Raw genomic sequence first — 144,179 nt, forward strand, 5'->3', positions numbered from 1 at the left:
TCACTGACAAACATGCAGCCGAGTTCGAGCACAACCTGCTCATCCTGAGGTTTACTTAATAGAGATTTTAAAAGTGTACAGAACGTCTTACCCTCACCCTGTGTTAGAATGAATTGTAATTGCCTCTTGGCTGCCAAGAGTCCTGTCTGTAACATTTACACAGCTGTATTAATCTCACTTAAACTAGTACAAATAAAGGTCCAATAAAAGTAGTCATAGCAATGGTAACACATCTTATTGTAAACCAGAAATACACATTTTGTTTTCTGTGGATTTTGTGAAGAATTGCTCTGATTTATAGATTAGGAAAAAACTTAACAGTTGCTTCTATCTTCTGATTTCCACCTCTGACTGTAATGTTAGGCAGTTATATTATATCAAATAGGAAAACTCAGAAAACCTAACAGTGTATCACCTGTTAGTAAATGGCCATAGAGGAGCACTAGTCTGTTTTTCATTCTGTAGCGAAAACAGTGACTTAATGGGATAGTTCAACGTTTTGTCAAACTGGCCCATTGCCATAATCCCTAAAGTTTTAGGAGTAGGTTCGTTACCTCTATTTGTCGGTGCAAGCTATTTTTTTAGAACGGTGGAGCAGAGCCGCAAGCTGCTCAGAGCTACGCTACGGAGGCTCATGGGATTTCTTGGTTTTCCTCATCAAACTCATCAAATACACAATCCAACAACTCCAAAACGCCTGCACATTCACCACGCTATGAGATAATAACGCAACGTTATGAGACAAAGTTGTTTTCGAGGCAAATGTAGACTGCTTGCCAAAAAACTGCCCCTGACGGGAACGCGCATCAGTGGTTTTGCATGAATTTACCTAGAAAACGACTCTGTTATTATCTCATAGCAGCTCGTGGCTCTGCTCCGCCATTCTAAAAATTGCTTGCACCTACAATTACTTAAAGGTAACAAACCTACTCCTAAAACTATAGGGATAATGGCAATGGGCCAATTTGCCAAAATGTTTAACTATCCTAAAGCTGTCAGCTTTTAGACTCTGACAAAAAACAACACATTTTTACCCCCTGAAATAACAGTTTGTATGTCGTCACACAATTTTATACCTAATACAATTAAGGCAAGCTATGATCAGCAATGGTTCGTTTCAGGCCTTTTTAACTTGCTAGGTGCACATTGATGTTTAAAGCCTGTTTTGTAACATGCGGCAGCAGCTGTAGTGGCTGCAGAAGCACTGAATGGACTCTCTGTCTAAACTCGGCCTTGTTTTATGTGAAACTGGAAACAATGGCCGTCCAATGAGACAAGAACCGTGTTCCTTAGTTCTGAGCCAGCATGGGGGGGTGTCGGGGAGGGAGGAGGGGAGAGAGACCATTGTGTGTGTGTGTGTGTGTGTGTGTGTGTGTGTGCAATGTGCATATGTGTGTACAAGAAAGAACGGCGGGGGAGGGTGTCTAGAATAATGTGTGTTTGTGGAGCAGGGTGGGTGCACGAGTGTTTTTATGGATGCATAGCCTACACACTGTTTGTGTTTGTTAGTCGTGGCTTGTGCATGCGAATGAGCGAGGGGGTGACAGACAGGGGGTAAATTCCTCTGTATAATTAGTCTGTTAATCCAGTTTTGAGCGGTGCTTAAAGTTGAGAGAGGCCTATGTAGTGAGACAGAGGTCAGCGAAGCAGCCGTGACTTTGGGGTTGAATGAGGGCTCAGCCAGTCTGCTGATGAACGTAGTCCACACAGCACAGAGCACTGCAGGATAGGGAGGTAAATCCACCTGTCTGAAACCTTCAGCTCTTCTCTCAGGTTTTTGACAAGAGTTGAGGTATAAGCCTGGATACACGCTACTAATTAGGCAAATTTTTTGCCACAGGTTTTTTTGCCGTCAAGACTAATTTCTCATTTTATCTTTGAAACTGGATTGTAGAATTTCTAGTTTCCTGTAACAGCTCACGGGTTGGGTTGGGTTTTGTTTTTGTTTTGTCTGAACCCGTTACTATGTTGCTCATTTCCTGCTCTTTGCATAATGCAGGTAGCGTGTCACGCGAAAACATGCACATGACCATTGTGTTTGTGTGTAAACTCGTGCACTCATGTGCAGCCACACCCTGCTCATTTTATCCAATATTCTGTGGAAGTGGCGCTCCTCTCTTTCCAGACATCCCAATCTCATTCTGTTCATCTACGATGCCCATACTGATTTCCTCTTTGCATCCCATTTGTGTCCTGCTTTCTTATCCATATCAGTCCAGCATTATTATCCTGACTCTGGCCCTTCTCCGACACCAGGGGGCAGAAGAGAGCCACCGTGGAGGGGAGCAGACCTCACAGGGCCTCAGATAAACTTGGTGCATTAAAGTCAACACAGTTAAACTTGTTTTTCCTTCCATTTGTACAACAGGACACTGTCATATTGCATTTGAAATGTATAGCCTACACTACCTTCTTCAGAGTAAAAAGCACTTTTTTCCTATATGGGGACTGCCTTATAAATTACACTGATTTTTAATAAATAATTTTCAAGATGTATAGATAGAAACAAGAACTATAAAGAGAAATGTACTACAAACCCTGTGGGTTCTTCTGTATCTCTAGACCTCCTCGTGACTTTAAAGTTTTTTTCTTTACCTTTCTCTTTCTTATCTCCTGCTTCCATATCTGTAACTAATCTCTGCATTATTCCCACACTGATTTATCAAACTTTATACCCTCTGTGCAATCCTGCAGGGACCGCCATAAGTTTATAGCAACCTTAACATATTTTTTATGGCACCTTTTAATCTCCCTAGTTATCACTTTTATATTCCTAGAGGGACTTGATGTGCAGTCTGTTGCACCTTATCAGTCTGTTTCATATCCTTTGGCCAACAGGCTTCTTCTGTGATTCTTTTTAACTGTGTTGTAGCCTATCCTTCCTATACTAAGAAGAAAAAAAATATAGGCTATAACACGAGATTAGGCCTGCTGCAGCACCCTCCCACCCCCTCTCTTTCTCTGGATGTGTTCAGAGAGGCTGATCTTGCGCGTAAAACATCCCTGATATTTGAGGCGCTCAAGGGATTTAGCGAGCATGCCCAGTGCGCCCCTCGCAGCAGCAGCAGAGGAAACCACTGGTGCAGCATAGGAGTCATACCAAGCATAGCCTGCGTGTCAGTGCAATCGACTTACAGCTGGCTGTGAGGAGAACTGACGCTACTCTTTTTTTTTATTTTGACTCTTTATTGATACGCATATTCAAAGGAAAAAAAAGTGTCCCAACTCATTAGAACAAGAGGAGAGAGTCCGCTTTCGATACTTCTTTGGGGGTTTAATTTTATTCCGGTGCTTTGTAGAAAACTAAAGTTGGAGGCTGGGCCTTTAGCTGTCTGACCGTCGCTCGAGCGGAGAAGAAGAAAAAGAAGAAGGGAAAAAAAAGCTGGTCTTTTTTTTTGTTTTTTTTTGTACAAAAAGTCGATAAATGCTTCTCACGAAAATGGACCTGTTGAACTACCAGTACCTGGACAAAATGAACAACAACATTGGCATCCTGTGCTACGAAGGTAAAGGTTGGTGTTGGTGCGCGTGCTTTGTGACGGCTGCTTTTAAAAGTTGGAGGCGGCCGTTATAAACTATGGCTGCGAGTTAACGTAGTTTTCACTGCACTCAGCTCTGTGCGCTTTGACTTTAACACAAACCTAGGGTGACACACGTCTCTGTTTTGTATCAACTCCGTGTTTGTTAGCTTCATTTCCCCTTGACTTTCAGCTGAAAATAACTTCCCGACAGTTTCAACGTGATGCCAACGTGCGTACGTTATTTTTTTTTCTTCCATGGAGTGTAGTTACCGCTAGCAACGTTAGCTTCAGTTTTCACCGCTCGTTATCTGTAACTGGAAGCGTGTTTATTAGCCTCTCTTCTCGTTATTCTGTGTTATTGATTACCTCTTCCTCAGAGGAAGACTCACTCGTCACTCGGCCAATCATTTGAGATCAAAGGCTGAACAGTCCGTGAGCGGTGTGTGAATTTCATGGCTCCTCTCCTGCGGCTGACTCACCCTGTGTTACTAGTTGCTCAGTTATTCAGATTCTCACATATCAGCCCGTTACATTCTTCCCTGTGTGTGGTGTTTGTGGTTTCCATGTCTGCCTTTGGTTGAATCATATTCTGACAAAGTATTCTGGATTGACAGGGGGAGTTGTTTTGTGATTTGTAATCAAGTCGGTTGCTTTTGAAAATCTGTCCTTTCTGATAAGAGCTGAGACTCCTCTCCTCTCCTCTCTGTGGTGGATGTCAGTTATTTCCAGCATTTACAAGTGTAGTATTTCATGTTATGTCATGGACACACACAGGGAGAAGGAGCCTCCATATCTTTGCAAAGTGTCCGACTTTTGGAGTAGTGTAACCCACCTCCTCCACTCCTCTGCCCCGGACGGTACTCACATGTCAGCCTTTGTAATATCATCCACTCTTTCTGAGGAGGGGTGGAGGGGGGGACTAAATACAAGTTCCTTCCTCTGTCCTGTCTCTGACTCACACTGCAGCACAGTCAGCATAACAGATTATATCTGTAACTTCACATGTACATTTAAAGTTTTAGATTGGTAGCCTAAATATGGACAGGACCTGGTAGTGACTGGAAACAATAGTGTTGCTAAAAGAAGCAGGTTTTTTTTTGCAGGAGTAGCTTTTTTTTTTAATGATGGGCAGGTAGAGGCAGAAGAGATGTAGCTGCCACATGATAAATGGAGTTGACTTTTACTGTGTTGTGAGGGTTGCTATTGAAAGCGTAACCAACAGAAGCACACTAAGGTTTGTTCAGTGGTTGGGCATGTGATAAAAGCCACTGACAACAATTTCATTTTGGTCTGTTTCTAATACTTTTCCGGAGGGGAAAGTGTTGTGTTGCTGTAATTCCTGTTTGGTAAAATGAAGGTAGCTAAGGTTTTTAAGGTTTGTCACTTTTAAAGGTTTTGTTGTGCTCAGCAGTTTAAGCACACATGCCATCCTTGGGGAAATTTTTATAGCAACCTTGTTCTTAAAGCTCACTCTTCTGTGCAGTGATGGTGTAGCAGATAAGACTACCGCCGGCCTGGGATTGAAGCCAATCAGAATGGGGCGGGGGGGTGGATGGTGGGGTATCTGTGTCCTTGCAAAGCTTCACCTTTCTCAGGTTTCATCCTGTCTGTCTCAGTGAAGAAAATTACAGGGGGGGAGGAGGAGGGAGGTCCGCTTTTTAGTGGTATTTTTATACTTGTGTAGCCTATCCTCGGGGTGTCTCCTTGACATGATGGATTCAGACACAATACTTTTATTACTATCTCTGGTAGCTCATCCCTGCAGGATTAGCCCATTATTTGTTTTTTTTTCTCTGCGTGTTGTGTGTGTGTGTGTTGTTTTTAGCTGACTGAGCTGAAAAATCTGCCTCCATGTGCCTCCTGATAAGAAAACAAAGATTAAAACAACAGGGAAAGAGGCCAATAGGTAAAGAAAGAGTGGGGGGGGGAAAAGCCCAGCATCATGTTCAAACATGTTGAACCAAGGAGGGGAATAAGGGAAGACGGGGGCTGGCTGGAGGGGCTCTGTGCTGGTGGGTGTGCTGACTTGTTATTGTTTGCATGAGCACTCATACTCAAGATACGTCCTGACTAAAGACATGATCCTATGTACTGATACAAGAGCAGCACACATGACCAGTTATCTCACACACTCATCCACTTAGTATAAGGTGTGTTTGTGTGTGTGCGTGTGCTTTGTTTGTTGAAACACCTAGCTTTATTATGAAAAAAAAGGATAAATGGGATAGTGTCACTATTGCATATCGTTTGGGGGCTTTAACAATGGATCCATCCTTTTCAATATGACTTTTATCATGGCACATGATTGCAAAGCAAAATAGCTAACAAGCCAGAGATAAGTGTTTTATTATACTACAGTGAATCGAAAGGTTGATACCAGTTGAAGGAGCACTGATTCCGACCGATAATTTTACCGACAAACTTAAATCGATAAGAGATTGTGATGTTCATCCACAGTATGTCCTTTCTTATCTGCCTCTGATTACTCTGTCTGTAACTTAAAATCACATAGAGCACTGGCTTCTTGTGTGGCAGTCTGGCTAGTGAATGGATGTGACACGAGGTGGTTTGCATACAACAGTTCTGGGGAACTCATGATAAATCATAAACAACTGAATTAGTGAAGTGGTGGGCTGTTGTCGGCCATGACTTGCTGGCAACTGGTAATTATGATGCTATTGTAGCTAAGAAAGGATGGAGTATTGTGGTAAAGTATAGAGCAGAATATCTGGGCACGCACGAATAACGTACAAAGGATTAAATTGTGACTTTTAACGCTGTTACAATAAGTGATGGAGGAGAAAGTGCATTGATTTTCTCATCAGCAGCATCTTCAACTTTCAAATAAAACCATATTGATGTTTTTTGCACTCTGTTAGTAGATTTGCAGCACTCTGTCCCCCTCTTTCTCCGTTTGTCAATATGTTCATCTGTCTCTCTTTCTCCTGCTCTCTCCCTTTTTCCTCTCTGAAAAGCCACTATCAGTTGTGGGCCTGACACTGAGGGCTGTAGGGGAATGCTGACTGTTCTTTTTTTTTTTCTTTTTTTTTGCTGCTGAACAGGACAAAATAAACAAGATCCAAAAAAAAAAACCTCCTCAAAGCCATGCCCTTTTGTCAGCCTCACTCCTCCTTTGTCTGTTTGCTCTGCTCTCCTTTCCTCTCTCTGTCAGAGATCAAACCAATCTTACATCCGGATATATCGTATCACACTGCACAGACAAGAACCTGTGTGCAAGGGTTTGCTTTTTTCTTTTTTCTTTTTTGTATTTAAAGCCTAAAAAACCTCTATGGACTTAAAAAATAAAGGCAAGCCAGAGAGGGCTGCTGGGAAACTCGGCCAAAAATAATCATTTTAGCTGCTATGCGGCCACGGGGAGAAGAGAGGGCATGCTATGGCTCATCTTTTTCAAGTATCTGAAAGAGGGAGAGGGAGGAAAAAGAGAGGGAAATGGAGAGATAGATAGGTTCACCTCCATTTGTAATCCAATCTCATCCTGACTCCAAGCTGTTTGAAGTTCTGTCAAGACAAATAGGCTTTGATCATGTGGACCTAATGAACTGAGAGCAGAGGGGGGAAGAGGAAAGAGTGCAGTTTTAGTGTTAGTTTGTCTGATTGGCTGCTGGTTTAACAAGAAAATAAAAAATATAACATCTTATCATATTGCAGGGTACTTGATGTATTGAATAGATATGAAGACAGTGATGTAGACACTTTATTTGTATAAATCTCTGTACTTGGAGTCATCATTCCCTCCAGTTGGCCTTTAACTTCTCTACTTCCTCTCTTTTAAGGCATAAATTGCACATTTTATTGGCCTTTTCTTCATTATCATTCTGTCCTTTGCTTATTCTGCACCTCCTGTTGTCATATCAATACACATTTCAGTTTTTAAAATTTTAAACCCTTAAAACCATGTGATCTAATCATCATAATCCTCATGAGTGAAGCTTTCACTGCAGGGCTAAGTTGTAGATAGATGTGTCCGACTGTCAACTAACTGAGTGTAATGTGAAGTTGTGTGGTCTGGTCAGCGTCGTCCACAGATTCACCCCTGGTCGAGCACTTCACTCCTGTACCTCTAATAAGCTCCTCTGTGCCGTGTGGGTCCTGATTGGACAGCGTGGTGTCACAGTCTCTCTTCTTTTATTGCCACCTCTCTGTCCTGCCAAAAACAATGATGTCACCCTTGTTGCCATGGTACACAGTGGGGCGAGCAGGAACATGCCAGAGAGAGAGAGAGAGAGAGAGAGAGAGGGGGGAGAAGCTGCTGCTGTGTTTCAGAGGCCATGTTAAAACTAAACATACATGAGCAGCGGTGGTTGAATAGAGCACATTTCATTACATTACAAAGTCTTTTCAATGTGTGTGTGTGTGTGTGTGTGTGTGTGCTGGCTGCCTTCAGAATGGCTGAATAAATATTTGTTTTCAGATTATTTCAAACTAGTTTGCACTCAGATTTTTTTTTTCTTCCTCATGTATCCGCAAGTTATTTCTTCCTCCAAAATAAAACTGTAGTTTAGAGGCAGCTTTTCTCTTTCTTTCTCTTTTGCAAGAAACAAATAGTATCATGTTATGTTACTATTGCTAATAGTATTTAAAGTCTAGTTTTGAACCAGATTGAGTTCATTTATCACATTTTAAATATTCAAAAATCATCAGTTCCTTAATCCCCTAAATGAAAAGGATATTTATTGCCAGAGTGTCTTTTTATGAAGGACTGCCTGGCTGAACTTTTAGTAATATACTTCATATGAACAGCTGCAAACATTTAAACCATTGTGTTTGATTAGGTCTTCTTTACTGTGCTGCAATAATTCCCAAAATCAACACTAGTCTTAAGTGGTGATCAATATGAAATGATTTGAAGGCGCGGGAGCAGCCGGTCGGTGTTTGTTGCACTGCAATGTGATTGGTGGCCTAGTGTTGACTGGTTTTTCGACTACGAGAGTAGTTACTGAAGTGCGAGTTGTAATGGGAGGTTTAGCCCAGGCTGTATGTTTTTGTTTGGGAAAAGTCAGACAGATACATGAGGCCGAAGCAGTGGAAAGTCCCCGTGCTGAGACAGAGCCAGTGGTAGTTTTCCTGATTCTCTTCTGCTCTCACTCCCACTCACTGACAACTCTGTAGGCCTTCTGTACTGGAGGGAAGCAGAGAGAGAGGCAGACACACAGAGAGAAATAGCTCACAACACACACATATGCAGAACCCATCCACAACTATTTCTTCCAAAACATTCATTACCAGATACTCCTCTGCCTATGCCAGAGGTTTGTGCCTCTCTCAGCAAACTGTATGTCAACAAAATCCAAAATTCGAGCTGAAACACAGCCTGTACAGTAAAACACTGTCATGAAGTAGTTTTTGTGGTCAGACTGTTTAAAGAGGCAATAAAACAGATGCCTTCTACTTGAAAAATATCATCATTTTGACTAATTACCATAATTCACATTCATGAGTCGACAGCAACTTTGTATCTGTCAGTTCAGTCTCAGTCAAGTTTGAAAATGACACAAAAACAACGACTTCTTATAGTCTGAATATAATATTGTATATAATAGCACTATTCTTTTTTTGTTGTAATGTTCTTGTGCTGAAGAGTTTCAATATAACTAAAAGAAAACCTCTCTGTCTTCTGCCCTCCTTGCATCATAGGTGAAGCAGCTTTGAGGGTGGACCCCAGACTCCAGTCCTTGTCCCTATCCTCGTCCTCGTCCTCCTCGTCCTCCTCTTCGTCGTCGTCCTCCTCATCTTCCTCCTCCATCTCCAGCCACAGGACGGGTCCTCCTCCCATCAGCCCGACCAAGAGGAAGCTGAACGGGGACCAGGGGGACAGCGACATGGACGACAACGAGCACGTGGCAAAGATGAGCCGACTGTTTGCTGCACAGCTGTGAGTACATAATAATTCATTATGGAGATGTAGAGAGTGGGTGATTTTCCTCAATGTTCATTTCCAGTGGCGCTGGTTATGAGAATACATATGGATTGCCAGTGTCCTATCACTGCGCCTCTCTCTTCCCTGTCTGCCCATCCCATTCAGACGAAAACACACTGAAACCTATGGAAAAAAAACACACAGAGAACTCTCTTTTTATAAGAAGTCATTTTATAAACTTGTGTATGCAAGTGTTTCTCTTGGCCATGTCTTTGTGGGCTCCTCTGCTCGGTGAAGCTGTGCACAGGCAGGCTTTCTCAGAAGTCCCAGTTTGGACTCCAGGGTGCTACGCCAGGTTTAGCCGACTCCACAGTGATCTCCTTATAGCCGCAGATCTCTGGAAGCTTGGAAACAGGGACTGCACAACAGAAAGATTACTCACATCCCCAGCGTTCCCACATTCCCACTTCCAGGGATTCCAGAGATTCTGGAGCGCTGATTGGTGGTGAAGGAGCGCTGGGGCCAGGGGCAGTGGTGTCAGCTCTCTCTCTCTCTCCCTCTCTCTCTTCCTTCGTTGAACTGAGTAAGTCATGGGACTCCAGCCATTGCTATTTTTTGCAGATGCAGTCAAGAAGGTGTAAGGTGGTGCTGCGTAGTTTTTCATGCGTGCCAGCTCTTAGCGTTACAGCTTGTTGCTGAAGACGCATCCAGAGTTACTGGTTTTCCGTCCCACTTCATTTGAACCTGTCATCCACATGTCTGGGAGGTGACACAATGGGAACACAGCAAGAGTGTCACTGGATCCACTGGAAGAGGAGTAGAGCTCATTCACTAGCAGGCACAGATGCATGGGTGGATGGACATGTAGCTCCCACTGTCATGTGTGTAAACTGGCACATGGGAAAATAGTTGAAATAAACTTACTGTTAAAGGAGCACTCCACATAATTGATCTTACCACCTTTAAAGCGATAGTTCAACATTTTGGCATAATCCCTACAGTTTTAGGAGTAGGTTCATTACCTTTAATTGTCGGTGCAAGCCATTTTTAGAACGGCGGAGCAGAGCCGTGAGCTGCTCAGAGCTATGCTACGGAGGCTAATGGGATTTCTTGGTTTCCCTCATCAAACTCATCAAATACACAATCCAACAACTCCAAAACGCTCTCGTGAACAAGTTGTGACCTGCACATTCACAATTGAGTTGTTTTCGAGATAAATTCATGCAAAACCGCTGATGCGCATTCCCGTCAGGGACAGTTATTCGGCAAGCAGTCTCTGCATTGCGTTGCTCCGCCGTTCTAAAAATAGCTCGCACTGACAATTAAAGGTAACAGACCTGCTGCTGACTATAGGAATTATGGCAATGGGCCAATTTGCCAAAATGTTGAACTATCCCTTTAAATCTTTAAAAATAAATAGTTTACAGCTGTATTTGTTTGTATTCACAGACATTTCCCATAATGTTTCAGTGGCTGTATTCTGTATGTTGTGTTGGGTGTTTTGCGCCACAAGCAGGAATCTTATGACCCATTTATTCAAGTTGCTGTACTGACACAAGGGAAAGGGGTCTTTGTTCCTTCATCTTGTGACCCACTGGGCTCACATAACAGAGTTTGAGCTTGCACATCATGGCATGTGCAGACTCATCTTGTTCTCCGTTACGGTGGCGGGAGAATTAGCATTGTACTCTGCAGTCAAACCAGGCAGTAAATCCATCTTCCCACTCAGTTGATTATTCTGTTGTCTCGGTGGGTTTTTCAGTCTCTGTGAGATGTTTATCATGCACCGTGCGGTTTGCTTCTGCATACATTGATAATCAAATGCTCCTCCTTGCGTGTCGCAAGTTGGTTTTCATTTTGCTAGTCGGCACTCCACAGTACAATGGGCCTTATTGTCATATCAGCTTTCAGTTGGTGTTGCAGATTTTAGATTCTGTTAAAATAAAACTGATGCAGCTTTAAAAAAAAAAATCTGATGGTCATGGCTCTTTAATGTTTTAATGCATCCATGATCATTTCCTAGAAATAACGCCTGATAAGACATGATCTCTATTAAATCTTTATCTTAATTATGACCAGAGTCATTTGACTGTTTGATTTGTAGGTTTCTATCCAAGAGCAGTCCATTGTTAGCTGACTTGCTGGAAGCCAAATTCTGGGCTTTCTATTTCACAAAGCTTCATCTTGATATTTATATATTTTCATCCTGTGAACCATCTTTGCCTCAAGGCCGTCCTAAAAAGCCTCTTATTTTTAGTCATTTAATTTGAGGTTTCTCTGAGGGCATTCTTTCCCTGGCAAAAGGTAGCTGCAGAGTGACTTGTTGAAACCTGCAGCGAGCCTCCGAAAAGTTTTCTTCCTTGTTGCCTGTCCAAAGAACAGTGATTACGCCAAAGTGGAGAATGATCGGTTGTCGCTGCAGAAAAAGCTAAAAATAGTGGGTAAAAGAAAACATAGTGTAACATACGTGAGCTTTCTGCTTCATTTAACTCATTTGTCCATTGTAGGAACGGTGATTAGGCGTAATTTGAAAATGATGGACTCAGGAAAAATCTAGACAGTAAACCAGAAAAAAGAACCCCTGCAAACCCCCCCACCATACTCTCACACACACACCAGAGATGGTTATCTGACACCGTTCTAGCTGTTGGATTTTGCTGGCTGCTTCTATCTGTGTGGCTTGTTTTTTTGTTTTTTGCTTTTTTTTTGTCTGCACTGATTGCACTGGTCAATGCCGACTGTTTCTACATGTTCAGAAGCTTTTGTGCTCATTCTCCTCTCCCCCCCCCCCCCCCTGGTTTTGAGCGAACAACAATCTCCCTGCTAAATAGCGTGCGTTTCTTTTTGTGGAGTCGCTGTCTATTGTCTGGTAAGTTCAGTCATATTCTGGGTAAGCATTGACACAGACAGACACCTGACACCTTAAACGTAGGGCGGGGCCGCGAAGGTGGAAGCTTAGGTTTCCTTTGTTCAAGGTGAAGTTCGGGGAGGTGGGGGTTAACAATTAGGGTGAGCGAGAAAACTCAGAACCAGCTAGATCTTTTTATTCTATGGGCCAGATCAATGAACGTTTAAAACATGGTCAGTTCTGCTGCACATAAAAAGTCTTAACTGGAAATATTGGCAGACGTAGAGGCAGGCTGATTGTGTTTGTGTGCGCTGGGCATGTGTTTGTGCAGGTATGCGCATTTGTCACTGTGTGTGCTGTCTATACACGCATGTGCGCCTGCCCATCTGTGATCTGTGGGCTCCTTGTCAGGCAGCAGGGACTCCGCTCTCATTTTCTCTGAGGAGTAGGAGGAGCCTCGAACAAAGAAGCCTTATCCTGTCCACTGGAGCCTGCGGGCTGGAAGCTTGCTGCTGCCTGTTCGCCTGCCCGCCACTCTGGAGTGGTAGACCCGGGAGTACAAAAGTTCTCTTGCTCAGCAATTTCATTCCTCCTTAAAAGTTAGAGCCCGTCACAGAGCCGGGGTTTCTGTACAGGCTCTCAATTGGAGGATGTAACTGGAGCAGCCAGACAACATATGTGCAGTAACTCAGTGGACTCCAAAAAAAACAGAGAACATCAGAAATAGAAAATGATTGTCTTTCACTGCAACAATACTTTATGTTCATCTATATTATTCACACTCTGAACAGATAATTGATTCAAAACTTTCACCAAATGATCGTTGCTTGGAGCAATTGTTGCTCTCAGTGTCATTGTTTATCAGGCTGAATATCCATTTCTATCGATTTCTTGATTTAAATGGCCATTGGCCAATAAGGTTGAGATGAAGCTACATGCTTTCAGTCATATGTACTGTAATGTATCTCTCACACTGACTCATGCTATATAATGCAGCAGACATAGGAGCAAAATCCAAGCTCTGCAGCATACAGAAAGTGCAGCTGCCCTTTTACTGGGAACTTCATCAGTAAGTTGTTCTCATGGAAGTTTCTCCAGAGGCCAAATGGGGAGAAAATAAGAGAGAGGAAGAGTCGCTCGCTCTCCCTCTCTTTGTATGTGTGTGTGTGAGAGCATGGCCAAAGCTGGTGAAGTCATTGTTACCCTCTTGTTTTACATGGGACTATTTATGTAGTGTGTGAGCATGTGAGAGGAGGAGGGGAGAGCATGTGGGTGATTTTCTTTTTTTTCTTTTTCTGTTCTGTGTGTGTTTGTGTGGGTGTCTGTGTGTTCCTGTGTGTGTGTGTGTGTTCACATGTTTTCTTTGCCTGCTTGTTGTGGTTGTTCCCATATCCGATCCGTCCCAGCTTTGATAACAAAGGATTTTCTTCACTTCTCTGTCTCTGCAGTCAGTTAACTGGCAAATATGCGCTTGATTTCTATCAGTGGTTCTGCATGAGTGAAAATCTGAAAGATTTAAAGGGCTGTGCCAAGATTTGGTTGGAAATGGTGTGTCTTGTTTAGGTAGACATAATATAAGCATTTTTGTGAATTTCATATAATATTTCATATTGAATTAAAGAAGCCGATTTGATTTACAACAGTAAATACATGTTTGCTGTCAAGGCCAATGTCCTCTGGGGTTTGACAGTTCAGTTTTAACGATGCACAATATTCCAAGAAAACCCAGTCCCACTACTGCCACCTAAGTAAATGTTGAGATTTTTATTTTTTGGGATACATTTTTTCAATTTCTGCGTGTGTATCTATATACATACCGGTATATTATATATATCCACTTTGTGGGTTTCTGCAGACCTTGCAGTGCAGGGCCTGGTTGTAACCTGTGGTTGAGCCTTCATCCTCCTCCTGTGTGTGTGTGTGTGTGTGTGTGTGTGTGATTCTTTTTTTTTTCCTTTTTTGTCATCTTCTCTCTGCACCCTGATGTTTCCCAGATGTTTCCTGTGTGTATCTCTCTCTCTCTCTCTTTTTGTTCTTTCTTTATTCATTTCTTAAAGGAGTAGGAGCTGAGCCTCTGCCCAAACCAAAGATTTGTAGTGAGGTTTTCTCTGAAGACTCTGCAGCACAATTGTGAGAAAAAAACCTTGGACTTTTATAGCTCCTGTATCTTTGACTCTAAAGTAAAATATAACCAACTCACCAAATTGGCTCCTTTAGAGCTAAATCAGGCACACTCTTGAAAAGGAAACCATATTTTTTATTTCATCCCATTGTTTCATTCGATTGTATTTAGTTTTCTGATAAGGCTTTGGTACAAGTAGCTTCATATAAAGCTTATTGTTATGCCGGCAAGTGCAAATTACAAGTTTTCACATTTTATAAGAGCTGCAGCTGTTCCTCCCTTCTTTCTTACATTTTAAATCTTCAAACACATGCTCACAGTCATGATCTTTAACTTGAGGTTAACTTGAAGACAGGGTGTCATGTGAACAGTTACTTAAAAGGCAGCACTTAATGACAGATCCCAGAAGTGTAATATTGTTCAAGATATACGACTATATCATTTATGTATTGAGGGTTGGACTCTTTGGGTTTTAAATGAAGGGATCTTTCAGTGAGTGCCCACCGCAGTGGCTACCACTAATGCCAGGCTGCGCGCAACACAGACTCTAGTAAAATAGAATCAAATGGATCGACTCCCTGTTTCATTGTGTCAAGCCGTCCATTCTCATGTCGGTCACACACTCCCCTGTTTCAATTGGCAGAAAAAAAAAGATACACATGAAAGTGTCAGCCCTACCAACCGTTGCCTTTGAGGTACTTTGAGGTACTGTGCAAAAGACTAAGGAGCAGGTTGACCTGTTGGCTATTTCTGAATGAGAACCAGTGGACGAGCTGTCCGCTGTGCTGCGGACTGTGGTCGGACTCGCCTGTTTATTTCGTTTTGAGATTTAATTCCAGTCCAACTCCATGTTGCATGACCGGTAGTATGTTCATGCCAGTTAAAGCCGATCTGTGTAATAACCTAGTGAATTTACAGCTTTTTATGGGTTTTTGGAAAACGGAGTCCCCCCCACCCCAGAAATGTGACAAATAAATCACACAGATGCTTATTACAGTGGACAGTTATTTACAGTCAAGACAGGACAGAATCATCCAGATCATTTGGTAATAATAATAAACCTCTACTCATCTCTTGGACAATTTAACATTAACAGACAGTTCAGTTTTTTAAATATCACAATGCAACGGAAAACCCGTATTTAACTTCATGTGTGAGTGGGTGCAGGGTGCACTCACTCACTCTCTCCTATGGATTGCTTTTGCTGTCAGGAGACTTCTGTCTGAACTTCAGTCTAATTGATTTGACCTACAAAAAATATTGTGACTCACCAATATTCAGCCAGTTTGGGAACAAGGATAACTTACTACCTGACAAAGGGTTCAAAAGTGTGCTGGCTCAGTCACTTCAACAGCCACAGACATCAGTTTTGGCAATAAACAAGAAGCCTGCAGTCAAAGTTCCCTTAAAGGGATAGTTCAACATTTTTGGCATATTGGCCCATTGCCATAATCCCTATAGTTTTAAGAGTAGGTTTGTTACCATTATTTGTCGGTGCAACCTATTTTTAGAACAGCGGAGCAGAGCCGCGAGCTGCTCAGAGCTACGCTACGGAGGCTAATGGGATTTCTTGGTTTCCCACTCATCAAATACACAATCCAACAACTCCAAAACGCTCTCGTGGACAAGTTGTGACCTGCACATTCACCACGCTATTATTATTATTGAGTTGAGTTGAACGGCTCTGCTCCGCCGTTCTAAAAATAGCTTGCACCGACAATTAAAGGTAATGAACCTACTCCTAAAACTATTTATGGCAATGGGCCAATTTTCCTAAATGTTGAACTATCCCTTTAATGAGAGCTCAATAGTTTGAGCAGATCGATTGATGCTTGATGCGTTAACCAGTGAAATAGCTTGGAGCTGCGTCCTCAACCTCTCCCCCTGTGTTTTTTCATCAGTCTCCACTCCTCTTACCTCTTTTAATCCAGTTTCTCCCACACCCAGTGGAGCTGCCAACCCTCACAGTTCTTTACTTCTCAAACCCTGTCTCTCACTTTTAGCCCTCATCCCCCCCCCCACCTCCAGAACCTGGCCACCCTCTCTCCTTCAGATCTAGCCCTTGTTACCACCCCCATGCCCATCTCTGCTGCGTAGCCCTCACCATTCGCCCTCTCCGTCCTCCCCCCACCCCACCCTCCTCTCTCTCTCTCCCCAGCTGCGACCCTAACGATAATTGAGAGGTGAGTAAGGGAGACAAAGACACAGAGTGGGCTCTGAATGCCTGATCCCTGGCATGAATTGTGGTGCAGGGCAATCAGGCGAGGGGAAGGCGGGGGCGGCGGTGGATTCGACAGCCACACCATTCATTGGTCAGATTTGTTGATCCCGTTCGCTGGCTCCCACGACGGCCCCTCTTGTGTGAGGATGTGGGCATGCCTGCTCTTTGGCAGTGATTAAAGTTTGGAACAACTTCCACAACCTAACTCAAGACCCAGCTGCTGGGTGGGGATGAGAGGGAAAGGGAGGGAGGGAGAGATCTTTATTATCTAGTTGCCTTTTAGCTAATCGAGGTTTGTTTATAATTAAAGATAACAGAAATACACAGAAGGACCTTTGTTATTGCACTTGATTGAAGATTGACATTTCCTATTTAAACAAAACTTAAGCATTAACTTGTTCACTATTAACTGCATTCAAATGTATTTATTTTTATTCTTTTTGTCAGTTCAATAAAAAATTTGCCAAAAATTGATGCCACCGAGGCAGAACACAAAAAGCCTGTTGGTGAGGGTTTGTGTAAAAGCAGCCAAATCTCTCCCTCTTTAACCCTCAGGAAGTTTGCTGTCGATTGCGAGAGAAAAAGAAGAAAGAAAGACAAAGAAAAAAAAAAGAGAGGGGGGGGGGGGGGTCTCTGCTAATGCGAGCTCTCGGCACAAATGAAGGAAACTACTGACCTCACTCTTTCTTATCGTAGAGGTCCGGACCATTCACATGCAACCCCCCCCTCTCTTCCCCACCTCTCCCTCTCTGTATTCTGTGGAGACTATTTATTTGTGGAGGACGCTGCTGTGGGCTCCAGATGCTTGACCCAGCAGTCAGGTTGCCTGGTCACATGGATCTACAACTGTTTGCCTGAACTTGTTGTTGTGCATCCAAACAAACCTTTAAAAGAGCCTCAAGTCTGCAGTGTGTTCTCATTCAGACTTTTTTTTTTTTTTTCACATGGGTGGGGAAATGCCTCCACACAGCAACACGGTGCCTGGCGGAGAATGGAAATGGAAAAATCACGCTGCGTTCTGTCCTGTTTGCTCAAAGCACATATATATTTTTCCAGCTGAAGCTCCATTGTCCATGCATTGTCCATTATCTGTGTTTAAAGGAGGAAGTCGGTGTGTGTGTGTGTGTGTGTGTGTGTTGATTTGTGAATGGGTGTGTGTACGCATGGGGCTGCTTGAAATTGGAGAGAAAAGAGGAGATAGAGAGAGGAGAGTACAGTAAATCTTGCTCCCTGTAACTGGGCCTCAAATTGTAGGAGGGGAGTGGAGCTGCAGGAAGGGTGTAATACACTGTCGAACACACACACGCGCGCGCACACACACACACACACACACACAGACCACATTTGACGCACTGAGCAAAATAATTGCTACCTGTTAAACTGCAAGCAAGTGTGCACAGCATCAGGCACGACCACTTCACTACATATTAAAGTCATTATCATCAGAGCTGGGAGCCGGGGAAAAGACCAGAATCTGTGTTGTGTTAAACTGTCGTTACTTTAATCTCTTATCCTTATCGCTGCTTTTTCACTGATTAAAATATGAGCTCACAGTTTGGAGAGAGTCACATTTCTTTGTGGTGGGAAGTAATTGTCTTTTTCATATGGAAAGTGAGCGGCCAGCCCACCGTCTTTTACCTTTAGTATTCAGTTCATGCTTGTGATTGTGTTGTGGGGGGAAAAAAGTATCAAAAAAAACAAAAAACAGACGTCAGCGACAACAGATTGAATCAAAACGTCGACGGCGAGCTGCAGCTAGAGATAACTTGGCACGGCCTGCATCTGTGCTGCAGCAACACTGCAGGATTTTGGAGGTTTTTCATCCGACAGCCGTGAGTGCAGCTGGCTGCCGGCTCGCCGGAGAGATAAAGTTGATCTGCCTACCGAGGAAACCACTTTAAAGCTTTGAACTTGGTGCCCCTTTTACCCCTCTGTGCAGGGCTAAGTTTGGAGCCCATCCACGTTGGATAATGTTAGTGTTCCTTCCTCCTTCCTAGAAAAGAGAGCGAGTGCGCCCGAGCAAGTGCTTTTTACAAAATAGTCTTATCGAACCCTTCAGCAATCTGAAAAACAAGGGCCCATGTATGAGGTCACTATTTATAGCATCTGGTGGTCCTGTAGTGTCTGACACAACTCCATTTACAATTGTCCTTTTGTGCATCTCCTCTCTTCCCCCCCACAATTCATTCTCTCCCTCTCTCTGATCCTCACTTTACCTCCATTCTCCACCAGTCATCCTTCATCTTGTTGTATTTGATTGTGTTTAAATGTCATTTTTTTGGTTCCAGTAGCAAAAGATTAAAGTAGAAGTAGTAAAGAAGTATTAAAGAACTTCTAATCTGGCTGGCCCATTGCCATAATCCCTATAGTTTTAGGAGTAGGTTCGTTACCTTTAATTGTCGGTGCAAGCTGTTTTTAGAACGGCGGAGCAGAGCCGCGAGCTGAAATCCCATTAGCCCCTGTAGCGTAGCTCTGAGCAGCTTGCGGCTCTGCTCCGCTGTTCTAAAAACAGCTTGCACGGACAAATAAAGGTAACAAACCTACTCCTAAAACTATAGGGATTATGGCAATGCGCCAATTTGCCAAAATGTTGAACTATCCCTTTAAGTGAACTACAGCATATTATTGTGATGATATCGGTAAATGTCAATTAAACACATTTCTCTAACTTCTCTGTGTCTCCCTCTCTCTGCCTCGTTTTCCCCAGGAAACCTAATGGAGACTATCGGAGCTCTGCCGTCTCAAAGGACCGCAGCCGAAGCCCCATCGAACGCGTGGTGGTGCCGGCCGGTCTGGGAGTCCACAGCAACCACCTTTACAGCCACGCCCACCACCACCACCACCACCACCACCTGGCCAGCTTAGCCAGCATGGACCAGCCCCTGGCGCTCACCAAAAACAGCATGGTGGAGGCTGCACGTAGCAGCACGGCGGCCATGACCACAGTGCCACACACAGTCAGCGCCGTGGAGCGCCAGCAGGTAACATGCACGTCCACTGACTACATCTTTCACTAATTGTTGAGTAAACCTCAGTTCCCCCCCCTCCCCTCATGATATGACTAATGTGTTTTCATTAGAGTACAAGTTTCCTGTTTGGTATGTTAACCAAAAATGTTTTAAAACCCAGGTGGTAACTGAATCACTGCTCTCCCTCCAACTTCAAACATTCTTCTGAACTCTTTTCATTCTGTAAAATCTTTCACCGACTCTCTAATTTTTTTCTTCTCCTTTTATTTGCCCTTCTCGAACATCCTTTGATCAAGTCCTGTTTTTTTTTTTTGTTACAATAATATGAGTAGATTTGAGGGTTGGTTTTGATTTACAATGTACAATTTTTAATTCTTGTGTTTCAGAATCGTCCCTCGGTGATCACGTGCGCCCCCGCCAACAACCGCAACTGCAACCTGTCTCACTGTCCGGTCTCCCACAACGGCTGCTCAAGCCTCTCAAATAACTACAGAAGAATCAACAGTGAGTGCACTCATGCATAATGCAGACACGACATCCTAGTTGTTTCTATTTGGGTACATTAGTAGGTACATTAGCAGGTTAGAGACCGGAGTTAAGGAGAAATTAGAAGCAAACATGGTGTCTTAATGATGAATTAATACAAATTACTACCAGGTGACTTTTATTGAGTGCATTTGTTTCCAAAAAATGGGTATTTATTTTGAAACAGACTTATTTCCCATCCAGAGCAGTTTGTGGGAAACCCTACTGCGAGAGCAAATCTCCCTCCAGAGCAAACACAACAGCTCATACTCTCCACATCCAGACTTATATAACCAGCGATGCGGGGGGAAAAGAAAAGAAAAAATCATCCTGATTTTCTCTCAGCAACTCTCACAGTTTCTGTTTATAGCACATTACTTTGCTTTACTCACTGCCCCGTCTGTTATCTCCGTGCTTTAAGCCACTCGAGGCTTCGGCCAAACACATGTCTGTTTTATTCGTCCTGTCTGTGAATGTCAGTCATGTTTTCTGTGGGTTGATAACTTTACTGTGGCTGTTTTTTATAATCCCAGTGAAATCCCTATGATCTCATTGAGGTTAACAGTGAAATTTAAAACAGTGATTTAATATTAGAAAGAAAAAAAAAACTGCAATGAAAAAGTGAAGTAGATGTTGGAGTTAGTATTTTTCCATTGACCTAAAATGCACATTACCAGTGTTGGGCAATAAATAACCCACTAACCATTATACAAGTGAGCTTTAGACATGTTTCTCATTTCATTATGGGAACTAAAACCTCTCTCGCTTTTCCTCCTGCCCTGCCTCTTGCAGCCAACACGGCCTGCGACCCGGTGATCGAGGAGCATTTCCGCCGCAGTCTTGGGAAGAACTACAAGGAGCCCGAGCCCGCCGCCACCAACTCGGTGTCCATCACGGGCTCGGTGGACGACCACTTCGCCAAGGCGCTGGGCGAGACCTGGTTGCAGATCAAAAACAAGGGGAGTCCCTCGTCATCCGGCAGCAGCCCAAACTCCTCCCCCGATAGTCGCATGGTCAATCACAACCACTCCCCCTCCGTGGTCTCCTGAAGGGGAGAGGGCCCCCCCACCCACCACCCCTAGCGTCCCCCTTCCCACTCATCCCAGCTCCAACATCCACGCCCCTGTCAGTCCTGGTCTGTCACCAGCATCCCAGAGGGAATGCCTGCCTGCTGGTCTGCTAAAGACATCCACAACCCTCAAGCCGGCTCTCTCTATGTCTCCCATAGAGGACCAATCCAGCAATAAGAAAACGTTTTTTTTGTTTTTTTGTCCCCTCTGTCCTCTGGTATGCTAATGCCAGACAATAATCAGCAACGAGTGACGGGGGCTCGACTTGGGGAATTGACTCGGAGCATCGAGCTGCTCCTTCTGTTCATTCATCATCCCTGCATATCAAGCTCGGAGCTGAGCAAGCGTCTGTAGTTATATGTACATAAAGAAAGAGAGGAAAGGCTGTGTTTTAATTATTAATTTTCTTTTCTTCTTTGTTTTTGTTTCTTTTAACAGTAGTTTTGTGTACTGCTTCTGCATTATGAGATGCCTGACGTTTGATAGGAAAGATAAGAAAGAAACACTCTAATCACAAACCACCTGACTGTGCAACCAAAGAAACCTTTAGATGCTGATGTTTATCAGTGGCCACATCAGAAAACAAAAACAAGTCAAAAGCCATGGTGTAATCCCCTCCCTCCTCATCCTCACCCCTTCACCTTCCTTCTCTCTCCCGCTCTGTGTGTATGTGTTGAGGGGATTTTGTTACTGTATGTGTATAAGCGGTCGACTCGGTCTGATTTGCACTGCTGCCGTAGAGGGGACAGGCTGGCATGTCAGTATTGCACACTGGGATTGATAAAGCTGAGCTTTGTTGGGACCTCCCATTAACTCCAGTTTAAATTAACCTGGCCACGACTGAACAGCAAAAATGCACCATTATAATGCATTATTCGTTGAATGCATTACTGAAAAATGTAATAATGCATACCAGTGGGGTTGGGTAGTACAGAATGGATATGCAAAGTAATATGGATTTGGATAATGTGTCTCAATATGGAAAAATTGCCACTTCACTGCTCGGTGATAAAGAGTTCTTCCATTAACAAACCATCACAACTGTGCAATGCGCTTAGTTACCATTAACTGAACAGATCCCTCCTCAGCAACAACACTTGACGGTATCAGTCCACATTAAGTCACTCTTAGGGCGCAGAGAGCTCTCCACACTGAGGCCAGGGGTATAAACAATCAGGTACACAGTGGGACGAACTGGCCTCTCTTCAATTTAAGCGAATATCCATCACCATGGATACTGACAGAAGCATTAGTCACCCAGCTGTTATATCATCCCACTCCCCTTGGATCACATCCCAAAAACAAGTCCGGTGAAATACGCTCTCACCCTCCAGCCTACGGTTCAGACTGCAGGGTGAGGATGTCGTAGTTTCTGCTCCGACTTGATAAATCTGGACTATTTCAAGTATCTTGGGACAGTGAGTGCATCAAACTGCCCAGCCCTACATACCAAGTCAGTATGTATGATCAAAAACACACAACATCCAGTCCATGGATCCAGGGCCGTTGTATAGGGGAGAAAGGTGATAATAATTCTAGGGGCCCAGCGCCCAGTAGGGTCCACAAAAACCCCAGTAGTCTAATCTTTGTATGACTGATTTATTCTGCATAAGACCCTGACTAATACTCATAGTAATGCTGCATTAGCATCAAAACAAAGTAGGCTAAATAAAAAATGAGAATACATACGCAGTCTAAGAAAAAAAAAACTGGAAAAGTTAGAGGGTAGGGGCCCACTTTAGTATTCTTTAAGGGGGCCCAGAATTCCTAGCAACGGCCCTGCATGGATCCATCAGTGTTGATTGGCATCGTTGTGGATTAACACCCCACCGGAAACTCACACCGTCAGTTGTAGCGTGGCGATTTTTCCCCGAGCACAGTCGATGATCTCAGATCAGTTAACCGTGGCGTTGATGGCCATCGCAAAACCACGAGGAGATGGGAGAGGAGCTGAGGACTGAGAACAGAGCAGTGGAACCTGCCGTGTGTAGAAGGATGGTTTTTTTTAGCTTTGATGTGTTTGACAGGCTGAGCTGCCGACAGCGACGAGGGGAGAGATGACGCTGCATGTCACTCTGTGGTCGAACCAAAAGAAAGAAAGAAAAAAAAAACTAGTCTGGTTTCTCGACCGGGGAAGAGAAGATTATTCAGATCTCTTCAAACACGCCTTTGTTTTGTAACTCTTTGAACATGGGTGTTGTAATTATATTTGGCTTACACCCTGCTGTCCCTCCCTTCCTCTTTCCTTCCCTCCCTCCCTCCTTTCCTCACCTACACACTGTGGTTTGGTATTTCTACAAGGTTTGAAGGGTAAACTAATGCTTTTACAGATGCATGTTGTTTTTTTTGTTTTGTTTTTAATAGCTGGTATCTATTAGTGTTTTTAAGCATTTCAATCTTAACTACTATTATCCTTTTCATTCGGACGTAGTTGTTACTTCTTTCGTTGTTAGTAACGGACATAGACACTATACACTCACTGCTGGGTCAGTTGTACTCCATATTATTATTGTTATTGTTATTATTACAATTTTTTGTATTTTTTGTTTTGTTCTCCATTAATATCAGTATGGTAACAAACATCTGTAGTGGGACAGCCTCCGGACAGGCTCTGTTTAATGATAAGAGCTGCGTTTTCTCCAAACCCATCTGGGCACGAGAGTCAGCAAAGCTCATTCCCGCAGCAGAGCTGTGACGGTTCGAGCGCCAGGTCGGTGTTTGGGGACGCGCAGCCCGTTAAAAAAAAAAAAGGTTTTCTTAAGATGTTGATCCATCGGTGGTACAGGATGCTACAGCCTTCAGCGTGACTGAGCTGAGACACCAAATTGGCACAAATTAGTCCGCATGGGCCTTGTTTTCCACTACAGCATCTTAGCCTGCGATGAAGTAAAAAAAAAAAAAAAAACTTTATTGTTGTGAGTCTGTCTGGGTGCCATGGTAAAACCAGCACCTCCGCACCAGCCTTCACCCACATTCTTACCACAGTCCATAAAGCTCTCGGTATCAGGCCGGGAAGCCTTTGGGAACCATGGTATCGTTTATGGTGAACGTGGGTGACGATGTGCTCTGAAATATCTTTTTTTTGACCTTTTCTACAAAAGTGTCTTAAAATGATCACAATAACAATTATTCTGTACCACAAAAGAGCAAAAAAAAAAAAATACCATCACAAAAACAGCATTGGAAAACATGGGAGAGAAGCAAACAAAACAACACTTGGTTAGTGGTTGTCTGAATTGATGGTGTGTGTCAGAGCTCTCTCAGCCCGTAGCAGTCGACTCTTTGTGTCCTGACTTGGTGTCCAGACTTATTTTTGTATTTCACTGCTTTCTTTTCTGAACAACATTGTATTGCTGCTGCAGTTAAGCTAGACTACTGCAGCCTGAAGAAATGAATTTTACTCTTATGAAAGAGCCTGTGCCACGGTGGCATACATTCCTCCTATAGGGAACTTTGTACAGGCCTCACACACACTCTGCAGACACACACTCTCTTGCATCTCTACCAGAAGAACAATAAACGTGTCCACTTTTGGCCCTCAACGGCCACAGGACAAAGGAACAACCAACGCCATTAACAGTTTTCACAGCGTTCAGAGCGTAGAACTTGGAGGACTGGGTCGGTGAAGGTTTGGTGTCATCCTGTAGTGAAAATAGGAAACCGTTCCACGTCTCTGAGTGGAGGGTCATAGGAGACGAGGTTCAGAATTGTTTGTTACGCCCCTTCACAGTTTTCTCTATATAGAATGTCCACACATTCCATCATCGGCCGTCAGAACACACGTGACGGAAGCAGAACTGGTGGTTTAATGTTTTAGAATCCCCACGTTTTCAAATCTTAACTGCCAGTGAGTTCATTTTCTAGAACAAAATAAAGTTCTCCAGTCCCGGTGCGCTTTCTGTGACAGGATCAGAGTGGTTTGAATGGTGACTGTTTTTATTTTTTTGTTACGTTTTGTTTTTTTGGGTTTTTTTTAGCAGGTTTGGGGAGGGAGAGGAAAGGGAGGGGAGGGGGGGTTGACCTTCAGGAGCTGAGCTTCTGTAAGCACAGTCAGTGAGCCACGAGACGTTCAGCTGCCACTCAAAGTCTTTTCACGGTGACACCACCACCACCACCTCCTCCTCAGACTCCGTTGACCTTGATAAAGATTGCATGTAGTTGACAACTTGCTAGAGAACAGAGGGAAAAGGGCTCGGTGTCCAGAACATTTAGTTTCTCTATTATTATTCTTTCTCATTATTATTTCACTACCACCCTGTAGGTAGGAGGCTCTCTCTCTCTCTCTCTCTCTCTCTCTCTCTGCTTCGGCACACACTCCCTACACACTGTAGGAAAATCACTTAATAAAAAATACTTTTTTATAATAGGTAACTATAAGACCATCATTACGCTGTGCGTAACGAATGTACAGAGAAAAAAATCGTAGGTATTTTTTGAGGAACAATTAATTTGTTAATGATATGTAGCTATTTAATTGTTGTTTTTTCCCTGTCCTTATATTGTGTAATCATTGCATTTTCTTTTCTGTGAAAAAAGTTGATCTTTTTTGTTTATAGAGTTTGTCTTGTTAGAGTAAAAAGGTTCAAGTGCAGGAGCACAGTAGACGTATGAAACCACAAGAAGCCACTGGTGTGACGGTGACAATCGCTACTTCCATTGATCCCCCGATGTCCTGCAATCGTCTAAATTGTGTTTCAATCACGTGACTTCTGAGACATCTGAACAAAAAGTTGGACATGTGAGCGAAAGCGAGTTTGTCCTTTTTTTTCCCGGCGGGCTCTTGATCAGTTGGCATGTTTTGTATTGATGGAACAGAAACACTGTGCCACTAGCCCTGCGCATCGTGCAAACCGTTTCTATTCAAACTGTAAAACAATCAACATTAGCTCATGGGCTAGCAGGCTGGTAAAACTCCCACCACTGCATGTAAACAATACAAAGTGTTTTGAAAGTCTGCTTTTGGTTTACAGATGGGAACTGAGCTACAACTAAATCCATCAGTCTATTTGAAACATTTGTGGAATTGGGTTGAACACGACAAAGCTCACTGAAATCAAAACACCAAAGCCTCAGCTGATGGAAATCTGAAGGCTTATTTTTCTCCTATCTGTGCTCGAGCTGCTTCATTGCCTGTCAGTGAAGCCGAGATGATCTAAGCAGCAAATGAGCTTTGGTTCCCATCTGTGGAGGCCATACTGTAACTGTAAACAAGGTGAAAACAGTGCAGATAAACCAGAGTTGGTCTTTTACTCTGACTGTACCACATTTTCAAAGGTCCTTTATTTTTTTTTTGAAGTGGAAGTAGCATGTACTTAGTGGAAGTAGTACTCTGAACTGTACAAGAAAAAAAGATGTATCAAGAAAACAGTCAATTCGTGGCTCTGTGTCTCCTCCTACTAAAAAGGTTTTGGCAGGCCACCTTTTTTGTACGTAAAGTAGCCTTGATGAACAATAAAGTGCTTTTAAACCACAGCCTGAGTGTGTGTGGCCCTCTGTCCTGTAACTGGTGTGTGTGTGGCCCTCTGTCCTGTAACTGGTGTGTGTGTGTGTGTGTGTGTGTGTGTGTGTGTGTGTGTGTGTGTGTGTGTGTGTGTGTGTGTGTGTGTGTGTGTGTGTGTGTGTGTGTGTGTGTGTGTGTGTGTGTGTGTGTGTGTGTGTGTGTGTGTGTGTGTGTGTGTGTGTGTGTGTGTGTGTGTAATGGTTATAAGAGATGGAACGAGGGGATGGAGAATCAAATGGTTGCAAAGATTAACATGATGTATGAAAGCTGTAGGAAGAATGTAAATACACATTTGAATTCAAACTCACATATAAACGGGGAAATAATCATTTTATTCCAGTTTTTGTTTAAATACTTAAAGAAGAGAATTAGGGCGAGACGTAAGATGAGTTAAAACAGAATTATGAGAACTTAAAGTCTGAATCCTGAGTTTAATCTCACATGCGAGGATAAATCCTGGGATGTTATTTTAGAATTGAGCATTTTCCTCCCAATTCTGACTTAACTCTTTATGTCCCACTGCACTAATCCTCTTCTGTTAGTAGCCAAACTCATATGGAAATACATTTCATCACACTGAAAACATTGGACATGTTAGCAGATCACACACACACAGGGTACATTGTAAAAAACAAAAACAAAAAAAAGAAGCAAACTGCACAGGTAAGCACAAACATGCGTAAACAGAAACAAATCGTTAAGACCGTCAGTTTGTCGATTATCCAGTTTTACATTTACCTTCAGGTTTTCTGCATTTACAGTAAAATGTTTCTATACGAGAAGCCACAGGTGAGTTGCTGTACAGTAACATCTGTGCAGTAATACTTAGAAAGGAGCAGAGCTGGTCTTAGTATTAACTCAGTGAGGTGGATGGATGTGCTGGGCTGTCCACTCTGTTTTTCTCTTATCATAATTCACCTGAAGCTCTTTTTTTTTTTTTTTTTCTAACTGAATGAGTGATGTAGCAGATGCAGGATGTCACAGTCTTGCCAAAAGGCTCTTCAGCGAATCCATTAAACGTGTTGATGGAGGAGACTGAGCCTGGGACCATTCACTGGAGCATTTCTATTCGTTTTTTTTTGGTTTTAATACAAATGTGTTTGAGTGTTTTGTTGTGTTTTCGCTCAGGGAGCTGAGCTGACTCCAAACTGTGAGGAAATGTGACTGAGAACATCATTACGTAACAGGGGGGAGGTGCCCTCTCTCTTCTATACAACAGCTTCATACACACAATACGGAATATGGACGTGATCCCATTCGTAATGTCGCAGTGGAAAACACATTCAGCTCTCTGTGAGTGTTTATTAATAGAAACTGATTTGTTCTTCCTCTCTTAATCTCTAAACCTTTGGTTGCGTGAGACCAACAGGAAAATTAAAGCTTTTCAGCAACTTTTCTCAAGCAGCTTTTGTGACTTTTTTTTTTTTTGATGATGTCAATTCTATGAAAGCGTCCAAGGTGGCAAACAAAAACCGTTCACTCCCCTTTTCTGTGTGAAAATGAAAAAAAAATCCATTCAGAGGAAACGTGGATTGGAGCGTCCGGTCCTCTGGTGGCTCGGGGTTTCTACATCCAGTCGTTCAGATGCTCTCATCGTCGCTCATATCCCAAATCTGACGAGACACAGAAACAGAAAAAAAAAAAAGGTGCAAGTTATTATTTTGCCTTCAAAGCCATGTCAACATGATTTGACCACAATATCCTGAACTTGAGCTCCCTGGTGTTTCTGCGTCAGTGGGGGGTGCTATGAAAAGCTCCAGTTTCTCAGCGTTTCTCACAAAGATCTCGCAAAGATTTTTTCTGGAGTGAAGTGTTTGAAATATTTCCATCACACTGTGCATTGTTTGTTTGCGCGCTTGTGTGTGTGTGTGTGTGTGTGTCAAGGTCAATTATGATCTTAACAAATCACAGTGAATGTCTGGGTACAGTAGAACAGTCGTTAGTGTCATGTGGCTGTGATGAGATGTTCTCACATAAAGAAGTGGAGTCAAAGTCGCATTTAAACATCCACTGAGCTCAATCTGAGATAGATAGATAGATAGATAGATAGATAGATAGATAGATAGATAGATAGATAGATAGATAGATAGATAGATAGATAGATAGATAGATAGATAGATAGATAGAGCTTTCTTTTCTTCTGACCAGGAAGTGACAGCAGCATGTGACTCACTCACACCAACCTGCTTTGCAATTCTGTGTCAGTAAACAACAGTGGCCTTCTCATGGCAGCAGATTCTTCACATTCCCGCTCCGTAAGACGTAATTCACATACTTCTAACACTGGAATGTTTTACACACACACACACGGTTTTGACACATACATGCAGGATTCCTTCGAATGCGCTGCTTCACCACTAAAAGGAGCTGACATGGGAATTCCAGTGCAACAGATCCCAACCAGAAGCCTCCTGCTCTCATATCGTATAATACTCCATTCAAGGCAGAGGCCACACCCACACACTGTACAGACCCACTGTATGATGAAGGTCACTCCGGAAAGCTGAGATATTCACTTTAGAGAAAGTGTTTTTTGTCTTTTTTCACACGCCTATCAAGAGAACACAGGAAGTCATTAGAAGAAAAAAAAATCACAAACCGGCTGAACAACATGCAAAGTTGGGTTGGAACCGATACTTAAAACCATTATCAGTAATAACACTAGTTACTTCCCCTGGATGATTTGTCTGACTTGTTTTGTCAGAGCTTCAGTATGAAAACACCAAATTATTCAGTTAAGGCAGAACTTGTGTTGCCAAGGCTACCATCTTTGACTCTGTAATTTCACAAATGAGATTCAGACAACAGAATTATGAACTGTGAGTGCAGAAGAGCATACAACATGAACAGAGAAAGAAGGAGATGGATATATGATGAAATAAAAAGTTTTCCATGCCTCACCACAGTAAGTGTTGTGCACTAATGCCCCACAGTGTGAAGGGGACTCACCATGGAGGGGCAGGTACAAACACATAGTCCTGAACAGCACACACACCAAGAGCTCTGTCATTTATACCATGGAGTCAGATCTGACACGTTCATGTGAAAAAAGTGAGACTTGTAATAAATCAGTTTCATATGAACAGTCCAGACCTCTCAGCATGTCAGCCTCATTAAAACAGAGATAAACCGGTTTTTAAGGCTTTAAGCTCCAGCATCATGACTTAACACTACGTCAGGGATCAATTCTTGCAGCTGCAGTTTCTGTTTCAGTTGACTTTTTTGGACTGCAACTTTATCTTGATGAACAACAGCTGATCCATCTGCCTAGTACTTCTGTGAAACATCTTCAGCGATGGCTATAGTTGACTAACACAAGCTCAGTTAGTACTGACCTGTAGGTGTCAAGATTTTTAGAGAGGAACTATGTAAGTCTTGTTGCTTTTCCGCTGTTTTGCTAACCCTCGTCCTGGCCATGTGCATTTGTTTACAACGAAGCCGGCGAGAAATCAATCAATCAATCAATAGAGCGGTACATAACGGTAGAAAACGTTATATATCATATACAATGTTACAATGTGTATATTTGTGTAGTTTATCAAGAGATTACGGGTTACAAGGTGAGTTTTTTTTCACAGAGACGTGGGTTAGGACACTGAGTCGCCGGCGCTGATCTTGCAAAGTTGTTTTTCAGCCAAGAGAGGCAATAAGTGACACCCGGGTGGAAGGCAGAGAGTTAAGCCATTTATTAAATTATCACAATTAGCTGTTTAATTATGGTTAAAAATGTTCCTCTTTAAAGCTCTGGTTGTGAGATAAAAATGTGTTACTCTTAAAGTGGAACTATGCAAGTCAGTTGCTTTTTCGCTGTTTGGTTGCTCCCCCTACAGTTTCGGAGTGCATATTTTCACTGTCATACAAAATCACCACTAACCCCCCTCCTCCCCCCCTGGCCATGTGTGTTTGTTTTCAACAAAACCACCGAGAAGGCAATCTGTGGAGTGATGTCTACCTACCGAGGTGGGTAACGTTAACAAGAGATTACAGATTACGGAGCGTGTTTGTGTTGGAGTGCCATAAAGCAGTCTATGTAATCCTCGCAGGGCCGGCTCTAGCCATTTTGGTGCCCTAGGCGAGATTACTCCCAGGTGCCCCCCATATAATAATAATGATCATAATGATAACATATCAGTGTATCTGTGTGTCCCCTCTGACCCTGAGATACACAACTTGCACAACAATCAGTAAAAATTAATTGAGTCAAGTCTCTCGACAGTCATGAGAACACCCTGTTGGAGTGCTTGAAATTAGTATGAAAGTCTTTGCTTTACAAAAGCAGTGGAATATACTGTATAAAGTAATAGATAAGTGTAGAAAACAAGTTAAAATGAATTTTGTGAAATCGCTTTTTGAGCATAAATGATATCTCTCATTCTATTTTCACCAAATGTCTCAAATGTAAAATAAAAGAAACTGAATATTGACTTCACATTACATTTCAAACTTCATTAGATGTGTGTAGCCCTAAATGAGAAATTAGCTTTTCTTCTCTCTAAACAAAATATTTACTAAACAGAATTTACAATATTTAGTCTATAATGTGCCATCCTAGTCTCGCTGGCCAGACCCTCCTCCAGAGAAGAATAATGTGTATAATGTAATGTAATGTAATCCTGCATAGTTCCTCTAAGTGAAATATTTCCAAGAACAAAGTTTCTCAGCAGGATACAGCTAATGTGACAGACAGTGACAGAGGCCTGCTGTTTCAGTTTCAACAAGGATGTTTTTGACTCTCTTTTTGTTTCAGCCTGACCTTTGCATTTGAGTACTTGTGGTCAAAAGCAGCTTGTGCAAAAAATCTGTCCAACCTGTTCTGCAACATTTTAACCTGAACAAAAGTCCAACCAGAGTGAGTACCGACTAAAAACTGAGAGTTGCTCTGGTGTTACGTCCCTGTGGTCTTCGGGCAGCACTTTTTTTCAGAGACTGTGTGTAGCTGGAGAGTTGCAGGGCAGCGTGGAGAATGAGGGACAAATTCATATCAAAGCTGGATGTTCGGCATTTCTGCTCCACTGCTGCTGGGGAGCGAGCATCAAAAGGACAGCAACCAAAGAGCTCTTTGAAATGAAGCGACACTGGAGCCCCTCTCTGGACGGCTGCCATGCCGCACTGATGGCGTGTGTGTGTGTGTTTTGAGAAATCTTTTGTGTGAAATGAAAGAGACTGAGAGGGGTGGTGGTGGTGGTGGGGGGAAGGAGAGACCTTATGTAACGTGAATAGCTACAGCAAACCGAAGCCAACAACTTTACTACAGTCTTTCAGGCACGGCTGAATACTTGGGATGTTTCTCAACCTTTTTACCTCTGTTGCAGCAACGCGCATAAGCAGATTGCTGCAAAGCAGAGATCAACATAAATCACGTCTCTGCTCGCTCCAATTAGACAGCTTACTGAGATCACCAGCTTCTTTCATTCAGAGTTAACTAATAATGTGGAGCTGAAAGTAAACCCATGAAAAACAAGTTGTAAGGCTCAGTTTGTTCTAGTAAATCTCATAGGTGCATTGAAAAGTAAATGAACCAATGACAGTGAAATTTGCAGGTTCATATGGACAGTAACTATTTTACAACCCCTTCAAATAGAAAAACAGTAAAGTAAGTGTTAATGTGGAGATATTGTAAGTTTTGCTAGTGCAACACAGCCAACATTAGCATTAGCAGCTATTTGAGTTCAGCATTAAACTTCCCTTCACACTCTCTAATAGTTCCAGTAGTAGAAAGTGGCCCTTTTGTTGTGCTTCTATTTCTATTACTCTATTCTTCTCTTTCACTGAGTTTAGCATGCTAACCCGCTAGCACCTGTCCGTCCAGACTTTCCGATACCGAGGAAGAGGCACGCTGCTCAGAGGACGTATTATAACCTCTTGTATTGTAAATGCAATGAGGGCTTAAGTAAACAGCTGTCAACGCTAACATTTGCAAAGGTGCGTAGCATAGTAGGTTATCAGCCAGCAGAGTAGCATCTTTTTTTCTCTCCTGGATTTTGGTCAGTTTACATTTGAGCCTTTCCAGCTAATGTAGCACAGCATCATCCCAGCTAGTGTTGTGTTTGTCAAACACATCTGTTTGTCTTCATCCTCAGAGACTTTCTTCTCTGGAAACATTAAAGCTATTTTTGAAAATAAAAACATGTTAAATTTGGATTTTTCTTATCTTATCTTTTCTTATCCTAGCATCATATTTACTTTTTTTTTTCAGTTGAAATGTGTTCAACTGAAGCAAACTGATAGATGTTGGTTTAACTTTTGGGACATTTTCATGGGTCTTTCTCCACTATTTCAAGGAAATCAGAATTCTGATATTGTTGCCTCATTTGGTAATTGTAGTTTAACTACTATTGACGAATGAAGCAACAATAAAACAAATTGTTAGTTGCTGCCCCTGCCTGGATTAGCCTATGGAACCCCCCGCCCCCCCCCCCCCCCCCCCACCCCACACACACACACACACACTTCACACATACAAACAAACACCATGACAGCACCTCAAAGGGATTGGCAGAAACACAATCAACGACACATCTTTAACTTTGAAGCAGCCTTATCGCTTCAGGACCTTCAGTGACTGTGGGTAAAGGGGGAACAAAAGAAAAGAAGGTTTTCTGGATGTTTCATAAAGTCCAACAGTAAGCTGCATGTAATCATTGTGTGAATGTGTTTGTGTTTGTAATCAGTTGGGCTCCGGCTGATATGACAAGTATAATCCAGGCTAGTTGTTGAAACAAGGCTGGGATCTGATCAGATAGAGGTTTTAGCTCGGAGCCGAGGCTGGTGGAGTCGCAGCCAACCCTCTGCTACTGCTGATTATTGTTCTCCCACAAACACAACGCAAGCCTCAGCATGAGAGTCTTTAGCAATATTTGCCAGTCGGCAGGCCTCTGTCTGTCGGAGCACTGTCTCTGGAAAAGTAACACCACAACTACAATGTATTTGCAGTCTGGCATGACAGTTATTAAGCAGCAACTTAAGGAGGATTTCGGTGACATTTCCAGTGTCGGGCCGCATGTTTGCTCCTTAGGCAACTGACACAAAAATACTGAGCCTATACTTACAGGAATACATCCTAAGTGCGGGTGGCCCCAGTGGGAATCCACCCTCTGAAGCCATTCAGCTCGGCGCTGCTACACAACCACTGATGGGCTTTGCTGTTAAACACACATCTGCTTTACATATTAGACCTGACACCAAAGCACAAAGCGCAAAGTCAAGCTTTCATCATGGAGACTGGCTCCATCTGATATGCAATTAGTGGACCACACAGAGTGACGTGGTTTACGGCTGCTGGATACAATAGTGACTGTGTGCTGAACACAGGGGAGGAGAAGTAAGGACTCCTCTCAGAGTCAGTGTATATTTCATTCCTGTGATCTTAGGATGGTTTATGTGAAGATGCTGTAGAGGCTGCTACTGATATCTGTCACTACAAACAGTGGCTGTCACCCAGGCTGGACACTGGAGAGATAATCAGCTCCTTACAGAGATGGAAAACACTGTCCTGGCTCCATCTGTTCGTCTTTTCATCATCCAGACACTTGTTTATATAACATACATGTTCATTATGGTTTTAGATATGATAGCATGTGAGTGTTTTTAGCCATTTTCTCATTGACTTCTTCATTTATCATTCATTTATTTGATAATTCTGCTGGGGGAATTCGAATGGGGAAAACACAGAATCACCAGATTTGACATGGGAAGACTGGATTTAGATTTGCCTTCATGCTGTATGTTGCTGGATATTTATTAATTCACTTGAATGAAAATAGAAAATATAGGTAGAGATACACCCGTATATTATTATATATGTGTGAGGGTTGTTTCTTGTCTGAAACAAGCTGCCTACATCAGAAACATCTTTAACGGTTTAAAATTGGACATTTTTTTTCTGAATTTACAATATATTCAACAATATTTACATATATTTTCTATTTTATGTGTATTTCATTTCGAGCCACTGTGGTTTTCATAGTAACATGACGGCTTTCAGCTCAGGTTTATGCTACACTGGAAGAGTAATGTAAATCTTGGAAAACTTGATGCAGTGAGAAAATGACTTGTCCGCTTACTGCACATGATGAGGTGTGTGTCTGGAAGTGGCTCGAGTCAGCACTACAGTCAATTAAAACGCTCACAAGTGAAAAAGTAAAAGCTCATATACATTCAGTCTGTCTGGAGAGAGTCCAGGAGTGGATTCTTAATATCAGTAATTGAAGCTTTGGCAGAGAGTCCCACAGAATCAGATTTAGGAAATAATTATTAAGAGTTGCCTAATATGGGAATGTGATGGGATGTCTAACTGTTTGCTTTTGCGAAAAATTGCGTGATCATTGTTCAGCGATTGCTCAGAATTATTAAAATTCTTATTTTTCTGATCTATAAAATCATCCTTAGTCTGTGGAAATAGCAGCACAGGGGAATTAGTTCAAATAAAGCAGCGGCAGCCATGGAAATTCTTGTTTCCTTTAACAAATGAAGGAACATCTGTTAGCCATGGGGATGCATTTGATGATTTGTGTTAAAGAGGGGTGGATGTTGGGCCTTTCATCCCCTCCCCACTGCCCCCCGAGGGCAGGTTTAACATCAAGAAGGGGGGAGCAAAGAGCCACACGGCTACTTCTACAATCAAAGAGAGATGAACTCGTTGGCAAGTCAATAAAAGTAAATAGACACGTTTTCACATGTTTCCAGTTTGGTAGTTAAAATAAAGGTTTAAACTCTCCGGAGATAAAAGATCTCCCCCCTCTCTCCATCCATTTTTACCCGACACAGCTTCCGTCTTTCTTTGTCCCTGCTTCTCTCTTTCATTCCCATCCTCTCCACTGTCTAAACCAGCATCCACTCATCCTGTAAACACTTACATTACCTAGAAACACTGCACTGGAAATGACCTAAACGGCAACAACAGCAGCAGCAGGTGTGTGTGTGTGTGTATGTGTGTCTGCTGATCTCATGATGCCGAAACAGTTGTGCAACTCTGGATGACTTACACATGTGCATAAGCAATCACAAAACACGTATGCACTGCCAGCGCACATCAATCTCCACACACATCTACTGGAGAGCACAGATAGATACACACACACACACACACACACACAACCAGATGAGCTGTGGGCCGAGGTCAGCTGATGTAAATAAATAATGCCGTTTGGGGTGTAGCCTTTCTGAGGATTCGGTTTCCGGTCCGGACAAGTATTCAGCTGTGAAACGGCGGCACTTTGAAGTACAAAGGTGTGATAAGGTCTACAGTCACCTGAGGGGCGACCGGGGGGAACTACCTTGATCTGGTTTGGCTGGAACCAAGAAAGTCTTTTATCTGAGGGGAGAAAAAAAGAAGAAGAAAGAAATCTGGCTATTCTTTTTCAAATCTCAACTAGGAGTGTGAAAATGACACAGATGAAGCTGGAGTTTCATCCACTGAATTAAATAAGTCCTTTCATGTGCAACTGGTTCTTTTCCACTTTTGTCATTTCCTTGTGGGAGACAAACTTTTGTTTTTTTTTTGGTAATTTTCTGTGCCGCCCTTCTACAATGTGTCTAATTCTTGGGATAGCATCCTCTTCCTTTGATTCAGCATCTTACATTACATGACATTTTGGCAAATTGGCCCATTGCCATAATCCCTATAGTCTTAGCAGTAGTTTTGTTACCTTTAATTGTCGGTGCAAGCTATTTTTAGAACAGTGGAGCAGAGCCGCGAGCTGCTTAGAGCTATGCTACGGAGGCTCATGGGATTTCTTGGTTTCCCTCATCAAACTCATCAAATACACAATCCAACAACTCCAAACGCTCTGGTGGACAAGTTGTGACCTGCACATTCACCACGCTATGAAATAATAATGGAACGTTATTTTCGAGGTAAATTCATGCAAAACTGTCGATGCGCGTTCCCGTCTGGGGCAGTTTTTCAGCAAGCAGTCTCTTCATTTGCCACTAAAACAACTGTGTCTTGTAACGCTCCGTTATTATCTCATAGCATGGTGAATGTGCAGGACACAACTTGTCCACCAGAGCGTTTTGGAGTTGTTGGATTGTGTATTTGATGAGTTTGATGAGGGAAACCAAGAAATCCCATTAGCCTCCGTAGCATAGCTCTAAGCAGCTCGCGGCTCTGCTCTGCCGTTCTAAAAATAGCTTGCACCGACAATTAAAAGTAATGAACCTACTACTAAAACTATAGGGATTATGGCAATGGGCCAATTTGCCTGAATGTTGAACTATCCCTTTAAACATAAGCTCAACATTTGTGTTTTTTCTTTACTTGAAATGCATTTGTAAACTATGCATTAATCTATGGTGTTGCAGTTCCTACCAGGAACGACCATGAGACACGCAGGCCTCAGATATCAGCCGTCCTGTGACACCCTGTCCAGCTGCAGCAGCACCCGTCAGCAGGATGGAGGTGCTGACTGAGTCTGGAATAATGTGGGAGGCAGGTTCAGAGTGACTGTGGCTCCGTTTCCGTCCCGGGATGTGTGTAAACACTGGATGTGTTTGGCCTCCCAGGATTTAACTCATTTGCATAATGTTTTGGACTCGGCATGTTGCACACTGCCACATCTACTCGTGCATTTAGGCTGTGTGTGGTTGATCTTAGGTTATTACTGATGTGGAGATTTTCCTTTGATTCCTCAGATGTCCACATGTTCACTGGCATACACTACCAGTCAAAAGTTTGGACACACCTTCTCGTTCAATGTTTTTTCTTTATTTTACTTTACTTGCTACACACTAGCTTCAAACTGAATCTCAACCTTTTGTTTTGATGACAGCTTTTTACACACTTTCGATTCTGTCATCAGCTTCATGAGGTCGTCACCTGGAACAGTTTTCCAACAGTCTTGATGGAGTTCCCAGAGGTGCCGAGCGCTTGTTGGCTGTTCTGCCTTCACTCTGCGGTCTGACTCATCCCAAACCATCTCAGTGGGGTTATGGTCAGGTGACAGATAGCGCTCGTGTTTTAATTAACATTTTTGTGTTTCCACGTTTCCTTTTGTGTGTTCTTTCATAGTTTTGATGTCCTGTATGAATCTACAATATAGAAAGTAAAGACAATAAAGAAAAAACATCAAATGAGAAGGTGTGTCCAAACTTTTGACTGGTACTGTATTATGCAAATACATTATATGCTGTGTATAGGGAACTGTATCTGTGTGTGTAAAGGGTTGCTGACCTTGGTTTGGAGATGAATGGGGTCTATTTAGTTTTTGTGGGTTGTACAACAGGCAGACAACAAGTCTGTGCTAGGCTGTGATTATTCAGTTGTCCATCATTTTTGATTTATTATGACTCTTGAATTATTTATGAAAATGCTACTGGAAATGTAATTGCTTCAACAAATATTGGGAAGAGAATGTGCTGTGTTCCAGTAAAATAGATTAACTGGGATTAAGGGTGGTGAACTCTATTGTGTCCCAAGATCCTCTTCCCGTAACACATTTAACTCCTCACACACACACACACACACACACACACACACACACACACACACACACACACACACACGTGCAAGTACATGCAGTCAATGCATACAGACGCTGATGAGAGCATCAGCGACTGTGTCAGCAGAGAAAATGACCTCATGAGGCCCAACACAACACCGACTGCTGCTGCAGCACGCTGCATTCCCAACTGCATTCCTGAAATCCCCTCAGACATTCCTGCACAATGTGGCGGGAATTTGCAGCGTGGTGATTTCACCGGCAGAGAGGCGGTTTTTACGCAGGGGTGAAAAGGTAAAAGGTCACATCCTGAACAAAGTCTGGGGGAGAAAAAGGACACGGCTGTGACCTGAACCTGCCTGTTTTAGAGCCATGGCCTCACAGTGAAGGTGGGAGGAAAACACACACGTCAAGGGAAACTTTTGTGAATAAATGTCCAGTATTAGTGATGCTGCACGATGACTATCAGTACAGATAATTATTGGCCCGATATTGACCAATAATTATTGGCAAAATACACAGATAAATCAGATAATCACTTTTTTTTTGTTCTCTTTCTTTTCGTTGTTGTTTTTAGCTGCTGTGAGGCACTTTGTGTTGCTTTTAGCATGAGAGGTGCCGTATAAATAAATAAAAAATTGAATTTGAATTTAGAGCCAATTATAATTAGCCAACCTTGCCTTAATTTCGCTCATTTTCAGTCCCCTGAGTTGATTTGAAACAATAATAATTTTATGAAGAGTTATAACTGTTCTTGTTTTTGTTGTGTTGTTTGGTTAAGTCATATGCAGAGCTACAATGTTAAAGGGACAACGAGGAGTTTGTATTTGGTTATAAAAGAGTCTCATATTAATGTGGATGAATCTACGTTACCACTTGTTGATGGGTCCATTTTCGATAAATATATCGTTTTGTCTTCATCGTTATTTTGTTATTATTATTAGTGGTCGGCTCGCCCAGCATTTCCTACTTCCGGTTTCGCGGATGCTGCCCTTTTATTTGTCATTTCACTGTGGCAAAAACAGCACAGAGCAGCCACACATTTACAGAATAAAGCACATGTGCCTCACTCTACAGTCCATGGCCTCACTTCTCTCTGTCAACAGAACCTGCAGATAAATAAAGCAGGTGCTGATCTCTCTTGTAAAACATGGAGTTTACTACAATGTAAAAAAAAAATGTGTAAAGTGCATGGTAGACTAAAATAGAAAATAAAATAGGAAACAGGTGCTGACTTCAGTAAATGTCAAGACGCACGTTGCTGCTCAAACAAAGAATATGATGATGTATGTTACGACTGCTACAGTGTCCAATCCAAACAGACGCACGCTTCATTAATGGGATCCAGAGTAGAGCCCGACCGCGCTGATATCACATCTGATGCTAATTTGGATGCTTACTGAAGCAGCAGACATCCAGGGGCCACGAGCTATCAGAGAAGTCTCCAACAGTCTTTTTCAGGGACTAAACAAATGTGAGTTAAAGTAAACACTTAGGGTTTATTTCACCTCACTATATATCTTTCAGTTGCCAACATCCTTCTGATCTGCTGCGAGCCCCTAATATGTCAAATCTGTGAGTCCTCGAGTCTTTCTAGGTGGCGCAGGTCGGGGCCCATGTGAGGAGAGGAGAGGAGCGTCACGTCACGTCCTCCGTTCTCTCCTCATTACCACTTGAGGCTATTCAAAGCCACCCGGCAGTAAAAACATACAAGTGAAGGACTCTAAATCTCCTAATGCCTTCTGTTTAATAAAGTAATGTCTCCAGGCAGCATATACAGTTCCACACAATAAGCAGAGCTTTGGCTAATATTGCTTGGCAGTAAAAACAGTCATTTGATAAAGTAGTTCCAGATGCCTCGATGGATAGAAGACGCCGGGACCGCGGAGAGACTGGGATTCAGAGTCGGAGCCGTCGCTGTGTCCCCGTTTTGGATGTGGAGCGCCGTCCCCGAGAACCGAGGAGACGTCCTCCTGACTGTCTGGACAGTGGACATACACAAGTATTGCTGTTGTTGTTGTTGCACAATTGTAATACGTGTCTGCGTCTCTCCAGTCTCCGCTGTCTAATTACTATACAAGTGATCTGGTGGGGGCCAAAACTTCATGCTGCTGTTCCTTTCAGAAAGCATCATAATCAGAGGTCAGCAGCTCAGGGTATCAATAATCCAAACCTCCACATCTCAGTTCAAACCACAACCACCAACCTCCTTTTTTTTTTTTTTTAACTATCATTTTCTGCTCTTCCACTTTTTTTTCTTTTTTTTTTCACTGGCCCTTTGTGTTCACTCTGGATCCAGTTGCTCTCAGGGGGGAAACACAGTGAATGGGTTAGATGTGTGCGTGTGTGTGTGAGGGACAGGAAGAGGAAGAGGACATAGGTGGAGACAGGAAGAGGAGGGGCACCTACTAACCTAAGATGCCCCTTCTTTCTCTCTCTCCCTCTCTCTCAGCAGCACATGATCCGTCCTCTGGGTTAGAAAAACTGACCCGTACGCCCACACTGCCACACAAAAGCCAATAACAATAACTTCATATTGATCATAAAAACTCTGCTATTACATCATGGTTACACAGCCTGTGTTTTTGCGGTAGATTCCACATAATGGGCGACTGTTCTTCAGCCCATACTGACGCTGCTCACTGGAGGCCTGGAACGACTGTTCGCCCCACACGTAGCACTTCTCCCAATGACCTGACGACTACTTTAAAGGGATAGTTCAACATTTTGGCAGATTGGCCCATTGCTATAATCCCTATAGGAGTAGGTTTGTTACCTTTAATTGTCGGTGCAAGCTACAGTATTTTTAGAACGGCGGAGCAGAGCCGCGAGCTGCTCAGAGCTACGCTACGGAGGCTAATGGGAGTTCTTGGTTTCCCTCATCAAACTCATCAAATACACAATCCAACAACTCCAAAACGCTCCGGTGGACAAGTTGTGACCTGCACAACTCTAATAATGTTCTGTTATTATCTCATAGCGTGGTGAAAGAAGAAATCCCATTAGCATCCGTAGCATAGCTCTGAGCAGCTCGTGGCTCTGCTCCGCCCTTCTAAAAATAGCTTGCACTGACAATTAAAGGTAACAAACCTACTCCTAAAACTATAGGGACTATGGCAATGGGCCAATTTGCCAAAATGTTGAACTATCCGTTTAATGTGTTAATGTTTGAGGAGGCTCCCCACACGACTGTCCATATACAGTACTGTACACAATGCACATGTTATGTGTGTGTTTTATAGAGTATATTCATTACATTTTTGAGGTACAAATGAAATGCAAAGCAGAAGTACACACCATTTTTTCAAGTAAACAAAGTCAATAATAATAATACTAACACTATTATTGTTGCTGCTGCTACTCCTACAACTAATAATAATAATAATACTGACAATAATATGATAGAAGAAAAAGATCCCAAACAAAACAACACAAAACAACACAACACCAAACAGAACAGATAACAACAACACAACAGGATCTACCAGACACTGTATTTATACTGTAAAATAAAGCACTGCCACTGTGGTTCACCTGTGGCTTGTGTCCTGATATATACTGCACATTAAACTATAAAACAGTCCAGGCAGAGGGGAGACACACGACAGTAGAGGTCGAGCCTATCAGGGGCCAAAAGGTTGGAGACAGTCATAGAAAAGTGACGTCAGAGGTGGAAGGTGAGGGAGTGGGGGGGGGGGGGGGGGGTGAGGGGGTGAAACGTGAAAAGTGGGAGTGAAAGTGATTGGACGCTGGTTAAGAGAGGAGAGCGACGGTGCAGAGCAGCTCTGGTGGGAACAGCCAGAGTGGACAGGTCCCAGCTGAGGTCGTGTCCCCTGGCTGTGTTTTCATAAACTCCTGAGTCTTGGGGTAATCAAACAAAGCACAGACTCACAACACTCGCCTAGATAGTGAAACCTTGGAACCCAACGCCATAACAGAGAAACAGCAAAAGCAGGAAGTGGGGCAGCATCCCCCGTTTCTCTCCCATTTCCTAGTAAAAAAAAGGGCAGTTTTTCCATTTTTTTTTTTCCCTTTTACTAAAAGTCGGTCAGACTCCCTGACCACCACCACCACCACCCCGCTCTCAGTCTTTTCTCCCAGAGTCATAAAGGCCAGCTACAACAACAAATGGAGTCTCTCTCAGCTGGGTGTGGTGGCCTGCGGAGCAACAGCTGGGTCCTGTTCTCTCTCCTGAGACACCAACTGACTGCTCGCCCCGGCCTTTCAGGACAACGCTCCCACCACCCCCACCCCACAACCCACCCCCCAGACTCTTTCACTTTTCTTAAACATGGCGCCATTTTGCTCTGGTTTCCTCAGAATCCCATCCTGTCCGTTTCAAGGACGGGCTCTTATCTGCTTTTTCCCCTGAAACCTCTCACTGATTTTTCTGGGAACGACTCCCTCTGGTCTTAGGTGCTGCTCTTTTCGTCAAAGCGCCAATAACACATCCTCTTTCTATTATAAGTGGGACCATTTCTCCTAGTTCCATCAACCTCGCTCTGCTTTTCTGCTCTTTCTCTCAGTTAATCTGTCAGTCCCCATCTCCCTCTTCCCTTCTCTCTTCCTCTGCATCTCCCCCTGGGCCCCCTTTCCCCTCTGACACATTTCCTGTGTACTAGAGAGGGTTATCAACACAGTGTCTGAGTCATACAACTGTTTCATAATCTTATATGTTAAAAAAAGGAAGCTAAACTGTCACAGACATTGATTATCTATATTTATGTCTGTAATTAGGATGACTGCTCATTTCATTGTGTTGCATTGTGTTGTAAAACATCAAATAAGAGTCGTAAACAGGTTGAAGTCTCCATTCTGTTTGAAGCATTAGTGTACGTGTGTGCATGTGACCATTTAAACTCTACCTAATGAAGCATTTTGAGCGTGGAGCCAACCAAATGGCAATAACAGATCTACTTCTCTGTGTGTGTGTGTGTGTGTGTGTGTGTGTGTGTGTGTGCTGCCAGTTCAGACCTGCCCCTTGGTTTAATTAGAACAGTGAGTCAAAGCCAACTGACGTACTGACGTGTGGTCAGAGGAGCAATCAAAAGCCAGTAGCGCAAACCAGAGGGCCCCACGGGCAACACGCACAAGAGCACGCACGTGCATTCAGACATTGATGTGCAGTGTGCACACATGCGCACACAAACACACACACACACAGAGTGTCATCACAACAATCAGCAGCTAGGGAGTAAAATGATGACGTCAAAACAGCCCCCTCCTCCCCATTTCTGTCTTTGTTGTTTTAAAAAGACCTGAATTTTCAAAGACTGCAAGCTGATGACATTCAAACCAAGCAAACTTTATGAAGCAACATGCCCAAACACACACACACACACAGGAAAAAAGAAAGCAAAGAGCCACTGTGAAGACAATGTTTTGATCTCCAGTCAGGCTGTCATCACAAAGACTTCTTCACTCTGGACCAATCAGCTTCTTCACAGAACCACCAGGACTTAACATCTCCACACCTCAGAGACGGTAAAAGTGACAGAACACAATCCCTGCTCATCTGTCCAACCAAAAAAAACAATTTATAATATTTGAGATAAAAACATAAATCAATTTTTGGACAAATAAGATCCATGACAACACATATGTGTTCCTTATAGTGAAAGAAAAAGAGGCTATGTTATTTGTCTCCTCTGCTTTCAATATCCACTGGCACACTATATTCACATTCACTATGGGCTGACCTGCAGTTTTTTTTTTTTTTTTTTTAGCTTAATTAAAGTTCCTTTGTTTCCACTGGAAAATGAGGTCAGAGGAAATGATGCCAGTCACGGACGTGTGTACAAAAGCAAAAGTGTTTGTGCGTCAGAGAAATAGGGTGCGCGCGCGCGCGTTCACATACGCAGCATTGTGTATTAACAACACAAATACAAACATGCATACATATGTTTGCATGTAACATTTCTGTTTGTGTGTGTGTGAGAGAGAAATGATCTGAACCAGAGGCTCGATGCTATCACCACCCTCCATGTGCCGGGCAGAACAGCATCAGGGGAAAAAGATAAGAACTGGCACTGTGACCAGATGTACATTATGTTTGTGTGTGTGTATGTGTGTGTGTGTGTGTTCCTTTTTCAGGCCCGGGCTCCAGGGCAGATTACCTGTGACCAACCAAGCAGACCAGAGTCAGGATATACTAGATCCAGACACGCACATGTACGCACACGCACGCACACAGGGGCCGGTGCTTATCTGTGTCTTTGATGCAGCTGCAGAGTTTTTCTCAATCAAAGATTAGCTGAACCAGGAGCAGAGATATGAAGAGTCCTGCACTCTGATAGGCTGATAGACTGAGAATGTATTCACCCCACATACTGTACAGCAGCTACTAATAATTCATCTTTGTCTTTTCTTAATCTCTTTATTTCATTTCAAGTTGTTGTTATTATGACAAGTTGCTCTGTGCTGAGCTACAAACAATGGCGCATTATCAGGATACAATGTGTGCTTCACATCCTGAGAACATTCACCTTTTAAAACTTTTTTGTTCAGGCAGGCATTCTTAGGTTGTCCCTAGATGTTTTTACTATTGTCTCTGCACTTTAATCTCCTCCTTTAGCTGTTTTCTTTAATGTACTTGTCTTTTTTATCTTCTACTGATTTTAACGTGTCTGATTTTTCTCTTTTGTTTATTTTGTTTCTGGTTTCTGTAGCACTTTGAGATTACTTAATGAAAAGTGTTTTACAAAAAATAAAAATGTATATATATATATATATATATATATATATATATTATTAAAGCAGAAGTAAGTGATCCGGTCGTTTTGGCTAATGCTGCGTTCCAGGCAGGCTTTTGAAACCGTAAATTACAACTTCAAGTCACAACTTACGACTTTGTAGCGTTCCAGGCAACCCACTCGTGTTTTTCCGACCTGTTGCCTGTGAAAGTCACTATAACGGCCACTCGTAACTTCCGACCCGTGAACTCGTACCAGATCGAACTGGTACGACTTCACAGGTCGGAAAAACACGAGTTACGGGTTGCCTTGAACGCACCATAACAGTCCTCGTCCCTATGTCACCACATTCACGCGCATCCCTTGGCTGCACACACAGCCCTTCATGCCGTTCTCTCTCCTCATTGGATAAAAATTGTAGGATACGATAAAAGTTTTCTCCTCGGCTCAGAGCAGAGCAGAGTGACTGACAGACCCGTGTTTCAGACCAAACACTCTATGTAAGTGATTGCTGTTGGAAGATAGAACTATTTAAGACTTATATTAACACAAAAATATCGCTTACTTCTGCTTTAACTCCAGAGCATTTGCAGGAACGAGTCACCATCCTCCATCTTTCATTGGTATCTACAAACTTCATTAAACTATCTTTAAAACAGTCTGGACGTAGTGTCATTAGATTTTTCTCTGCTGAACTACAGGGAGAAAATCTACTGAAACTGGCAATATAAAATATCACACCAACCATTGAATGAATTAATGTGTCATTAAATCCGCAAAATATAACATTAAATCCGCAAAATATAACATTAAAGATAAATACAGGCATTAATTAAGTAATAAAATGTGACATAAACTGATATTTAACTGAATAGCATAGTAAACAACAAAAATGTGTTTACTGCCATGTGTCAGCAGAGCAATAAAAGTCCTGCTCAGAAATTAAGTTTGTAAGTGTCCAAATCTAGTAACTTTAACAAGAGTGAAACAAAGCGAGACTCCGTATAAAACACCATTATATGATGATGGTTTTCACTAAGTCTGTGACAAAGATTCAGTTTCTCCTCATTGTAAAATGTTGTCAACTGCTGTTTTGACATTTGATCCTTTGCCTCGCATTAGATTTCCTGAAAGATGTTTTACAACCAGACCTGTGGCTGGATTACCTGAAACAACTCACCTGCCTCTAAAACAGCCTGGTTTCCTTTTCAAAAATAGTAAAGTATTTGACCCTTTGTCTTACTTAGAGAGAGAACATGGTGGATAACAAGTGTGAAAAAAACATATTCAAATAGTGACACTTATAGCCGCTAACATCTTATAAATCCATCAGACTATATTGTTTTTTTCCCTTTTTTTTTAGACTGTGATATCAATAATAAGTCGCACATGAATGGACTTGCACTTATATAGTGCTCTAACTCCCTCAAATGACCTCATTTACAAAATAAAACAGTAACACTACACACTATTAAACATTAGTTAAGCATTAATAAATACTGGATTCTTCATTCATAACTAGTGATGTCACGATTATACTGTAGATTTTCTTGGTACGATTATTGTCAGAGAAATAATCACGGTATTACGATTATCACGATTATTATGCATCAATAAATTTCACAACATTATGAATGTGTAAAATTCACTGGGGGAAGTGAAATATTTAAGTCATTAATTGTCATCTATATCAAATGTGTAAGTTTCACAATACAAATGACACGCTAACATTTAAATTCCTACTAATTCAGTGTTACTTTAGATAAATGGACCAGTATCTGTCATTTACCTTTACTTTGGTGCACATCTGCATATATGGTCCCAACATCATCTTTTTCAGAAAGTGACGGTATTTAGGAATCTTTACGATCAATTAATTGTGGCGTTTAATACCATGATTAATTGTGAAAGCAAGCAATCATGACATCCCTATTCATAACCCATGAATACTCATTATTATGTAGTTTATAAATACAGTTAGAGTAAAACATTTTTTACTGTGTTTATAAACTACATACTAATGAGTATTCATGTGTTATAAATGATGAATTTAGTTTTACGTGTTACCAATAAAACTATAAAAATGCAAAATTTGAGTCTCTGAGAAATGAATGGTTTAATTCACTTGTAATCTAAGATATCCATGTGAAAGAATATACTGTCATATTGAGCGCCACGCTTCACATGCTAAGCCTCTGTTACCAAGCCATCTCCATGATGTGCAGGTGAGTGACAGGGTGGGGGGTGGAGGGGGGGCGGGGCTTTCGGAAGTGAAAGCCTGTTCTAAATGTGCAACGCTGACACAGATACAGAAATAGTCCTCAGAAGCTGCCGAAGAGGAAGAAGAGTGGGAGCTAAACAGGGACGGCAAGACTACTACTCAGTCTGTCGCAACCCGGTCATCTGTCTGTCTGTCTGTCTGTCTGTCTGTCCGTGCGTCTGTCCATACGCAGCGCGCGGCCAGCTGGCGGCCCTCTGGACTGACTGGCGCCAGGGAGTAGAAGCCATGTATAGGAGCTGGGCTGCTGTGAGTTTTCCCATGTAGCGAGGGAAAAGTCGGTTTTATGGCTCCTAAATATGTCCTATGAAAATAACTCCCCAGTGATTGATGATTGGTAACACTGTATGGGCCCCTTTAGACCCAAACTGTGGGGCCGCTATCCTTGCATGCACCCCCACCACCCCACCACCCCACCACCCCACCCTCCTCCACATACAGAACAACTCGTCTCCGGCTCCAAACCTGTGTACCAGTGTATTAATAATATAAAGCCCACCAAAGTAGCATCCCCAGGAGAGTAAGGTCACCAAACAAGTCCAGGTCCCATCACCTGCTGTTCCTCACATTACACGCTTTTAAAAATGAGACAAGACGCATCACTGATGTTAAACTTAAATATTTGTACTCGCTTTAATATGTACTGTATGTATTCTGGGTGTTTATATTTAACCAGTGTTTTGCTGAAGATAGCGCCCGGTAATATGGGGAACACTGAGCGGCTCTGCTCGCTCTGAGACTCATGTTACCACAGCTACAGACACAGGGAGGCAGGAGGGGGGTGGGGGGTGGGGTGGGGGTGGAAGGAATGACGACATAGCTGTCCCACCTAAGACCTGAGAGTCCAGAGTGAGAAGCTGCCCTGACACAGAATGTCTGCTATTTCACAGGATGGAGGATGGAGACGGACTCATTCTCATCTAAAGGAATATCTGGTTCATCTGTTCTATTCACCACTGATGCCCAGATCTGGACTAATGACAACTTATATTTTTATTTTCACTTTTACATTAAATCATCTTTTATTAAACAACAGTTAAAAAACCTACTAAAACTTGACTTCCCTGCGTCTCAAACTAGTTTGCCATTTGTCCAACTGCTTTTACTCAGTACCATTTACATTTCTGTTTATATTATATGTTCGTCATTGCTTACGCTGACGTCAATGCGCCAGGAAAGGATTTGTGTACATGTAGTTTGAGTACACACTAAAAAATATGAGCGTGGACAAGCTCAACTGCAGTGATTTACACAGACTGATGAAAAGGTTGGAAAAAGAGGGAATAAAATACAATAAAAAGCTAATAAAACGTGGGAATATAATTATCATTTTATATGGTTGGAATGGTTCTCAGTGTAGGAAACGGAGAATCATATACTATTAGCATCCAGTGGAGTCCGTTTAAGAGATGTTAACATGTTTCCTCATATGACTTCACAAATTTCTGGTGACCCCGTCAATCAAGATGCGCCAGCTCAGATATTTTTATATGCTGCATTTTATTATAACACGATTTATATTCAAGAAAGTGAAAGTATAGAATGCAGTTGTCTAAGATTGTGACTGGTGCTTTTAATCATAATTATAATAATAAAAAAGATGAATAATTAGTTAAAAAAATATTTCTATCAGTATTTAAAAAAAAAAAATCAATTACTAGACATTTCAGGAGACCCCACATGGGGTCCCGACCCCAAGGTTGAGAAACACTGCCTTAGAAGCTGCAATGTGATGTTAAAATCCGGAAACTAATAACTAACTAATATTTATAGTAGTTAACTAATACACACACAAGAGAGAGAGGGAGAGAGAGAGAATAACCTTCAAACCCTCAGGAGAGGGATAAGCAGGTCAGCAACAGAGGTCATCTGTCAAGCCAGCCACTGACACAAAGCCTCTGAATTTAGCCTGTAAAGAACTGGGGAGATTTAGACTAACTATGTATAGGGGGCCAGTGTGTATGTGCATGGGCATATGAGCGATACAAACTATGCGGGAAAGACCGGATAGGAGGTGTGATGTGTCCGTACATGACATGCATCCCTGCCAGTGGAGCACACATTTATAATTAGCGGCGCAATTGATGTCAGGCAGACATAGCTAGCATACATGTGGCACATAAATACACGCATGCTTAGGGGGCAGTGACACATGATGACAGTGGCATGTATGTGCATGTACACCCTATTCATGTCATTATTAACATACGTATGGAAATAGAAGAACAGAGAATGTGAGGAGACACAGGCTTATATTACACAGGCATATTCGGGAGTCTATAAGGTCTAAGTATTGTCCTAATAATTTAAAGGACAAAAATGTCTTTTATACATTATATGTCAGCTGAGAAGCTTACGATTCAACATAAAGTTTTCTATAATAAATGAATATTTACATATATTTTTCCAGGGATATTGCACAAACTCCACACAACTAACTAAACTAGCTGCACTAACTTTCTAAGAACACTATCTGTATTTCAGGACCAAACGACATATTTCCCTCCAAGAAACTACAACATGACAGCTGCTGGTTACTGTGTGCCAAAGTGGATATAAAACTCCCTCTCTTCTCACCATGTCTTACTATAACACACACACACACACTCACACCGTAAATCAATTAAAAGCTCCTAAGAAATGGTGTTGAGTTGTTAGTTTCTCCTGTGGTTTTTACTTGGAACGAGATGTTGGCTCAGGATGTCGTTTTAAAAAAGAAGGAAGGGGTTGGGTTGGGTGAGGTGGTGGAGTGAGGTGGCGGGGGGGGCTGATCTGAGGTGTAAGCAAGACAAAGAATCCTGAGCTCACACCGACGCCGAGTCTTCGCTCCGTCCTCGAGGCTCGCTCTGCTTTCCCATCAGCCCCATCAAAGAGGATGCAGAGGAAAGGGGGCGTGTCTTAATCCTCCACACCTGCCATCAGTTAGCCTATGAGCGGTCACGAAAGAGTGACGGGCGGCTTCCCCCGGATCACAAGGTGACATCTTCCCAATGTTTGACTTGTGCGACGGCTCCAAACTCAAACGGATTCGGTTCATAATGAGAGAGACAGAAAAGCAAAAATGGCTCCTTGTTGAGCAGCTGGAACCAGATGTTTGTTGCTTCTTTTAGAAGACGAAGAAAGAGTGGGATGTTGATACAAACAGACGTAAAACACACGTTCTGACAACGTAGCAACCGAAAAATGATTTTTCATTTCATTGTCAAATAAATGGGAAGGGAAACATACAACCATCAGGGACGAGCCGTCGGTTACGCTCAATTGAAAACTTGAAATTAAGCACACATTTTGAAACGTCTCTCTCTCTCTCTCTGTCTCTCAGGCGGCGGGTGTGCAGTGTGCTAATGAAAAAGCAGACCTAATATGTTTTCCCCGAGCCCATCTGGTAATAATTGTAGCATGTAGCAACCGTAGCTGTGTTTGGATAAAGCTCTGACATACATGGGGCCCTCTGACGCTCCAGGAGTAAATGTGTGTGTGTGTGTTTTTGAGCATGTGACGGGAGAGTTTGTGTGACTGTGTGCGTACATGCTCCTGCTTGTATGTTTTCCAAGCTGCTGGGTGTTGGGCCAGCGTGAGTAAAATCATCTTTATCGTCAGCACACGGTTATTTACGCAGCACAGAGCAGAGCAGAGCTGAGCTGAGCAGAGCAGAGCAGTGTTGGTTGAGAAACCTCTGCTGCTCCGGGCCATGAGTATGACTCAAGGTGATAATTAGTGGCATTTGATGGTGCACAGACTGACAATATAATATTTTACTCAGCTCTGCGTGGTGGAATCGAGCCAAAAGAAGGTTTTTATCAAGACTGAGATTATCTCTATTATCACGGAGTCAAGTCGGGGTCAAACTCATGTCTCCATCATGTAAAAACCTAAATAACTTAGTAGCCAGTAATTGGCACATAGGGTCTGCTCTCAATCTAAATGATTTATTATGTTTGATCCTCCCAGCTGCAAATGTGACTTATTGTTAAACTCTTCTTGAGCAAGACGGTGACTCACGATATGTCACCCTGGATATCTGCAGCAACAGCTCAAAAAACAAATGGCTTGGTAATTGGAGGGGCCTCAGACCCCAAGGAGTCCTCTAACTTTCAATTTCCAGGAAAGCTCCATATTATCAAGTAGGGATTGAGGTAATTTCACAATGATTTCACCTCAAGATCCAATAGTGAGCGGATAACGTTACGAAAACACAGGTTACACCCTCCCCGAGTGTTTTTAAACCCACCATATAAATGTTACCCAATTTTGTGCTGAATCCTATGGGACTGTTTTTCCTCATGTGCCCTTCGCATGAGCTCTTGTCATAAAATCGTTATGAAAGCCCTTGATGGGGAAAAAGTGGGAGCTGTCACTGTATTCTAATGAGAATGAAAAAAACTTCATGTCACAAGATCGAAAAACCAAGGAGGACAGAGTGACAAGTGACACATTCTTCTCGAAGTTCAACGCAAACGTCTCTATCTTGTGACTTACTGGCAGTGCCAGTTGGAGTAGGTGGGAAGGGAGTGGAGCATGAACTCTGCAGAAAGACTCTTTGTACTGAGAGGGTCACACATCCTCTGTTTGGGCCATTCACAGCCGCACAGATTCATGTGTGTGTGGGGAACACACAAATACACGCGAGCAGAAGGCGTCGCTTACTGAAAATGACGATAGGAGGGCTTCATATACGGAATGACCAATCACCACGGGGCTTCCTGTGTTGTCATGTGGAGGATGCGTAACAGCAGCGTAGCATGTGAGCAAAGGTCAGACAGTTTGTGTAGGGTGACATCTCACAGCTGGAGTTTATCCCTCTTCTTAAAAAGAGACCGAACCTGATCCAACTCCGACTTTATCACATGTAACAAACTGCAATGTAAGACTGAGACTCCCTTGATAGAATTACTGTATGATTCCATAGCATACAAGATAACTAGCCTGAGTCATTAGAGCAGAACATACACTGAAGCAAATAAGAGACCACATAATAGCAGTGTGGGGGTTTTCATTATGGTACAGCCCTGTCACATGGTACTGTCATAATAAAAGAAAAACCCATCTTCTCCGCTCACTGTCTTCTTACATAATACAGATCCATGCATGTGCCTGTATGGAGGAATATGTGCCAGAGACACTGGGTGGGCGTCAGAGCAGAGGTATGGCATCCTGTACAGACACTCATTTCCTTTCAGGATCTCAGTGTGTGTGTGTGTGTGTGTGTGTGTGTGTGTGTGTGTGTGTGTGTGTGTGTTAGAGTTATCAGACCCAGCCCTCCACAGTGAGGTTGCCCTCAGGAAGGCCAGTCAGCCAACACGACACCCTGTCCTGACATGCTGACACGCATTTACGCTCTGACACAGTTACCTGGTTTGAAATGGCCCGGCACAATGGCGGTTGACCTGAGCCTATGAGTGAAGCCGACCTGTCCAACAGTAAAGCTAACCCGTCTGATACTCGCTTTAGCAATCCAGACGACACGTTTTAATCTGATGGACGATATCTGGATATCTGGGGAACAGATATTTCTATTGGCATATTTATAATATGCAGTGTTGGGCATGTTACTTTTTTAAAAGTAATTAGTTATAGTTACTTTCCACAAAAAGTAACTGAATTACTACATCATTATTATTTTTTTATAAACTGCTCAAATATGTCAAAATATAACCCCCTAACCATAACCCTGACCCTAATGATTTGCGCTGTGTACATCATAACACACTTCTAGACAGCCTCTACTCAAAGGCTCTGTACACAAGAGGTAATGAAGGAGCTCTCTGACACCTGTGCACACCGACCAGTTGCTACATGTAGTTTCCATGATCGTCAGATTTAGTTTTGTTAGATGAACAAACACTGAGGGCATACATTCTACCTTGAGACCATTGGCCTATCAGGAATGCTTTTAAACTGGTTTCACTCATATCTTTGTGGAGAGTTTTTCATCTCAATAGACAATAACTTCTCCAAACACTATGAGATTACCTGTGGGGTACCACAAGGATCAAGTTTAGGACCATTACTTTTTAACCTGTACATGCAGTGATGATTCTACAGTTTTACAGTCTTGTACTGAATTTTATTACTTTCTTCTCTCTTACTGTTGTCTTTGTGCATTAGTCTCCACATCCTTTTTCTTGTTTCACTTCTTATAGATATATACTTTTTCAATCAAAATGTAAAGCACTTTGAATGGCATTTATTTGCTTTGAAAGGTGCTATATAAATAAAATTTGATTGATTGATTGATAAATTGTGGAACTGCAGCACAAGAGAAGCTGGCCATAGCACATTTTAGAGTAACAAGGGGGAAAAAAAGACATCATGCACAAATCATCTACTGTACAAGAACAGATCAAGTCATGAATATTTAAAAAACATTTGTCAAACCTGATTTTCCTCACTACAAAAACAAATGGTCTCATGAGACCAAAGACACAGTGTGGTGCATATGAGAACAAGTGATCAACAAAAGCTTCAGCCAGACGCCAGATTCATAGTATATTTTCCACCCTGCCATGCTCCTACCAGAGTTTGAAATCTCAACTGGGCTGATCTCACAAAGAAGCCATTCACAGTCATTTTTGCACGCACACGCACGCTCACACACAGACACACGTACACACACAACTTTTTACCGAACTTGAACTCCCCCAAAAACCCTGCGGTGACCGCATAAAAAGTACTTCTCAGGTTACAAACTCGCCCAAAATAGGCCATAAGTACATAGTGCTGCTATCTGGTGACGTAGATTATAGTTTAGAATGGTTACACACACTCCAACGAGCAAAAACACACAGTTATACACATGGCCTGTAATGAATTCCGTAAAATGCTTCAAGGAAAGATGAGAATATAGTAAAAATAAAAGTGGATGAAAATAAAAACAGCGAAGTCCAAGTGTGAGCCAAGCCTGAACTTTTTGTAACAAAGCGCCAATGCTGCAGTGTTTTTGGTTGACACAGTTTAAAGACCACGGACCTACAGCAAGTCTGACTTCTCATCAGGAGACACAGGAGGAAGACAAATGAAGTGACGAGAAAAGACTTTGAATCCTCCCGTTACTCAACACAGATAAACTCAAACCACCTTAAAGCAGCTAACATTAAAAAAGCCACTGGAAGTGATAATCATCCTCCAGTGATGAGTCATAGCTGTATACAATTCCAATATATACACAGAAAAAAAGGGCTCTTTAAACCCCTAATTTTTACATTGAGGATGATCATTACTTCAGGCCAGTACATCTTAAAATATGGGTGAAGACCTGAAAAGAGCCAAAAGCCTGTTTCTAGTGGGCTCCCGCATGAAATAAGTAATAATATGCTTTCACGAGCGAGGGAATAACTTCTGTCCCTTCCTGGAACTGGGAAAAAGAAAAAAAAAGAAAAAAAAAAACTCAAAGGGACGTCCTCCAACAGCAGTAGTTTTCAGAATAGCTAATCTGTGTACAGGAAACAGGCGCTAAGACTTCTGGCGCTATGTGGGCTGAGCAATCAAAACAATCTCTCCATCTTCTGATTGAGGAGAAGGGACCTGATCCAGACTCTTCAACACACCTCATCAGGGTGGGGGTGGGCTACGGGATTTGGATAGAGAGGCTCAGGTCTTTTAATGTGTGCCACAAGATGCTCCACATGTCCAAACGCTGCGGTTTTACTGGGGAGGAGGCATCGCGGCGAAGGATGCCAACAGACTGAAGAGACTCAGAGAGAGGGCTGGGTCTGTCATTACTTATAATAATAATAGTGGTGATGTCAATAATAAGAACTTTTTGTTGCACTTTTCTTTAAAAACTTACAAAGTGCAATGCATGAAAATAAAAGCAAATTAATAGTGATTAGAAATATAGAAATATAGACCTGGACCAGTCACACTGTATGACCGACTACATCTAGAAAGTGAATGAACAAGCAAGTGATGGAGAGAACGATCAGGATTGAGCTGGATTAATAGCTGGGGAGGGGATGAGTCATAGATAGACAATAAATAAAGTCTAAAAAAAAAGGAAGGAGGCCTCATAGAGGGAGAGAAAATGAAGCTGAAATGATTTTCTCCTTCACTGGCTTTTACTTTTCTTCCCTCTTTTTCACCTCCTGTCCCCTTTTCCTCTTCCATTCCCTCTTCTCCTCTGTCAATGTTTCTCTTATCTACACTTTTCTCTTTTTTTCCCCCCGCAGCTAATATCCCCTCCTGCCTGCATGCTTTTCTGCTCTCCATCTGTGTGTTATGAGTAGCATTTGGGGAGAAAGTACGTGGGATTTTCCCACAGTTCGGCAGAACCAGGCCCAACCCCCCCACCACCCACACACTCATTTTCTGTCTTTCCCCTCCACTCCCTCTGTCTCATGTCAGAGGGGAGTCTTGAGGAAAACCACCCATATTCCACCACCGAGCTTTCTGGATGTTTGCTGGAACTTTGTGCTGCTCGTTGTTCCATGGACAACAACTGCGAGGTGCCATGGCAACACAACAATTGGAGGAGGGTTATGGGACAAAAATATCCCTGCCTTTGAATTAAAAAACAGTGTTAAAACATTTCATTTGAGAACTCCTGCTAATGAAACGGTTACAAACGACCTTGCAGAGGAAGATAAAGCGCTTTTAAAAACCTTATGAAAATTTTTGTATGGAATTTGCAGGGTCATAAAATGTACTTCTCCTCCTGCAGGCAGGACCATGGTGAGGTCTATGTGGCCTTAATTTTGTCCACTTGTTCAGCCCACGTAACCAGGTCATGGTTCCGTTTGTGGGCTCTCAGAAGTAGTTTCTAAGATGCTGTCCAACCACTTCAGAGATCATCCATTTTTTTAGTTCGCCAAAATGAACATTTAAACAAATTTTGAAAAAATTCACCAAAGGAAAATGTAAATGAATACACCAGTGCTATTATGCTATTAGTATTAATATAAAAAGCTATGTTGCTGCGTGTGTGTGTGTGTGAGCTGGCCGTGATTGATGGTTGTGGACATGTACACGCAAACATGTTGGCGCTGTGTCACGTCTCTCTCGGTGCAGCAGGTTCTGTGTGCGTGTCTCTACCTGTTAGCGCAGGTGCACAGGAGGGCGGGGCTTACCTCTGCTGCCTGAGTCTCCTGGTGCAACAGCGTCAGCCCCGTCAGGTCTTCCAGGAAAGAGTGGGAGGAATTAAAAACCTTGGACAGGAAGTTGAAACCTTCCCTCTCGTAGTGATCCAGGACCTGGATGGAAAAAACAACACGAACAAAGGACAATCACAGATGATTTAGGAGGAAGCGTGAAGTCTGCTGCCAACTGGCAACGATACATCTAAATATATACACTTCAGGCAGTTATAACACCGTCTTGACACTACAGCACCTTGTGGTGCACCAGAGCACTTTTAAGCTGGGACTAGAATTATATTCTTTTAACCTGTTTTATCTATGTATTATTTAACTTTGATTCTATGGTGTGTTTTTATTGTGTGAGAGCAGCTGACTAATGTGAAATTCCCTTCAGGATCAATAAAGTTGCATCCATCCATTATCTATCTATCTATCTATCTATCTATCTATCTATCTATCTATCTATCTATCTATCTATCTATCTATCTATCTATCTATCTATCTATCTATCTATCTATCTATCTATCTATCTATCTATCTATCTATCTATCTATCTATCTATCCATCCATCCATCCATCTATCTATCTATCCATCTATCCTATTCTGGGGCTTTTGTTTTCCACTTATACCCTTTCTTGAAATCAACATCGAACAGCAACGGTCAACTCAAAAAAAGACAAAAATGTGTGGCTGCGTTCATGGATCTTTTGTCTTTGTGATGCGTTTGTACTCCAATGAGTTGTGCTCCTACATGGAGGATATCTGAAATCTAAAAACACATTTCACCTTGAGGAACCTCAAACAGTAAACGGCAAAACCTGAGACGGTGTCCTGTTTCAAACTTTTCGGTTTGCTCAGGTGCAAGAGTTGAAACTCAAATTAAAATCACAAGGATAAAACAGAAAAAAAGAAAAGGTTTTGCACCACTTCACATATTACATCTTGACCAGGTCTTATTCCTCTCCACACATCACATGCCTGGCCAGCATCTCTCTTGAATCCGACACTCTCTCTCTGTCTCTCTCTCTCTCAAATGCAGATAATACCACTTCAACAGGATGAGATCAAAAATGCACCTCCGTCGCTCTGGTCCTGAGGCACAACCCTGCAATACCACAACTCTGCTATGTTGACTTTGATCTCCAACCAGCACTGACTTCAAATACCCACACCTTCTTTCCAAAACACACAGACAGACACACACACACACACACAGATCCTCTGCCCTCCTGACTGCCTTCCTAAGCTTGGCCGAGCCTTTCATTGACGCCCACAGACCCTCCTCTGCAGGTGTAGGGTTACCTCTGCCTCAGACATCAACACACTCTGCGTGCATCGCTGCCTGTGCGTGTGTGTTCGCAGACTGACCTGACCTGGCGTCTAGTCTCGGAGCCAGACACACCGCACACAATAGGCTACAAACTGACGTGTCCCCTTGTTCATCTTTTCAGCCTTTCTTTCTTTTCTTTCTTTCCTTCCTTTACTTTTATTTCTTTGATTCTCCACTTCCAATCCGTGGGTTCTCGGTTACACGAGACGCCAACGGCCAAAACCCGCTTTGTTGAAATATAGCTGCTCACTGCACCGAAACTTGATAACTGTGATGATCCTGTGATAACGTTAATAAAGTCACTACAAGCGATGCACACACACACACAGACACACAGTTACACACACAAAAGTCACATACATCAACGCATCGCCTTGTTATTTACAACTACTTCTGGGTAGAAAACCAGCATGGGAACAACATCTCATTTTTCACGTCACTATATCACCGTTTAGACTAATCTGATGTTTGTAACGTCTATAAAATCAATGATTGGACAAACATTACTATTTCTGTGTGCACGTTTTTGTAATTAGTCATGGCTATCGTAAATTGGCAGGGCTAACCGTTACCTGTTTTTTTAACTCAGTAACTCAATAAATGGTCCATGAAAAAATATTTTTTCCAGCAGATATCTTAGTTACAACATGATTGAGCTAACTGGAGTAGTTTCATGTCATGTCTGACAACGGTAGGGTTTTAACAGTTGATGTACTGATGTCAGCTTAGCTACCGCCGTTAGCTTAGCTACTGTTAGCTGTCCCTGCCAGCTGAGCTACTGCTTTCTAAACACTGTGATTCCCCAAAACTGAATAAATACCACACATAGCAACACAAAACTACTACTGCTCATGCACACAGAAATTGTAATGTTTCTTCAATCATTTCAGATTTGTCTTAACGGTGATAGTTGCGTGAAATATATTATATATTTTACCAATTCCCCCCCCCCCCCCAGAAATATTACATTTTTTTTCCAGAAATTTCTTGAAATCTTTCCAAAAAATCATGCCATTGGCAATAATTTGAACGTACATTGACTAAAAAAAGTAACGTTATTCAGTCTCAGAACAAATATTTGTATTTATGGTGTTTGTTTCAAAATTTTGTCCAATGGCGGAGTCTGTGGTCTAATTTGTGTCAGTTTAGGGGTCCTTGATGTAAAAAAGTTTGAGAGCCACTGTTCTATGTTACCATGCCGGAGGAATTAAATATCTAATGCATGAGTAATTCCTTCTGTGCTGTGATGTTAGCATCACTGTTGCCAATGCACCGTAGGAAGTGTATAATAAACATCTATAGAGGATGTATATACAGAGGAGGATTTTTGCAGTGTTTAGCAAGGCCTGACAGCTTTCAGCTGTGATCAAATGCTGTTAACAGAGTTATCAACATCTGGATGACACGCTGTGCTACATATATGGAGATAAACGCTCACATGTGGGACACAAGCGCGTACAGATGCACTTGTCCCGAAACTTCCTCCCCCATAAAGCCTCGCAAATGTCTCTTCGTCTAGATTGATTTAACAGTGGCAACGAACGCCTCCTTTTGAAGTTGCTTGTGCACCCATAACGTGTGAGGATATTAACTGAAAGAATCACTCACCACAGGCTGTATTATGGGCTTTTATTTTGTGTTTGTGTGCAAACACATATCAAACATACACGGGGTGGTCCCGGTGGCTAAAAGGGCTCTTTAACTTCAGCTGCAAACACACAAACATCAGTACCAGATGTAGCGTTACTGGTAGCAGCAGTGAGGATGGAAGAAGGTTTGGAGGTGGGGGTAATAGGAAGGTGATAACAGATTTTTTTTTTTGACTGTCTATGAGTGAAATGCTTTAAAATGTTTCTCATTTGTGGCTTTGCAATGATTGCGACACTTTACACCGAGCACCACGGGCAGAGAGTTCCTGGTGACTCAGTGGCTTTGACTTCTATTAACGTGTACAGTCATCCCGCCAGGTTTGACGCTTGACTTTAAAAAACACACAAACTCCATACTGACTCATTAAACAGCCATTTCTGAGAAACAGCACCGGAAGAAAAGGCTCATAAAGTATGTGCAGTGGCTGCTCTACACACATACGTGTCACCAGTGTATTTATGTAAGAATCAAGTTATCTTAAAGCTTTAATGTACAATACAGGACACAACGATCTGGTCCAGTAGCACTGACATTTTTGACAGAAGAATACTGATAAAATAAATATAAAAAACATCCATGATAATTTTCTTTAATCAAGTAACTGTTTAGTCTTTAAAGGTCCAGTGTGTAAAATGAGGGGAAAACAGTGACATCTAGCATTCCGATTTTATTATTCATCTATTAAATATTATTCATTTATTTATGAACGTGAAACTCTTCAAACGTGCTCTCTGATTGGCTGGATTTTCCATTCCGTTCAAACATGGCGGCACAAGATGGCGACACTCTCTAAGCAAGACCCTTGCTAAATGTATATATAAAAGAAGAATTATAAGGCTATGAAAATCAAACCGATTTTATTTTATAGCAATTATACACTTATACAAATATATTATATTCAGATTTTGCCAATAAACCTTGACAAATATTACACACCGGACCTTTAAATCTGTTTCCCACAGCCCGGAATGCGCTCAAAACATGTTCTTGTGTCTTACTAAGAGACTAAACCCCAAACAAATGTAATTAACAATTATATAATATCAAATTTAAGAAGCTAAAGGCATTTTTTGCTTGGTTGTTGACATAAGCGTTTAATCTACTAGACTATTTCTTGGCTTTAAAAAGGGAAACACTCAGGTACAAAGTCTAAAATGTGTAAGAATCAGGTTTTCTTACAGTAATTTCATAAGTATTATTGTCCTTTAATGTCGACCACATGAAAAGACAATAGAGTAAGCCCTCCGTCAGCTTTATCACTTAATCAATTGCCTGTTCATTGTCCTGCCAGTTGATTAATCAACTAATTGATTTATTGTTTCAGCTCTAAAATTAATATATAGAAAATTATAAGGACTCTGACTTCACGAACACCAAAGACAGCTGATATAAGCCGTCATCATACGATCCCTATAACATCACGATTACTATAGTTTTCTTTGAATGGTTTTAAAGACGTGTGCACATTAGTGAAAATATGAATGGGACGCAAAGAAAACAGAGAGTTACCTACAGAATAGAATTAGATTTAAACTTTAACGCGATTCAAAGGTTTATTGGGAAAAAAAACACATTTTGCTATAAATAGCGGTAGCATATTTGGTAGTGTTAGTACAAGTAGTTGTAGTAAGAGGTGTCTGGCATGGTTTTAGACAAAGCCACGTCAGCTGTGATTTACTCTCTGGCGTGTAGCTTTATTGGCTTGCAGCCCCAGAAAGAGTTAGGAAATACGCACACACACACACACACATCCACACACACACACACACACACAAAAACACAGAGTGAAAAGCCCCAACTCTACAGGAACTGCTCCAGCCCAGACAGGGGCTGAATTGTTTTGTTTCCATAGTGACCTGGCAGCACACAGCTGACTGCAGCAGGAGGACACACAGACAGACATGCACACACACACACACACACACACACACACACACACACACACACACACACACACACACACACACAAAGCCAGGCACACACACACATTACAGTGAACGGACTGATAGATGGACAGAGGGAAACACAAAGGGAGGGGGGAGATGTGTGTGTGTGTGTGTGTGTGTGGTGGGGGGGTACAGGAAGGGAGAGAAGGTAAGAGACAGAGCTGAGAGATGGAGAGAAAGAGGGAGAAGTGAAATAGGAGACGGCTGGTAGAAAAGAAAAGAGTGAAAGGCAGATAAGCAAATGCAAAACAGCGAGGGGAAGGAGACGAGGGGGTGGGAAGTGAATTGAAACATGTTCACCAATTTCACTACATAACCTTTCTCCCTGCCTCAGCAGAGGATCGTCTTTCCTGAATCATGTTGTCGATTGTTCCCGACTGCACAGCCTTTTTTACCCAATCCCTATCTAACCACACCAGCCCCTCTGTGCAGACCGAATAATCTCATCAGTCACACGGGCAGAAACATGACACCTTAAAATGGGCTGGAACTTCATGCTTTTTTTTTTTTTTGTTCACAAGCAGCGTAGGTGGAGAAAAGTTTCAACTTTTAGAGGACGAGTTAGCCAGCGCCCTCCCTCCCCCCTCCTCCTCCCCTCCTCTGCCTCTTGGTTTCTTGCTCTGTCTTCACATGAAAGTGATAGATCTGGGGCTTTATGACCTCTTTATAGACACAAAGACTGCATTGAGATCAGGGGAGAAAGAGAGAGAGTGAACCAGCCCTCCACTCATCACAACACCCTTTCTTCAGCCCTGCACTTCCACTCTGTACTCCCCCCTCCCCTCCCCTCACCACCACCACCACTACCACCCTCCTCCTGCCTTTTCTCTCTTTATTGTTGCCTTCTCCCTCTCTAAGTTGTGGTTTTCTCTCTCTCTCTTGCTCTCTCCCCCCTGGTCTTACACTAATGTACACCAGCCAATCACAATGGTGGATGCTGTGAACCGCAGGGCCACCTGGGGCACTGATTGGCCGTTTGGCTGTGGACATCAATGACAATGCGGTAAAAAAAAGAAAAAAAGACGCAAAGGCTATTTCTCCCACCACACTCGGCCAAATCGGGATACGCAGGCCCCAAAAACCCATCTTTATAAACACACACACACACACAGACACACACACACACAGACAGACACAGCAGTGGGAGCTAATTCCACTCATACGACAGTCACTGACATCAATGAGCAACTGCTGCCTGATTGTTACCATATGGTTTTACCAGCTTTGCTCTGTGTGTGTGTATATGTGTGTCTGTGTGTGTGTTTGTGTCCTCAGTATTCCTCAAGGAACGACATTTCAACACAGCTCCACTGACTTAACAATGTGGAAACAGGAGAGATGGGAATCCCCACCGTTTCTGCTAGAGCTGCAGTTTGTGTTTCAAAACAATGTTGTTACATAGTAACAGAACCAGATCTTGATAAGTTAATCAGAACCTGTCTTTCTATCTTTCTATGTTTCAACCTTTTTGTACAGTAAAACTAAGTGGGGAGTTTACCTTCAAAACGCTGTCTTGTTGCTATAATGGAAAACACACAGTCTGAATGAGTGACTTACGATGGGGGAGCAGGCGGTGCATTTGTCGAAGGCCAGACTGGCGGGCAGGACGTTGTCGAACCTCGAGAGAAAGCCTCGGATCTGCGGAGAGAGAGGTGGACACGTCACAAACTCAGCCGAGGAGCAGGAGGACACGCTCTTGTCAAACACACATTAACATTGTTTTTAAAAAAAACAACACAAACACAAAGCACATTTAAGTTACAGCCGGAAGCTGATGAAAGTCGACCACAGAGAAAGATGAGCATCTGAAGACACATGCTCTCTAATTTGTGTGAGAAAATACTTCTGATAACTTTATATCCCATAAACAAAAGTACATGTAACAAGCAGTAAGATAATAAGTATTAAATCTGGCATGTAAAAGTTAAGAGACAGTTTGACTTTGTGCAGTTTCCACATTTTAAAACCAAGCTGAGAGCTCCCTCTGGTGCCAGAGAGGCTGAGGGTTTTTTTTTTTTTTGTAAAACATTTGCAGTGTCTCTCGCAGTTTAAAGCCTTCACTCCTGTGTGCAAAATAATACCTGGCATACAATGGCTAATTAACCTTTATTATTGACTTTATCATCACACACATACATATATACAGTACACCTAAACCTCTATACATGCTGAGGCACCACTCATCACCAGTATATTCACCTTTTGCTTCTATTCCCTCCTCCTCCCTTTTTTACACTCACATCCTCCTGTTTTTTAATAAGCTTCACCCATTATGTTTTCTGGTGACTCACACAGAGCAGAGGATGCAGTGACTTCCTGACTATAATTATCTGCTGATGAAAGTGACAAATACATGGAGCATTTGTGACCAATTACAGCACAACACCCAGTAAAGTGGACATGGATGGAAATGAAAAGCTCTCAGTCCCTGGCTAGGACGTTTGAGTGTTTGAGTGCAAACTACACTGCATTTCCATTCATCCCGTTTTTTCATTATTCTTCACAGGGGCCGAAGCTGCAGCAGCCCGGTCTGTGTGACGAGTCGACCTCAGGCTGCTGGGTTAAGATGTACAGTACAGTACAGTACATCTCAAAGCGCGTGACTGATAAGCAGTGTGAATGGGGAACTGCCTCGTCTCAACAGGCTCAAATTATTCCATTCTTTTCTTCTCGTCCTTTTACATCTTCACATCCGTCTGTGATTACTTCAATTGAGACGACGGGTTCACGGACGCACGGAGGGAGAGGGGGCGATTCACTGCAGATCTGGTTCAACATGAACCTGAGAAAAAAAAACCGGCACAGCAAACATGCCTGGTGGAAAAAATTAACAAATGAAGGGCTGAGTGGATGAGTGAGTCAGGCCGGTGGGTGAGCGTGGGCGGGTGAGACGGACTTGAATGGACCACGAGCTGTGCAGGTCTTACAGGGCGCATATACTTAGTACAAGTGTCCAGGTATGTGAGTAGCATTGTTAAATATAAAGCTCTCTGTCTACTGCTCACACACCGGATGAAGTTGTTCACGCACTTGTGTTATTTAAGGAGTCAAACTGTTGGTTAGTTTGTAATGGAGTTTAAACTAACCAACCTCTCTGTAGAGCTTGATTTATAACACGGAATTTAAAAAAAAAACAGTTACTTTCACTGTAAAATCTGACAGTGACACTCCATCTGCACAGTCCATCTATAATTTTGTCCTGATGATATGTTGATATTATAGATGAGGCATTTTGGATGAATCTGTACACATGACTGGAGGATCACATATCAAGCACACAGCATTTCCCCGTTCATTAAGATTTGTTGTTTCAGGGCCAAAACTTAAGGAAGAAACAATAAATATACTCCTGAATGAATATACTAAATAAATATACTACAGTTCAATCATCAGAAATACATACAGTAATAATAATAATATGGTGCAGTTTATATCAGTCACCACAAGTTGTCAGTGTGGCACCACAGAAAACAGGCTGCAGTTTTAAACTACTCAGCTGGGTGTGTTGTTTTACCAGTCCATTCATGCATCTAAGTACAAATATATAGAAGACATACATACGCGCACAAGCACATACATACGTGTGTGTGTGCGTTCGTGCGCACTTATATGTATGTCTATTCTATGGGAATACTGTATATGTGTGTGTATATATATACGTGTGTAGACAAATTTACCCCTTAGGGATTAATAAAGCCAAATCTATATCTACATATTATATATATATTCACATAGTTCTCATAGTTCTATGCATATTATTAACTCTGCATTTCTCTCTGGTAATCATTAGCCCATTTCCTCACCTCCACTATCTACTTCCACACACACACACACACACACACACGGCAGCCCATTTGCATGCCATTTTTCTCAGGATTATTTGGTTGAAATAGCGTGAGCAGCTGAGGTGTTGCGTAAATGGCAGAAATTCTCGGGGTGATGAATTCCGATAATTATGCAAATGGAGGTGGTGAGATCCTTGAGAATGTGACAGCAGTCAATAAGAGAGAGGGCACAGTTTGTATAGCTGCACTCGCCTCCGGTCAAGACTGTATAATGTGACATAAATACTTCTTCTTTTTTTTCTTCAAACTACAGTATCAAGTAGTTTTCAACTGCACCAACAAAATGAATAGTCTAAACAAAAACATTTAACATTTAAGTGAGTCACATACTGTGCATCCTTACAATACACAGGTGTGTTTTCTGGTTAGACAGTGTGAGTAAAAAACGCTCCCGGCTTTATCCATTCAGAATCAGCACAAACTGGTTCAATACTTTGTGAACTGTGTTACCCCATACATATCACTGAGGCTTTTGCAAACTTAGTCTGTAAATTCTTGCCATTTCACATGATCAACACGATAAACAAGCAGCAGTGTTTTCTCCAGCATCACTTTTCAGCATCTATCAGAGATTGACTGGAGAAAACTGGAAAATAAACTTATTTGGTTTTTTTTTGTGGGCTGTGAAATAAGGAGCGGATGAGAGAATTCCATTGCTTTTTGCATTCATTTATCAATGCAGTATAGAGATTATTGTTTAAACATCCCTCTGACTGTATGAACAAAAACTTGTGGCCAGTGGCCAGGGAGTGTATGTACCGGTATGTTCAGTAGCTTCAATAGTAGTTGCAACAGTACATGATGTTCAGTCCCTGAGGGCTGTAAACTTATGTTGCCAAGCTGCCTTATTTAAAGGGTGTAGGAATTACTCCCATCTAGCGTTGCGGTTGTATATCGTAAGCAACTCAATCGTATTTTTCATGCTGCATTCACGTGAAATTGGGCAAACAGCAGACGGACGACAGCTGCTGCACGTAACGGCATAAACAAGCCTCTATGTAAACAAGTGGTCCGTCAGCACGAGGCAAAACAATACACGTGACAATATGTTGTCATGGTGATGTCGTATTGTTTACCTGACCCACGTTTTACCGGCTTTCTCTCCACTTCTGTGACTAAAATGACATCTGGTTTGTTACCGACGGCCGTCTGCCTGACTGCAGGTGAATGCAGCATCAGTGTAACGCTCCATGTAGATATGAATGATATGAACGGCTAATTCAGAGCTGAAAGGAACACTTCACTTTGTTGATGGGGGGGATTACTGGTTAATGAAAAACAGACTTTTGAACCAAATAATACATTTTCGTGAATAGATAACAGGAAAAAGTACACCATGTCTCTTTAAAAGAATAATGACAAAATAAAATCTGAGAAACACACATAGACTCAGAGTGTTCAGCACTGAGACATTTCTATAGCAACCTCATAATTAGGAGACGTATATTTCAGATTTTCAGGCTTAAAATCACTCATATGGTCAAGCAGCACAGGCACTCTCTGAGTGGTGCGGGTGGATGTGGATGGAAGAAGAGCACAGAGTGTCCTTGGTATTAAACATATTGGTGTGTGCAAGGGCATGTAAGTGTGTGTGTGTGTGTGTGTGTGTGCCTGACCTGATGTGGCACCAGGCCCAGAGAAGTGGGAGGTTCATTCATGCGGTCATCACTGCTGCTGGCCACCGCGTAGCCTCTGGAAGGAGAAAGAGAGAAAACCCATTTGTCTTTTTTTACACCTGAACGTGACCAGAGCTTGTGTTGCTCTGGCAACTATGTTCCACTCAAAAGAGGAAAAAAAGGCAGCAAAGCTTCCTTTACACAAAACTGTCAAAACAAAACCTTTATTCGTGACTAACAGGTGCATTAGCCCAGTGCATTAAAAAGGTTACCAGTGAGATCTACAACCTCCTGCTCCATGGTGAATCTCACCAGGTTTAAAAGACTTGACTTTCTGTGCGTAAAAGTGACTGAAACCATCACGTCTCACACTGAGCTGAGAGTGGTTTCACAAAGTAAGAAATGACTGTCAAAGTGACGCAACATTAATCCCTCTGTGACAACTCTGTAAAGCTCGCAGTAAGATCTCGTAAGAAAGCCAGGAACTTTAAAAAAAAAAAGGATAAAGAGATGGAAGACAGGAATAAACACAGCTATGAAGCGAGAAACAAGGACACAGAGAGGGCAGATGGAAGAGAGGGAGATCTTGTTGTGAAGAAAGGAGCCACTAAATGTTAGAGGGGTGGTGTGTGTGTGTGTGTGGGGGGGGGGGACATGAAAACTCTCCTTCTCTCCTTTGCTTCCTAAGCTTTTTATCCAGCGTAGGCAGAGCAGCTCTGTAACAGCTTATAACATCTCACAACACTGAGAGAAAATGGCCGTCTTATCGGGCTCAGCAAGCAGCCACTTTAACTCTGACGTTCACCAGAAAACAGCCGCGCGCAGTTACATTTCCACAGAGACACACCCGTGCACATGAACCCACACTTAATAGGCATGAAAGAATCCTAGTCATTGTTTGAAGAAAAAAAAACCAAAAAACAGACACACTCACTTTTAAGAGTAAGTGGGAATTATGACAAAGCTCCATCGGTAAACACAAGTTCTTTGGCTCAAGTAAATTCGCGGAGCTGCGCTGGGACCAAAGTAAGGACGCCGGATTTTACCTGTGGCGCATTAAGACTTTGCTCGCAGCGCTAAAAAAGCAAAAAGGAAGTGAGTGGTAAGTAAAGCTTCCTTGAAAGTTTGGGAGCCTCTAAAGCACAAGCCTCTTTGGTTTTACAGTAAGCCTGAAGTGAGGCGCCAGCATCAGGCTCTGGGTGCCTGGATGTCAAGCACCTACTGGTGATCCGGGCTGCTCACTACAGTTAAGTAAGTGTCTCTGACTCTGTAGCAGTCGCCAAGGAACTTTTTTATTGGATGTTATGTGGAGGAGTCATCTCTGGCCTCAGTTAGTCCTGTTTTCATACTCGTGCTGTTCTTATGCTCCCTGGTTCTCATAAAAATGTACATATTGTTACTATTACATTTAATTATTGACCTTTCACCCTAACTCTAAATAGGAGAACATTCAATCATAATGCACAGTGTGTTTGCTTTAATTCAGCAAAAGGCAGGATAAATCATGTTCCAGTGTATTTGAGCTCGTGGACCCACGACACTATGTAAGGGAGTTATTAAGGGACTCCTCTGGAACTCCCATCCCTAACCCATCCGCACCTGCTCTGACCTGTTCACCTTCAAAACTCTCCTTTAAACCCACCTTTTCGAGCTTTTAATGTTTTATGTTGCCTGTTTTATTCTTAATTGTTTTATTGTCTTAATGTTGTGATGCTTTCTGTGCTTCTTGTGTTACTTTTTACTTCCTGTACAGTACAGTGTCTTTGAGTTAATGAAAAGCGCCTTATAAATAAAATGTATTATTATTATTATTATTATTATTATTATTATTATTATTATTATTATTATTATTATTATTATTATTATTATTATTATTATTATTATTATTATTATTATTATATCTTCCATTTGTTTGAGACAGTCATCAATTTCCCTGTTTACTTTCCCTTCTTTATTAGTTGGTGAATCAAAGTAAGTGCATACACTCACCCACTTAATACAAGTCCATAGTATTGATATAGTGTCAGACCTGTACTATTAGTATTGATACTAGTGTGATTCCATAGCACTTGTATGAGTCTAATGACCTACCCCTCACTGTGCTGCAGAATGGACACCATCATCTCTACAGCCAGGGCTCCAGCGATCATGGCCAGGCCAGGTCGGCTGACGGTGCACTGCTGATCCAGAGTTCGATCCCTCGTAGACTATTTAGAAAAAGAAAAAAAGAAAAATTAAAAAACATGATCAGCAACGACATAACCAGCATTGACAGGGTTTCCTGTAACGAGGAGAGAAGAGGAGGCGTTGGAGGTTCCCGTGAATTCTGGTTGCATTTTCTTTTGTTCACCAGGTTTAGATGATGCTTTTATCTAAAGTGACTTGAGTGAGTGATTATCAGCTTGATCACAGACTGTCAGCCACACATGAGTGGTGTGGGAGTCCTGTTGAGCAGCCTTTCATAACCACGACCACCAATGTGAGAACCAAATATCATAGTTATGTTATGATAAGAGTATTACACTCGACATGAAAACGCTGCACCAACAAACAGAAAGATAGATTCATCAACCGGCCGACGAGCGTGGCTAAAAGCAGCTGATCATCTGGAATTTACAGATTATCATATTATATTCACTCATTCACCAAATTCACATCTAACATTTACAATTCAATGAGAGGCTGTTCCTCTAATTTCCAATCTTAATATTTATATAACCTGTGACAGCAGGCGGGAGCCACATGGCATTTAAAGTCAGAGCCAAATAAACAGCTGACTGTGACCTTCGCTAACTGATGAGTGGCTCTCATAAATTACTCATATCAAAAGGCCGTGAGGGAACAATAAACGACCAAGAAGAGAAACAAAGAGAGTCAGAGGTCCAAAAAAAAAAAAAAGAACACAGATAGAGTATGGATGGCAAGAAGATGTGATTCTCACATGCAAGACGTTTTTCAGTTTATGGCTATTTTAATTGAAAAAAAGAAAAGAAAGAGAGACAATTTTCTCAGAGATAATTTGAAAATGCTCACAGTCTTGGTCTAAACTGCATAATTTAAAGCTAAATTAATCGTTTTTTGATCACATGGAAGAAGCATATACTGTAGATCATAGTCATATTATTAAGTTGTTGTGGCCACTCTGGCCCGCCGTCTTCTAAGTCTAATATTCACTTTAAGCTCTGTTTTGGTGGAGAAACCTCTCTCTCTCTTTTCAGCTGACAGACTCAGTTATGTTCACCAACTAGTTTCAAATTGTAACATCTGCAGTAGAGACGCTTTTGCACACCGGTTGACAGGAAGGTACGAAAAGAGGAGAACAACGTGTTTTGGTTGTTTAAAGTCCCCCTCCAACGACCCTTTTTGGTTATTTTAAAGCATTCTCCGTTGTCTTTAAATTGTGATTGTGAAGTTTTTAGCCAAAATCACAAATCCTGTGCCATTTCCCAGGGCTCTCCTTCTGCACAGCACCAGCAGCTCATTAGCAATGCGCCTCTGAGTGGTGGGCGGAGACTGCGCTGCTCTGTAACCACCCACACCACACTACAGAGATGAAAGACGGTGAAACGCTGTGTAAAAAAAACAACGTTTGTTTGTTTTTTCTCAGTGAGAAACTGTGGCGGACCCATACGGACTGTTGCAGCCGCGTTTTACACCGAGCTGTCAAGCCTTTCACTTTTGAGCCAGGTGCAAAGCGGGGCGGGAGCTTATAAGCACTATGCTCCGCCCTGGGGTTGTGACGCTGTCAACCCCTGTCCCCCTGAAACTGCCAGTTTGTGTTCACAGCAATTGGAATTACTTTTCTGCTGATATGTCCTCTAACATCAGAAAAATGCCACAGGAACATGTGAAAAGCACAAAAAACATGATTTTCATTGCCTTGAAAAGAAAGTTAAACAACCGAAACGTTGGCCTTTTAACAATAAAAAATATTCTAAGTAAGAAGAAAGTGTGCAGGAGTTTCTTCACCAGTCCAAATTGTAACATCTGAAATATTCCTTTTTGATTTGTGTTTATTCTTGTTTCCATTGTTTTCATGTGTGATTCTTTAAGGGCAATGACGTGGGTGAGGGTGTTGCGTGTGTGCTGTGTGTTTTCCTCACATCTCCAGGTGCCACAACATCGTTGCAGAAGTAGCAGCCCAGCTTGTGCCCGGGGATGTTGGAGAACAGAGAGGATCCTGGGATGGTGGGCGCAGACCCAGCTGGCGTGGAGGACGAAGAGGAGGCAGAGGAACAGGAAGGGGAAGAGTCGCCGCCTGCAGGCGCTTTCTGACTGACGGGAGGTTTCTTCAGGCCGTGGCGCATCACCACAAATGTATCGAAGCCTAAGGCGGCATTCACCACAAGCTGGAAGAGTAGGAGACAACAAATCATTATCATAAAGTCTTTGTACAAAGTTTTAAATAACTAAGGCCTGGATGGAGATATTTATTTGTGTCTGTTTCTCTGCGTTTCTCCTAAACACACTATACAGACACAAACTCAGCACATTTCACCCAAATTGAATTAACTCTACGGTTTGTTTTACACAAACAATATGGGTGCAATGTGTTGAATCATTTCAGAAAGCAATGACATAAAACATTAATAGGCTCTTTAAAATGTTGAAAGCATCTAGACTTTCAGAGGAGCCATGAAAATAAATTGTAAGGCCAATCTGTGTCTGAAACAGCCCCGCGGCACAAACGGCCAAATAACCGCTCAATTGAGCAGGCCATGGGGAAAACCTAATCAGCAGCAGCCCCAAAAAAACACTTAAATGCATACAGCAGTATAAAAGCTGCATCGGTGATAGCACTGGAGGCATTACAAGTCCTTGAGATGATGTTCAATAAATCTAATACCGCCTGGCAGTTAATGCAATTCCATGTGATAAACAGAAAATGTGGCAGATGTTATCAAGCAATTTCCATTTCCTGGAAGAGAAATCAAACGGTCTCCAAACTTCAAGTTCCAGCTTAAAGGGATAGTTTAACATTTTGGCAAACTGGCCCATTGCCATAATCCCTATAGTTTTTTAGGTTGCTATTTTGAGAACGGTGGAGCAGAGCCGTGAGCTGCTCAGAGCTACGCTACGGAGGCTCATGGGATTTCTTGGTTTCCCTCATCAAACTCATCAAATACACAATCCAACAACTCCAAAACGCTCTGGTGGACAAGTTGTGACCTGCACATTCACCACGCTATGAGATAATAATGGAACGTTACAAGACAGAGTTGTTTTCTAGGTAAATTCATGCAAAATCGTTGATGCGTGTTCCTGTCGGGGGCAGTTTTTCGGCAAGCAGTCTCTGAATTTGCCTCGAAAACAAACAACTCTGTTCCGTTATTATCTCATTATCTTGCGTAGCTCTGAGCAGCTCTGCTCTGCCGTTCTAAAAATAGCTTGCACTGACAAATAAAGGTAACGAACCTACTCCTAAAACTATAGGGATTATGGCAATGGCAATGAATTTTGACTAATTCAGATAACATCAGAATGACTGTGGGCGATGAGAATTCTGTGAGAGAAGCGCCATCTGGTCATACCCTGTATTTCAATGAATGGGTGGAGTTACAGTAAAACATTGACACTCCCAGGTGAAAGAGGGGGGGCACTCCAGCGGCTGGGATTTGGAGGGGAGTTGGCTGGAGGACGGAGGCCATTCAGCTGGGACAATGACACTGTATCCTTTCAGCAAACATGTTGAAAATGTCTGTCTTTATCTCAGTGCCACCATAAAAATGCTCTGAATTTATGTGTATATACATATGTGGAACTGCAATATCAAATTGCAGATCAGTCAAGGACACAACTCTCTCACTTCTCTCCTTGCACCATTTCCAGCCCCAGCAGGCAACTGTTCCGTGAAAAAGCTCCACGAGACAAACTGCACATTCCCTGCTCAGCACCGAGCAGCAGACGATGCACAGTTACTGTAGCACCTGGCTGGTGAATAGAGCGAAGCATTTGGGAGGTAAAGAGGCAGACACACGACTCCAAAGGAATGCTAATGCTGTTGCTGGATGCATAAATAAGCAATGGCTAATCAGGGTTACACGGTATCAACTTAACAGTGATGATACTGAATTGTCATGTTCACAACTTGTTCCTGCTGCCCCCAAGTGGAAAAAAACCCAAAACTGCAGGTTTAAAATTAACTAAAAAGTAAAAGTATTAAAGCTTTACCAGGTGAGCTACCAGCTAATAGGTGAGTCTTACAGTAGTTGTTGTCCAGGTTGCCTCTGGCTTTTTTGTTGCACATCATCATCTTTCTCTCCTCTCCTTCTCTTTTCAGTTTCTCTCTCTCTCTCTCTGTGCACAGGTGCGTGTGTGGATGCATTTTTCTGTGTGTGTGTGTGTGTGTGTGTGTGTGTGTGTGTGTGTGTGTGTGTGTGTGTGTGTGTGTGTGTGTGTGTGTGTGTGTGTAAAATAATTAATAAACAATAATAAGTGATCATGAGAATAGTGATACTATATCAGTAAACAATAAACATCAGAAATAAAGGAGATAAACAGTCTTACATTGAAACATTTCTTGATGTGTGACATGCAGTGACATATTCTCCTGCCAGTTCTACAGTGGAGCTGTCTTCTCCCACAAGGATTTGAATGATTTTGTCTTGTTGGAGGGTGAGGAAGTCAGGGATTTTAACTTTAAATTTGGGAAATAATTCTTCTCTAATTTCTTTGTATTTGGGACAATATGTGAGAAAGTGAGTTTCTGTCTAATTCTCCTGTTTCACAGTGGACACAAATTCTTTTTGCTCTTTCCAGCCATTCTCTTTTATATCTCTCTCTCTCTCTCTCTCTCTCTCTCTCTCTCTCTCTCTCTCTCTCTCTCTCTCTCTCTCTCTCTCTCTCTCTCTCTCTCTCTCTCTCTCTCTCTCTCTCTCTCTCTCTCTCTCTCTCTCTCTCTCTCTCTCTCTCGATGACTGATAAATAAACACAAAAGCCTGACAGAATAATTTACAGAAAAAAAGAGTCTATCTCTCCTAACTTCCTCTCTGACTGTTCATTGAGGGGTTTTATGATTTTTAGTGGACGACAGCACAGTTATAAAATCAGGATTTGGCCGTAGGCTGCCAAGCACCATCTTAACACCTGAAAACAGCTGCCACCTCTTGTTGGAAATGAGGCTGATGAGTGTGGTAACACTGTACAACATAGTTAATACACACACACACACAAAAAAACATTATTACCAATCCGTTCATTACCAGAGCTACCCACTCTCACATTACACATCATCACTTCATCTATTCTTAACATAGAAAAGTACAGCTTTAATCATCCCCATCAGTCAGTAGCCATGTTTCCATCAGCGTGTTTAGATGTGCATCTAGATGTATGGCATCAGAAAATTATGATGGAAACGCCATAATTCAAATTCGAATTAAGTGTGACGTAGTGCACTTTCACCCCAACTGCTCCCGTGTTTGCAGTTCACTCACATGACAACAACATCAGGGTTTCATGGCTACATGTATTGTGGCGCACCGCCACAGCAAAATAAAAGCCCCCACACCTTCAGAATGATGTTTTTCTTTTCTTTTTCTTTTATATGTTAAAAACAATGTAAAGCAGGGTTTCCACTACCAGTTACCATTACTTTGCACCCCTTTCCACTACAGTTACAACTCTATTTGTCTCGGTTTAGGTGCTTTTCAATCACAGCTGAGTTCTTCATAGTTCCTCCTCAGTAAAAACGAAACTTATCAACCAGCGCATCCAGCGTTTCCCATTAATAAACGAGTCTGTGGCGGCCGCGACTCTCTCTCTCGCTCTGGCACACACACGTACTTACACACACACAGGCACATGGACAGGTCGCGTTGTGACGGTAATAAACATATGCCCTAAATCGCGCTAATGTGTTCAAATTGCTATCCGATAATTGAAACGTGGCTAGTGTCAGCAACACACTTCATACTGTACATACTATGCATGTTCCTTCAGTTCTTACCTTCCTCTTACTGGCGGCTATCACCGTGGGCAGCCAGCGGCTCTCCCTCGTGTCCATTAGCAAGAAAACCACGTCATGCTCTGAGATCAGTTTCTCCAGCTGCTCCACATCCCTCTGGGCCTGGGACAGAGTGGCCTGAGAGAAATTCACTGGGTGGCCAGGCATGGGGATGCTCATATTGTAACCCTCTGAATTCTGAAAGAAGAAGGCAAAGAAAGACAGGTTGGGGAGAAAAAAACACAAAATGAGCTGACATGTACAGTACAAGAAAGCATAGGAAGCATGGGGCATACATTTAAAGCCCATTTCACATCCACTTTATGAGCAATGATGTTTTGTTTTAAATCAACAGTATCTGTGCCTCTGCAAATATATCAAATGTCATTACTCAAATTTTTTTTTTTTTCTAGGCAAATTGAATCGTAGGCAACTGGACGTTTCGCCTCTTATCCAAGAGGCTTCATCAGTTCCTACGCAACAAGTCGTGCCTTGTTGCGTACTCACATAATGGAAAATTAAAGTACTGTATAAGTGAATTTTGACCTGAGTGAAAGATGTGAAAGGAATTATTGTCTGGACATGTTGGGAATGTCTAAAATACCTCTGACTATTGTGCTGCAGGTATCACAAAGCTTCTATTTTCTGTGCACCTCGATGCTGCTCAACACCATTTCATTAACATCACAGAACTGCTACTGCTATTACCTTCAGAAGCATATATGGTACATTTATGCAATCTGAGACTGGTTTCGACTACATAAATGCAGTGTGTTACAGTGTTATCTTAAAAGAGGACTGCAGAGAAGCTGAAAAATGAAAAACTTATTTGAAATACATTTCTAGAACTTGTAGAGCAGCTGCTATATGAGAGGCCAGAAGCTGAAAAAAAAAAATTTGAGGCCAAATACGTCTTATTGGCGCGATCCCTGCAGTCACCAAACATTGTCTCAGCGTTGCCACAGCTGATTTGAGGACAGCATGGATTTGAATGTCCTGCATAGGTTCATAGTCGAGTATGAGAAGAAAACTGAATTAAAAGGGTAAAGTTATATTTGGGGACTATTTGCTTTGTGAAAGATATGGAGCTAGTGGAGGAAGAAAATTGGAATGATCCCAGAATACAAAATAATGAATGAATTTATAATGATTTTGGAAACATTGAATGTAACATGTTTTGTCTGAGAGCTGTTTCTTGGTTTACTGTTCTGTTTTTCTAATTCACTTATTTCATTTATTAATTCAATCTGATTGTTTTGTTTATTTGTGTTTTTGCATAATGGTGTTCTTGGATCCATCCTACGCTGACCAGGACTGTTGTTGCACACATTTGTATAGCTGAAACTGCATTATATGCACATGTGGTTTTATCACGTAAATGCCAATAAAGACAGTGTTAAAAAAAGAAGGGTAAAATTGGGGCTTCCACTTGGATGACTTAAATTTCAATGATGATTTCAAATTTCAATTACTTTTATTGTCCATTGCCAAATTTCATTACTGTGACTATTTGCTTGGTTGCAGATTCGACAGCGAGGCAGATGGAAAATGTCAAGAGTAATTTCATAGTCAAGAGAGGGACAGAAAAGGTCAGAGATGAGGTGTGAGATCTTAACAAGAAAAGAAATGCCACTTTTACTGAATCAGTGGATCTTCTGCCTTCCCTCGCCACATTTCAAGAGTGGGAGCTGTTAACCCAGTCTTGAATTTCCATGTTACTATGACGTGAGTGTTACTAAGCAATCACAGGGTGATTGCAGGCTACAGAGACGGTAATCACATTTCAAATTCTACATCCTCAACCTGCAGCCAAGAAAAGAGAAATAAAGGAGAAACGGTCTAGGAAAGTCCTTCTCTGAAAAGGTAAACAAGATTTCGGGACATCCACCAGCTCTGACCTGGCTGTTGAGAAAATCTAAGCCAGGAAAACAAAGGAACTGGTGCCTACACTGTTGACTACCCTAGAAATGTCACGCCACAGTTTGTCCCCTAACAAAATATGAAATCTGCTCCTGACATTTTCAACACAGTGACCTTATATGAACCGGGGCCCTCACGGCCTAATTAATGCATTTCCGTGCATTTCAGCTATTTTCGCTTCCTTTGTTTCAAACTGGCACCTGACGCCCCTGAAAAAAGAGGGAGAGAGAAGCAGACGAACCGAGTGTCTAGACACATCATGACAGCAGAGCACCATACATCAAGCGTTAACGCCTTTGTTCTCTACTTTCTATTGTGTTTCCAACCAGAACAGGAGAAAAAACAGAGAGGCTTGGATAGCAAGTTGATGACATCATGACATGACAATTATTTATGTGCGTGGGAGCGTGTGTTTGTGCGTCTTCTTGTCTCTGACACTATAATCCTGGGTCCACTGGGCTTTTAATAACAGGGGGGGAAAAAAACCTGTATCGTGATCGCAAGCTCTGAATGGTCAGTAACTTTCAAGGCAGATTACGTCACAGCTCACCAGACAGTCAGAGTGATTCACACTGTGCAGTACAGTGGAAGAAGAGACTGGCGTGCTGGAGGAAGCAGAGGGTTGTGATGCCTGCTCTCAGTCACTTTAAGTAAAACTCGCAACAAGCCCAGAGGGTGAAAACATTTCATCAAACGGACTGTGCCTCATGCTCCTGATCAAGGACTTCCACATGCAATTAAAATGAAAAATAACACATCAGATTTATAGAATGAGGTGATGCTTCCAAAGATCACAAAGCTGTAGCTGACTTCCAACAGAACTGAGGCGCCCTCTGTTCTCTCCTTTTCAGGCCACTAGAAATCAATGTCCTTCAGACAACTGAGAGAGAGAAAAATCACTTCCAAGTCTAAGGATTCATTTAACAGGGGTCAGCAATTACGGTCAACCACGGCAAGATTTTTCTGCAAGGAAAAAAACAACATATATTTCTATTTCCGGTACATTTGCAGGTGTGGCAGATGTAGGTTTTTGTCTTTTTCTGAGTCTCTTATTTCTATTCAGTTTCAATAAGGGATGGACTGCACTAAGAAAATGGTTTTATTCTCAAATTAAATGAAAAATCTGGGGGGAAAAGAATACGTTTTTTGTGAACAAAGTAGAATCGTATGGAGACAAATTCAGACAGAACAGACAGATGTTTGCATTATGCTGCACCACAGCACTTGACTTGAAATGCAATCGATAGGCTACGGCTCAGGAGGTCGTAGGGGTTTGCACTAATTTGAAGGCTGGTAGTTCGATCCCCTGCTCCCCCAGGCTGAATGTTAAAGGGCTAGTTCAACATTTTGGCAAATTGTCCAATTGCCATAATCCCAATAGTTTTAGGAGTAGGTTCGTTACCTTTAATTTTTGGTGCAAGCTATTTTTAGAACGGTGGAGCAGAGCCGCGAGCTGCTCAGAGCTACACTATGGAGGCTAATGGAATTTCTTGGTTTTCCTTATCAAACTCATCAAATACACAATCCAACACACTGTTTCCGCTTGGATTTGATTGAAGGCGTGTCGGCAGCATCCCCCCCACCCCCCTCCAATGGTGGCTATCCATCAACCATCATGTTGTTCCATCAGTGCATGAGTGTGCGTATGGGTGTGATGTGTGAATGTGTATGTGTGTATGTATGGATGAATGTGGCAAGTATCGTTAAGTGAGCTGAGTGGTCAGTAAGACTAGAAAATTGCCATTTAAGTGCAAGGTCGTGTCCCTTGTATGATAAACAGCCTTTTTCCATTTACAGTTGAGTGAAATAACATTTATTGATGTTGCCTTGAGGAAAAAATAATCAACATGCCATTTCTGTTCAGTTCAGGTGTGTTTTTCAGTTCATATTGTTATTACTTTATATGCTGTTATGTTTATGGGGATTTCCCTTAGCTAACACTGTTGGGCAGAGGGGATTTATGAAAAAATCTGATGTACTGTAAACTAGAAAGGGGAAAAGTTGAAGGACAGGATTAGGCCTTCCATTGCTTAGCAACTTAGCAAGCAAATTATTATTAAACTTTTGTGAGCTGAAGGAGAGAGCAGAAAGTAAAGTGAATCCTGTCTGTATGAATCACCCACAGCTAGAATTGAACAGGCACGCATCAGCACACGTGTGCACGTGCTCGACATCATCAGTATGCATTCATTTGTGGCTTTTCCATGTGGCACAATGAAGATGGGTGCCCTCTTTCACACTGAACTGTAGTCCTGCTGAGACTGTGTTTGAGTCTTTTCATTTAGCTATATAGCGAAATGGAAAATGATCTCCCCCAGAGAACCTGCTCATTAATTAACAAAGTAATGAAACCATTGGCATTAATATGCAAGTAACACGACTCTTCATTTTCTGCATGGTTTGGCTATTACATCTCAGACACGACGAATCAAAGAGGAATATGATTATAAGCTGAGCGCAAACTCAAATTTAGTCGGCGCAGCTGTACAGTGGTTCAATTCAGCAAAGAATCCACAGAGAAAAGCTAAACATCTGCGGCTTTTCCACTCGATCTCTCAAATCTCAGAGGAGCAAGCAGGGACAAAAGAATATCATAATGATATCGCATTACCATAATTGATTTGACTTCATGTGCTTACCACGCCAGGAAAGATTTTGGTGAGTCGGTCAACAGCTGCCATGGCTTTGGACTTCCCTCCTCCGAGACAGTCCTCGAACTCGTAGAGCGGCTGCCGGACTGGATTGGAGTAGGAGATCTTGGCATTGTCCACAAATGTGATGCGTCTTACTCCCCATCCCTGGAGAATGAAAAAAGGACAAGAAACACCAGCCATGTTTTTTAATCACAGTGTTTTAAAATTCTTAACCACTATTTATTGACATCAACCTGTTCCTACGCAGCATTTGTAAGCAGCTTCAGACAGAATGAGTGGGAGGTTGTTGTTGTTGTTGTGCCCACTGTGTGTTACTTAGTGCAGTTCCACAGGTAACACAGCGGGAAGTTATTCATACTTCTTCTCATAAACATCGCTCTTTGTTAACAGGGAGTTGAGCTACGCTGTGATTGACATTACACCACAGCAGAGAGTCTGACCATATAATCAATAACATCTACTCCATTATACTAAGAACTTCAAAGCACTTTTATTCAGGCTGAAAGTCTGAACACTCAATACTTGATTATATATGCCAGCCTTTTGGATTGGGATGTGGTGATAGGAACATTACCAGCATTATGTTAGTGTAAGCATTATGTTATCATTGGCAAAAATAGGATCCTGAAATATGATGACATGAATCAACAAAAACTCACAATGAGAAAACATTATTTCTGAAAAGGTCACTGGAGAGCATTAGATTACAGCACGATGTTTTGTTTGCTTTGGTCTGTGTAGAGGAATAAATTTGTTGGGGAAATGATGTAACCGACCGCGGCAATGTGAACTATTTACAGTACACAGCAAATTTCTCTGTGCCCCTTTCAACCAGTGAATGTTGGTCGGGCCTGATAAGACAAGAATAAACCATTAGTTTGGCTGTAGATCTATGTGGTTGGCAAATAATACTTGAAGCTGGTCACTGAGTGTTTTACATCTTAGAATTTTGCAGAGCCTTGTTGTAAAATCTATAAAGTACGTTGATTCAAAAGAACAGTTGGTCTGTTTCATCGATAATCATCTGAGCTTTTTGTTTTACAAGGAATTTAAGAGTTCATTGAAATTCAGGCTCACAGCTTTCGCTCTCCTCTGGATTTTCAGAACAAAAGTTGGTTTAATCAGCTACATCACTAAATTCTGCCTCCATCAGAAGAGCAGATTTTATTTTATCTTGAGGCTTCTGTGCCACTTTGCTTAGGACGAGTTTGGGGGAAAATATGTGTGTTATTCAGCTGTGAGTGCCCCCATTGCAAGAACACCATCTTCTATAACTATCTCTGACAGTTAGAATGATTCATAATATGAATTACTTTTATCACTCTTTATATGTTTCATATAGTATAAAGACTGGGGCTCAGCACAGCCAAAGGAGCATTAATGTGAATAGTCTAATAAGTTACTGTTTAGCTCACACTAAAGCAGTGAGGTACATGCATCAGGTTCACACAACATTTCCTCATAGCGACACTAGTGGTCAAAAACTGTCCAGGGAACCTTTACATGCGACAAAGTAACGTGATCCTCAAAACAGTGAGTCAAACTCCAGTAGACCTTCATCACTCTTGCCCACCCACTGCTTTGTTTTCCCGCCCTTACCATCAGCGTCCTGGCCACGTTGCAGCCCAGAGTCCCAGCTCCCAGCAGAAGACACTTTGTGTTGACCACCTTGTCCAGGTCCAGTGAAGGAACCAGCCTCCATCTCATCAGCTTCAGGTTCAGATCCACTGATGACTCTGCAAGTCTGGAGACAGACCATCATAATAACTCAACGCCTGCTGTACAGTGTCCTTGATATAAGATCTGACCTTACTGTACATTAGCTGGGTGTTTTACCTTTTAGGGTCCATGCATTCACTGAGGTTGACCATCCGGGGTCCCATGGCTCCTTTAGGGTTCTTCTCCCAACCTACACTCTTGGGACACACTGTAAATAAAACACATCACCACTATAAAAAATTTGGATTTTGGTTGGTTTGGTTTTGGTTTGTATCATGCATCCAGACAATGGTGACTAGAATGTATAATTGACTGAAATTCAATAATTACAGTATGTGTGTTGCATAATCTACACTGGAACTACTTTGTCCAGAAGAAAAAGTCCAATGTGAACCAATGATATTGTGTAAAATACATCCAATATCAACACATGTGAAATGATTGTTTAGACATACACAAACAATTCGTCCTGAGACATAAACAGAAACACAGAATAAAAACTGAAAGAAAGAATTCCCCCCAACCCACTGCAGACATATCAAACAGGGCTCATCTGTGGATTTGAATTGCGGGATTTTCATTCACAAAACCAGGCATGCGCTATACATTTCTGTCCCTTCTTATCTTATGTTTTGTCACTTTGCCTTTAATGGCAGGTGGAAGAATTGAGCCTGGAGTTTGGGAAAAGTTGGACAATGATCAATTGGTAAACCACTTTCAAAACAATTCATTCAATTTGTCCATGAAAAACCAAACAGAACAGCTGAATCGATTTTGCCTTTATGTGCATAATGTCCGTGAGTTAATTGAAAGCCAGGGTGTGCTGAAGAGGAAGACTGTGGTAAACAAAGACACCTCATCTGAACTTGACAAAAACCTTCACCGATCACATTGCTACACCCCCCCTTCCCCATTACCATTTAAATTACTTTCATCCCTTTATCAACAGATAGAGGAATAATGGAGGAGCTGCGTGAGATTAGTGTGGCTTGAAAAGAAAGTAGATAGCTTGAGTGGAGAGAGAACAGAGACAGGGGGATTCATATCAGTGGAAATATACACATAAATCCCCACCAAGTGTCGACTCATTCAGACACATATACAAATACATGTGATATACCAACACATGTGGATGTTATATACTGTCCCGTGTACAAATGCAAGCACACACACACACACACAAAGTAAGTACCTGAGTTGTCAGGGAGATCGGGTAATTTGACCTGGAAGACGACACTGTGCTGAATGGAGCGGCTCCCCTGCAGAGTTCTGTCCCTAAAACACAGCACCTCCACCGTGTCCAGCTTAGAGCCCCTATAAAACACACATACACACAGAGGAGATGTCAAAGTCAAACAATGAAAATACCACCCACACAATGTATGCACAGATTAAAGTAGAAGCATGAAAGATGTGAACTGTAACTGAAAAAAGTGATGTGATCCTATGAATCTCTCAGATAAAAGCATTTATGGTGTAACAAACATGGAAAATGCTCCGTCTCCCACTGTAGCGCAATAAACAGAGAGATAAACAAACATTCACAACCATATAATCCGCACACATCCACATACCATCACATTTCTCCTAATATGGTCCTAAATGGCAGATTACAAACTCCGGTGAAACAGCTGAACAAGTGAGACACCGCGGCTGCACTGAGGTTCTAAATCTTCACCCATCTAAGCCTGTATCAACACGTTATGTTTATCACTGATAGAAAGTGTAGTCAAGCACAAGACTGATGAGGTTTGTATTGGATTAAAAAAGACACCTCTGGCTACAGAGCATGAAGCTTAAATCTTCTCAAAGAATTTGCTGCTGATAAGCCGCCGGTGTCACAGAACACACCAGTCCAACCGGCCTCCGTGAGAGTTTCCTGTTTGCAACAATTATGCAACAAAAAGCTTTTTAAAGTATCAACACAAGTGCCAGGAAAGAAATTGAGCTCTCCAGAGAAAAGTGATTGTCCGAATGTATTTTGAGGTGTACTTCTCTTCAGACTGTACCTAAGACTGGATAATTCTACACATTCCTGGATGATGGTGTGCTGTGATGCAATAATGTTTGTATTCATTCTTAGACAATATCAAGATCAAATTATACTATAACTGTTTGTTCTTCTTATCATTGTGTTATGTTAATGTATTTTTAGACAAGATCATTTTACTGCTCTTTAATAAATCGAGCTGAACTTCCAGCTGCATTACCAAACAACGCAGAACAGATTTTCATTCAACTCTAGCAAGAGAGCATCCTTTTTCCTGCTGATTGTAAAGTTTACGAAACTCAAGACAAACTTTATCAGTTTAGTATGTACTTAACATCTTTTTCGCATTGTACTTAATAGTCTGTTTGTGAGTGTTTCTGATGTGCATGTACGTCCTGTTTGAGGGTCTGCTCGGTTTACCAGTTAATCTGAATTTGATAAAAAATAAAACTATAAACCTGTAACATAAACAAAAAAAAAAGATTCATAATAAATATAAAGCACTGCAGCATTCTCTGGATCTGGAGAGAGTCTGCATTTACAGTACCGGTATATAAATAAGTAAATGTTTGTCATAAACAATATACAGATAGTTCAACATTTTGGCAGATTGGCCCATTGCCATAATCTCTATAGTTTTAGGAGTAGGTTCATTACCTTTAATTGTCGGTGCAAGCTATTTTTAGAACGGCGGAGCAGAGCCGTGAGCTGCTCAGAGCTACGCTACGGAGGCTATTGGAATTTCTTGGTTTCCCTCATCAAACTCATCAAATACACAATCCAACAACTCCAAAACGCTCTCGTGGACAAGTCTCTGCCGTTCTAAAAATAGCTTGCACCGACAATGGGCCAATTTGCCAAAATGTTGAACTATCCTTTTAACAGAATTGTTAGAAACAGAAAAAACATGCAAAATGATTGTGTGTAAAAAATGTTTAAAATCCTGAGTTATATTGTGCTGTGATAATATTGTATCTTGGAGCTTGTGGTGATTCTCACACCATTATATACAGTATATGAGCTCCTACGGAAAAAGCACATTGATAAACATGGACGCGAAGCACAGCCTCGTTTAAAATGGGGTATAAATAATATTTCTAAGTAGGAGGCCTATTTAATTTATTATAAAGCTGAAACTTCTTTGGGCACAGTGGCTAACAGTATACCTACATTTATTTTTCCTATTGCATCAGTCTTTTAAAACCATTTCCCTTTTCGCAACCTTAGAAAACAACTTGACCTAAATACTTGGTCCAACTACTCATTCTACCATCATACGTCATTTGCTGGAAATTGAAATGTGAGTTTGCATAGCATCACAAACACAAGATGCTTATGTAATGTGGTGTAGATGAACTGCAGCAGATAAACTCTTTGTTGCAAAGACAACACGTGGGATTAAAATGCCTGACAACTCAAGTGTAGGTCACTTGTTCTTAATCTTTGTGTAAATATTTGAATATGCTTTATCAGGATGCTTGGAAATAAATCCAATCCATCTTTCACCCTTCAGCCATTGATGTACTGAAATATTTCCTCTGTAAATAACCCTGCAACTTTTATCTTTCAACGAGACTCATACAAGCTTCTATGTTCCGCTGCAATCATGTTGCAACAGCATGAGTCAGTCAACACGCAGTGATTTCTGAGCAGGAACATGAAAATGTATTTCATTGTTATTCAGAGCCTTAATGTCAACATCCAGATGCTGTATGTGGTCCAAATCCAGAGCAGCAGGAAATCTGTTCATTACCAAGTCAGAACATCGGTTTAAAATGAGTGACAACTTCAGAACACAGCACTTATCCCTCTTCTTGGTGGAGTTTTATAGAGACATCCCTCCTGTGTTCCTACTGCAAGACATCTCTGACAACTTTGGAAAGGAAGACAAAAAGTCTGTTTCCTGTTGCGCAAAACATAAATATGTGGTATTAAGGACAAGAGCCACCAAAAGTTTTCTAAAATATCATACAGCAGGCGAAAAAAGAAGCATTCAGTGGCAGATTTGTATCTTTGTTTGTAAGATTCAGTTTCAATTTTCAAGATGAAGCAAATACACTCATTATTCATTATCTGTGATTGATATTATATGTGTCATTGACAAAAGCTGTGATGATGTGGCTCCTCCTCCCTTGCCGATGAATGTTTGGATATATCATTAAAATCTTTAGGTAGAGAAAACAGTCTTGGTTGCTGGGAGTGAACCCATCATGTGGAAGTGACTGAGAATGACTAGATCACATGACGCCAGCAGTTTGTACGATTTTGGACAAATGGGATCTTGTTTATCAGGGAAACATACAGCTCAGTAGTCACACAGTGTCATCTAAACAGCAGCAATCTTGTTCCGGAAGTTAGTCATCCGTTGACGAACAATTGTAATTAATTACGGTTATCTTTTTTCCTCTCTAAACTCTCACACTGTTGCGATTAAGCAGCCGCCAGACTGTGTTTGTTCGGTCTTTTTGTGATAGAACAATAGATTCAGATTGGATTTTTTATTTTTTTGTAATGATTGAAAGTCATTTAAACAATGCCTCCACTTATATCTTTTAACACACCAATGTTTGTGAGCTGCTCCCTGCACTTCACAGTCAGGATGTTAGTTAAGCAGCGATTTCCTGTCTTTCACTTTGTGGCTTTGTGCTACAATAAAAGGAGTCAGTGTGAGCTGAAATACATTCAAAGTGAAATTTATAACAACATATGTTTTTAAATGCACAGTTAGGACCTGCACGTCTTTAACACTTCCTCATCATTCACACACACACACACACACACACACACAGAAGGAGAGAGAAGTAGTAGGGTTTACCATCGGTTAGCTAAGAGGACCAGGAGATTTCTCAGAGGCCAGCCCGGATGTTGAGACAGAGTACACGGATCATAAACACCCACAGTAACCTAGAGAAACCAAACAAAGTGTGTTTACATTACCGAAGTGTGAGTGTGCATGTAGGCGTGCGCGTGTGTATGTGTGTAATACAACAAACTCTGATCTAATGGTTGAGATGAGCCACTAAAATTACAGCAACAATCCAACTTTGATACACGAAAGATTGCAAAAATCTTCCACATATACGTGATCACCTTCTTGGTGTTGGTGAAGAACGTGTCCCAGTCCTCGAGTGGAGCCAACTGAACTGTGTCATCAGTGTATTTCATCAGGAAGTAAGGAACTCCACTGGTCCCCCTCTTCATCCACAGTCCATCATAGGCCTCCTGCAAAGCTGTAATCTGAAACAGAAATAATGAGGCATCAGCCATATGCACACAAAACTCTGTACAACACTGTCAACAAAGCTCTTCTTACATACTGTACCCTGGCATGCAAAAGTTTGGGTACCCCTGGTCAAAATCTCTGTGGAAGTGGAGGATGAAATGTAGGGCTGTCACTCCCGATTACCATATTTAGATAATCGATTATTCACGGACATAAAATCGATCATAATCGAAGCTGACATAATGAATGTATGGCAAACAAACACTGCATGTCTCCATACTTGTCAGACAGGTTTCCAGGATGCCAAGTAGCCTACTCATTTCAATGTAACAGTAGCCGATGAAAACCGGTGTCAAAAAGGAAAACAAACTAAAAAAAAAAATTTGATTACCATGGCAACGAACAAACCCAAGCTTTTTTTTGGGTCAGCCCTAATGAAATGATCTCCAAAAGGAATAAAGTTAAACATGAAACACTCTTTTGAAATATTCTATTGATTACAGTATCAGCGTATTATTTTAGTTTTCTACAATTTAAGAGTGAGAAGAGGAAACAAAGCAGCAGCCTGCAAAAGAATGGGAAACCCAGGAGACTTGAGCTCTCAGATAACTTGACCATATCAGACAAGATATTTACTATTTACACACTGTGATAGTTTCCAAAGGGGGGGGGGGCTACTATGTACTATGCAGGGTGGCCAAACCTTTGCTGTGGGCCATTTCCTTTTCTGTCATTTTGAAAATGTAAAAGATGAAAATAAAAATATAGTATATTGGTTAAAATGTAAAGGGAATGTGTTATCTGTAACATTTCATCTTCCACTTGCTTAAATGTTCACATTAACAGAAATTTTGACCAAGGGTGCCCAAACTTTTGCATGTCACTGTAAATATCATACAACATACATGTTTTATAATGCCTTGCGGAACTGGGGAGTCTAAACAGAAGCATTAATCAACAATTCTGAAATATCTGATGGTAAATTAACAATCAGTGACAAATATTATGGCATTTTTACATAGATTACCCTTAAGTGTGAATTCCAATTTACATAATATGGCTTATTTATAGTGCAAGTTGCATAAACAAGGCCATCTGGCTGCAGTGTATCACAGACTGTGGTGCACTCATTGATCTTTAGCAGGTTCCAGTATTGTCTAGCAGCTTACGAAGTTCAGCTAACAAGTATCAAGATGTTACAGAACACTGGCTATTCCAGCCCAGACAATAGAGAAGGGGGAAACGTTAAGAGATGGCAACTGCTGGGTCCTGCAGCTGGTGTCATGCTGTTCTTGAGTCATTCTGATTCTCTCCTAACGAACCTCATTAGGAGAGAATCAGAATGACTCCTTGGATCCTTTTCACTTCATTATATTGTTTTATAACCTGAACATTTTTGACAGCCTGTTAACACTTTTTTTTTTTGATCAAGGTATTTTTATTTGGTTTTACAAATTATAGTTTACAATTTAACATAGGTCCGACAGAACACACAGGGAGAGGAAGTGCATTTCTCTTAGGAAATGAGTAAGGAGAATAAAGGAAAGTCAAATAAAATAGAAAAAGGACTTGAATAAAGAAAATGTATGTATTTTTTTGTAAACTTCAGGTTTCAAAAAAGGTAAAGGAAATGCAGCTACTGTAACTGTATCATTTAAAAATGTTCAACCCAGCTGTTGTAATGAAGATTTTTAGAACCAACCTGTTTGGCTGAGAAAACCTGCTCCAGGACAGAAGGCTGCTGGACGATCTTTATCCCCTCCGGGAAGCAGAGTGCAGGGAAGCAGAACCAGTAATAAAAATGGTATTTCTTCAGATCCTGAAAACAGATGGTCATAACATGGGAGAGAAATTGAAAAAGATTGAAATCTAAATATAGAACAAACACATTGATTACGTATTGTTTATACGCACTGCAAAGGTCAGCAGAATGAATCTACTGAGGACGGATGGGTCCTTCAACGCAGCCCCAGACTGTATGGCATCCCATATCTACAAGACAACAGGGAATGAGAAAGGACTCATTAAAATCATCATTTCTGACGTCTGTTTTACAGAAGTCTCCACCAGGGTCTATATGTTGAATGTGTGATTGTGTCTAACAAGTTTCCCACATGAGATATTTTACCTCCTTGGCCTCTTTCTCCAGCAGAGCCTTCTTATCAGTGGTCTTAAAGGCATCGAGTGTGTTGGTGTTATACAGCGTTCCGATGGCAGGACAGCAACGGGCCGGAGTGGGACCGTCCCTGACAGCAAAAAAACAACAACACGTTTTCATTAACTGATTGTCCTGTGGATGATACATTTTGCAATTCCCCGCACAGTTGCTTTGTTGCAGGTTTACAAATGACCTCATGTGAGCTCCAGTGCAAATTTGGTTCAAACCTTATCTGACCAAAGGGAGTTCACCCACTCAGTATTCTCTTAACAATGAAAACTTCACTGAGCCTTTCATATGCTTACACGTGAGCCCTGTCCTTATTTAACGCATGGGCTACTCATGGCTGTGGAGATTCATTCGATTTATTAGATCCACATGAGACATTTTATTTACACTTTGTCATGTGTCTATTATGTTTTGTTCTCTCTCTTTTATGCCACTCTGTTTCTCTTCGCTTACAGTGCATTTGCATACACTGTATTACACATTTTTGTTTCCTGTTTTTTATGTATTTGACTATCATATGAACATTTGTGTGTCTTTCTGAGTGATGTCTGTTTTGTGAGTGGTAACCTCTTTCAAACTGTGTTTTGATTCTGAGGTGCAATCCTTTTGATCTACATCTAGGTAACACATTGCACTTTAACAAACTAGCAACCAAATATCTTAAAGTTGGGAAAATGTTTATAAAGACAATTTTTACACTATACTCACACATCAAATGCACTGAACTCCAGAGTCAGGCGTGTGGGCAAACCAACAGGGTCACCTATAGGAAAGAAATCTTATTATTATTATCTTAAACATACTGATCTAGATAGAAATATAGCACTAAACAATAAATTCAGGTTATATAAAATGATAAAACTTGTGTGAAACAACATTAACTGAAGAGCGACCATTATAATAATACCACATGACCACACCGCTCACCATTGTAGTAGTATCCTTTGATACACTTGGGGCTCTCGTCCAGTCTATAGTCATCAAGTTTCTTCTGAGTAAGCTGGTGCCAGAAACCAGCCTCCAGGGCGCTGCTGAAGGGAGCAAACTGGAGCTTGAGGTCTGCGGCGGAGGACTCTGCTCCGCTGGTCTCAGATGCCATGACAACTTCACTATCAAGCTGCACGGCCGAGTTATAGTCGCTGTGAAATGAAACAGCTGTGGGTTAGGAAACATTTGCAGACACTATAATCCGTCATGATTCAAGGGATCACATTCATATTGATATAGCCTTCTCTGACTAACAGGCTGAAGACATACTCACAACCATGATCATTTTTAAAGGGCTAGTTCAACATTTTGGCAAATTGGCCCATTGCCATAATCCCTATAGTTTTAGGAGTAAGTTCTTACCTTTAATTGTCAGTGTAAGCTATTTTTAGAACGGCGGAGCAGAGCCGCGAGCTGCTCAGAGCTACGCTATGGAGGCTAATGGGATTTCTTGGTTTCCCTCATCAAACTCATCAAATACACAAGCCAACAACTCCAAAATGCTCTTGTGGACAAGTTGTGACCTGCACATTCACCACACTATGAGATAATAACGGAACGTTACGAAACAGAGTAACGTAGCTCTGACCAGCTCACGGCTCTGCTCCACCATTCTAAAAATACCTAGCACCGACAATTAAAGCTAACGCACCTACTCCTAAAACTATTAATGCAAGGGGCAAATTTGGCACCTGAAGAAGACCACACAGTCGAAAACGTTTGTGCAAGTGCTAATAAAATCACTGTGACATCCTCTAAGAGTATGCGGGCAACCCTCTCTTTTTCCATGTTACTTTTTATTGCCCTGCACCTCAATAGCCTACAGCATGATGTGTGTGAAAACCTCCTTTTTCAAGTGGCCAATTTGTCAAAAATGTTGAACGATCCCTTTAAGATGCTAAGAATGAAGTCAAACTAACAGCTAAAGTGGTAAACAAGAATGTGTTGTTCAGATTGTGAAGACTTATATGTGAACTATTTGTGATTTGCATATTTCCCCATCTCTTCCTTTTTTTAAACTTTGGATTCAGTTCAGTTCCTCACATCCTAATGATTTTGCCATTCTGCCAGGGTACATGACTGATTAATGAACCGTCAACAAAATATCTGCCAGCTAATTTTATAATGTCTCACAAATCGGTTAATGGACTAATTGCTTCAGCTCTGCTGATTTCTTTAGGCCAACTCGTGACAGCTCTTTGTCACTGCCTTTGACATATCACAGGCTAAACTGGTAATTAGCTCCTGTCAAAAGTGAAATAGTTTTAGATCTCCACAGCCAATTGCTATGGCAACTGTTACATCCACCACTATTGATATGGATATTTTTGATTCATTAACCCAGAATAAACCAAAAACACACAGAGAGGTCCAGCCAGCTGTGTTTCACTGGAGTGTGTAGCAGTAAAACACTTTGCAGTTTCCCAGGAAAGTTATTTGTCTGTGTAACTTTCATTATTCTCTGTGTGAGGACTTTCCTGACTCACACACATACACACACACAGTAGCTAACTTAAAAACCCTCTCACGCTTTTACTCGACAACACACTCCACACCGAGGCGATAAACGGACCCACACCCCTGACAACACCGGTTAGCATTACACAAAGCAGACACGCGTTTCTTTGTCAAATGTTGAACAGGCTAAGTTGTGTTGACTTACCACTACAGAGATCCTGACTTCCTGGTGGAGATGATCATGTGACGCAGCCGGGGAGAGCGGGCGAGACTTGTCAATAAAGCAGTGCACTATGGGTAAGGAAGTAGCCTCCTGTCAGATTAGCCTTTGGTTAGCAGCCGGTGTGGAAATGTGTCTGTATGTTTTATGGCGCGAGCATCATCGAGTAAAATATAAAGAACCAAAACATGAATAAGAAGACGCAGACGATGAAGCAGGAGAAGACAGACAGAAACCTGTACGCGCCGTTTCTTTTCATGTCGGACTGGACTGATTTGTACGAGACTGACCAGACAGGCTGCAGCGAGTAAAGTCTGTGGTGTGTAACTAGCTATGTCCGAGTCATCTCCCGGTTTCAACCGGAAAAATTACAGAGCAAACTAAACTAAACCGAAACACGTAACAGTCTACAAGTCTGGCAGTGTAAGAAAAGTCCTACGAGTTGATTTTAACCACTGTGGTTACTGGCATTTCCGCAGTTGGCTCCATCAGAGCACAGAGCTGTGCCTCAGTGAGTTAGGGACCGTCTCTAAGTTACACTGATGGGAAAAGACGCACCGTGTTTAGGCACCACTCACAAAAATAAGATAAAAAAAAAAAAATCATTGAACTTCTTTTCACCTGACTGAAGATGTGATTGGATTTTACAGAGATGTGTAGGTCTCAGTATCAGTGAAATTTTTATATAAATCTATTATTATTATTGATAAAGAGCATTATTATGTCAGGTATTTACCCTTCCTACTGTATGACATAATTTGTACTAGCTAGCCTACTTAACATCAACTAGTTTAAAAAGGTATTAGCATCTTAAAATATGTTCCTTTGTGGACAATCAGTCAAAAAATAAAATTATTATTTGAAAAACATCATGAATGAAAATATAATGAGCGTATATCACAGCTGCGCCTGTTAACTCTTTCGCGACCATTGACGAGTAAACTCGTCACAGCCTGCCGAACGTTCACGACCATTGACGAGTAAACTCGTCAAAACCGTTTTTTTTACAGATTAAGATAATAGACACTCTGAGGTACCCTGTGTGAATATGGTAGTCCTCTGATATGTAAAACTGTTTTAAACTAAAATCAAAACATAATGTTTTTTATAAACTGTGTGATCTTGGTTTTGTTTGAGTAATCGTTCTCCTTGAATGCTGCTCTGGGGACAGCGTGCAGCGCTGTGCGGCTGTCGGCTACAGTGTTGCGACTTTCTCGCTGAATCTGGCGACTTTCCAAACCCTCTTTTGACAAAAGCGACCGACGACAAATGTGGCGACTTTTACCGGTGCTGTTACAAACGTTTATGGTTTGGAGACTCGGGTCTGAAAGCCCGTTATCACGGCTGTTTTCAACGTGCAGCGGAGCGGGCGCTCTGCAGCGGGGGCTGTGACCGGCCGCCCCCGCCCCAGAGCACTCATCGCCGGCCAGTCACACAGCAGTGTCACGGAGCTGCTGCGCTGCAGCCAGAGACCCACACCGCTGCACCGCTGCTATCCACGCTGCCACACCCCCCAGATATGCCTACAAATATATTTATTTAGCCGTAGAAATGATTTGGGAGACATGCCACACTGCAGAGAACCGGTAAAATGAGCAGATTGCCACTTGACACAAAAGTGCGTTTTTCTCTGAAACTAGAGCGGGAGCTCCGTTTTTGGAGAAACCCAGCTCTCTTCTTCTACTTCTTACTCACGAACGAAACGGCGGAAAAACTCGCCGTTTTTTCGAGGAACACGTTGTAAAGTCACTCTTCAATCACATGAAAACCGTTTGTTTCTAGGTGATGTAGGGGAGCGCCGGGTCGATTGATACACGGGACGATTGATACACAGCGATTTCCTCGAAAACCACACAAGCTTGAGCCGTCAGATTTTGTCACTATGTTCAGCACTCAACACCGACCAATCCTGGGAAAGCTCGTGAAATTACGTCATGCCATTCAAAAGTTATTAGCGCGAACCTGTTTTTTACTACGGAAAGTAAAATGTTACGTGCGGTAGTTTTTTTGTGATCAAAAGTTGTATTGTGTGTTTCATGCAATAATAATATGACCTAACAACAGATGAATTCGTACATAAACAGGTCCTAAACTATGAAATGTCATAGTTTTGAATTTTAGAGGCAAAACAGGTTAAAGTGTCAGTAGTCCCTGCAGGGACGATTGATACAGCTGTTTCAAATGTCCCTCACTCCTCCGTGCGTAGTGATTGTGGTCACACTGCGCGATCAATATCTGTATATAAATCACCGTATTAATACCCTATTGTTCTACAATGAACAACAACTGATTTGAATGAACAACATGTAGGCTATTTTTAATAAACACCAGATATTTTTAATGTTCGTGTTTATGACGTGAATCAACAGATATTCAGCAAAGTGAGGGGAAAATGACAATATGTTCAACTGTGTATCCATAAACATGACTTAGGACAGGGAAATAAGTAAATTAAATGAAAATGCAGTTGTCCAACAACTCGTACAAAAGAAGAAAGGCGAGTTTAATCGAAATGCGGATCTTGACAATTGCGCACAGGACAAAAATATTTATTTGACCTATTTATATTGTGAGAAATTATGTGACATTTTGGCAATAACGAGTACACTAGTATGTTGTCTGATATGCTGCATAAAAACGAGAGTAATGACAGTAGTTTCTGTTTAAAATATGCTGTTTCAACCGTCCCTCCTCTGTGTCTCAAACGACCCGCATAGGTGGGGCGTTTGAGACACATGTCAACTTACGTTCAAAGTTATAAAACAGCGCGATCATCCAACATATGTGTTAAATTACACTTGTAACTAAGAGACTACACATGTGAGTTGTTGATCACATGATAAAAATGTTTGTGTACATAACGTCATCTTTGAAAAAGACGTTTAAATGAAAAGTGTATCAATCGACCCGGCTCTCCCCTACAGAGTTCAGTTCGACGTGAGATAAAAGGTAAACAAATAGCCAAAAACATGTGGTCCTGAGCGGATGTGCTGAGGAATTAGTGTGGTCGCGAAAGAGTTAACAACATATGGTATCACTCTGTATCTGAGAAAGGACAACTCAGTCTGTAGGTTTGCTCGTTGCAGTTTGTAAACACAACATTCAAACTGAGCCCCACGTTTCGGGCTCAACTGTGCAGCCTCCTGCCCCTGACAGCAGCAGCAGCAGTTGTCAGGACTGCAACAATTGATTGTACCCAAATAATTTCATTTTGGACTCATCTGTCCAGAGAATAGACTTCCAGAAGGCCTCTTGTTTGTCCAAGTGTTCTGTGGCACAGTTTAAACAGGCAACGTTGTTCTTTCTTGAGACCAGAGGCTTCCTTCTAACAACCCTCCCTTGAATACCATGTCTATTCTTTTTTTTGCCTGACTGTAGATGCATATACATTGCCTGATAAATCTGCAACTCTCTGGACATGATATGTGGGTTGGCCTTTACCTAATTTATTAATTTTCTGTTGCTTGTTGAGTCGGTGCCCTATTTTGTAAATGATTTGTATTACAGATCATACAAAACCTTTCAGGATGTCTCGTTTGATTGGTCTGCTTAATTGATTACTTGAGCACCCAAATGTCTTTCTAATGAGTCTATTACCTACTTGACTCACTTACTTTTGCACATACTCTGATTCCATGTCTCATGTAGTCTGCTGGCTACACACACAGTTCCCTCAAAGCGAGTACATGGAATTGATAAACATTAATTAACCTGACATTTCATATAAACTGGCGATGATAAAATAAGAAAATAATGGTAATCAAATTGGCACTGCTTCAGACTATGCCAACATAGGATGTGCTCTGACAACTCGACCACTAAGAAATCTGATATGGGTGATAAATAAGTCAATCTGCAATTAATAAACTGCAACTATTGTAATAATAAAATATTAAGTCCAGGTATTTTTAAGTGAAATGGCAAACTTTCCCAGCTTCTCAAATATTAGAATTTAAAGCTTTAATTCCAGAATAGCTAGTAGGCATATACACCAAACAAAAATAACTGACAGATTAATTTATATAGAAAATGTCATGTTTTGTCTCAGTTTTCACACATAAGAATATTTTTCTTAAAACTGCATGCAAATAAGTTGTGTTGCACAGCATATGGCACATGTAAGGTTAATCAATATCTGGCTGTTTCTTCTCTGGGCTTGTAATCCCTGCTGCACTGTGAGTAAGAACAAGTCAATAAGTTGATAAATGTGTCTTGTTTATCTTCAAATTCAGAGCAAAGAGCAATTTTTATTATTACATCAACGCACAGTGCCATAGGAAAATTGTCTCCATCTTATGCGTCTGTAATTTTAGTTTCTAACTTGTTATTTGAAGTGTGATTCTCAAATGTGATGGTCCAGACAACCGCTTTTGATTTTACTAATAAGTATTTAAAGTATAAGAGTAAATTGTCTGGTTTACTTACCTTAGAGCAATTGTAGAGACTGAAGGGGAAATCACATTAGCCTCCTTCCCACTTTCAGTGTCATTACATTCCCTAAAGCCATTTAAAACAAATCAACATAATTTCTGCAGCAGATGTAGCCTGCCCTATGAAATCCTAAAATATGTAATTGTCCTTGAATCTCACCAGACATTTGCTTGTATGACGTCAGTGTCTGGTTCACACTTAATCAGTGTCATGTTTTAATTTCTCCTCTTTCACACCTGCTGACACCTCTCTGTTTTGCATGATTGAATAAGGGGCCCCTGCTTCAAATGAAACTTGTAGAAGTCACAGTGCCATTCACTTGAATTCAAAGATGTTCCTCTGGAGAGCTTTACAGGTCTGTGTTTTTCAGGAGAGCTCTAAATCTTCAGACATTCTCATTAATTCTGTGTCAAGGCAGTCAGCCGCTGGCAGGCATAGCAAAAGTCTGCCACGCCGTGTCAGGTAAATTTCCCTCATCCAGTCCACACCTATTTATACTTTACACATAAAAAATGTATTTATTCAACAACAGATATCCTGTGACATCTTCCATAGAAATCCATGGAACAGACCGCTACCTCAGGAATATTTTGAGGATCCCTGGATCAATTTGAAGTCCTGTCTAAATACATGGACCTCAAACTGCCTCAGTGTGGTAGGCTGTACATGATAACATAAATGAACACTTTGGATATACGGGTAAACATGGCTTGCTCTTTATGAATCACTTAATATAAATTAACCAGAAAATAATGAGCTGATGAAGAGGTACTTCCTAAGTCATTCACTGAGGAAACGACTCCAAAGGCGATCATGTTATCACTCATTGAACTTGGGCTTGGTAGGTTTCCATACAATTAATGTAATAATATCAATGAAATCCAGTTGTTTGTTTGGTGCAGAGGATACATCAGATTGAGAGTCTGAGCCTCTATACTCTGCATGTCCATGCAACATCTAGGCCAATACAAGTGATAGGGGTTGTTTGATATCAAAACACTGATATTCGTGCCAGACGTTGATTTCTTTGCCATAAACTGAGGAGCTAAATCCAACATATTTCTGTCTGCCAAGTAATGTACTGTTAGATTTGCTAATGAGATGTGGACCTCAAACAAGCTCATATTTTGACCATATAAATAGTTGTGCAGTGGAAATTGCCCTTTAACATGGGCAACAGCTCATATCTGTTTCCTCTTTTTTCCACTTTTTATTTATTTTTTTATTTTTTACTAGTGTTGGTTTTGACAAAATTGATGCATGTGGGCTATTTGCACACCCATTGCTTATTTTCCTCTTTGCCTTACAGTGAAGGATCTAGTATTAAAGTCAGCACTCACTGTGTCATGGTAGCAAACAACATAAGGCTATATAAACTACAGAATTATGATTTTTATGTTGATATGGTCTGATATAGGGATATGAGGATGTTTGACGCACTTAAAAAAGGAGAAGTGACTTCAGGGAGAAGAGTGGGAAGTTACAGGCCTGTTGTTCAGACTTCTCAGAGTCTCCTGCTCTGTCTGGCACAACAGGTAATAACAGCATTTATCATAAACATGGCGGTACCTGCACCGAGATGAGTGTGTAGAGTGAGAGGTTTGGAACTGACACTGTCATCTTCATTTACCATTCAAAGAAATCACCTATTATGGGTGTGCTTGTCTGTAAAATAAGTTATTAAATGAAGAGACTGGTTGGATACTGCAGGCTGGTTTTGCTCTATGCATGTCAAGCTGAGGTAAAAACAAAAACGACGCTCATTTCTCTTCTCTTGAATGTCTTTGTCATGGTTTTGGTTTGATTTGGATTTTGTGTTGGCCTGTGCTTGTGTTTCTCTTTTTTTTCCTTCCCTCCGTTTAGGTGTGTGGTGACAGGGGGCGGAGCTGACCCACTTCCAGGTTGCACACCTGCATCCAATTCCACCTTCATCAAGCTCCTCAAAAGCCCTTTCGCCAGTGCACCCAGCTGCCAGATTATTCCGTTCCATGCGACAACCACGTTTTGGAGTCCACCGTGCCTTGGGTCAGCTCGTCCCCTGCCGCCACCACCTTTTCAGTTCTCGCCCCTCAGTTGGTGGTTGTTTTTCGTTTGTACTTTTGGACTTACCATTTTTTTGTTAATAAACTCTTTTCATTACTCGCACCCCCGAGTCCGGCTCCACACTCTGGTCCAAAACCCTCCCACCTGACAGAATAATCTGGCCAAGATGGACCAAGAGGAGTCGGATCGCTTCAACAAGGCGATAACAGCTCAGGGTGTTTTGCTCGGACAGCACGAGTCGGCGTTTGCTCACATAATTGAGACTCTACAACAATTAACCACGAACGTGGCGGAGATCGGCGGACGTTTGGACAACGTGGCAGCACAAGTCTCGTACCTCGCTGGAGCTGCCCATGGACTGGGTTCGCCATCTGATGCGCCAGCTGCGGCCGGCACCAGGGCCGCATCTCCCAGGTCCGTGGCCACCCTGCCTCCTCAGCCTCGAGAGCCTTACATCCCCATCCCCAACAGGTACACAGGAGATTTAGGGACATGTGCTACTTTTTTGCACCAGTGTAATTTAGTGTTCAGCCAACAGCCTAGTACCTACGCTACAGATCGGTCCCGGGTCGCATTTATAATGAGTCTGTGTTCTGATAAAGCAGCCGCATGGACCCTAGCTATGTCAGAGAACCACCCTTTCTTGTGCTCAGACTTCGAAAGTTTTACCGAAGAGATGCGAAGAGTGTTTGACCACCCAGTGAGAGGCAAGGAGGCAGTCAGCCAGTTAATATCTCTTAAACAAGGCAGAGAGTCAGTATCCCAGTACTCTCTGAATTTTCGCATCCTAGCTGGGGAAAGTGGGTGGAATGAGGTGGCGCTCCAAGGAATATATTTAAAGGGGTTATCTGATGAAATCAAGGATGAGTTAGCGGTCCGGGACGAGACCAGTTCCTTAGAGGAACTTATTAGTTTAGCCATTAGATTAGATAACAGACTGAGGGAGAGACGCAGGGAGAGGTCTGAGAGGCAGAGGGTGGTTTCAGACTCTTCCAGCCTTCGCTATCGTCTTCAGCCAGTGGTTCCGGAGTCTACAGCCAGGGTTCCCAGCAAGCCACCTGGAGAAACCACACCACCCAACTCTTCAGTGGAGCCTATGCAGTTGGGACGCTCTGGATTGCTGCCAGCAGAGAGACAGCGTCGGTTTCAGCTGGGGCTGTGCCTCTACTGCGGGCAAGAGGGACATCATCTGGCAACCTGCCCTACCCGGCCAAAAGAGCTGGCTCACCAACCGGTCGGGGGGCGCTGGTGAGCCGCACGACTCAATCCCCTCTCCACACCAGTCGTCTTCTGCTTAAAGGTACCCTACTCCGGTCATTAGATTCACTTTCTGTGGAGGTTTTAGTTGATTCTGGGGCAGATGATAATTTTATGGATGAGGGTTTGGTTTCCACACACAACATCCCTCTAGTGAAGTTACCCCAACCCAAGTCAGTTCTCGCTTTAGACGGCCGCTTAATCTCCTCTGTAACTCATACCACTGTTCCCATCACCCTTGTACTGTCAGGCAACCACACAGAAGAGGTGGTATTTCATGTCATGTCTGCTCCCTCCACGCCTGTGGTATTGGGGTTACCGTGGTTAAAGCTCCATAACCCCACTATAGACTGGTCCACTATTTCTGTCACGTCATGGAGTAGGTTTTGTCACCTCCATTGTTTGAAGTCTGCTATTCCAGCTAGTGTAGCTGAGGTTCCTAGTCCCATGGAGGACATTGACTTATCAGTGGTCCCTAGTGCCTATCATGATTTAAGTTTTGTTTTCAGCAAGGATAGGGCCCTGTCCTTACCCCCCCACAGACCCTATGATTGTGCTATTGAGTTGCTGCCAGGCGCCCCCCTTCCGACCAAGAAGCTCTACAATATCTCCAGACCAGAGAGAGAGGCCATGGAGACCTATATTCATGACTCTCTGGCAGCGGGTCTCATCCGGCCCTCGTCTTCTCCAGTCGGTGCAGGGTTCTTTTTTGTGGCAAAGAAGGACGGGTCACTTCGACCCTGCATCGACTACAGAGGTTTGAATGACATAACTGTTAAAAACAAGTACCCATTACCTCTGATTGACTCTGCTTTCTCTCCCCTGCGTGATGCCGTCCTGTTCACGAAACTGGACCTCCGGAATGCCTACCACCTGGTAAGGATTAAGAAGGGAGATGAATGGAAGACTGCCTTTAATACTCATTTAGGACACTTTGAGTACCAGGTAATGCCATTCGGCTTAACGAATGCGCCCGCAGTTTTTCAAGCTCTCATGAACGATGTTCTTCGGGATATGCTTGATAAATTTGTTTTTGTTTACATTGATGACATTTTGATTTTCTCCCAGAGTGAGCAGGAGCATGTCAGTCATGTCCGGGCAGTTCTCCAAAGACTTTTAGAAAACAAACTGTTTGTGAAAGCTGAAAAATGCCAGTTTCATGCTCCCTCTGTTGGGTTTCTGGGGTATGTGGTTGGGCAGGGCCAGTTGGAACCCGATCCGACCAAGATTCAGGCTGTTTTGGACTGGCCAACTCCAGAGACCCGAAAACAGCTCCAAAGGTTTTTGGGTTTTGCAAATTTTTACAGGAGGTTCATCAGGAACTACAGTAGGATTGCAATACCATTAACTCAACTCACCTCTGTTAAGCGTCCCTTTTTGTGGACTCCTAGTGCTCAGGAGGCATTTGATGTTTTAAAGACTATGTTCTCCACTGCTCCTGTGCTCATTCATCCAGACCCAGATTTGCAGTTTATCGTGGAAGCTGATGCCTCCGACACAGGAGTTGGTGCCATTCTCTCCCAACGTTCTCCTGAGGATCAGAAGCTCCACCCCTGTGCATTCTTCTCACGTCGTCTGACACCTGCAGAGAAGAATTATGATGTGGGGAACAGGGAGCTTCTTGCAGTTGTGCTGGCCCTGCAGGAGTGGAGACATTGGTTGGAAGGTGCAGTACATCCTTTTATAGTTTGGACTGACCATAAAAACTTGGCTTATCTTCATTCTGCACGTAGACTCAATAGTCGTCAGGCCCGGTGGGCTCTGTTCCTGGGAAGGTTCCACTTCACCCTCACCTACCGCCCTGGGTCTCGAAATGCAAAGCCTGATGCCCTGTCACGCCAGTTTGCACCGGTGGTTGAAGAGACTCCGGCTGAGAGGATCCTTCCACCCACCTGTGTGGTTGGAGCAGCCAGGTGGGAGATCGAGAGGGTGGTCCAGGAGGCCCACCAAGATCATCCACCACCTGAAGCCTGTCCACCAGATCGCCTTTTTGTTCCCTCCTCCCTGAGGTCTCCTGTGCTCCAATGGGGACACGCCTCCAAGGTGGCGTGTCATCCTGGATATCACCGGACGCTTTCCCTCCTTCAACAGCGCTTCTGGTGGCCGTCCATGAGCACTGACACCAGGGAGTTTGTTGCCGCCTGCTCTGTCTGTGCCCGAAGCAAATCCTCCAACCGAGCTCCAGCTGGCCTCCTGCGTCCCTTACCTGTCCCTCAACGACCCTGGTCTCACATTGCTGTGGACTTTGTCACGGGGTTACCACCATCAGAGGGTAATACGGTAATTTTAACCATTGTTGATCGTTTCTCCAAGGCAGTCCATTTTGTTCCTCTGAAGCAGCTCCCCTCAGCATTGGATACAGCTGACCTGCTAGTGATTCACGTTTTCCGCCTCCATGGGATCCCCTCAGACATCGTTTCAGACCGGGGCCCCCAGTTCACCTCCCGGGTGTGGAGGGCTTTCTGCCAGGCGCTGGGGGCCTCTGTCAGCCTCTCCTCTGGGTATCACCCCCAGACCAACGGCCAGACAGAGCGTGCCAATCAGGATTTGGAGGCATCCCTGAGGTGTGTTGCAGCTCAACGCCCAGCCTCCTGGTCCACCCATCTGACATGGGTGGAATATGCCCATAACACCCTGGTCCATTCTGCCACAGGTATGTCACCGTTCATGGTTTCCCTGGGTTTCCAACCCCCTCTTTTCCCTAGTCAGGAGACTGAGATCGCTGTGCCATCGGTCCAGGCCCATCTTCGACGTGCCCGTCGGGTCTGGCAGGAGGCCCGGGCTGCCATCATACGGACCACGGAACGTAATCGCCGCATCGCCGACCGCCATAGGACTCCAGCCCCAGAGTATCAAGTGGGTCAACAGGTATGGCTGTCAGCCAGAGATTTACCGCTGCAAGTGGAGTCCAAGAAACTCGCTCCCAGGTACATTGGTCCATATCCTATTGACAAGATCATTAACCCCTCTGTGGTCAAACTTAAGTTGCCTCCTGCTCTCAAGATCCATCCTGCCTTCCATGTCTCTCTCCTGAAGCCCGTTGCTCTGAGTCCACTTAGCCCTCCGGCCGACCCCCCCCCTCCCGCCCGTATCATTGATGGGCACCCTGCACACACGGTCCGCCAGTTGCTGGACGTCCGTCGCCGGGGCCGTGGTTTCCAATATCTCGTGGACTGGGAGGGGTACGGTCCTGAGGACCGGTCATGGGTGAGCAGGGCTCTTATTTTGGACAAGACTCTCCTTCGGGACTTTTATCGACGTTACCCTGGGAAACCAGGTGGGCCGCCAGGTGGCGTCCGTTGAGGGGGGGGTACTGTCATGGTTTTGGTTTGATTTGGATTTTGTGTTGGCCTGTGCTTGTGTTTCTCTTTTTTTTCCTTCCCTCCGTTTAGGTGTGTGGTGACAGGGGGCGGAGCTGACCCACTTCCAGGTTGCACACCTGCATCCAATTCCACCTTCATCAAGCTCCTCAAAAGCCCTTTCGCTAGTGCACCCAGCTGCCAGATTATTCCGTTCCATGCGACAACCACGTTTTGGAGTCCACCGTGCCTTGGGTCAGCTCGTCCCCTGCCGCCACCACCTTTTCAGTTCTCGCCCCTCAGTTGGTGGTTGTTTTTCGTTTGTACTTTTGGACTTACCATTTTTTTGTTAATAAACTCTTTTCATTACTCGCACCCCCGAGTCCGGCTCCACACTCTGGTCCAAAACCCTCCCACCTGACAGTCTTTCTTATATGCTATGTAATTCCGTCAAAAAGTAACTGTCTTTGACCATGCTTGAGAGCATCAGTCTTTGTAGATAGTCTGGTGTACGACAGGATGTTGAAGTTACGTTGCTGTATAGTTCATGTAAATTAAGTCTGTAGTCAAATTTACCTTTACCTGCATGCGGTCAGTGAGATGTACATCTATTTAAGTTTCATATCACATTGTATTTATAACTTTCTGTGAAAATGCTGTGTGTAACAAGTTAATTTTAGGTTTCATGTATTTTATTTATTTATTTATTCATTCATTTTCTTACAACATTTCCCAGGGCATGTTTGATGGTATGGAGGTGGAAAATAAATGCCAGAACATCTTGTGTTGATGATTTAACTGAACAGGAGCAACAAGCATAAGGATGATGCAAAGTAAACCAGCAATAGGATAAATAGGATCCTTTCTCATCTGCTATACAGTAGCAGTATGGGGGCCCAATCAATAGTTCAAGTGCATGCCTAAAAAAAGATGACTTTTTTTTGTTTGTTTGTTTTGTGAGGTGACCACAACCAATGGAGCTGTCTGTCGCTACAAGAACACCCTGCACATATTCAACAGGTCTGGAGTATAAGTAGAAGGTGTCAGGCTTTATGTTTATTATCTATACAGATAATATTCTCATAATACTCATTCTTTCTAATTACCCGTGACCAGGTGTTGCACTGCCTCATTTTGTTCACATTATTTACAGGTGGACTTTAAGAGGAAAAGTGTCAAAGTTGTTCTTCTGACAGCTGAATCATGGTAACAACTGTCCCTCTCTTCCAGCTATCCTTTTCCTATCTAGCGCAGAAGTTGTGCATTGTTGCATAAATGGTTGATGTACCATGTCAGTGCTGTTAAATGCCAGAGTTGGACTCATTTAGGTGAGGTACCTCTGTTATAATAAACATTGTGTTGCTGTTGAGGAATTAGAAGGCTAAACAGCACCACATGCATGCATCAGCATGACTCGGTTCAATGAGATAGCATTTCAAACAATGGACATTTGTGTGACTGTCAGAGCATAAAACACCAACGGCCTGATTTACTAAAGGTTTGTGTGTGTAAAAACATGCCACAAACTTGATTGCATGCACAAACACATGCTGAAGTTGATCTACTTAAGAGGGTGATGCATGTTGTACAGATTACACAGTTCTTTGGTCCAAAATGTGATTTGAGATTTTGGGATGCATAAATAGATTTGACTGGACTGCAATTGGCCCAGACTAAAGGAGCACAGATAAATAAGCTATATATCCCTAGACCCCAAAGCCTTTCAGGGTCTAAGATAAAAAACAGTTTCAACATAGAGCTAATTTTCTCCTCTATGAAAACTTATTGGTGGGAAATTTTAATATGACTTTATTATAAATATTAAGGCTTAAGGTTCCGAATAAATGAAGGCATGCTGATTTGAGTGACAGGTGGTTGACTATATGCTCCACACACCTCCTCTTTGCCTATTTTTAGATTAGCCAGGAGTTAGTCTGAATTAGGTATTTAGATGATGATGATGGCACAAAAGTCCTCTATGACCCGATCCTCAAAAACCCATTAGTTTTACTTTTAGTTTTACAAACCTGTAGCTAAGTGTAACAGAATTTATACAAACACACAGTGTGCACGTATAGTTGCCTCATTTCGAAAAGCAGGATAAGTGACTGTACAACAGAGATATTCTGTTTTTTATTACAAAGAGCATTATCATTCATTATTATGATCATTAGAATGATACACCAAGACCTTTGCTCCCTGTTGGCAGCAATAAAACTTCGATAACACAGCTCAAATTTATTCGTAGAAGTGTCCAAATTGGAGAAACCATTGTTGCAGAAATATCCATGAATTCAATGAACATCAAAGCATTTCATTGGCCACTGTGATACATGATGAGAGCATTGTCACAACGGGACAGAATATGCAGTAAATATATACTTAATAGCTTTGATATGTGAAACCAATACAAAAGAATATCCAGAACACATGTAAATCCTGAGGACCTGCCTGACACTGGCTCAGTTTTGTTGACAAAGATGTGCTCTGTGCAATCACACGCAAGCTTCTTCACATCATCACATCGCCTGGCTCAGTCCCACCCCCCCCCCCTCTGATGTGTTTGATTTGGCTAAGTAGTGACTCACAACCTGTCAGTGTTCATTGTACTGTACACAGGATGCATTATGAGTGTCTTGATGTACATAGGAGAAAGAGACGACAGCAGTGAACACAGCAGCTCATCTCAGACTTTATACGTCACATATAAAAAAAATCAAAACTGTGATAGACTTAATATTTAGTGAGTTTTGACCATTTGTGAAAATTCAAACAGAACTTAAAGCAGAAGTAAGCGATCCGGTCGTTTCGGCTAATGCTGCGTTCCAGGCAGGCTTTTGAAACCGTAAATTACAGCTTCAAGTCACAACTTACGATTTTGTAGCGTACCAGGCAACCCACTCGTGTTTTTCCGACCTGTTGCCTGTGAAAGTCACTATAACGGCCACTCGTAACTTCCGACCCGTGAACTCGTACCAGATCGAACTGGTATGACTTCACAGGTCGGAAAAACACGAGTTACGGGCTGCCTTGAACGCACCATAACAGTCCTCGTCCCTACGTCACCACATTCACGGCGTCCCTTGGCTGCACACACAGCCCTGCATGCTGTTCTCTCTCCTCATTGGATAAAAACTGTAGGATACGAGAAATGTTTTCTCCTCGGCTCAGAGCAGAGCAGAGTGACTGAGAGACCCGTGTTTCAGTCCAAACACTCTATATAAGTGATTGCTGTCGGAAGATATAACTATTTAAGACTTATATTAACACAAATATATCACTTACTTCTGCTTTAATTAATTGGATTTATATTGTGGGAATGGTTAAATGCGAACCTCATCACAAGAGGATTGTGGGCTTAGCTTTTATTGTTTGAAACGTCTTGTGATTGTGCTGTGTCTCTAGAGCCTGACGGATGCGTTTGTTTGCTCCAAATATTTAATTCAATACAAATGCATTACAGGAGCCTCAGATTTATGGCTGCTTTTTCATGGCTCTGTGGAATTATATTTGATGCTTCACAATACAGATGAGTGTGAAAGGCTTACTGTAGCGATCGGTGGTTAAAGGGCAGTTTTCTTAGAAGAAAAACAATCTCTCTGTGGTTTGAAAACAGGGTTTAAGTTGCTGCCCTGCAAACACTGTGATGTTTTCGAAATGTGACCTATTATGCACATCTTGAGCTACTGCATAGAGCTTATACTGTATGTATAAATGAATATGGTATAGAATATATATAGGTATTTGTTCTGTTTTGTTAATATTATCTTAACTCACATAATGTTGACATAGCATGATGAAGCACCAACAGAAAAAACCAAAGAAGAAGATTACTTTATCTTATATTTGTTAAGATGATGGCTTTAATTTTATGAAACATTTAAAGCTTGCATGCTTAAAATCCTTCAAAAAGTGTATTAAATAAAACATAACCCAATCTCTTTTCTTCTACAGTGCAAATAAATAAATAAAAAAGATTTTCTTAAAAACATTTATGTCATTCATGGACCAGACCGAGACTGTTTCCCTGGTCAGATATCCAATTTCTTTGAGGTCAAAGGCCTCTGAGCATTGACACACTTCAAATAAATTACATTCAACTGTTGCCATGACTCTGAGAGGTGCAGCAAGTTATAGAAAGAAGATAAGACAAACAACTAACAAATAACTGACACTCAACATACATGTATGGTTTTATCTACAGTACATTTTAAAAGTCTTCCATTAAGTCAACTATTTCCTCCTCATCTTTGAATGCCAGCTGTATTTTAACACCTCTGATTTTGTTCGGCTTATTCCCCTAGTACAATCAGTCATAAACGAATGTTGAGAATATTTTTGAAGACTCGTTTGAAGTTCCCGTTGCAGAGCGGGTATATGAAAGGGTTGAGAGTGGAGTTGATGTAACCTAGCCATATGGTGAACATGTGGAGGTCGTGGTGCACGCACTCCTTGCAGAATGCCATGACCATGAAAGCTATGAAGTACGGTATCCAACACAACATGAAAGCAGCGATTATAAAGCCCAACTGCTTGGCGGCTTTGTGCTCTTTATGGATCCTCAGACTTTGGATGCGCTGACGCGATTGGTCGATAAACTTTTGCCACGTCTGTCTCAGAGTCGCCACGTTGGCCGGGTCCAATTTGGCATCTTTAACCCCTTCATCGCTCCAGGGCAGAGCGTGACTGGGGTCGTAGTCGCTATAGAGCACAGACACGTACCTTTGGACGTCTGAAATCTGACTGATATCGCAGACGCCGCTAACTGAGTTTGGTACCGTGACGTGACATTCGTTCAAGGACGCTTGATGTCTGTTCTCATTAGTCCCGTCTGAGAGAACGACGTCCTGTGGAACTGAAGGTAGACTCAGGGGAGTCTCGGCATCTGACTGTTTTTCCTCGGGCGACAGAGAGCACCTTTTGGCCTTACGTGACATTCTGAATGGTTTTGTTGTCATGGCGAGCAGTGACTTCTGCTGGCACTTTACAGCAATATTTCTGTGAGGGTTAGAGGGAGCAGCTTTGGTTTTACTAGAGTCTTCAAAAGAATACACCTGATCTAAAGTGTTCTGGTCCAACAAGCGTTGTTTTTTAGAGAGTTTGCTTGGAGTCTCACACTCCCGCTTGGGTGATTTGGAGTCACTTTTCTCCAGCGTTTTTACATTTTGTCCATTCTCCATTTCCCCAAATGAATCGGTTGGATGGATGATTCTCTCTCTGTCTCTCAGGTGTTGTCTCACAGCCAAGTAGATGTGTGTGTAAAACCACAGCATCAAAAGTGAGGGTACATAGAAGTTAAAGACGGCAGTAATGACCTTAAACCACGTGACAAAGCGGAAATCCGTGTCACATTTGTTCTCCTCTTCAGGTTTAAGGTCTACGTGTGTGAAAGACCTCCATCCTAAAATTGGAATAATCCACATCATCGACAGCAGCCAGGCGCCTGAAATCATCACACTGGCTTTTCCCCGTGTCCGGTACTTTAGGTACTTAAGCGGTTGTCTGACAGAACGGTACCGGTCCAAACACAGGATAAACAAGCTGAAAATTGATGCTGTGCTTGCCACATAGTCCATAATGAGCCAAAACTGGCACACGGCACGGCCCAGCTTCCATTCATCCTCTAATAAATACATCAAGTTCAGCGGCATAACTGTGGTCCCGACAATCAGATCTGCCACCGACAGACTGACAATGTACAAGTTCCCGACGGTGTGGAGGCTCTTTTCTCTCTTCACGGCGTAGAGAACAAGCAGGTTCATGATGATAGTGAGGAGAGAAAGTAGTCCCAGAAAGACCCCTAACAGGGCGTTGTGGAAGCGGCCATGGAGGGTGAGGGTCTGATTACCACTCCAGCTGGCGTTACTGTTACTGTCGTAGCTGCTGGTGTTGTGGTGTAGCTCCGTGGAAGGTGATAGACCTGATTCCATCATGGTAGATGAGATGGTCACCTCTAGATGCTGTCACATTGTGGAGGTCTATTGATCACTGTGGTACAAGCCATGTATGCACCATTAGCTTTGGATCAGGTGAGGAAAGTGTATTTAACTCATCTGGATCCAACACTCACAAATGACCTGGGAAAAAGGCAATCCATCAAATACCGGAGAAGACTTAATCGGTGTTGTGTTGATCTTTAGTCCAGGTGCCAGATAAATCCCAACAGTTAATACCTGGAAAACATAGAGAAGATATAGTATACTGTTAGAATTTGTCACATTTCTAATCTTTATTTTCCTCATTTAAATCTGAAAGAATTTTAAAGTCCTCTTTCCTGTGCAAATGCCAATCCAAGATGCCTTTAAACATGCTTCAGAAAAAAACTTTAGGCTAGCAGACTGATGAGAGATAAACAAACTATAAAAAAAAAAGACAGGATTCAAAATAGACAAAATAGAGAAACTTAAAGGAGCGGGGTGTAACATTCATAAAACCCTTGTTACTAATGATACTGGTGGTGGCTGCTGAGAGAACTGCTGTCAGAATCCTTTTTGGCTCACAGTCAATGGGAAAGTGTGAATTACCATGCAATGCATTGGCAGTATCAAAAAGTTGCAGAGTGAACTTGTTGACCTGACCTGTTCCTGGTGCATGCTACTATAAAATCTCTTATCTAGCGTTATCAGTCACTGTTTGCATGCTTGCACCCAGAGGCTCATCAATGTAATCAAACAGCTACATTCACCAGATGTTTTTTTTTAATTTTCTACATGTAATATAGTCCACTGACTGGCTTCACATTTTTACATGTAGTACCTTTAAAAAAGGTTTTACATGTAATCTGATGTGTTCATGCTTTAGGTTTGGATACAATGCTAGTTGATTAAAGTCTGTGTTGCTCTTTCTCTTTCACGGTCCAGCTGGCTTTCTTAAATACACACAAGTGGAATGTGGCAAATACAATCAACTACACAGCAGCAGACAAGTGCGGGTGTGAAAAAGGAAGCTGTCCTCACTGCAGGACTGTTAGATCTACTCCAGGTGATCTATCTATCTATCTATCTATCTATCTATCTATCTATCTATCTATCTATCTATCTATCTATCTATCTATCTATCTATCTATCTATCTATCTATCTATCTATCTATGCTTATTCAATGATGACACACATTCAGGAGGAGGAAAGAAAAAAAAACCTCAGTGAGCTTGGGTGTTTTTTGGTCAGTGGGAAACAGCATCGCTCACAGCGGTAATGGGGGCTGAAAGGTTTTTGGCAGAGCATCCTCATAAAGTGACTCACTCCACCATCCAGTTTTGATATTTAAATGAGCGCAATTTCTGAAAGACTAAAGATGTCTTTACACTTGTAAGCACCCCTACCTTTACATCTCCTTGCCTCAACTAATTCACCAAGTAAATAAATACACGAATAAGCCAGACAGCCTGATAGTATTGGAGGTGTTAATGAACTATGTGTTATTCTGTGGATGCTGCATGATGGATGTTAAGTCTCCAAGCAGGGGATTTATCAAGAGCCTTCCAGCTTTAGGGTGCAAGTCAGTTAATCAAGTGGAGACACTGGCTGCAGCATTATTCATACAATAAGGCTCAAGTGGTGACCATTTTCTTCTTTTTAATTTCATAATTAAAATGAAAGTGTAAAAATGCTTTAAATATGAAGGGCAAAAACCCAACAAACTAAAGCTTAATTCAGGATTTGAAGGATAGACAAATAGTATAAGCATTCTATGGTGTGTGTGTGACTGACTGAATAAATACATACTATACTATACTATACTATACTATACCATACTATACTATACTATACTAAGTGTGCCTGCTCTTTCACATTTGTTGACTCTTAATAAGCTTTGATACAAGTGACTGAGTTAATAGACCTATCTATGGTTTATCAATATCTTTCCTAAATGTCTTTGGCTCTTTATCTGAGCTCATGGCTGATTGTAAATATTTTCCTCACTCTGTTTATACAGTAACTGCCTCCGCAACATAAATGTTTAGAAAGCTCATTACTCACCAAATTCTCAAAGACTAAAAGAGTAAAGAGGGGTGGATGATTTTATAAGAAGAAAGGGGGGGAATATCTGTATATTTTCTGCATATCGCACCAAAAAAGGACAGGATATTTATCCAAGACTAATTTGTTGAATATGATTATCTGTAATGGTCATTGTATGTCTGATGTAATTAGAAAAGAGCACAGGACACAGATTAATCGTGCTATCTCTTGCCCTGTTGAGACCTGATGGAGCCTATCTATCAAAATGAATAATGGCTCTCGTGCGTAATACTACGAGTCGGTGCGCGAGGAGCCACCTGTTGAACTGCTGCACGGTCACACACTCAACTTTTACGCTGTCAAACGGTGTGAATGCTATCGACTCGTCTATCTAAAATAAATAATTAAAAAACGGCTTTTGTTCATTTGCCATTAAAAAGTTGATCAGATTAACAATGACTTCATTCCCTCTCCAAGCAGATGTAAAGTACTGATTTTCAGACTTACCGCAGTGAATTTCCACAACAGTCCGCTTTTATTCCTGCTCGTATAAAAAAAAAATGAGAAGACGAGTGAAGGACAGGAGGAGGTGTGGATGGGAGAGGAAGTCCACCTCCCGCCCCACCACCGATCTCTCCCCCCCGCTCCCCCCTCCCTCACGGAAGGCTGAATGAGTCCACATGACATCCCGTTGAACAAGTGCAGCCATAAAAAAGAAAAAGAAAAAGAAAAGAAAAATAGGGGGCTTTCACCTGATGGAGAGGCGCATTGTGATTCGCAGTGCCATGATTCACTGTGTCGGGATTTACTGCACAGTTGTACGCACGATGTGAGCAGGGGAATTAACTTCCTGTGTGAAAAAAAAAAAAAAAAATCAGTGATTGAAGGTGGCTGAACACTGATGTCTACTGCATGAGATATCTAATTCATCATCAGATAAATGTGAGGGTGGGGTCTGGGCGTTGGGTTGTTGGAGAATATACAGCAGTAGTAGCAAGGGACCATGGTAACACCATAAATTCCTCCAATCACAAAACACAAGCTGGAGTGATGAAACTCAGCATGCAAGGTGCCAGGCAGGATTAATGTTTCTTAGTCCAAAACACACTGCTGTCATAGGAAGTCTTCATAAAAATGGCTGCAACAAGGTGTATTATCTTTATTAAAGAGGGGAATTATGGTGCTGAACAGGTGAGGCAGCATGTTCACTTCTCACATACTCATTAAATGAGGAGGGTTGTTGGACTTTAACACAGAGCTTTATTGCAACTGATCATGTCTCTCTAAACCAGAACAAACATCCTCATCTGCCAAAAGATAACATGCCAACTGAGGATGCTTTGACTGAACTGATAAGACATCGGCTGACTGTGAATCCTGCTCTTCTGTTGGAGCAATGCCCACACTTGAAACTTGGTTGCACAGTAGCAGAGCAATGGCAAAGTGATTGATAACATTCAGCACATCTCTCTGCAGTGGTGTGATGATGCTCCTATTGATCCTGCCAGTGTGCTGATTCTCATCTGAATCCTCACTGACTCGGGGCTTAGACCCATTGTCAAATGGTCAAAGGGAAGCCCAATATGTGTGTGACTGTAGGGGGTTAGTTCATAAGGTCATGAAACTCAAGGTGTCAGTACTCAGAAACTGAGAGGAGACCCTGTTAGTGTCATGTCTGGGCAACATCAGAATCAAATTTAATCCAGTTGTGTGAGCTGTGTTGCAATTAATTGGCTCATTTAACAGGGTCAAGATATAGAGACTTAATTAATAATAATAATAATTAAAAACCTTGGCCTCAAGGACACTTCACATTAGGGGAGGTGAAGCAGCAGCAGTACCTGCCACTCTGCTGCCTCACAGCAGCTAGTTTGAGATCAGATGTAATGATTCCATTGTCCTGAGATGACAAATGAACAGTTTTATTGAACTTTGCCTGATGTTGGCTGATGCATAAAAACTCGACAACTGTTTCAAGAGCAGAGATCAGTCATTTTACGACTCTAAACAAAGTATGAAACCCTATCGGGAATTACAATAATATTACAATTTCATGGCATCTAAAAGGAGAATACTTAAAGCAGAAGTAAGTGATATATTTGTGTTAATATAAGTCTTAAATAGTTATATCTTCCGACAGCAATCACTTACATAGAGTGTTTGGTCTGAAACACGGGTCTGTCAGTCACTCTGCTCTGCTCTGAGCCGAGGAGAAAACATTTCTCGTATCCTACAGTTTTTATCCAATGAGGAGAGAGAACGGCATGCAGGGCTGTGTGTGCAGCCAAGGGACGCCGTGAATGTGGTGACGTAGGGACGAGGACTGTTATGGTGCGTTCAAGGAAACTCGTAACTCGTGTTTTTCCGACCTGTGAAGTCATACCAGTTCAATCTGGTACGAGTTCATGGGTCGGAAGTTACGAGTGGCCGTTATAGTGACTTTCACAGGTAAAACAGGTCGAAAAAACACGAGTGGGTTGCCTGGAACGCTACAAAGTCGTAAGTTGTGACTTGAACCTGTAATTTACGGTTTCAAAAGCCGGCCTGGAACGCAGCATTAGCCAAAACGACCGGATCGCTTACTTCTGCTTTAAAGCTTAAAGAAAATTGAATTTGAACCCACTCTGGGTCATAAAATTAGTGTAATAACTCATCTATCAGACGATGTAGGCCAAACTTTGTGCAAAATTCTATTTTTGATAAAATCCGGGATGAAAGTGTGGTATTTTTTTTTCGCATTGGATAATGCAGGCGCACGGATTATACGTCAGCCTGCTCACGATTCATCAGCCAGTGATATTGGATCCGTCATTCGTCAATCAAACGTTTGAGACACACACACACACACGGAGCTCGGTCTCGCCCAAGCTTTGAATATCCCGCCCGCTCAATAGCGACCAATCAAATTCGTTTTCCTTACTCGGGTAAACTCGTGCAGCAACTTGTGACAACTCGGCACGACAAACAGGACAAACGGCCATTTCTGTATACCTTTAAAGGTACATTGTGTAGGAATTACTCCCATCTAGCGTTGCGGTTGTATATCGCAAGCAACTCAATCGTATTTTTCATGCTGCATTCACGTGAAATTGGGAAGACGACAGCCGCTGCAAGTAACGGCATAAACAAGCCTCTATGTAAACAAGTGGTCCGTCAGCACGAGGCAAAACAATACACTTGACAATATGTTGTCATGGCGATGTCGTATTGTTGACCTGACCCACGTTTTACCGGCTTTCTCTCGACTTCTGTGACTAAAATGACATCTGGTTTGTTACCGACGGCCGTCTGCCTGACTGCAGGTGAATGCAGCATCAGTGTAAGGCTCCATTCCTCCTCACTGCGTTACCGCGGTGACTTTTCACAGACGCCACCTCGACCTGAGCCGACAGCTCCGGTGTCTCCGGTGAGTTTCCGTGGTTTCCTACCGTCACGCTGCCACTGAACATAAAAACATGGCGACACAACATGGCAGCCAGCACCGAGCTTACCCGCTCCATGTAGATATGAATGATATGAACGGCTCATTCAGAGCTGAAAGGAACACTTCAGTTTATTGATGGGGGGGATTACTGATTAATGAAAAACATACTTTTGAACGAAATAATCGATTTTCGTGAATAGATAACAGGAGAAGTTACACAATGTCCCTTTACAGTAAGCACACTGATTAGTTTATGCACAGGGTTACTGAACTGAAGATACACTACAAATGTTGTCATCAAAACAGCACTTGAGATGATATTACAGTAACATTGTTTTACAGCTTGTTATCCGATGACCTTTGACCTGCATGCGTTTATGAAGACTGTGCGATGAGGTTGAAAGAACCAAACAGTAAGTATGTTAACATTTGAGCTAGATTGTTTTTCATAAATGTTTTTTGTCTGCGCTAAATATTAAATGATGTATTAAATGCCTGCACTGGCTGTGATCGGTCATCCACACAGGTTTGTATTCATTGCCTGCATTATTCTGATAAGCTCCCCAGTTAGTTCAGCTGCCTCCTGTTTTCACCTGCTCTCTCCTGTTCTGATTTGTCATGGGAGTTTTATGATCATTTCAATGACCCTTTGACCTTTTGCCGACAACAGTTTTAAATGAGCCTTTTGGCTGCTGCTCGCACATTTACCTTGATATTTATCAGTGTGTTTTGTCCCCTGAAAAGATGTCACCAGCAAACCTAACCCTGGCAGCTGTGAGTCTGTTGTCGGACAGAGTTGAAACGTTAAAAGTGGCTCTAGGTCACTGCTAATGTGCATAAAGCGGGTGTAATGTGTGAAGAGCTACACATTCAGTTCAGACAGCTGTACAGATTACTGAAACACGTGAAGGAAAGCTTTTTAGGTATGGAGGAGCTTAAATGTATCAGGTAAAACTCCTATTACTCCTGATCCAGTATATACGCAGGTGGTGCACCAACCAAATGATGTCAGAATTGTGGCAGAAAATGGATGAAGTGGTGCTGCCATCCCTGCCCTTGCCAGCAGGAAAAGCTGCAGGTGAAGAGGTGAAGAGAATAAAGAGAGGAAGGAAGAAAGGGTCGGGCGGGAAGCGGAACAAAAAGAAGGATGAGATGAAAAAGGGAAGTTTGAAGAAAGGAACCAGGAGTTGTGTGTGTGTGTGTGTGGCTCAGGGGAGAATAGGATCACTAGGCGAGGGTAGCCTAAATTGAAATATTTGTCAAGAAAGGAGCAGAGGTGACTTCATACGGACCTCCTGGAGGCCTCTGAAAAAATCCCAGCTTTCAACGAACAACATCAAGGTAGCTGAGTGAAGTAGCTGTGTGCCCATAAACTGGGCAGCCTGAATGAATTCATGAAAAGAAGGAAGCTGGCCACGGTCAACAAACAGCCTGAATGCCCAAGGTTGCCCCTCTGGATGACGAATAAAAAATGGGTTAGTTAAAATAAGGAGGGGGGCGAGAGTTTTATAGGGAGAATTAAAGTTAATATTCAAAAATCCATACAAAGATGTATGTTCAACATAGGCAACCTTGATGCTGACGGTGTGTAAAGACTCTCAGACTGTGGTTTGAGTGTGCAGTAATGACACTTCTTGCTCCGGAGCTGTGTGTGAGTAATCAGATTTCTTTTCTGTGTATGTGTGCGTGTGCGTGTGTACCTGTTTGTTGTGCCAGTGAATACACAGTGGATGTGTAAATATATGTCTTCTAATGTGTTTGTGTGAATGTGTGCGTCAGATGTCTCCCTAATGCCATTAAGATCGATCTGTTCCACAGAGGCTGAATTATAGTTCTGTTTTGTGGTTTCTTGCCATAGCAACAAGTAAAAAAGCCTGGTTTGTTTTGTAGGTCAACAGTGACATCTACAGGTCAGGTCCGTACAGTAAATGCTGCAATTTAAAAGAGAGAGGTGGCAATGTGGGCCATTTACAAGCTAATGACAACGCATTTAAGCTCCTTTTAGTACTTTGAATCCTCATAACCTTCTGTAAAGCCTTTGTAAAGTGACGCCCGGTCTGGTAATCTCCACCATCAGTCACACTCACCACTAGATCAGTGTCTCTGAAAATAATAAGACGTGAAAATCTCCTGCTAATCCTCCTTCACGTGTGGGATTTTCTCTGCTGTTAGCACTTTTGAGTTGATTTACAACCTTTTCTTTAGCCTCTGTAAACAACTGGCGAGATGAACCTTAAAATCAGAAGTGAAGGAGAGACACATCTTCATTTTAGATAATCTGCAAAAGGGAGTGTGGTTGACCTTCATTTCTTTAATGCTTCTACTGTACTTCAGGCTGAAGTCCTGTCCTTGTCCCTCACTCTTCTACAAATACTTCCCTCTCATAATATTCATTTCACTAGCAAGGACCACGCCACAACAGTGTGAGTTCAAACGTTTAATGAATGGGATTGTCAAGGGGAGTGGATGGCTACGGCGTGGAGAGGTGAAGGTGAAGGAGGTCGAAGTCGGCTCTGCTGGTCTGGAGGATGAAGTGATGGCTGGATGAGTGAGACTCAGGATGGGGGTTCCGTCTCAAAAGGCTGGATGCCAAAGCGAGTGATGAGATCCGGGGTGTCTGGATCAAAGGGGAGAGGGGAGGGTGGGTGGAAACGTCTGAGGCAAACAGGGGAAGAGTGGGTGACCAGGTATATGAAAGCTTGGCTTAGTGATTAGAGGTGTGGTTGAGGCGTGCTCTTGCTCTTGAACCTAAGTTAACTAATTAACTTCATTTCTATGCAGACACCTCATCAACTCCTACATTGCAGCTTAGACACCAGTGTCATCGAAAGGAAGCTTTCAGAACTGTTACTCAAGAAAAAAAAAAAAATCACTACCAAAATTTTACTAAAGTAAATATATGAATGTATTTCAAAAGTGAAGACACTGCAGGAAAATAGAGTATATGACTGTTATGCTATTATATATGAGATATTCGATATTGTACTGATACTGTATGTGTGATACTTGTATGATGATTTGGATAGTTAAAATAGAATTACAGTAGATGACAGCATGTTTCAAATAAAGGAAATGTAATATAAAGGACATAGTGATGAATGCACATCCTAATTACCCAGAGACTGAAGTGATATCTTAAGCTTTGTCGTTCAAAGCAGTAAACTGTGCAGTTTACTGGAGCTTTAGACAAATAGATGCATAAACTTCCCACCAGAGAATCTGAGATCAGATAATATTTGGCATTTGTGCATGAAAATTGAGCATTTAAACGGTTATCAAGATTACTGCAGAGTCATTTCAAGTTGCCTGACTAATTGGTTTATGGACTAATTGTTTGATTTGTGTACCAAGTGTTTGTTTTCACATGAACCTTTGTAATGTCTTCCTGTCGGCCACTAACTTTCATTCTACTGGGTTAAAACTGACCAAATCTTCTTTGATTGTTTATAAAAGATGAAATGCAAAGTTATCACCCAATATTTGCATTACACCTCCTCAGTCCACTTTTACACTTTCTTTTTGGAATTTTACCATTAAAAGACCTATACCTTGAATCATAATGTAGGCCTAGGTCAATTTTAACCACAGATGCTACAAATTTGAAGATAAAAAAATAAAAATAGAATAGTGGTAAGAAAGCATCAATATTATTTTCAGACCTGAAATACTGATATACTGATTGGACAACAGGTCAAATTTGACCCGAGGACAACAGGTACGTTAAGTGCTATTAATTGGAAATGTCTGTAAATTTTTCATTTTAGTGCAGCATTTATTTAAATGTACCATGTTACACAATGAGCTCTACCTTTCAGCCAGTGGAACTTCACGTCCTTCTGAGGCGTCCTTCAGCAAGACACCAGCACCAGTGACTTGGATTTGTTACAGTGGTGTTGCAGCTGCGCCACAGGAATCAAATCTCTCCAAAAACAAAAGGAACCATGTTAACATGTAACACTTAGTCATGCTATTTTGATTCATTCAGAATCCAATGAGAATATGGAGATGTTTTTATCCTCATCACATCACTTAAATAGTTTTTTTTTCTTTTTCATTGAAATGTGCGGGATGAACGCAGCAGTTTCCAAAATGCGTAAAAAATGATTACAAGTCATATTTTCTGACATGTTGCGTCAGCCAGACAACTTGAATAAGGTCATCAATTTGCCTTCCAATGGACTTGATTTCAACATTTTGTTAGCACATCAGCATTTTCCAAGCTGTGCTGCATCTGATAAGTACTTTTGTCAGTCCGTATATCAGAGCCCTCTTCAGCAGCAGTCTTTTTGCCGTCGCTGAGGCGAGGCGACTGGCATTAACTAGAATGACAGAGGCCCACTTCATACGCCCTCTACATCATCTTCACTTTCCTTTTTATAAACCTCTCACCAGCCTCTCTCTCTCTCTCATTCTCTCCCTTTCCTTCTCTCTGGCTCGTTCTCCCTCTTGCTCGCCCCGTCTCTCTCTCAAATCCCTCTTCCCTCCCCTCTTCCACTTAATTTTCTCCAATTTACTCCGCTTCCCCCACCTCCCTCTCCTCTCGCTGCCTTCCTCTATCCCTCAGTCTCCTGGGCATTTCGCAGTCACATAGTCAGGCATGTGAGGTGAAGGACTTATGTAATCTGCTCTCTCTCTCTTTGTCTGTCTTTCTCTTGATAGTGCTACTAACTTGACAATGATGTGGAAGCTACAGAAGTCGTTTTCACCTCTTGTCTTATCTTGTGTTAATGTGGATGAACCCTACTGTTAATGCCTGTCTAGACCTTTATGCACACAGCTAGATATTGTATGCTGTCAGCAGGGCCCGTTGTGTATCTGACAGTCAAAGAGATCAGATACACATTACCTTGAAGATTTCTTTCTTGGTTTATTGCATCAGAATTTTGTCACAGAGTTGTTGTTTATTAGCGTTGAAGGCACGTACAATACACTTTCATGTCCTGTTAAAAAAGAAGAGGAAAAAAGAACAAATCAAAAGCTTTCTTCTCCCTGAGTAAGCGGAAATAGTGAGGTGTTTATATATTGGATAATTCCATCACAGCAAATAGCCAGCAGCTCCAAGGAAGGCAATATTCAGTCAAATCCTTCTGATAGATAGCAGAGAGGCTCATCATAGCAAGTCTGGAATTCAATTTATATCCCTGCAGTTACACCTCAGAAAAAACAGGTCTGAAAGAAGTCCAGCTGACTGAGCACATTACATCCTAAATAAGACTTATATTCATTTTAGATAGAGTGAATGATGAAATTTTGAATTAAGAGTGCATGAATTGCATTCGACCCTATTTTATTTTTCCGAGAGGCTAATTTCTTATAAGATTATTTGTCACTAAGGCTAATTAAAAGACCAAATGTGATGGGGATGTTAAATTTAAACCTTAGATATGATCAAAAAGTGAGATAATGTCCAAACTTTAATTACTTCCAGGACTTGCAGGACTTATTTGAGCTATATTTTTTGGGCATTTTTTCCTCACAAGATGTTTTCATCCTGGCAAAGTTGAGCATTTAATCCTCCTCGTTATTTATTACAGTAGTTATTAGTGAGGAGTTCACTGAAGAAGATGTTCATGTTCTCAAATTGTTCTTTCTGTATCTATCAACACATAAAACTGTCACGTTGGCAACCAAAATCCAAAATGTTCATTCCTATAAAGCATCTGACTCAGTTGTTGCTGTGCGTAACAGACCCAGTGCATAACTTGACATGTCTGTGTAAGCGGGTGTGTGTGTCTGTGTGAGTGTGTGTAGGTGGATTGACTTGAACCCAGGGGCATGGAGTCACTCATCTGTTTTAAATGAAGAATAATGTAATATAAATAAAAACTCAAATAAAAGATGGAGGCAAAATAAAAAGCAACAAATTAAAAACAAGATCAGAATGGATTTTTCTGAATGATATTAGAGGACGAGATGGTCATGAGCAATACCTCCATGTCCAATGGAGAGTTTTTATTGGGCACGGCAGCTGTGAGGTTCCCTCAGGACACGATGCCCTGAGTTAAATGAAACTAAACAACTTACTTACACTCCTACAATCTCTGTAGTTAATCTTATCAAATATTAAAAGTTACATTGTCAGTAGTTGTTGACAAAAAACAGAAGTGTTGATTAATGACAATGTGATGTAAGAATAGTTTGCTTATTATCTGACAATAGTGCACATCTTCTGCAAATATAGTTCAACACTACTACTGTCTTATAATAAATGTTTTTAACATGTATTTTTTTGAGCAGCACACATGTTCATGTTCACATCAAAGCAGAAAGGCGCCTTGATTTAGTGATGCTAACGGCGCTCGCTTGCTGCCGACGCGCATTCGCTGTCACACAATCGCTGGCGGGCTGAAATGTGTTTTCAGGCGAAGAGTGTGCAGTTCTGAGCTCAGTTGTACGCTGCATGTCAAACACCACTGATAAAGCCATGTATGATGAGCCTCTGGAGACGAGGCGCAGTGACACTGATACAATGAAATGACACAGGGAGATAGAGAAGTTAATGATTTTCAACTGCCGTCACATTTGTGACAGAGCTGGATGAAGTCGATCAAGCTGCTTCGATGTGATCTTTTCAGGCAAATGTAGCTTCTTGTGTTGTTTTTATGTTAACACCACACGATGAACTTTAAACAAGGTTCACTGCTTTTGGATCCACCCAGACAAGGTTGGAGTGTTCAAGACTTCAGCTAAATGAGACACTATCAAAGCAAGTGTTTCCTCATTCTTTGGTAACACAAAACATCCTCAAACATGTTTTGTTTGCTATTGCCACAACAGTTTATACTCTCCTGCCTTGATTCATCAATCGCTCTGTTCAGAAGACAAGAGGCTACAGTGTCTCTGTATTGGAAAGTGATGAGACAGTCTGGGCTGGTGTTGTGTAAGTGAAATAGAAATAGAGATAAATTCTGAGTTGGAGACAGCTCTTGCCATTTACTCTGATGCCAACCTTGCAACTTGTCTGTTGGAGTCATACTGTAAGTGAATGCTAATGTTGGCTATCACAAAATGTGCAAATAGCCCCTTTAAATCTGATCAATTGATCTGATTGGCTAAAGCTGCATTTGTCAGAAGATTAAATTACAATCAGAGATGGTAAATAAAAAATAATCTCCTAACGATAATAATAATGATAATGGCTGCAGGCTCTATTACAGGAAGAAAAGCACCTTTCTATATGGGAATATTAAGAAGAAAAGGCAAAGAAGCTTCAGCAAACAGTTCCCTCTGGCAACTGCATGGTTACACTGCAGAATAATTTCAGAGTGTGTCACTGTTGATTTCACTTAGTGATGAAGGTAATGGGGAGGGTCAGGCATGGCAGGACTTAGCGGAGGGTTTTTAGTCAAACATTAAAAACTCTTAATAGGGAAACAAGCTTATGTCATTCCAACTAAAGCACAACAGGAACCTCTTAAACCGCATTGTACAGTAACGTCTAATGCAGTTGTGCAAAGAGGACGAGAAGAAGGGGTTTTATTTGGGTCTTTTGGATGTCTGTTTGCTCTCCTCATTTTGTCTTCATTCCATTTCATTCCTCCTCAAACTGCACCTCTTCCACATCGCTCTTTTTTCATTTGTCCCTTTCAGTCTTTCCTCTTTTTTTCCGTCTTTCAAAGCACATGGGGCCCCATCATTGAAAAAAACTACACTGTTACACATACATACTAAAATGCATGTATTTGCACAGTTTCAATAGCCAATGACCTTCAACGCCCATACTGCATGTTTTTTCCAGCCGCATAAATGTATAAAGCTGGAGCATCCTGGGGGCTAAAATCACTACACACCACACACACACGCACACACATGCACACACACACAGAGGGAGAAGCAGAGAGAGGCATACGTTATCTGTGCAATTCCAAGCCCTGTCCGTCATGTGGCAGTGTGCAGCTTCTTAGGAGCTGCTGTCACAATGGAGTAGAGCCAGTCAAAGTCAGCCTAATCTCTCTCGCTCTCTCTCTCTCTCTCTCTCTCTCTCTCTCTCTCTCTCTCTCTCTCTCTCTCTCTCTCTCTCTCTCTCTCTCTCTCTCTCACACACACACACACACACACGCAGATATGTCTGGTCTTTATCTCTGTGTGCAGCTTGAAGCTTACACCCCCCCCTCCCACCCCCCTCCATGCATTCTCCTGCTCCTCTCTCTTTGATGCTCTCTGGAAACACAGGACCTGCTAATGGAGACAAGAAAGCTTCTCACTACACTGCCTTCATGTCATTCATGCCAATTCATTACTGTAATGTTTGAAAAGGAGGGGCAAAATGGGGGGAAAAAGGGTTTTCTTTGCATATGCATATAGCGTCTTTTTGCACACACATGCACATCCGCGGCTCACAGCTCCATGATCTACCGCCGGTGTTGTGTCAGACCGGTTCTGCTCCATTTGAAAGGCGAAGGAAGCCCGTATGTGGAAAGACATCGCCTCTGAGATGTAGATGGGTATTATAGAAGAGAAGGACCACTGACTCGTGTCATGTGCTCTGATTTTCAACCCCATAGGCTCAATACAATGCTGTCAAGTATTTGTCCCCTCCCCGATTTCCTACTTCTTGCATATTTATCACTGTTGTTTAAGATCATCAAACAACTTTTAACATTAGACAAAGATGACCCAAGTAATATAAAATCTAGTTTTTAAATGATGATTAGAACAGTGGCTGCCCCCCCCCCCCCCCCCCTCCTCTGACCTCACCAATTTCAAAACCCTGGCTACGGCCCTGACAAGACTAATCATTTTAATGCGTAGAGACAGGGTGTCGTGAAGCTGCTGTGATGCAAACAGAACTGGAGCCGTAGTTATTTTCCTCTGGATGATCACTGTCCTCATATACTTCATATACAATACTCCTCAGTAACTTGGTGCTTTGCTATCCAGCTAGCCTATACCTCCAACAAAAGAATATTGCTGGTGAATATATTAGAACCATCTTAGCTTAAGAGCTATTCTTGCATATAGCACACACACAAGGTTTCATTTTCTGCAATCAAGATTGAAATCTCAACTCAAGGACCTTATACTGGCTGCATCCAATGCCATGACAACTGGGAAAATCCATCTCCTGGAAGTTCATGTGATCAAAGCCATGAATGGGTTCTTGATTGATCTTGTGGTCAGGTTGTTTTCTCAAAGCTCTGTGAAGTTTGTCTTTAGTTAAGTTAATAAAAACTCAAACCTAAAATAAAGACATTCTTTTATAGTCAAAAGAGTGTGTAATCCATTATTTTTTTGCCCTTAGTTTTGTCTGGATAATATCCTCATCTGGTCACACATAGTCCATCATCTCTTCTAACTGTGAACCAGGTCTTATCAACCTTCATCTGCGGCTGACTGCACTAATCCTCTGGTGGTTGAAAGGGAGCAACTCCCTGCAGCCAAATCCCAAAATCTTGAGGAAGGTCTTCCCAAAAAGCTGAGGCTATTATAGCACCCTTAATAACACCCCAGCTTTGGAATGAGACATTGAACAATGTGAATTGGCTGTCGACATATTTTTCGTCTGTCTGTGATGATATACGAAGAAGCCACACACATGTACAGTACTGAACAAAAAGCATCACATGAACCAACCGTACACACACACACACACGCTCTTTTCCTGTTACACACTCAGAATCAGTGATCCTTACCTCCTTGCAATCAAATTCATCTTTGTTCTACAGATTGACACTTTGATTTATAGTGTTTTGTTGTGGAGCAGCTTGAGTCCAGATCTTGGCTGAGAAGAAAGAAGGAAACACTGAGTTATCACCTTTTATAGCTTTATTCCACCCCAACAATGGTGCTGTCATCCAGAAATGGCACCCCTGTGCTACTCTGCACAGCGTTCAGCACTTTTTTTTTTTTGAGTGTTTATCATAACAATGAGGAGGATGATGGATTTGAGATTAACCAAATGTGATTTTGTCCTTGTGTTGACAAGGTGAAGAAAATATCAAAACATTTTGCAGCAGCAGTCAGCTGCATGGTGACGTGTTTGTAAGCAAGACAGAAGTCGTTTAATACTTGAAATATTGGATCAAGTGTGAGCAGAGACAGCGGGGTGGTAGTGGTGGTGGTTAGCAACTTAGAGGCCTGTGACCTGTTTGAAATAAAGGTGAACAGCATGAATTTAACATGAACAAAAGACCCACTAATCATTTATGTCAAGAAGGAAAATATCACCATGTGAATGACGACAACAAAGTTAAATGAGATGGGGACTAATGAGAGTCATTAAGCATTTGAGGAAATGGGAGAATAGGGAACAAAAATTTATTGAACTCGAAAAACTACCGTATGAAAGTCTGGTTCCTTTTCCCGCTGTTTTGCTAACCCTCCTCCTGGCCATGTGCATTTGTTTTCAACAAAGCTAGCGAGAAAGCAATCAATTGAGCGATAGACAATGCGGCAAGGTGAAGAGGGCCCGGGTGGGCTTCGAACCCCAGACTCCCGGGTATCAGTCATGCGTGCTAACCACTTGGCCAAAGGGACATCCCCTTGGCCAAGTAGCCAGGGCGCATGATCAATGGGCTCTATGCACAGCTTCACCACTTCCTGAATTTAAGGCAGGTCCTTCATTTCCTGTCTTACATTATTGGACAAACTGATTAACCCTTTAACAGGCACACTAAAAATACATTTTCAAAAAAATATTTTTTGGTAAAATTGTGTTCCTGGCTCCACATTTAGCAACTTTTCAGTTTTTTTTTTCCAGTTGACCCAATCAGGTGGCAGAAATGCAAGTCAACCGGCCGGTTGACTTGCCCACTTTAGGCTCAATGTAACAAGTATTAGGAATCAATGGAATTGTTTCATTTGTGCAACTGAAGTTGAAGATTTTTCATATAAAATGAGCAGAATTTGCAAATATAATTAATCAATTTATTGAAAACAACAACAACAACAACATATTATTCCATAACGTTTCCCATAAAAACACAAACACAAGCTGTACAGTAGCCTATATCTGCATGTGTAGACATTCATGGTGTCCACGCAGCAGAGATATGAGTAGAGATCTGAAAAAGAAGGATATAATAATCAGCTTTAGTGCCATATATATTTATCCAGTAAAATTTAATGTCTGTAGTTTCTAGGCCTATTCAATGCACATATTCAATAAGGATTATCTATATGACAGGAATAATGAGCACTAGCTCATTATTTCTCTTACTATGTAAAGATATTATTATGATTGTATTATGTAAAGAGTAAATGGCTTTATAGATAATGCCGATCTGAAGGTAAAACACAAACAATGCGATCTAGCACGGGGAAAAGTGATTACACTTTTGCTGGGTCAGCATCAGCTTCAATTTACCCTAAACGGGCAACTCAACCGAGCGGTCACACACTTTTTCAAGGAGACCACAAAGATTAATTTAATGGTCAGGTTTCTGCCATTCAACAAAAATATAATCGTTAGGGTGTTAGGAACATGAAATACGATAAGATTTTTTCTTACCTCAACTTTCCTTCTCACGGGAGGACAAGGTTGCCGCGGTCACCGATCAACTTCCGGTTTTGACGGCACTTTTTGACAAGGCTGTCTTTTTACTACATTGCCACCCACTGCATGTAATTGGCATTACACACTCTAGTCAAGGAGGGGAATGAGGGAAAATGACCCAAAAATTGTTTTGACAAGGTTTTATAATGGCAATTCGACCGCGAATATAGCTCAACCGCGTGGTTACAATGCCTGTTAAAGGGTTGTGTCTGAGTAGTCACAATGGTCAGACACACCTGGATTAATCAGTTTGTCCAATAATGTAAGACAGGAAATGAAGGACCTGCCTTAAATTCAAGAAGTGGTGAAGCTGTGCATAGAGCCCATTGGAGGCATAGTGACAGGACCCTCAACTGTCGCAATAACATTACTGTATTTATCATACGTGTTATGATGTTATCTGTCATTTGTGTTGTGGTGCCACCGAGATGAGAGCTGGGACATCGGGTGGGAGATGCTGATCTTGCAAGATTGGTGTTCAGCCAAGAGACACAAGGCAGAGAGCCTCCATTGTTCCTGTAACAAATTACAAGTAGGCTAGGATTTATCTAACCATCACTGAAGCGGTTTAATTAAGGTAAAAATGTAGCATAGATAAGGTAGAAAATCTTGCATAGTTCCTCTTTAAAAGAAAAAATAAAGAATGATACATAAATGCCATTGCTAAATCAGACAGACTTTATAGTTTGCAAACATAAATTGTAGGGTTTGGATAGGCCTATTACAGTAGGTTAGAGAAGTTTGAAGTTATAAAAGAAAAGTTCAATAGATTATTTTTTTTGATATATGCGATACACTAATATGATTTCTCATTAAAGAGTCTGTATGCCTACCTAATATGGAGCTACTAATTTAGCCTAGCTCAGTTGTCCAGAAACGGGCAGAGCAACTGTCCAATCAGACAGCTAATAGGCAACATAAAATAGCTTTTGGTCTTATTAAAGAGATTATTTTTGTAAGATTTAAACAACTCACTTTTGGTCAGTGAATTTATACCCTCAAGCAGGTTAGCACTTCCAGTCTTTCTGCTAAGCTAAGTTAGGTGTTGACTTAAAATTTTGCATACAGACATTACTGTAACAGTGCTATTAATCCTGTCAACAAAAAGCAAATAAATGACCTGAAACAAGTTCAGTGGGCTGCTCCGCCATCACCATCTTGCCAGCAGGCCTCTGACCTGAACCCACTGAACCCCCCGCTGAGACAAAAACGGGCAAAGAAGAGGGGTGTATGTGTGGAGGCTAGACTTGTGGCAGGCATAGACTCACAGGCCTGTCACTCAAAGCAGCATGCCCTCAATTATGCAGGACTTTCATGCTTTTGACATGAAGGAGGAAATTAGCTAGATATTTTAGTACCAGGCTCCATTCAAATAATGATTTTTTTTGTACTTCAATGTTGGTTTCACTAGTGGCTATCTAACCGTTGTGCACCTTTTCTCATACCTCGACAGAGTCAAGCTCATAGATGTGTGCAACCAGCCTATCATGACCCACAGTAACATTTTATTGTTAGATGATCTGAGTATGAGCACAGGGGGAAGTCAGGTGACTTAGAATGTTTGTTCGGCCGATGTTCTTGGAGGAAAAGTCTCTTTGCCAAACTTTGTATAAGAGTTGTGCTTGAGGATGGATTCTTTATTTAATGTCCAGGTGATGAGTCATTGCACTGGCCCTAATGTGGGGCCCTAATGATGTGACTGTTCAGGACACTGGTTGGACTGTGTTATTTTTATAGACAGGACAATGAAATGTGCTCTCTGCAGGCAGACCCCTTTTAAAATGAACATGACCAGAAGTGACAGCTGTCCTGCAAGTCAGGAAACAGAGGGGTAAAACTGATGTCCTGACCTTCTTACTTCCAAAATAATTTGATGGTCAGCATGGCCCGAGGTCAGAGAACACATGAGCCTCACTGCACGAAGGCATGAAGGGAGAAGGTGTCAAAATGGAGATTAAGGGAACCATCATAAGGGCTCTGGGATTGTTCTTTAAAGGTGGTAACACTGACAGTCTCTTCAAAACAGTGTAAACTGACCAAAGTTTAACTTCAAAGCAGGTTGTAATATCACAGCACACCTACAGTATATGTGAAGGCATGGAGGTCAGGGTGGATGGAAAACAATGCAAGGTATCGGCCTTCATCAACACAAGAAGCCCTGACTAGGTTTTTTCAACTTTAAGTGAGACAAAGACATATGAAATTTTTACTTGATTAGATTAATCCTAAATGTAAAAATCCTAATCCTACAGTAGCTGTGACAAGGTTTTTACAATACCATGGACACTGTATTGTACTGTTGTACTGTGTGAGGGTCAAACATCACATTAGGATAGGTCTCAGGCTTGTTAACAATCAATATGAAAATGGAATAGCCTTAAAGCAGAAGTAAGCGATCCGGTTGTTTTGTTGTTTCAGCGGATGGAGTTAGCAGCATAAGATTTATATTAACACAAACATTCCGCTTACTTCTGCTTTAAATATCAAATGCTAAGCAGAGACTTGTTTACCAGCCACAGCAGCTTTAAAAGAGAAAAAACAGAATCATGGCACAACATACGGTATAACACACATAAAATATTACCAGTATTTACATTTTCTCTTTTCACCCCCCTTATTTAATGTGGTTCAATTTCATTATTTTCTCTTCTCTTCTGATTTTGGACTAGACTTATATTTTTTTTTAGATCTACCTTTAAATTGGACTTGAAAATGCCACAAAATCCAAAGGCTTCATTCTCTGTGGCTCCTACAGTATGAGACTGTAATCAGTGAAATCAGCAACCATAGTGTTGGATGGTGGCTAGAACGGAAACCGGCAGACTCTTGAACTCTTGAGCTTCAATGGCACATGATTGAAAAACGATGGTATTATGCATAGTACAGTAGTTATGCCTGCATTGTAATTTTTTTTTCTTTAACGAGTAGGCTGAGGCTTTTTGAAAATGTTACACTATATTAATTCTCTGAAATACGATCAGAATCATCAACATAGTAACAATTATTATTTCTGATTGGTAAGACCCAAAGGTGTTTCATGCTCCCATATCTCATAGGCTACTCAGGACTATAGTACAAGAAACGAAAGACATTTGTGTTATGACAGTTATGTTTCTGCATTAATTTATCACATACGTCTCTAAGCACTTGGTAATAATGAGGCAAGGTTTGACCAGTTATGAGGCACCTTGCAGAGAAAGACAAAGATGAATGGTCCTACAGACAACTGGGTAGTCCCTTTTGTTCTTCCCCTTATAATAAAATATGTTGTCATTTAGCACGACTTGCTCAATATTCCCTGACAGACAACTCATTTTCCTAAAATAAATAATGGCAATCTATTCACATAATGTTATAATAACGCTGTCATTGGTGACCTACATTTATGGTGGTAAACCATTAATCATACAGCCAGAGAGGGGGGCAGCAACCGTAAAACCAAAGGAGGCCATTCAGCCAGGGTACCAGGGGAGCAGCTGAATCTCTCCGGAACAATAACACACATTACTAACTGCTGGGCTCATAGAAGGTAACCTCACTGACGTAGCGTATGGGATTTGTGTGTGTATGAGTGGTAGTGTGTGTTTTGTGTGCATTGTGGGTGCATTGTGGTAACCCAGTGGCCCCTCCGATACACAGAGGACTTGTTTTGAAAGTGACAGATTAATTGCTACTTTCCCCCGAACCCTGAATACACCAGAGTATGCGTACCCATGGGTGGTGGAAGTCAAAGTTTCAAATTTAATCAAACAATGCTGGAAAAAGGAAACAGCCAAAAAACAACAACTGAAAGACCTTAATTCATTAGGCTGAAATTTATAGGGACACATACGTGCACAAGTGATTTCATGAACTGATAATAATCTGTTTTCTTTTTTTAATGTTTTGTCTTTATGTAAAGCACATTGAGTTGCCTTGGTATGAAATGCGCTATATAAATAAAGATGCCTTGCCTTGCCTTTTGTTTAATCAGTTTGGCAAGAGTATGTTGAATATGTTGACCAGATTAAGCAGCATACAAGGATTGTCTTTGGAATCATGTTTCAAACTGCAAATGTGTTGGACAAGTATCACGCTGCAAAACATATGGAAGAACGGAAAAGGGGACAGTAGGATAACAATTCAGAAATCACACAATTAGTTTCATCATAGTCTTCCCTGATGGAGGCATATTCTGTATCGCCTCTGGGGGAGAATATTAACAAGTTAATGTAAAACTAACATCATTATGCCTCCCAGCCAGAACCGCTTACCAGCGGGGAGCCATGTTCTCAATAACCACTCTCCCACTGTTGGTCGTTACAGATTATTGAACCTCGGTGTCAAGCAGCACTTCATTTCATTTTGCACTCAGTAAATGGATAGTATTCATCATTAACACATAAACAAACATGGGAACTTGGTCTAACCTCACTGCTTGCTTTAGGGTGTTGTGGTTTATGTGGAATTTTTAATTGCTTCAAAGCTTTTCACTGTGATGCCAACATTACATTTCTTTTTCCAACTGCATAAATTAAACCTAAAATTGTTTTGTGAAATGAATAAATAAAGGATTATACATGTATGAAAATAAAAGCAACACTATGTACTTGTGAGGAAATTATTACTCTGGAACTGTTTCCTTTTTTGTGTTATTATTATCTTAAAGCAGAAGTAAGCGATATTTTTGTGTTAATATAAGTCTTAAATAGTTATATCTTCCGACAGCAATCACTTACATAGAGTGTTTGGACCGAAACATAGGTCTGTCAGTCACTCTGCTCTGCTCTGAGCCGAGGAGAAAACTTTTCTCGTATCCTACAATTTTTATCCAATGAGGAGAGAGAACGGCATGCAGGGCTGTGTGTGCAGCCAAGGGATGCGCGTGAATGTGGTGACGTAGGGACGAGGACTGTTATGGTGCGTTCAGGGCAGCCCGTGACTCGTGTTTTTCCGACCTGTGAAGTCGTACCAGTTCGATCTGGTACGAGTTCACGGGTCGGAAGTTACGAGTGGCCGTTATAGTGACTTTCACAGGTAAAACCGGTCGGAAAAACACGAGTGGGTTGCCTGGAACGCTAACAAGTCGTAAGTTGTGACTTGAAGCTGTAATTTACGGTTTCAAAAGCCTGCCTGGAACGCAGCATTAGCCAAAACGACCGGATCGCTTACTTCTGCTTTAAAGGAGTATTATCGCAAAATTCGGCCACTAGATGGAGCCAGGCGGAGCTTATCAGATATAAACAAGTGGGCAGCTGTCAGAGAGAGAGAGCAGCCTCGTTTAGACCCCCCCCCCCCCCGCCCCCCTCCTTCTCCCTCCCCCTTCTCCCTCCCCCCTCCTCCTCCCTCACCAGGCCGAATGAACGTGCAATCGCGGGAAAAAGAAAACTCGCTAGTGGAAGCGGCAGCTCTACGTCGCGCACAACCACAACAACGACAACAACAACTGAAACGTCCTCCTCCTTAAAACGCTGAGAGGACAGCTGAAGAAAGACACAGGGACGTGGAGACAAAGTGTTCTACCAGCGATTCAGTGACTGTGAGCACCCTAACACTGCTACATTACTTACTGTTGCATATTTGTCCGGTTCGGAGGTCGGATTTGCGAGTTCCGAGTGCATTTTAACGCAGCAAGCGCCGGGCCGGCTTGGATCATAACAAAGACAAATGCTGCATTTGCCCCACGGACACTATACTGTTGGCGATTTTTTTTGTAAATTTAGTTATGGCTCCCCCCGACCCATCTTTTGCATATTTCAGCTTATTTTATGCTATTACTGCTGTATTTGCGATAATGCTCCTTTAAGTGTGTGCATTGCTACATTTCAAACTCCAACTGATAAATACTGCTGGCAGGTCATAAAGATACGTACCATTGTATGGCCAGTGTGTCATCAATGTATGAGATGGGGTGCACCAAGCAATACAGTACAATTTGCATTGTAGCAGATACATTTCTATCAGTTATAATACTGGAAACATGTTGAGGAGATGCAGACATTTTGTTTGGTTTTCCTTTGATATTTTCTTCAGTATTTTCCCTATTTGCAGTCAGTGATGTCAGCCACTGGAGTTTCATCTCTGTCAGTAGTCAGATTCACAGCAAATAGGGATAGGACCCCTCAATGCAAGTTGAGTTCAGAGACATAATATCCCACTGGCCCCAAAAACCTGCCTGGGCACTGCACTTTGTAAACCCTCAAAAAACAGACTCTTCTGCAGCTTTTGCTCACCATTCTCCCTGGTGAAGCTACAGCCCTCCACATTCCTGATGCACTTCAGACCCCTAAAAAAAGACCCCTGTGTGCTGGTTGCAGAATGTGGGTGTGGGTGTGTGCCAGAAAGCACCTGACATGCATATTTTGGTTTCTCATGAGCTCTGAACTAAACACATGGGAACTGTGCCCATCCAGGAGAAGGACATGGGTGTATATGTCATCTAGTGAAGTAATGAATTGTCTCCCTCCTTCTGAAAACATGTCTGCATCGACCCACCCGGTGTCTGTTGCTTTAATCAGTGTGTTGTTGTTGGGAGCCCCATAGCACCACTCATGGCACAACTGCTTCCCCTTGAAAATAACCATGAGTGGGCCGTACTCAGGCACTGTATTGCGACTTGCTAGTAGAGTGGTGGTCTCTCTTCTCTAATTTGCAGTGACCTCAAAACCTGCAGACTCTTTGGAGACTGTGGTGTCTCTGCGTGATTCCCTGAAATCAAATGCTACCTGCTTGTCTCTTTCTGCTGTTTCAGGCCATTGCATTGACAGAAATGAACTGAAATGATAGCTTCTGAACTACATCTTCCTCATTAGAAAGAAACTTGCTGCTCTTGTAGTTGTAGTTGTACCCTGTGCGCACAGCTGAGATCTGGCACCTTGCCTTTAGCGATCAAAGTATGGAGGTATAAGGATACACCAGAAGAGCAGCGTTAATGTGTTTTGTGCGACCTTAATACTGTTGAAGATGAATTACATTTTCTGTTTCAATGTCCTTTGTATGATGAACTGAGACAGTCTTTGTTTGAGAAAGCCCAGAGGGAGAATCCAGACTTATTTCGGATGTCTGAGCATGATGTGTTGTGTTGGATTTTTAAGGAGATCTATGTCCTGGCTAGATTCATTGATGGAGCCTGGACAAAAACATTATATCCCACATAAAACCATAAATAACTGATTATTGCTTTTTATATCTTAGAAGCTTGTATGTTTTTGTTTTGTTTTTTCTCCTTTCTTTTCTTTTAGGTCACCATCATCCTGTGCAAAAATAAGATAAACATAAGTAAATCCTGATTGGAAGTAAAAAAAAAAATAAATAAATAAATAAATAGAAGGGTTAGGGTTATAATAATACACACTTAAAAAACAAAAAACAAAAAAAACAATAACTCAGCAGTAAACATCAAGCCCTCTTTTCCCCCATGTAGAAGTATGTTGGTGTCTTTGTATGTATCGGAGCATGTGAGTTCCCGTTTAACCATGGCATCTCCGTATTCATAAACTCACGGGGAACGCCCACAGGTGAGACGACGCAGGTGCAGTACGCAGTCTACGTAGGATTCAGGTAGACTCGGCCCTCATAATCTTCCGCCCGGGAACCGCGGATTCCTTCTGAGAAAACTTCAGGACCCACTTAACCCTTGGCCTGTTCACGCACCGTCCAAAGACACGCACGCACGCACGCACACCGGTTGGCGACTCGAGTCTGAGTTATCCGTGTGCGCGCGTTGTTCCTCTCTGTGATAGACCAGCTGGCCACCTGTTCAAAGTGTTGGCCTATATCGGCCATGTCGCTTCTCTGCGGCTTTGCATGGATGAGCGGTAGAGACAATGGACGGATGGATGGATGGATGGATGGATGGATGATGGAGGCCTGATGACAAAAAAAAGAAGATAAAACCAGAAAACAGGCGGACTACTCCAATCCCGTTGATACATCCATCAAGTGTTTACCACTACTGGTCTGGCTTTACCAGGATGGAGACCCACAACTCCTGGATCTCTTCTATGTGTAAGTACCTTAATTGAAGGTTTAAATTGTTATGTATCTGTTGCGCTGCAGCTTTGTAGTGGAGCCTAGTACAGTGATACTGCGTGGACTAGTGGTTGTGAATCGATTGTTGTAGGTAACTTTGTTGGTTGGTTAGCGATACTGATGATCTTGATCTTGATCTTGAAAAAGGTGAATTGGCTGTCTATGTGTGGGTGTCGGGGGGGTGAATGAGAGCAACTGCAACTGCTTGTGTTTACTGCAGACTTCCGGATACAGACTGTGCACACTGAGCAGCAATACATAACATACACAACTGCTGGTGAACCATAAAGCAATTGTAATTGCCTTCACATACTTAGGCCACAAGGTGACAACCAGACCACATGAACAGTAGGCACCTCCTCCATGTTGTATTGGCCCAGCCCTTTTAGAATCTGCTCCATAACCAACTGCATAAATTGCACAGGAAACATCATAACTGAGGCAGTGATACTTGTGTCTGTATTAAAGCTACAGTTGGCAACAGTTATTCAGTCATATTTGCTGGATCTGTCACTATATATTCTGATAGTAGTACATGAAATAGATAAAAATTCAACTACTCTAAAGCCTGTAATTGTATTTGCAAAAATCCAACGCTCCTGGAGCTGTTCCACCAGTCAGGTAGAGGGGGCAGGAGTAGCTGCCTCTCAATCATCACCATTCACAGCTCATACACACGCTGCACTGCAGGTCCTGGTGGTAGGCGAACATGTCGCCAGTATTTGGTAGAAGGTATGCCTCCTCCTCAGACACACTGATTGACATGAACCATGTCACCACTGATCCACATCCGCTTTACAGAAGATAGAAGTGGTATCTGGTCGTCAGAGAGCACTGGCACCATTATGTAGCCTTGAACAGCAATATAGTATGCTTGGCTCGAGTATGACTTCAGCTTTAGCCGGGAAGCCGGTTTTGATTGAAAACTGGTGAGGTTTGTCGTGTGGTCTTCCTCATGACACTGCTGACCCTGTATCCAGTGGCATAGTGGTGCCTTTGCCCTCCAGTGCAACATCAACTGTGCATCCATTTTCCCAGCCTGAGGTAGAGTACACTGCACACACTCCAAAGAGCTCAGTGTCATCATCTCCTCTGTACGTGTTTCTCTCAGTTACTACACGCTGAGTTCGTAAAGTGACTTTTCTCTTTCTGCAAGCAAGAGCAGTGTATCCAATTTTTACAGCAGACATGGCACTTTTGGTCTTTAAATCTGCAATCTCATGCTGGGCGCTTCCCACCACAAGGATTGCTGCACCCCAGTGTCCTTTAAATCCCTTTTGGCCCTTAGCTTTGTCATTATTTTCCCATCTGAACTGTTATGTCTATGAAATTAAACTGTTCTGCGATCGCAACTGGTGCCGATTTATAATACGTACTCAGCTTTCTAGTCAGTACAGCATATTGCAAAGAGCTTGGCACAGATGGAGACAAAAGATTGCGTCCCACTCCCAGTCATGCAGTGAAACATGCATACACTCCAACATCATTCATTTATGTCCACATCTCCAGACTCTGAGATATAAATCAAAATCCTCCTTTGACTCATTGGATTCATTCATTCGACCCACTTGCAATGCTGTGTTAGTCTGCACAGTGCTAACTGATAGCTTCCCACGAGCCTATTCCCTTCACAAAACACTTGTTTTTATATTCTAGTGTATGGTCTTCTGTACAATCACTTCACGCGGAATCATTCTTTAAAATCCTCATTGCCATTTATCGTGTGAGATGAACTCAAGCAGATGTCTTTACTTGGAGACTTCAGGATAGAAGCTGTGAACAAGTAGCAGCGTGACGCAAAACATACGCGGGCTCGCTTAATTTTTGGCCAATCAAAAAGCAATAATCACCATTGCCTTTACATATTAAAACCACAAGGGGGCAACAAGACCACTGTGTGTTACACCCTCCAAACAAACTGTTATAGCCAAAAGCCTCCAAAGCCAGACTTCCAGCTGAGGGAAGCGCTGACGTTAATGTGTGTTAAACAGCCAGGTTAGAGTATCCCATTAAGAATGGTTGGGTGAATGGTGAGAGATGGATGGAGGGGAGACTCGAGGTCATATTCTCTATATATTCTCTCTCTCTCTCCATGAGTCAGAGGCAGTCAGGCTAGTCTGGATACTCTGGTCCAGTGGAGACTGAATCAGTTCAAGCAGGCTCCATGTAGAAATGCACATTTCAGACAGGCACATAGATTAACAAAGAATGTATTGACTAAGAGCAGCGGAGGCAGTTTGCCTACACATGTATTGCTACAACATGTATTAATTACATAATAAATTTGTAAGAATACATGCATGCAAAAAACAGCTTGTATTGCTGGATCTTGGGTGAGTGAGCCTAGTGAGTGCAGAGCTGGTCAGGGGATTGGTGTGTGTGTGTGTGTGTGTGTGTGTGCATGTCGAGGGCAGTGTGGTGTTTAATGAGAAATTTGGAACGGAGGCTGGTCACTCAACTACTCTTATAACAGAGTCAATGTGACGTTAAAGCAAATACCCGACTACAGACGTAACACTTAGCACAGCTCTGTAATTTACTACATTAATATTCATTACTATGGCGGTTTAATGGATTTAACTACATAACTTGTTAGTTCTACTCATTTAAATTCTATGGCACGCTAAACATGCACAGTCATCATTAGCTCGGTCCGCACATACACTATTTGATTAGCATCATTCATGTGATGAGGGAATGATGTTTGACACTGCAGCCTGTGTCATGACAGTTGCCCTGCCCCCACACCCCGTAATATTCTTCTTCTGTGTCTTTATTTCTGTCCACATCAGTCCTCAGTTTTTTTTCCTGTCAGCTTTACTAAGGCAGCGCTGCTCACACATCCTCTCCTCCTCTCACATAGGAAACTATTTATATTCTGTCTGCTCATTCCAGTGAGAACAATACTGAGTAAAATGTTGGTAGAACAACTCCTAACAACTAAACAGCAGTCTTTTTCTGTGTTCATTATCCAGTACTGACACAGCACACCATGTTTTTTTTGTTATTTTTACTTTGCATTGCCAGTGGTAGTTGAAAGCACAACGGTCCATAGGGCACATAACGGTTAACATGTAGCATAATCACTATTCTCACTGTTCTAATCAGGAGCAGAATGAAACAACAGTTTATGCTGCTTATCATTATCAGATACAGAGTCAGCTCAAGTAAGTTTGATCATTTTTATTAGTCTTCTGACTGTGACAAGTGTCCATTTCATTTTGCAACTTCAATTAAAAGTAGATGGTCCATCAAAGCAGTAAATGTTTGCCATTTCAGCAAAATAGCATTATTTTACGCTGCAGTGAAAGGGAGAGGCCACTCGTAAAGGAAAGGAAAAGAAAAAAAAAAACTTAAGTCAGAAATCTGTCGTTGATGTCCAACCTTTAGGAGGTAGAAAATGGTGCCCATGATTATCTATGTATCTGATATAGGAAGCGACTTAGTAACTCTGAGAATCCAAAGACTCATATTCAAATAAGTGCTGAGTTCCAAATACTGAGAGAGAACTGCTTCTGGCATGTGAATATTCAAAGAGAGATTCAACCAGGCAAGAAGTGACTAAACAGATCCAGGGTCTGAGACTTGATGAGGGCCCAGGGCACAGATGCCCTCACCTTTTGTCGCTCGTGGTCTTCTTCTGCAACAGCTCACTGAGTCGGCAGACAGCAGCACACACTTAGTCACTAACTTTGGGAGTTTTCATTCAAATCCAGTCATTACATTACCAACCTTTGGGTCACGTAGCACAGGTGTCATGTGTGTTGTGATTTTTGAGGAAGAAAAAAAGGCTATTGTTTGGTCCCCCATTGTGTTCAGTTAGAACTATGTTATGCACAAGACGGTGTGACAGGGAAAAGGTGCAAGAATTCATACACTTAGGCTCTCTTATTATTTCTTGTGATAATAAATTGTGAACTCCTCAAGCTACTGATTAATATGCACACTGAGTAAGTTGGAAAACAATTTTGCGAGAACTAAAGAGCCTTAAATTGATATGGCATTGCCATGGGGTATGAATTTGACAAAGTTTAGAAAAGAGGAGCACTGAACACTTCACTGTTCACTAGAGTGGAAAATTGTCTTTGTCTTTCCGATAAACAATAATCCAATAGACTGAATGAGATACAGTACCATGACAGTGTAGCACCCATATTTCCTTATTTTTAAGAAGCTGTACCCGAGATTTCTGGCGTGAGTGATTGGTCTCTGGGGTGAAATGAAACTGACTGAAGGGTGAAATTTTGAACACAGCTCATTATTTAGAATTTGCCATACTTTTCACATTTGTTATTACATTCTTTGCACACTGGACCCTCTACTCTACCCACAAAGCCCACAATTTTTTTTTTTTTTTATGCCTTACCCAACTTAACACTCAGGACTGAGGTGACATCTTGGCATATTATGTGTGACTTACAGTAGGGAAGTGTATGACGGGCACAGTAGAAATGAAGTGGACTAAAAATACACTTCTGAGGATGAACTGGCCAAGACATGACTCCTGCTTTAAATGTCATTGTAAAATCTGTCAGACATGGCTCATATTTTGGTGGCTCACCAACACCTCTCTTCACATAATTACTAGTGAAAAGAGCGTGGCCTGCTGTTGAGTCAGAACTGATGAGACACTTGTTGCCTGACTACACGTCTGACCCGTAAGTCACTCCGCACCAAACTTTTAATTTAGTTCAGATTCAAGTCGCTCAGACTCAAGGAGATGCTCCCTCTGACGGACCCTGTGCAGCTCCACGTTGACTCACAGTATTTCGTCATGCACTCTGGGATAATATCTGCCCTGACCAGCAAAGGCCAACTGGAAAATATGTACTTTACAATATGTGACACACACAGTCTATGTCATACTGTATATGACTTCCAACTAGTTTATAGTTTTCTGCACACTGGCCTAAAGCGAAGGTCCTGTGAGCCTGGAACACACAGCAGCCTGCAAACAATAATAAGAGTAATGAGTTAACTGCAGCATGAGATCATTAAAATGAACAGTGCTTCTATCTGACTTGCTGCGCCTCAGGCATTTACTGATTTCATGATTATGTCTACGCATTGTCTATTACAAAAACGTAATTGTCAATTTTGCCTCTACTTTGTGATGATGGAAAAATGAAACAATTATCCTGTACTTTTCACCACATGGGGCCAAAAATGTTGAGTAAAACAGGCTGGGGTTTAGTGATGTGTGTTGTTTGAATGTAACAGGCTTTTAATTGGTTTGTCCTCCAGTGAGACCAAATTAATTTAGGAGTAAACTGCCTTTGCTCTCAACGTTATTGTGTAAAGACAATTTAATATTTAATGCATCATGTTGTCAATCGTGGTGGCACCGTTGTCAGCATCAGCATCCAAATGATGCTTCATCCATGAGGTTGTCTGAGACCGTGGCAGAAAAATTCATCCAAATTGTGACCATCATTTAAACAGATGCTTTCACATTTCATCCTAAACCCGTTGAAATGATGGGAAAAGCTCATATCAGCCATCAATTCCACCAAACTGAAATCGTGTTGATTAGAAACAAAGTGTAAAGCACTGGTACAGACTTAAAGGGATAGTTCAACATTTTGGCAAATTGTGCCCATTGCCATAATCCCTATAGTCATAGCGGCTCGTAAGAACAGCGGCGCTAATGGAATTTCTTGGTTTTCCTCATCAAACTAATCAAATACACAATCCAACAACTCCAAAACGCTCTGGTGGACAAGTTGTGACCTGCACATTCACCACGCTATGAGATGATAACAGAACGTTGCGAGACAGAGTTTCGTGTTTAGACGACAGTGTGCAAGCTTTATACGTAGGCTCCATGTGTTTCTCTGTGTATGTTCATACAGGCCTGGCATATGTACTACAGCAGTTTTCAGTGGTTTTGTGTGTACACAGACATTTCTTGCAGATGCCATGTTTTTAAAATGAAAAAGAAAAAGATTGGTTAGGGAAAGCTCAGTTTCCCAGTAGATAAGGCCTTAGTTACACAAAGCATAACACACCACAAAAAAACTCTTATCTAATATCATCTTAATTCTACCCACAGGCATAGAGGCTAACAGGAAGCATTTTTTTCCTCTATGTTATTTGGTGATGGAGGCTCTATAGCTGCAAGTGTGCTGTTTGGGAGGACACTTTGTCTTCCTGTGACTGTAAGCCTTTCAGCAGCAACAAAAAAAAGCTGCTGGCCTTGGTGTATTTTTTGAATCCACTGATAGGTCAGTGGGTCTAAAAATGGTTGAAATTTGAAGAAGCGTCTCTGTTTAAAGCAAAGCTGAGATAGATACCAAATGCACATTCACATTAAAGCCATTGTGATCCTCTCTCAGCTGTGTTTGTAATATAAAAATAGGTTGCAGTGGCGTTCGGTGATGCTCGAGAGAAGAGAGAGTGGAGGGGAAAGAGAGAGGACTAGAAAGAAATGGCTGAAGCAACCAGACACGGCCCAGCCTAAAGGGAATCCAGAGAAATTAGAAAAGCTATGGGGGAAGACATTGAAAGCGGGGGAGGGTTAACACAGCTACGCGGCATAATGAAATACCAATATCGTATTTAACCAATTTCCATACGGGGTAATGTCCATGTGAGGGGATGTTACAGCATGCAGAAAACTGCAGCTCATTACAAATGACATAACGTAAATCTGCTGTTATATGTACTGCACGCTAATCCCTATTGCACCGATATAGAGTAGAGGGCTTCTTTGTCCACAAGAGTAATGTATTTTTACAGATGAAAGTCACATTATTACACATCAAAAGTGTTATGCTCTTCAGAAGTTCAGATTCTGTCCATCACGCAAGACCATTAGGGAGGCATCTGGTCAGTCCCAAAATAATTCTGCAGCACGAGACAACAAGCCCAAACACAAAGCCTGGGTCATAAAGAATTACGCTCAGTGATATGAGGAACAAAGAATCCTTCAGTAGTAGACTGCAATTACATGACAAGACAGAGGACACAGAGACAAGATACTTGGAACAACACATCTGCTAAGTTCCTCGAAACACTGTGAAGTTACAAAGAGTGTCAACAGCAGGACAGCGAGGGCCATACGGTTTACAAGTTTCCAAAGCAGAAATTGCAAAATGGAAGTTTGTGAATATTGTTGACATCCTCCGATGAAGCACTGGTAGTGGTACCTGTATCTGGACTGCAGTGCTTGTGAATGTTAATTTCTAATAATTGATGTAGTGGATGCCAATTTTGTGTTAGAATTTGAAAAGTAAACCAAGGAGAGCACTTGTTTTCAGATTTTCAGAAAGATCACTGAAAGAAACGTAGCATGACAGAAGTGAGTTATAGTGGAACAGTAGCAAGCCCAAATGTGAGGTCACGACTTTGGCTCTTTTCTGATACAATGGAATGATTGAAAACTGTTTTTCCTCCAGACGCTCAGCTCAGTGGACGGCTCTGTTTCTGGGAGCAGCTGTGGTACAGTCACAGACATGACATGGAGAAACCCAGCGCTATGTCAGATCTACCACCACTGACTGCTTTTCTTCTCTAACTCATACCATTGGTGCGTTTTATCATTCATTTGATTTTCCTGATGTATGGAGATATAATGTCATGGTTGTATTGGCAGCATAGCAATGAAGTTTATATCAACTGGGCTAACAGTTATGTGTGCTTTTGTTCTTTTAACTCTTGAAGATTGTGTAGGTACTCGGACTGAATTGGCACATGAGACAGTATCACTTTGGACTGTTTGTCTATATTTATCTGTATTTTTCTGAATTCGTTCCATTTGTTGTCCAGTGCTGCTTTCACACTTTTCACAACAGCTCCCGGTAGAAACCTCTCGGGCCTCTTTAGTAACTTTTATAACAAATCTAATATTGTTACGGCTCAAGTGCTGTGAAGTGTTTCCACTGAGGTTAATGTACCTCACTGTGGACACTTAACGCCACCGTGCATTAGTGAGCTGTGAAGATCAGACGGAAAGAAAAGACCGAGAACTTTTGAGCTGTGAGGGTCTTTGAGCAGATGCTTTCTGGTAATAACTGAGACGGCTTCTCTGTATTCAGGGAGTGCAGTCAGGTTCTCTCCATCAGCAGATAAAGCTCCAGCAGATGAAGAGGGAGAAGAAGAAGGCATAGTGATGCAGACCAGCATAGCATAAAGGCATCATGGATCATCAGTTCCCAACGCTGCCGGGCCTTGTGCTTTTCTCCTAGCGCCACTCAGGGCATTCACTAACTTTATAAAAGGGGCCATGGATTAATTCCTCCAGCCCCCGGTGCCCACTGCACTATGAAATGCTCTAAATGCTAAAGACTGAATACTATCAGAGCTCTCTTTTCAAATACCCATTGCCTACGGCTTCTTCCTGCGTTATGCCTCAGCTCACAGAAAGCCCTGAGAGCCCTACAAACTCTGACACAGTGACACAAAGATTGGTAAAAGACGGGTTTCTGCGCTGAGGTTGATCGTTGATCAAAATGCTTGATAATGCCCAAATGTCAGTTTTCTGGGAACAGGCGGCATATATTTGGTATACAGTATCTCTAGGCGTTATACAAAATAACAGTTTTTACAAAGATGCTTTATAAAAAAAAAGAACTTGTTCAACAAAGTAGAAAAATGCCAAATAGAAAAAGGCACACACGATTAACACAGGTGGGAGATACACACCTCTTCATTTGAGAGCCTCATAAGATCTTGCTTCAGGACAATTTGAATACATTAATAGCAGCTGAGGACAGAGATGGAAATCTGCCAATGATTAGTTACACAGTAAAGTCTGAGGAGACGAAGCACAACTGACCTCATATTTCAACCAATTGCTAAGCATTTAACTCTTTGAAATGATGAAATACAAAAGACAGGAATAGGGAAATACAGGAAGTACCAGAGCCTACACCAAGACAAAGACCCCCCCCCCCAAACATCACACATTGCAAAGGTAATTATTTGCAATCACCATGGCTGCTCCTGCCGAGGGGGGCTGGGTAAGGTGGAGATGGGGGGTGGGGGAGCTGAACCTTTCCATTCGACCTCCCTCAGAGCTTTGACTGACCTTGAACCTGCAGTGACCCCCGGTAATTTACTGGGGCCAGACTTACACAATCACTGCTGGGCTTCAGAAATGAGAGGAAGACAAGAGAAAGAGCACGTCTGATTGCTGGAGAGCAACCAAACACTCAAACAGGAGCCATGTCTGTGAAGCATTTCAGTCTTATTTCAATAACCTTCACAAATGAAAGACCACAAAGACACAGTGTTGTGGTTACACTGTGAAATTGGTTGCTCCGGAAAATCAAGTCATGCCTCCCAGCGTGACATTCAATTTGATGTCACCTGTTTGGAGAAAAAGCAAGATGCATTTAGTTTTCTGTGTATTAAATGTCATTTGGAATTATAATACAGGCTCGTAGGGAGCCTAGTTACCATACAATGACAGTATTGGAAGGCGGTGCTTTGGTTGATTGGTTTTTATTGTGCAGCACACTGAAGTATTTCTGCACGTTTTGGGCTGATAACGTATGTAACACCTTTGACTTGAAGCTGTGGGCGACATTCTGAATTCGAACAAAGGAAGCTATAATTCATTGTCTGGTCGAGCCTAAAAATAATAACCTGTGACCCCCCAACGTGACCCTTTTCTGAACTAATGGTCCCAGTCACCACAAACACCATGATTCATGAGCCAGGAGGTAGCAAGGAGGGGGCAGGAGGTCAGCCCCAGTAAACATGGCCTCACCAATATTTAATGACTGCATTTCAGCTGCTTTTTCCTTGAATTGCAAATTGGACTCCAAAGTCTAAAATGAACCAGCCGCTATGAGGATGTTTATATACTATATATATGTGTGTGTGTGTGTGTGATCGTTTCCAGAGAGGTTTTCGTTATAAATTCCCATGGGAAAATGTGTCCACTGCATTTGACCTGTCCTCGCTCCAGTTTCTAAAGCCAGCAATTTTGTCAAGGGTAATGGCTGGAGGATCCCTAAGAGGAAATTGGTGCACCAGGAGGTAGAGCTGCAGAAACACAGGGAGAACATCACAAACACACAACATCTCCATTTTCTTCATATTAGAGTCATGATACATTCAAGGCCAAACGAGCAGCAACTCCATGCATGACGTGTCACACAGACTTAATCCAGAGCTCCCCAGTTTACAGTCATATGAACGGAAAAATGCCTTTTTCATAGTTTCATGTCATATTCATTTTGCACGTTTCTCAGGACGTTGCGTCCTATTTCATGTGACATGGTTAAGATTACTTCGGGCAACTGACTTCTGTTGGAAAATGCATTATTTTTTACATTTGAAGTCAAATGAAAACTCATTAATTCCTCATTGACTGAATAAACGCTGAAGCTGCATTTCTATAAATAAAACACTGCATAAACAAATGAAAATGGAAAAAAGTGGGATGATGACTTTATTTACATTTGCCAAATCATAAGAAAATAGCAAACTCTCTTTCACTCTGTTTTGTGCTTGCATGAGCACAAGTAAGTCTTTGTCCATGTGAATATAATTATGTCACAAGGGCTGAAGGTTATGGATCATGACACTGTTTTTGTGTTGACTACATCCATCTGCAGATACAGTCCCATGTACCGTCTGTTGGGTTACCCAGATATCCTGGGTAAGTGGTAGATACATATACAGTATACTACATATTCATTTACAAATCATATTTTACACCTTGTATTGCGTCTATGTTGTAGCCTACTGTATGTGGTTAATTAAATTTGATTTAATTTCAATTTTTTTGATCACTGTGCCTATGAAGTTTCCATATTTTCATATTTCTGCATTTATGGCTTGTTGCCTCTATTAACATTTCAGTGGGTCCCCTTTTTAAGCGTATGCAGTTTTTTTTTTTTTTACTTAGTTATGTTTTCTTGAAGGCTTTATTAGTCCCTATGATGTAATCTGTTTTGCCTCAAGAAGCTTCAAGATTGCTTCAAATTAGATTCAAACCTAAGTTGCTAAATCAAACATGTTGCAGTGCTTAGACTTTTTGGTCCAAAACCCCTTGTCACTCCAAATTAAAATGCTTTTCATTCTGTCTGAATTACATCACTCTAAATTCAGTTTAGCCGAACAAAATAGTCCCCTGTGTGAGAAATAAGCCATAGGTCACTACAGAGTTGCACCATCTCTCTTGGTATGTGATGTTCGTAACAGGACGAAATGGTTCAGAATCCTCCTGCCTGGTTGTCATGGAACGTCTTGCTATGTCTCCACAGCCCACGGCTTACTTCCCCCTCTCTCTGTCTGTCTTGATCGCTCTGACTTTCTCTCTCCCTCTTGCCTTTTCCCTTTTTGCTCTTTTCTTCCTCGCCTTGGCTGAGATAAATAGGAGGTATTTAACTCTGATGTGAGAACATAATGTCTGCTGCTCAGTAAAAACTACATTTGTCAGTGCCACAGTGCTTTTTCGCCTGGGGTAATTGTGTGGCATTGTCTTGCGAGGCTGCCTGGA

General features: G+C 42.0%; 3 protein-coding genes across 3 annotated transcripts; 1 reads left to right on the forward strand and 2 right to left on the reverse strand.

Moving 5' to 3' along the window:
* The first annotated feature begins 3,085 nt into the window (after positions 1 to 3,085).
* Positions 3,086 to 25,534, forward strand: vgll4b (vestigial-like family member 4b). Its single transcript, XM_083972653.1, has 5 exons — positions 3,086 to 3,506; positions 9,177 to 9,414; positions 19,298 to 19,571; positions 19,946 to 20,063; positions 20,877 to 25,534. The coding sequence occupies exons 1-5, from the start codon at positions 3,425 to 3,427 to the stop codon at positions 21,131 to 21,133; spliced, it is 969 nt and encodes a 322-aa protein (XP_083828779.1). The 5' UTR covers positions 3,086 to 3,424; the 3' UTR covers positions 21,134 to 25,534.
* A 1,439-nt stretch (positions 25,535 to 26,973) lies between these two features.
* On the reverse strand, positions 26,974 to 91,305 carry atg7 (ATG7 autophagy related 7 homolog). Its single transcript, XM_083970999.1, has 19 exons — positions 90,793 to 91,305; positions 89,070 to 89,281; positions 88,851 to 88,905; positions 88,104 to 88,221; positions 87,890 to 87,967; positions 87,678 to 87,794; positions 85,843 to 85,989; positions 85,568 to 85,656; positions 81,955 to 82,076; positions 80,880 to 80,970; positions 80,643 to 80,787; positions 79,029 to 79,187; positions 74,473 to 74,667; positions 70,628 to 70,873; positions 68,616 to 68,731; positions 66,525 to 66,600; positions 62,621 to 62,701; positions 56,128 to 56,250; positions 26,974 to 28,267 (listed from the first exon to the last, which is right to left on the reverse strand). Exons 2-19 carry the CDS (start codon positions 89,239 to 89,241, stop codon positions 28,235 to 28,237), a joined length of 2,163 nt encoding a protein of 720 aa, XP_083827125.1. The 5' UTR covers positions 89,242 to 89,281; positions 90,793 to 91,305; the 3' UTR covers positions 26,974 to 28,234.
* Positions 91,306 to 106,150: 14,845 nt separating this feature from the next.
* Positions 106,151 to 107,770, reverse strand: hrh1 (histamine receptor H1; the record flags this gene model as incomplete). The annotated part of the gene is made up of 1 exon (XM_083971624.1): positions 106,151 to 107,770. The coding sequence occupies one exon, from the start codon at positions 107,768 to 107,770 to the stop codon at positions 106,151 to 106,153; it is 1,620 nt and encodes a 539-aa protein (XP_083827750.1).
* Positions 107,771 to 144,179: the final 36,409 nt, after the last annotated feature.

This window comes from Trachurus trachurus (genome assembly GCF_905171665.1).
Source record: "Trachurus trachurus genome assembly, chromosome: 5".
Lineage (NCBI taxonomy): Eukaryota > Metazoa > Chordata > Actinopteri > Carangiformes > Carangidae > Trachurus > Trachurus trachurus.

Excerpts from the sequence above, each read along its gene's own strand:
- vgll4b (XM_083972653.1), top strand. The coding sequence starts at position 3,425 with ATGCTTCTCACGAAAATGGACCTGTTGAACTACCAGTACCTGGACAAA. Across the intron at positions 3,507-9,176 it reads TGGCATCCTGTGCTACGAAG|GTGAAGCAGCTTTGAGGGTG; the intron begins GTAAAGGTTGGT and ends CTTGCATCATAG. Across the intron at positions 20,064-20,876 it reads TAACTACAGAAGAATCAACA|CCAACACGGCCTGCGACCCG; the intron begins GTGAGTGCACTC and ends TGCCTCTTGCAG.
- atg7 (XM_083970999.1), bottom strand. The coding sequence starts at position 89,241 with ATGGCATCTGAGACCAGCGGAGCAGAGTCCTCCGCCGCAGACCTCAAG. Across the intron at positions 85,657-85,842 it reads TCTTCACCAACACCAAGAAG|GTTACTGTGGGTGTTTATGA; the intron begins GTGATCACGTAT and ends TGGTTTCTCTAG. Across the intron at positions 56,251-62,620 it reads GCACCGCCTGCTCCCCCATC|GTCCTGGATCACTACGAGAG; the intron begins GTAAGTCACTCA and ends TTTTCCATCCAG.